The 109,452-nt window shown below is 38.5% G+C and overlaps 3 protein-coding genes across 18 annotated transcripts; 2 read left to right on the forward strand and 1 right to left on the reverse strand.

Annotated features, from left to right (window-relative positions):
• Nucleotides 1-14,079: 14,079 nt before the first annotated feature.
• RNASET2 (ribonuclease T2) lies at nucleotides 14,080-37,720 on the reverse strand. Of its 14 annotated transcripts, XM_039707490.1 has the most exons (13): nucleotides 37,419-37,669; nucleotides 36,929-37,195; nucleotides 36,099-36,163; nucleotides 34,001-34,096; nucleotides 33,279-33,383; nucleotides 31,299-31,365; nucleotides 25,512-25,567; nucleotides 24,429-24,486; nucleotides 23,552-23,622; nucleotides 21,165-21,278; nucleotides 18,899-18,944; nucleotides 18,608-18,682; nucleotides 14,080-16,546 (listed from the first exon to the last, which is right to left on the reverse strand). In XM_039707490.1, the coding sequence occupies exons 5-13, from the start codon at nucleotides 33,365-33,367 to the stop codon at nucleotides 16,355-16,357; spliced, it is 768 nt and encodes a 255-aa protein (XP_039563424.1). In that variant the 5' UTR covers nucleotides 33,368-33,383; nucleotides 34,001-34,096; nucleotides 36,099-36,163; nucleotides 36,929-37,195; nucleotides 37,419-37,669; the 3' UTR covers nucleotides 14,080-16,354. The 14 variants fall into 14 exon arrangements, with proteins under 14 accessions (XP_039563424.1, XP_039563425.1, XP_039563426.1 ...); XM_039707491.1 differs by lacking the exon at nucleotides 36,099-36,163; XM_039707492.1 differs by lacking the exons at nucleotides 34,001-34,096; nucleotides 36,099-36,163 and adding an exon at nucleotides 35,699-35,763.
• A 4,666-nt stretch (nucleotides 37,721-42,386) lies between these two features.
• Nucleotides 42,387-71,454, forward strand: CEP43 (centrosomal protein 43). 3 transcript variants are annotated; one of them, XM_039707219.1, is made up of 11 exons: nucleotides 42,387-42,638; nucleotides 51,015-51,068; nucleotides 52,210-52,264; nucleotides 52,900-52,988; nucleotides 54,947-55,081; nucleotides 58,206-58,423; nucleotides 60,974-61,083; nucleotides 61,652-61,720; nucleotides 62,386-62,425; nucleotides 63,086-63,179; nucleotides 63,639-71,454. In XM_039707219.1, the coding sequence occupies exons 1-11, from the start codon at nucleotides 42,567-42,569 to the stop codon at nucleotides 63,711-63,713; spliced, it is 1,011 nt and encodes a 336-aa protein (XP_039563153.1). In that variant the 5' UTR covers nucleotides 42,387-42,566; the 3' UTR covers nucleotides 63,714-71,454. The 3 variants fall into 3 exon arrangements, with proteins under 3 accessions (XP_039563153.1, XP_039563154.1, XP_039563152.1); XM_039707218.1 differs by having other exon boundaries at nucleotides 42,389-42,656; XM_039707220.1 differs by lacking the exon at nucleotides 61,652-61,720 and having other exon boundaries at nucleotides 42,388-42,656.
• Nucleotides 71,455-81,496: 10,042 nt separating this feature from the next.
• CCR6 (C-C motif chemokine receptor 6) lies at nucleotides 81,497-90,503 on the forward strand. Its single transcript, XM_039707299.1, has 4 exons — nucleotides 81,497-81,584; nucleotides 84,175-84,271; nucleotides 87,356-87,428; nucleotides 88,074-90,503. The coding sequence occupies exons 3-4, from the start codon at nucleotides 87,420-87,422 to the stop codon at nucleotides 89,157-89,159; spliced, it is 1,095 nt and encodes a 364-aa protein (XP_039563233.1). The 5' UTR covers nucleotides 81,497-81,584; nucleotides 84,175-84,271; nucleotides 87,356-87,419; the 3' UTR covers nucleotides 89,160-90,503.
• Nucleotides 90,504-109,452: the final 18,949 nt, after the last annotated feature.

Raw genomic sequence — 109,452 nt, forward strand, 5'->3', positions numbered from 1 at the left:
TAAAGGTTTTTTGGTTCTAGTCAAGCCAGCATCCATCAGCTGTGAATTTCTGGAAAGAATTTCTCCTCATCGTGGCAGTTGCCATTAACAAAGACAGAGAGCAATAGACCAGAGCTAAAATCTTCTAACACTGTGAGATTGATCAGAGAGCCAGGCTATACAGCACAGCTGTATGCCACCCCCACATAACTCACATTTCATACCCCTCTCAGGAAGATTTTTAAAAGGCCAAAAAAAAGCAGCTTGATGGGCAAGTTAAAATCAAGCTGCACAAGGCATCAAACCATTTAATACTTCCAGTGCCCATTAGCAGAGAGACACCAGATGTAATGTAGCAATTCTTTCAGAAAGAGACATTGGAGGTCAAGCTAGTCCTTTCCACAGCAGTATCACTGAAATACACACACACAAACCAGAATTCCCACATACTGGCATGGCAGAAACACACAAGGCTGGGATGGGGTGTCCACAGGTGAGCCTGTTCTACCATGCAGCCAGGCAGGAAAGGCACACAAGGCACAGCAAGAAAGCCCAGACAGAAACAACAAGCCTGCCTATACACTTTCCATGACATTTACTACTTTTCAAGACAAATAAGTCAGGAAGGTATGTGCCAGCAGCTTATCTCTAGGTGGCCTTCTTCCCCCTCCTGAGACGCAGTAAGGAAATAGCAATACTCAAAGCCACCTTCCCAGGTCAAGGTGCAGCAGTACCATAGCCCCAGGAGCCCTTACGGAAGGTGTACTTTCACATGCACTATCCAGATAATGTTGCTTCTCCAGAGTACAGCAATAACAGCACAAGCTACAGAAAACCCCAGAGTCACAAAGGCAGAGAAGGCTTTTGTAAACACACCCTGCACTAATTTAAAGCCCCTCCTTCATGTAACAAAGATCACCTGGGTGCGGGCCACCTGGAGGAGAGCCACCTGCTCCTAGGCTCCAGAGGGAATGAAAAGTGCTCCTGGTGTTAGCGCTGGGTGCACTTCGTAGGAAGTCCTGGCAAGAAGGGAACAGTTGCTACTCTTGACCTCTTGTTGTGGGTTAGACACACATCCTGCCCTGAGCAAAGGCAGAGAGTGTTTGTAGTGGAGGAAATGCAGAGAGCCCTGTGGTCTCACATCTGATACATCGGGATGTCAGTCAGATCAGCACTGGCTGACTGATATTTTGATTCAGATGCATATTAAATTGTACTAACTTACTTACAGTGGGGTTTTTGTTGCTAGCAAGAATGATTGAGAGAAAGAGGGTACAACAGAATAACTCTCAGCTAGTAAAAACCCCTGATGTTTTAAGATATAGATTTCCTGGGTCTTCTATCATCCATTTGCTATCTTTCCATCAAGAGAGTTTGAAAAGCTCTGGAACAAGTATAGTATATTATTTTCTTCCAAATTTAATGTTTTTCTTGTCTGTAAATAAAATTAAGCCTGAAGTAGAATTTTGCATTTCACTTATATTTGATGTTCCCTTATATGTTATGATTTCTGTGTTCTGCTTCAAGAACTGTTATATGTCCCTAGCTTGCTTTTGTATTTCTCAAAAGAATTTAATATCCAATTTATGAAGCAAGGCATAAAAAGCAAAAGCTTGCCAAACTTGGTGTATGAGTACTAATTAATAAAAGCTTATTTGTATTAGGAAAAAAAAAAAACAACCAGTTGTTCTACAAGAATAACAGGATTTATTATCATGAGTTTATTTTAAAGCAGCTTCCAAAGAAGTTTCAAGGCCTCACAGACAGGTGGCCAAAGGAGCCTGACCACCAGCTGACCAAAGACTTTACAAGGGACAAAAATCAAACCAGGGTTGCAGCCGTTCCACAACAGTACTCAACCAGAGAGTGCAGAGCAATGGCGACCAGAGGAAAACTGGTCTTAAGCTTGTGCAAATGAGGCACAATTCTCCTTGGAAAGAGAATTCTGCAAGAGCAATCATGCTGCTAGTTTTCAAAACAAAGTTCCCTTGGCCTCATTGGAGCCTTTCAAACAGACATACAGGGCTATTGGCTGGTGTTACCCACTAGACCTGCAATTTGCTTTTCAAACTTTGTAAATTTGTATAAGACTGAGGTAGCAGCAGAAAGAATAATAGCAACACGTTCAAGTTTAGTTGGATTGCACAGTCTCTCAAGTCAATTCCAATCTGGAACAGGGTGGTAAAAATCCCTCACAACATTTTAATCTACACTCAATAAGCAATAAAACAGAATGGAAGGGATAATTCCTACCTCATTTCCCAACTTCACTTAACATATCCATACTCATGTTCATTCTCTCAGAGGTCTAGTATTTCCCCACTCGCTAGCTTTGTTATGCCTATTTGGGTCTTCAGTGTTCAATTAACTCCTACACAGAAAGATTGCCTTCAGCTGATTTTTGGAGGCTGAAGTTGGGAATTAACCCTGCATGTTCATTTGTTCAGCTAACCTGGACCAGCCCATGAGTGCCACTGCTAAGGACTTTTAGGGCCTTTATAATTCTGACAAAAGTCCTGCGCACCTACTTGCTGGAACTCTGTATTCAACCAACTCTTCTCCACAGGGAATATCCCCTTGCCTTATCCAACAACAGACTGAGCTGTTCTCTTTGGGATACAGCCTTTGACTGGAGTGAGCTCCAACTTTCCACCTCTATGGGCTGTGCACATCAAACTGGCACCTCAAAGGACACCACACCAACCTGCTGTCACCCTCATGCTTCCTGGGAGGCTGCCACGTGTGGGCTGTCTGATACCTTGTGTGCACAGTGCCCAGACCATGCAGCCCATTGCTTTGGAAATTTTCAATAAATGCATTGAATTTCTTTCCATCCTCTCAAGTAGAAAGCATTTTAAAGTTTTTTTTTTCTGGAGGCAGTTATCAAGGTCAGTGAAAAGGAACTGGATTCTAAATTATTTGTATAGCAGAATGATATCCATTGTAAGAGTAAAACAAACAAACAAGCCAACAAGCACAGAGGAAGACAGAGAAATAGTGTTCACCTATAACAAAACAATTAAAAAAATAATGAGTATCCAGATAATTTGGCATGTACTCCTTACTATATCTACAGAGCTTACCCCCAGTACTTTTCTACCGCATACTGTATGCTTTTATATTAAATTTTTTTTCTAGGAAGCAAGCAGACAGAAGTGCATTGTAGATTTTGCATTTTTCCTTTTCAGTGATGAAGATTCACTGCCACCTTTTTGCCCAGGAGACACTTTAACCCATACTTCACACTATCCACACCACATGTCCTTAATTGTTATTTTCTGGATGAAGAATCACCTCAGTTCTGCTGAAAAGCTGCCTAGCCTTTCATAAAATATCTGAAATTTCACCAAGATGAAGAGGCAATTAATGACTGTGTGTAGTGTCTAAAAAGTTCAGCAGATGGATAGGAGTCCCAAGACCCAGTCCTGTCAGTAGAGTGCTGATTTGTGCAAAGGGAAAGAGCAATACAAACAGTTGATGCAATCCAAACCAGACTGTTCTGTCAGGTGAGGGACTTTCATGAGTGGTGGGAAATGTGAATCCTCTTGGGCAAAAAATGGAGCTAAATAAAGGATCCCTACATTCCAAGTGATTGTTTAACCCCTTAACTAAAATACAAAGTGTCGCCTCTTAGGGGATTTTTTTTGTATTTGTGTTGCTTATTTGCACAATTTCCTTATATCCAAGTTTCTAAGGGTATTTGTACTTTCTGAAGCCATTTGGATCCTATGGCTTTCACTCAACATTAGCTGGAGTATTTTTCCACATCTCTGCATCAAAGGTGTTACTCTGTCTCACACCTTCAGACTTCTTTCCAAAGTTATCACAATTTAAAAGTCAGTTTAACATCCTTAAGTAATCTCACAGAACATAGCACACAGTATTACCTAACAGTGAAAGCTGGTCTAGGTCCCATCTATCTTGGCTTTGAAAATGAGCTTGAAGTCCATAAGACCATTAGGATCAGAGTGTATTACAACTAGAAGGTTGTAAAATGAGGTTAACCACCAGAAGTAGACAGGAACTTCTGTCAAGTAAAGAAGGACTCTTCAATCCACTGTTCAATCCCAATCAAGTGAAACTGCTGTGTAAATCATTGTAATCCAGTCTGAAATCGGTGTCCAATTAGGATTGGGACTGGTTTTACATATGCTCAAACTTTCCTGGACCTTTCCTAGTATCATAAAGATACAACAAAGGAAAATTATGTTTAGAGATCCTCAAAAGTTTTAAAATTTAATTATTGCCTGAGGATTCTACAAACAGGATTTGAAACTGCAAGTCAGAAGTACCTTTATCACATGATCTACATTTTCAGTGTCAGACAGAAATACAGCAAGGAAAATGCTCTATGTTTTAATGATTTGCTTGACTTCATACAGACCCTAACACACTGCAATCAGAAATTTTTTCCCTATATAGATGAGTCTGATGGAGAAGGAAGACTCGTTCACCAGATGATGATCTACAAGTCTCGTCTTTATTCTCGAATCACCAATTATTATACACCCTTTAATTAGCTCATGCATAGTGCAAAATCCCAGCTCACCATTGGCTAATTAGTTATCAGCTATCTAGGTGCTGTTTTGGTGCAACTATTACTACTTTCCCAAGGTTTGGCTTTACCACCTGTTTTTGTGCATTACTTCATCCCGTGGGACAAGGACACACAGTTTAATTGGAATGGCAACTCCCCTCATTCTCTATCTCGGTCAAATTAATCTCACTGTGACCTTTAGCTCGGAGCCAGCTTGTTACAAAGCTCTCAACACGAGTCTACATCTTGCACAGATTTCCTCAAATGCTGCAATATATTAGCATAAATCAGATTTGTTAAAAAATGTGTTTATACTTCAGAAGTTTTCAAAATAGGAATAGAGACTCATGTATGTGCTGGAGAAACTGTTCTGATGTATGAATCCCTGCTCCTAGAAATCCATTTAGGTTCAGATTCATAATGTCTTAATGATCTTTCTTGAAAAAGAAGCTCTACTAATGCAATGATAAGCTCATGTTCTGCTCCCTTCCTATTGTACCTGAACACCTGTGCCAACCATTTTAAAACCAGGAAATATTTGCTTTTGGTGAGATGTTTCAAGGATTATACTTCTGCCAAGATAATCATTAGCCCTTGTGGTAACCTCCTACATATAAAGGACTCATTAAGTGACCTCAGGAGTCATCTGTACAACCTGAGCTGGTTTCACTCCTCACATTTAGTGGAAAAATAGAAGCCAAAGCTCACTATTAAACCAGTCCTGTACATAAGGATTTGTAGATTTGCAGCTGAACAGAACTGGTCAAACAACCTTCAAGTGTTTCAGCAGTTTGTGCACTTCTATGAAACCAAATCTGGAATTTGATAAAAACTTCATGCTAGCAACCAATATCTGCTACGTATACAATTTCTAATCCATAAACCTGTAGGAGAAGACAGTTTCACAGGGACCAGAACTACTTCGCAGATGGCATAGAACAAATTATAAATTCCTGGACACATTTTGTTCTGCCTAGTTTAGTTAATTGCTTTGATACACTGAAGAATGAAATCCAGCCCTTTTCCACATAAGGGCATAACCAGTTTTGTAGAAATTGAGTTTGTGTCATTTCCCCAGAGCTTATTAAAAAATATTCCAATTAATGCTTTTGTTGAGGGCTTTTGCTTGTTTTTTTTTTATAACAGTTAGCTATATGTGCATTTCATTTTGCAATGGTTTCCACAACAACTCTAAAATGTTTAGTATTAGGATACATGTTCTTGGCACCTTGTTCAATAAAGTAGATACACATGGAGTTATTAAGTATCTCTAATTTATTATTTGATTTTAGTATTGTAATGATTGCTAATCTGTGTGTTGTGTAATGTGGAAAAATTATATTTGCAGTAGATGCCTTAATAGTGAATTTGCATTATCTCAGCATTTAAATTGTTCCAAAAAAGTAGTTTTATCTTATAATTTTGCTCTTTTTGAAACCTCTAAGTTCTACATCATATTAAAACCCATTGTTTTAAATACTTCCTTTTACTGCTCCTATTGGAAATAATAATAAATATGTTTCTACTGCTTAAGTATTTGTTGGCTTGAATGTTCTAGAAGTAATTATACATTTATCATTTCTATAGGTCACCAATAATATCCTGCACACAGCTCTGAATCATCATTCAGTTCAGTTAATTGGGGTTTGAGAAATGTTATTTTCTCATGTCAGGATATTCTGACCTGAGTAATTACTGGTACAATTTCCACTCTAATATCACAAACTCCATTATGAGCAATAATACAGCTCCTCAGTGTACTGCTGAAAGAAAAAAAATATTATCCATGTAGAGTAGTATATAAGACAGCATTATTTTCAAACAGCGTCTCAATCACCTGTCTGTTACCACCAGAGGGGCAAAGGCTTACTTGAATAATTATTTCTCAGTATGGTTAAAACCAGAAAAATGTTGTTTATGACATCCTAAGTAATTTGCAAAACATTATTTAAAACTTTGCTGCAATTTGCCTTGAGACACTACTGTGATATGGTTGACTACAAGTTTCCTACATAAAGCAATTTAAAGCATTTCTGTGACTGTTATTATCTTGCCGTGTAACATGACCAAGTAGCTAAGTCACACGGCTAAAAACAATCCCAGGCAAACAGCTGCCCCCACTTAGATGTATATCTAAGTGTTAGACCTCTCAGACAGCATTCTCCAAACAGTTTTAAGAGAAACAGTTTTCCTCTTCTGTCTCCTGTTCCGCTTGATTCTGATCCTGATCAATAGATACAAATTCCACCACAGATCACCAGTAGAGTCAATTAACTACTTTACATTTGGCCCAGCCTATTCATTGCAGTCATGCCTGTTTCACAAAATAAGCAAATAGTAATTAAAAATTTCTACAGTTCTTCTTCTTTCTTTCCAAATGTAATTGACTGGATAAATTCCTGTGAGTCTGCCTCCTGTTTTTAAGTCTCTAACACTCAGAGACATAGAATCAGGAGTAAAACATCCACCAAGAAGACCAGTCTCTCCAAGTCTCAAAGTACTGCCTCACAGTAGCTCTCAAATTGCAGAATTTCTGCAAGAAATCTGCAGAAGAAAAGAAAATCTCACACCTCTAACAAAGTTTTAGGGAAAAAGGCCCACATGTGCATCAGGCTTTGCAGACAGAGGCTGCAGGGAGCATCTTGGCTTTTTGGAGAACTTGATAAAAGAGCTTGTTTTGCTTGCTAAGTAGGAGAACTTGTGAGGCAGAAAAGCTTTCTAAGGGGCCAGTGCTCTTAGTTGGTGGGTATTTCACAGAAAGAAGGCCTTCAGGACGAATGGCAGCACAGCTTTCCACCAGCTCCAGCATACGAGGTTTTCAAGGGCAGCAATGTGGGCAATGCAAGTTGTCTGGGTGAATTGGAAGTCTTATAAGAAGTGTTTGAAAATGCATGCTGACTTGTCTTGTTTTTATAAATTAATACATTTTGAAAGCAGATACATGGCACATTATTTTCAGACTCTGTTTCTCCTACAGTCATTTTATTTGTGAAACAGTACCTGTAGGAACAAAACATTGCTATTTATAATTCTGCTCTCTGTCACATAAACAAATCCTCTGCCAAATCCCTAACAATACTGTGTAACAAAACAGAGCAAATAATGCTGCAAATCTAATTTAAACTAATACAGGCAGCACTAAATGAAGTTCTGGTTATGACTGATTTTACTTCTCTGTAATCTGCACCAAGTCATTTGGTCCTTTGGTTTCTTTCCCTCTTCTGTAAAATCCAGAATAGGAAGGATAATGTAAACAAGGCAGAAATTCAGATTAGAAGTACAAGTAGTCTCAGAATTTCAGAACTGAATTGCCTGAAATGCTAATGTTTTGATCCAGCTACAACAGAACAGTGCACAGCTCTGTACTGTGATATTCTTGGACCTGCAAGTATCTTGGCTGCATTAGGGATATTTTCTGGTGGTTGCTGAAGTCTAGAAAAGGCTCACTAGGAAATAAAATTTAGACCTCTAGAAAGTGGTTGGCTTGAAAAATTGTTTGCCCAGGACAGAAATGCAGCCAATGACCACCATGTGGACAACTGAGATTCTGAAATATTCTGGATGGATCCTGGAACAAATCAGCTATTTGGTCAACCTGGACACATCCAGTATGTTAGCTGGATTGAGAGTCTTCTCTTCGAACCAAATCCCACTTTTCACTTGATAAAGTGGAAACTATTTCTTAAAAGTAAAATGTTTCCCAAAAAGTCACAACTAGCAGAATCTGGAATTGTTTATTGTCTCATATAAATAATGCCAGCTGTACAATTTTTTCTGTTTTATAAGCTACCCTGAAATGCTTCTGAGAGCAGGCCACATAATAGCCAATTCCAGAAAATATATAAAGTCTGGAATAAAATTTGGTAATAAACTGTCTGGTGCATCATAGCCTGCTCTCTATTTCAGTCTTTACATCTAATTCTCTGTGTGGAATGAAGAAAATAAAGACAAAACTTCCTATGGAAAGTAACTACTTTTCTAAGGTAAAACTACTTCATTTTAGATTGTTTTCTCTGCAAAACTTTCTGTCCTATTACTTGAAAGCAAATTCCCACTGTCTTGTAATACCAATATTCTTTAATGAAACTGAAGTTGACTGTGACATTTCAAAAAATGTTCAGGTAAATTACATCTTCACAAATTGTGAGTACAAAACACAACCTCTCAGCCTAAACTTGAATGATGCCAAATAACCTAGAAGAGAAACATGCTGCTACTAAAAGCAGGGAGATGAAAAACTTTTAGTTTTTATTGTCAGTTGTTCATAATGATGCAAAGGTTAGGGATTAACAGAGACTTTCTGTGATTTATTCAACTGATAATAAAAATTTGCCTTTCTGCAATAGGACCCCAAAAGTGCCATAGGTGGAGCCAACAGCATTGGGCTCTGGTGTTGTAAAGAAATGGAGGGGGAAAAATATGTTAAGCAAATTTCTGAAAACCAGCCCCAGCCTGGTTTCTTTCTGTAAATCTAGCCATGATGCTACTTAATATTTCAACTGAAATCCTTTGTTAAATGGAAATAGTTTTATTCTGATTCCTCTGCTACAAAGTATTAGTATTACCCTAACTGGTAATTGGCTTTTGGCAGCTTTATTACAGCTTAGTCAATCTTGTAAAGAAGATAAATATAGTACAAAGCTTACAAAGATGGGTGGTATTAAAATCATTAAAAATTGCAATCCTAAATAATTTAATATCTGTACTGTGTATTTAACTAAGTGGTCTTTGAATTACTTACGTTACTGAGTTCTAAAGTACTGGAAAATTCCCAACATTTTCCAAGTTAAGCAAACATGGTAAACTAAGCATATAAAATCTCACTATTTCTTTTTCTGAGTAGTTGTTGGTTTTTGTTGTTTATTTGGTTGTTTGGTTTTGTTCTGTCCAGTGTACTGGAAGTCACTGGCTTCTGAACCAATTCCTATTGCATTATCTAAAATAAAGTTTTGCCTCCTTCTAGCCATCACAATTGCAAAATCTTAAAATAAATTGCTAAGAAATTGCAAGTGTGATCTACTTGTCACACTCACTTTCTAATTTCACAATGACCTATAATGACACGGTACAGTCAGATTACCAAAAAACATTAGGATTGGAACAGGAGCTCATTAGAAGCTCTTTATAAAGAAGGCAGTACTTTTACAGAATAACAAAGCAGCAGCTTTTTCTTTCAAAATAGCAAATAAAATTTTCTTCTGAGAAACTGATAAATATCTGCAATTTAAGTTTGTGTAATTCTCCCTGATTGACTCTAATGAGTCTCAATTTGTCTTGTAAACTGAATACTTAATTGCTGTGTTCAAAATGACGTCAGGTTATTACAGTGTTCAGTACATCTAAGCCAAAAAGTTATTAACTGGCTGATTTGCAAGCCTAAAGGGACTTCAGCATTTCTATTAGATAATACATTATTTATAATTTAGGGTTATGGAATTATCTCTGTCTGGCTCCCTATGGCTTATAAAATAAGCTGCCAGTTTATTTTTTTTTTCCACCACTGATCACTAGCAGCTTCCAGCAGAATTCAGTTGCTGCAAGCAAACTGAAAAAGTTGGGGAAATGCACAGATCACTGCTAAGCAAATTTTAAGAGATGGATGAGAAAAAGCATGTTTGCTTCTTCTGAAATTTGGGGGAATTCAGGCATGAAAAGCATAAAATCTCATTTTATGAAACTCTGCTTCACCTGGCACCTTGTTCTGCAAGGTCCTCCCTTTCATTTTCTTCTGACATTCCCCAGACATGTGGATATGTGCTGCTGAGGCTCATCCATCTGGGTGAGGAGGAGGAGTTTAAGCACCCAATACACTCCTTCCTTGCCAGATAGGTTATTCCTTCACCCATTAGTTTCTGGGGCAGCTTTCTAAGAGCTCAGATCACTTATCCCAACAGGATAAAATTCATTGCAAAACACAACACCCATTGTGTGACCCTTGCACTCTCCTCTTGGCAGGATCAAATAGGGACGAGGACTTCTCCTTCCCCTCTGAGCATCCAAACCACCAGACTGAGGGCTTTTTTCTGCACAGGCCTCCTCCAAGTCTCTCCTTGTGAAGCCGTGAAGAAAACTGGCTAGATTGCCTGAAGCGCGGAGGAACCCTTGGTTCTCATCTCTGCTACAAAACCTGCTTCAGCAATTTCTCCGGAGCCTTTTGTAGCAGCAGAAACCTCTTTGGGATGACTGGAAGAGTGTGACTGTGCCACATGACTAAGCAGTGCTCATTTACACTACCCAGGGCTGTCTGCACTCCTGTCAGGAAACTCATACCTGTTCTATCTCATAAGGCTTAAGAAGGGCTGCAGCAGAGCAGCAGGACATTCCTCCTTGCCACCTTGGATAGAAGCTGGATTTAAGACTCAGTCCAGCTATTGCATGAGGCATCTCTCTACAGTGCTGCTTATTTCACACCATGTCAGTAAAAGGAGCTCAGCTGCTTAAACAGTGTTTTGACAACTGTAAGGACCATACGTTCTATTACCTCTAAGAGCCATGATAATTTTAAGCATTTAGATTTCAGTTACTTATTCAGAGGTAGGGAGGATGAAATGGTTCTCTGCAGACAGCAAGTACATGGAAATCTTATTTAATTTGTGAGACTTAACATTGTCATCAGATTTCAAGCTGAATTTCACTTGCAGGGTGGATGGTGGCAGAGCTAAGTAAGAAAACATACCCCAATTTCCATCCTCTCTCATCTACCCAGACAGACCAGGCTAGTCATGCCATATTTCTGTTTAAGTGATTGTAGAGACCCCAGAATATTAACTACTTTAATAAATATCCATTTCTCCCATCTTTTTAAATTCAGTTTTTGAGATATTGTTCTTGGTCAATTGTGTGACAGCAAGTCTGTCAATCAGCCAGGCTGGCCAAAAACCAGGTGCCAGACACATAACAAATAAAGTATTAAAAGCTATCCATCAGTACACCTACCTTCTTTCAGATCTGCAGAGTTCCTTGCAGTCAGAATCCTTTAAAGTCATAGAAGGGGGAAAATGGGGAGAGAAAATAGGTGTTTATTTTGAGAATATTTTGTCAGTGAGATTCAAGAGATTTTTCTCTCTTACAATATCTGTGCCTTCAGTCACTCTGCAAGATTAAAAGCATGGTCCATTAATCCCTCAAGTCAATGAGGATAATGAAGGGAATCAAAGAGAAAACAACACAAGGCATTGGAAATAACAGGGTAGTTTTTGTCCCAGAGCTATTTTATTACAGTGGTTATCCTGCAGGAGGCTTCAGAAATGACAAACTGCTCACTAAATCCCACAGAAACAATGAGACTGAAATTTCTGAAGGTATCCAGGGGCTGAAGGATAAAAAATAAGTCAGGACCTGCTGTTATGCATAAAACCTCAGTAGGATATGAGTATTCAAAGCCTCAAACATCTAGGAGTCTGGGAGAAAACAAAGTGGTTCCCACTTTACACATCAGTCAGCCAAGCGTCCAGGTTAATAAATACTTGACAAATGCATACCCCAGACATTTAGCAAATATCTGCAAATTAGGGTTTATGAGGAGGGGCAGTCCCTTCACAATGTTCTTTGGAACACAAGCCCACAACAGCTGGCCCTGGGAACTGCTAGCACAAGTCATCTGCATATGTTCAGCCTTCGTAACCTAACCTATGAAATCTTGGGAAGGGAGATGGATCTGTGGAAGGCTGATGGGCTAAAATCACAGCAGTCAGGTGACATGACAGCTCTTCCAACCTCTGCTAGAAGTACACACAGCTTCTCTACCCTCAGCTGAGCACTTTGGATAGAGAGAAGTCCCTCCAAGGCTGACAGTGACAAGTTTTATTCAATACTTAGAAGAAGTAAGCGATGTAACAGCAGGTACCTGCTGGAATGCATCATGCTTGCTTACAGAGATTGTAATTGTTACAGGGTAATTGCTGTGCTTTTAATTCTTGCTAATTTGGTTTTGGCTCATCTCTCCTGTCTTGCATGCAGAGCACAGGTCTCTAACACAAACAATAATGTGAGTTACGGAAAAAAACCTAAACAAACAGCCACTTTTCTGGTAAATGAGCCATACTCAGAAAAGCATTTCTTGCAAAACACCACTATGGTATTCTCCAGCTTGCTTAAGAATTTTATAACACCTTAAAATTCTTATCAAATACAGTAATTTTTCCTTCTTTTGTTCTATAAAAGATTACTGACATATCAGTCCTTTACAGTAAGCATTGCAAATGAATGTCAGCACTCTGATTTTCATGCTGAGTGAATTGATGTATTGATTTACACCACCAATCTGTGGGCATGGTTGGGTTTGGCTGACCCTGAGGTCTATTTAATCCTCCTCAAACAGTCTTTGATGTTCCAGTGTACTTTGGGGTAAGGAATAATGAAAATCACAGCACCAACACAAAATAATCTCCCTATCTCCCACATCAGGTCTCACTTAGCCTGTATACAAAGCTCTTATTCTTCAAAGCATGAGAAATTTAAATCCTTTCTACAATTAATTATTTGTATCAGCTCTGGGTGATCTATGGCAACTTTGTAGAACAGGGAATATTTACGGGAACAGGAGGCATGCACTGACTCTTGTGAAGGAAGCTGCCATATCAGCTTGAGTCTGAATTTACAATAAGTACAACATTCGTCATTGATTGCTCCATTCCTGGGAAAGCAACTTGCAAAGTCCTGACAATTTCTCTTTGCATCATCAGGAATCAATAACACTGTTAGCAGCACCATTAACCTTCTGTGGCCTTGGCTTAGCAGTGCTCAGTGCCAGATCCAGAGCACTGAATCACACCAGAAATGAGGTGCCCAAATTCAAGGACCCATTCTGGTCAAAACCCCTCTTCCCAACCTGCTGCTCCGCAGCTGTAGATACCTAGCCTGTCCCACTTCGTAGGACTTGATTTGCAGTATATTGATATGCTGCATGGACACTGCAGTCCTGCCCCCACAATTCCGTCCAGCCAGCACCAGCTGGGGCAGTAGCACAGCCCTCTCCAGCCACTGAGGGTGTAGAGTAGGGACTCAGCCAGAGGCCTGTGCCACCTCCATTCCAGGCTGCAGAGGTAGCTTTCCCCATGCCTTGGGCAACTGCAATCAGCTGCTGCCACCACTAAGAACAAGAGTGATGGGGACAGGTCCCCTCTGCTTCTCCCATGTCCTGCTGAGATTGGCCGTGGCAGATCAGCTGTCTGATCTGATAGGGAGAGACAGACATGCCCTTAAGAACAAGATACATGTATCTCAGGAAACTGAGAAGCAGCTGAATTTCCCAATCTCCTATTCTGCCCTACTCAACACCCTACCATAGACTTGGCTCGAGCTGGGCTCCTGTGCAGCTGAGAAAGGCTCAGTGCAAGCCATAAAGAGAAAGAAAAAAACAAGAGAGAAAAGAATCTGCCCATGCCCCAGGAGAGGGGCTGTCCTTGGAGAAGGGACACAAACCCACACTCTAACCTAGATGCCAAGGGATGCTCAAGCATTTTTCATGAGAGAGCACATGGACTAAGGGTATAAACAAGCTAAATCCCTTTGTGGAGTTGAATAATGTTTTAAACCACCGAGACTGCACACACAACATTGTTGCTGGAATTTAGTTAATTTATTCAATGATGCAGAAAAGAATGCAGGACCCATCATCCCCAGGCTGTTCTGAATTGTCAAGGTTGACAGAATTTATATTGCACAAGGAAGTGAGTGATGCTTTTCAGAACTGAAGTGAGTTTTATGGCTCCCAATACACCTTTGTTTACTTCTTTTATTTAAACTGCCTTAATCCAACTCTTGAAATTGTACACATTCTGATGGAAAGCAACTGACAAGGCCCACAACTGGCTGAGAGCCATTGCTAGAAAGAACACGAAGGGCTGGACATGGTCTTTGGTCTGAAGTGGTGAGAACATTTATTCATCTGCTCTACTGGCTGCCCAGATACAGACCTTAAAGCATCCCTTAAATATATCACTTAAAACTTCATAATGTCTTGGCACATCTCTGTATAAAAATCAGCAGGTATCTTTAAAAAGACATTTGTATCTTCCCAGAAGTTAAGCAGATGGGTTTGCCAAAACCCAAGCACAGGTAATCATATACATAGTGTTTTGTTGCTACTACTCAGAAGTTCACCATAAAAAATTTATTATTTCATCTGTAATAAAAAGTATGTGGGTATGGGTTTTTTAAGGCAAACACCGTACTTCAGGTATGTCCCTTTAAATGGGACTTCAGAGTACATGAGGCTGTTTTACCAAGCTTTACTTTTTCTCAGTCAATTTCTCCTCAGTTGCTGGCATGTTGTCTCCCTCACTCATTCTGGATTATGTTCTTTTCTCCTCAAAGTTTTAAGACTTATCAGCTCCTTCACATTTCTTGCATTTGAAAATGAGGCCAAAAAATGCATGGAATCCATACTATCTACTCTGCTGCAGAGTTTGGTCATTTGTGACTCGTGCGTCTCTGCTGACTCCCTTTGGCAAGAGTCAAAGCTTTATCTCTGACTGAGAAACAGGACTGAGGGATTAAAGCAACTGCAGAAAAAACAGGCAAACACAACAATCAGTCGCTTGACAGACCATAATAATTTCTTGGCTGTTAAAATAAATATCTGAGTTTCAAGCAAGGCCAAAGAAATTGACAGCATTCTGGAATGGAAAGGTAACACAGCATTAAATGAAAGGTGATAGAGAAATACGGACAGTCAAAAATGAGAGTAAATGGTTTCTGACCCCCTCAAAATAACAAATTTGTTTCTAATACTGCATTTTAAGTTTTCACAGTAACATTATTCTAATAAACAGATGGCTCCTTGAGCCATAATTGTCTTTGAGACACACAAATCAACACAGCACTTTGGGGAAGACAATCATCAAAATTTGGTTCCCTTTAGAAACATCCACCTTTGTGGCATGTTACTCATCATTATGGGGTAGAGACACACTATTGCCAACATCTGTACTTTTTACTGAAAATCCAGTAGTATTTATTGTTTCATGTATAAAAAGATGTTTCTTGGAACAAAGTGATTATGTGACAATCTTGTTTTTATATACAAGTGTAGGCACTCACAAGTAGTAATACTGAATGCTCAAACACAACTAAAAATTAGTAACAACATATTTCTGGGGCCTAACATTCTCCTGTACTAACATAAATGTTCTAGAATTGGTTGTTCCTCAAGAATATAGAGCTACTGTATAGAGCTACTGTCATGAAAATAACCAAAGATCAGGTAAGATACAAATATAGTTTCCTTGAGATCTTTAAGGTAGAAAAGCCCAAACTTGGAGAATGTTATTACTTCACTAAGAAGTTATGCAAAAGTTGTCTTTGCTCCACTGTGATCCCTCAGTGAGGAAAGGTTCTACACTTCAGAGGATATGGTCTCTGTGCTGCACTTCTGGAGAGCAATTATGCAAGGCAGTGGCAAATGTATCTGGAAATGGACCTCCAGATAGGTCTCAAGAGTTTTTACTGTTTACGGTATTTCCCTCTCAAGAACTTGTCACCTCATCTCAGAAAGATAATAATTCTTTCAATACAAAGAACTAAGTTCCCTGACTCACTGGTAAAAACCAAAAAGCAGCTGAAGTGGCAGATAACTGCATGTCAAACTGAGAAGTCACAGTTCTCTTCTGAACATTGATTGCAAACCATAAGCAAGACAAAAAATCCAAACCACACAGTAGATAAAATACTGATCCCATCATGTGGACCACTCTCCTTTAATAGAAAAGGAACTAAAAGAACTGTGTTTTCCAGCAGAAATCTTCACTGTAGGCCTGTGATATGGACAGGGTCTTGTAATATTACATGAGTGTGGGTTTTGTTGCTGTTGAAAAAGCTTTTCAAACTCTTATGGCTTCATTTGTGATCTTGGACCTCTGAAGGATAATAGGTTGGGAGAGTATCATTGCAAACCGACAGCTCTGAAGTTCCAAGCTTCAAGTGAGCCTGCATTGGGTTGGATCCATCCTCCAGCACCGTACAGTTTACCAGCTGCAGTTCTTTGGTGAAGCAGAATTCAATCTGGCCAATTGTTTGTGCTTTTTCACCCTAGAAACATGAAGGGTAAGATCAGCCTCATGGGAAGAAGAAAATAAATCAATTATTCAGGTAAATTTTCCTATCTATACAATACAGTAGTGATCATTTGTGCATTTACCTGATGAAAAATGCAAGGAAAAGTACAAGAGGCATCCACTCTGAACAGCTGATAGTACATACTGTTACTCAGTACCAATCTGAGACTTGTCTAACTAGTAAGCCTTGTTGTGAAATGCTGTGACATATTATCCTGGCCTTTACTCATCTACACAATGATGAGCTCTGGCTGAACTCTGTGAATACTGAAGGGCACATGTGACCAGAAAGATACTTTTCACCAACTCTTCATAGCAGGACAGGAATTGAGGCAAATAAAATTCTCCACACATGAGAAGAGAAACTAAATTTTATAATAGCTTTTACACAAAATACAGAAGCAAGGTGAGAGAAGGAGCAGAAGTGTCATTTTTGTACTACAAAAGGAAGAAAAATGACTATGAATAAAGCAGGCAGGCATGGAGGCCTTTCATGTGGCAAAAAGATAACAGGAAAATCCCCCTCCAATGCTCAGGTCTAACAAAATGTGGAAAAAAAAGGTTTTGAAACAATTAAGCAGGACAAAAAGATATGTACAAGACAAAACTAACTGAGGCGAGGGTTTTTTTGTTTGTTTGGAATTTGTGTTCTTGGAGAATTTATTTTGGGGTTTTTTTTAAGAAACGTAAGAACAGAGAGTGTGTCTAATCTATTTCAAACATTGAAGTACCTCCATCATGCACTTCAGGCATGGACAAGTCTAGAACTCTGAAAAAGGCCTATCTTCAAATAACTGAGATGTACTTTTTCATTTCTATTACCCAATACCTTCACCTGGTTAAGTACAGGAGACCCAAGTTGTACATTACTTTCATATAATTGGAACAGTATCCCAAGTGTACTAAAAGCAATGGCAGAACTACAGTGAACAGAGCTAGAAACTGGGGTTTGTGTTAGCTCAGTATTTCTTTAATGTCAAAAGGTGGGGGAGTATCCAATCCACATTCAACTAAAATCCCTTTGTTCCTTAAAGTAACTTATAAACACATATTAAAAATATTGTAACCTACAGATTTTTTTCATGTTAAAAAACATATGAGTAGAAAAACCTCAGAGCATTACTAAAGCAAGAGTTGAAAACACACTACAATAGCAACGGTATCTAGCAGGACTTCATAAATTGTTGCCTGCGTATGGGCAGCAACTCTGCCAAGAGTTCTGCAGTAAATCACCTTGAACAAGCTGAGATAAGAAGGAAACACTAATAACAGTGAAAGCTAGCCTTGTGGGTTTTGTTTCTTGCTCTATTTTTCTATAAGAGCAGAGTAACCTCACTGAGAAAAAGAAGAAAAAAAGAGCTCTACAACCTACACAACCTTCTGAACTGAACTGTTCAGAACACTATTTTGTTCCTTCAAAGGCACTTTTGGTTCAGATATGGTGACCTATACTTTACAGAACACTGTGTACCACCTCCTCTACTGCATCATGATGCACAGCACAATTACTGGCAAGGAAAAGCAAAAAGACATAGAAATTTGACACCTGATTGTTCCAGAGAGCCCATACCTAAAGAGGTCACTGTTGTCTTTCCTTTTGAACCAATCTCAGAGAGAAGCTTCTGAGTTGCTTTATTTCAGAAGGATTCTGACAGCAGCACCCTCACCAAGGCTGACATTCACTAACTTCATTCAGCTCACTCTTATTGGTTTTAGTAATCTGCCATGCAGCAACTAAACTTTAGCAGGCATGGTGGAAAGTGCCCAGCTACAGCAATACCTCCAGCAGGGTGGTTACAGCAGTCATGCAAGAGATGCAGGTATAAATATTTTAAGACAAAGAAACCTTTAAAACCCAAGTCCAAGAATTATACAATACCTATATGCAAACAGCTGTATACACAAAGAACACCTAGACCTAAGTTTCACCCTACTGAAGATTTTTCACTCTATTTTTGATACTTTTTTAAAAAAACGTAAATTATTTTTTAGTTTGTTTTTTTTTTCCATTTTGGGAAGTCAGGGGAGTTTTTACCTCTTCTGGAGGACAGCATTGGATCTTTGGTGTTACACCATAAAATCTTGTGAGAGCTTCCTTTATAGCAGTCATCTGAAAAATTAAAAAGCTTATAGAGACTAATAGGTCACAAGCACATCCTCTAACAGTTCCCACACTGGCTAAGCTCTCAAAAACTTTAATAAAAAGCACAATCCTAAAGAACTATAAAATTTCAAAAGATCATTTGTTCTACAGAAATTAGTTGACTACTACTGAAAAAAAAAAGTCCATGCACATGATTTTGTTTTATTAAAGACTGCCTCTCACCTTGTAATATGAACTGCTCGGCTTTATCCCAGCTTTCAAGAGACAACTGAAACAAAGAGAAAACATTTTTCCATATTTCCTGTATGCAAACATACCTTCACAATGATTAGGTAAAACAGATCTTAAGAACCTGTCAAGCATTACAGTGATGGGAGCAAGGGCAACTTGTCTTTCATTCTTTGCCAGCTAGGAAAGGCCATTTTCTGAAAGGACACTTCCCATATAACCTGGCAAAGTCAGGAAGAACCCTTTCCCACACCTTAATCTGAGGAACTAGGATAGTTCAGTCTTCAGGCACAGCTAAGGGAAAGGGAGTTTCAGAGTGCTCTGTTCAGTGCCAGGTAGAGCATGCAATTTAATTGCTTCCTTTCCCCTGCCTTGAATCATTCCCCTGTGCTTCTGCCACCGCAGAGGGCACAGGGGCAGACTTGTGAGGGTGCTCCAGGCATCCTCATATTCAAACACAGGATGGGCTTCCTGTGGTGGGAGACACACAGCACACTGGGAGAGGGATACAGCATGTCAATCAGAATCAGTGTTACTTTCAGGGCAGAAACTGTTCCTAATAATTACGTTTTTGAAGATGAAAAGCTGGTCACATGAGAGAAATGAGGCAGTCCTCAAGAACCTGTAGCCTGTGTACCCCTTCGTTTAGGCTCAGTGCTGAGAGGAGTTCACATTTCCAAGCTGACAAGACTCAGGACCTAACACATGATGAGTCTGTGAGTCCCAGCTTCTTCTGTAAAAAGTGGGAATGGTGAGTATCTTGCAGTGTATGGATTAATAAATGCTGATAATGCTCAACCCTTCCCTTCCAAGGTCAGTTTTGGCACAAGGAAGATTTTATCCAGATGACTAAAGGACAAGCTGGTTTTCACTGTCATTTTACACTGGATATAAGGAGGCCAATAAAATAGATGATGTTCTGTTAATTCTTACAGAAGGCTGCATGATGTTCTCTTTTTAATAATTTGATTTGTGGAAACAATTTTTTTAATCACTGGCATTTTTTGTCTTTTAAGTAGAAATTATATACAATGAGAACATTTTCAGTCTTTTTTCTCTTCAGTAAAGATAAAATTAATTATACTTATTTTCACAACAGATAATAAGCTTTGAGCAATTAATTTCAACATGCTTCAGTCTCTATTCTTTTGCAGTGTTGCATATGCTGATACAGAGTCACATCATTGGTCACTGTGCTGTCTGTAAATGTTTTAGTCACACCATCACAGCTACTTAGGCAATTGACTTAGACATCATTAATTTTAACATTACATATGACATGCTCAAACACTGCGAAAACCCTCTCAGAAAAATCTGCTATGGTTTTAAAAGACATCTTCAAAACCAAGGTGGGAAGGAAGAAAGACTTATTTTCTTTGTGCATATGGAAAATAAATGATACTTTGTCTAGGAGATTGATTGGACAGGATACTGGCAAAGCATAAACAGGATTAGCTGTTTTGTGATTTTTTGGGGGTGTTTTAAACACCCCCAAAATTGAGTTTTTTAAAGGTATGTTTCATTGTATGAAACTATTTCCTCTCTCAAATATTGTCCTCCCATGGGCAACAAATCTAAGTCAAACATCCTCTCACCCATACCAAGCACTGATCAGGAAAGGACTCCAACCTTCTGGCATTCAGCTGCAGCCAGAACACAGGGATACAGCACTTGGACAAGACTTTGAATCTGGAATGGCCAGTGCTTTGGAACAGTAAGGAGAAATCAGCCCCTAGGACAAAGCAAGAGTGCCACATCGGGGCTGTCACAAAGAACAGCAGAGGACTGCCTGCAGTGACTGAACCCTTCACAACCCTTCCTGCTGTTGCTTCTCAGCCTTTTCCCACAACGTCCTGCATGATTTTGCCTGCAGCTTGTCCTTTCCCATGAGCACTTATAAACAAGTGCTTGGGGCTCACCACAACCCGGAAGTTTGGATGGGTTTGTCACTTGATTTAGAACTTTACAGGTAGCATAGCTTTTGGTATCAAAATACAGCCTGCAGAGCTGCTCAAAAATTTAGTGGCTCACACTATCCAGAAGGATGCTGGTAAGAATGATGATGGCTTTTCTGATGAAGTGACCAAAGACTGCTTCTCAGGGTAAAAACTCTTCCTATGGATTTCAGTACTAAAAATAATTTATGCTAATTCTCATTTCCTCTCTACCACCAGATTTTTAGACTTCCATTTGAGGTTAGATCTGAAACCTTTAGGAACTGTTTGAAATAAAAGCCAGATCATCGAGTTCATTTACGTACCCATTGAGATCAACATGCTGGTAGAGTTCTATGGCTTTACCAAAGTATTTTTTCTGAGAATTAAGGACCTCAAGTGTGGCTGCACAAGTGCCATGTTTGTCCCACTCATGTTTCCTACAGGAGAAAAGCAAAATGCAAATTTTAGAACACATTATTGGCAGATATATGTGCTGTACAAGCTAGCCATTGTACTTAAATCAAGTATCCAAAAGGCTACACAAGTGGAGTAGAACACCACATTCAAATTTATCACACATATAAAAAGTAAACCCAAGCAAGATCACTCCAACCATTTAAATTACAGCAACATCTACATATTCATGAAGTAAATACATATCACGCTCTTATAATACAATGCCCTCTCAGTGTACAAAGACGTTTGGAGGTCAGATTGAAAAAAAATTGCCTAGAAAATTACTATCTCCAGGCTTTTTGTAAGTTTTAGTGGAACCTTTTGTGTTAAATGCACTTTTAAAGCATTAATTTTTTTCTGAACCCCAAAGGATTAAGACTTATTTTGGGTCAAACAGTGTAACTGCACAAGCTGCTAAGATTTAAGCATCAGCATGTATGCTGGCCTGTGGCAGAATTTTCATATGCCTCCTCTCAAGTCTTGTTTCTAGTCCACTATCCATTCTCCTAAGAGCAAGGAACAGAGAGCAAAAGAAATTCTTGCAGTGTACAGCAGAAAAACTCAAACAGGACAAAAACCTGAAAAAAGACAAAAATGTTTCTATCAATTCTAAAGTCCATTGAAAGACTAAGCAGCATAATCTTTAGTGACACTGCCTGCGGATGTCTTTTTTTTAATTCTTTTCAAATTTTCACAATCCACTTGTACTATACAGGTATCGATTCAGCAGATGTACATGAAGATTATCTAATCACAAACTCCTACCATCACAGCATCCTGTGACCATATGATTCCTTAAGTACATTTCAAAAAGCAGAAAAGGACAACTATTATTCACTTGAAAGCCTACCTTGGATTTGTTGATTCATACTAAAAACTTCAGTTTTTTCTTAAGAAATTAAAACACTTTAAAAGAAATTATGTTTGGATCTAGAGAAATAGAGCACTACTTCTGAATAGAAAATTAATAAAGCAACTGTGGTGTCAAGAGATTTGAGGCAGGGGAGAAGATACTTTACTGTAAGATTTTCACTCTATCTTCCCAAATTTAGCCTTGTAGAGAGTTCTCATCTTGGCTGCAGCAACTAACACAGGTGCATGTCAAATGAATTGTTTATTCCCTGGAAGAGTCCAGTTTCCATGGGTGAATTTCTCCACAAGGGATTTTAAATTACTAATGAGAAAAAACATCACACTTTTAAAGTAAACAGAAGCTCTTTTAGGGGTAAACTTAGCAAGAAATATAATTAGGTTGGATCAGAAGTAGGTAACAGTCAGATCCAAAGGGCTACTAAAACAGCAGCAAGCTGGAGGCAAGGCTTTGCAGGTAGGATGACAATTTTAGTTCAGAGAATGTATGCATGCATGTCTGTAAAACTGGTGGTGATGTACCTGCCTTTTGAAGGCCTTCAGTAGTACCTATATTTAAGCGTCCTGCTCTTTCTAAAAAGAAGGCAGAAATAGAGGGCCAAAGACCTGCTGGCATTCAAGAAGACTTTTACTGCTACCATGGAACTGCTATTGGAGTGGTTTGGTGCAGTCTGCACTGACAGTGCCCGTGCAACATCATCTGCAGCAAGCCAAGAATGCACCAGGTCCACCAGAACGGACAGAGACTTTAGTCTCCCCAAAATATTTACCAACACTTTACGAGGATACAATGTCACTTTATTTTGCAGTACAGCCACGTCAAAAGAAAAAAAAATACTGAAAACAGCTGCAGGTGTTCATCAAGGCCTCCATCCTTCTGCACCTCTAGCACCCATGAGCTTGGTGGTAGCACAGAGCTGCTCTCGGTAACTTCACTGAACAGAGAAGTGGCTACCATGCACAGTGCACTCTCTTTTTCTATTTTCTCTTCTATGAGGAAGCCCAAAAGGAAAGCTCTCTCAAGACCAGCAACACAGTGAAACTAGCTAGAGAAAGAGATCTTGGAAGCTGCTCTTGCAGCTAGCCGTGATATCCCAGGAATGCTACTGCTACTCAGATTTAATGTGTCAACAACAGCTGTTTCTCCTTCCTGGGGACAAAGGAAGGAAACATTCTCTCACTAAGTTTCATTTCTCTAAATCTTCTGCTAAGCCCTCTCTTCAACAGCTGTATTTTGTAAGAGAGCAGATCTATACTGTAAATGAGACTGGCAAGACACACTGCTTCAGTGGCCTCCTGGACACTTTTCTCATGTACCTAAAGAACTACTCAGACTTTTATGAAATAATATCCAAAATGTTTTTTAGGGCTTTGTTGTACTCACCAGAACTGGGTGCGATTCAGAGATGAATGAAGAACATCAGGCCAGTAATGTCTCATGTCTGACATAAGATCCTAAAAATACCAAAATTAATAAATGCACCTTCAGCATTGAAAAGCTATTTTTACAATCTACATATATTGATAGTTTTTTTACAACTGAAGCCTCATCTTTCAGTGTCCATAACTGAAACAATAAGTTGAAGAAAAATAAAAGGTCTTTTTCCCCCAAATTCTGAAAATGCTGTTGTTGGAACAGGTATACCTACCAAAATATCTGAACATACAAATACTGACACACTGCCTCAAAGCTTTCCTTCAACTTTCCCTGCAGAAGCAGTTCAATCATGCAGTGTTTCACATTTGCCAGCTCAAGTCTCTTATCCCTGTCTATAACATATCAAGGAATTTTGTTGAATTAAACATGTTGGGGTTTTTTTTAAGTAGAAAAAGAAGAAAAAAGGACTAATGACCTAGGAGAAAACACACAAAACAGTACTCTTACTTTGTTCTGATTTTGCAGTAGAAAATGTGAAGAGGGAACACCAACTTACTGAATCTCTTTCTTTTCACAGGTACTTTTTGCCACTGCAGATCCATCACCTATGCGGTGGTGAACCTCTAGATTTTATTAAGGAGGATGTGGCTGAATGAGCCAAACTGCATGTTCACAAAATCAAGTAGGTACAGCTGCTAATGATTACAAGGATGGCAACTTCAAGTAGTACCAGAAGCACTAAAAGAATTTCTGGAGTCCTTAAAAAACTATACCCCTCAGTAAACATTAAGAGTGATATTATGAACTGCAAATTTTGCATATAGGATGTGCAAAAGTAATTGCACTTAGCTCTGCCTGGTATGTCTGTTTTTGTTTCAAATACCTTGATCTCAGTAACATTGAAATGCCATGTCTTGTTACAGTCTTCAGCTCTGTCAGGCCTAGGGAAGCAAAATAAAATTGAAAAAAGACGTCTCCTAACTCACTACTGGTAACTAACGTATCATTATCCTGAATTTTATGTATGCATGATTATAGCTGGAGATCTTACTTAAAAATGCAAGTAAACCATAAGAACCTAGAGTGGTTTAGAAATAAAACCTTCAAGATATTAATTATGGCCAAAAGATTTCTCATGAAGATTCAAAAGATGGCCAAAAGATTTTGTCATGATTTCTTTGTTTGGCCCTTTCGTCCCTTTCATTCTATGTAAAAGTTATTTCAGTGACAGTAACTTGGAAGGGTCTTGCACATGATGTCACTGGTGTCACTATTGACAGTGACCTCCTAAATTGCTGCCCCATCTGATGATTCTGCAAGTATCACCAAGACACTCTCATGGAATCAATTCATAATGATGTTCACTTTTCCAGGAAGCATAGCTTAAACTCCTGAACTGATTTTAACCTGTATTTGTCAGGAAAATTTTTTAATTGCTGCCATTGGCATCAATTCCAGTGAGTTGATTCCTTTGAAGCAAATTATTTTTCTTGTACTTTTGCAATATTTGTGTGGAGATAAGATACTTAAAGCCACAAGCAGTCATGAGATATTAACAAATTCTTTTTTCTCAGAGAGACAAAAGAAAAGAAGGGAAACAATAGTTCCCTTTGTGCTTGAGACTATTTCTGCTCTTATGAGGATGTGCGTAAATAAAATGCTTATGTGGCCAGAGGATTTCAACAAGTCATGAGATACAAAAGTATATTTCAGTTTTATGTCAAACCATAAGGTTTTAATTTTGTTTCAATCATAAGAACAGACAGATTAAAATCTCCAAAAAAACCCCACAAAAGCCAACCAAAAAAATAAAACCCCACAAAAAAAACCCCAACAAAACACACACACACAAAAAAAAACCCCAAACAAACAAACCCCCACCTAACAAAACCAAATAACTAAACATCCTGGTAAAAAATTTGCTTTTTCCTTTCCATGCTGAAATAAAAACACTCTATGATCATACCATAATCCATGGATTGTCCAGTACTTTGGTGGGTCATGACAATCATTAGCATTCATCTGTAGGAAACAAAAACACAGAGTATTTGCTGCACGTATCTAGGAGTAAAGGTTTAAAGGCAAAAGTAAAACCTCATTCAGTAAAGTAAAAACAGTTTAAAGGCAAAAGTAAAACCTGAGGTTCTACTGTGGCGTGCCAACTTTTCCTTGCCAATCAGGAACTGGTGAACTCCACTTACACAAAGCTGTCATGGATTATGCCACTTAGGGACCCACTGGCATTAAAATTTTGAAGCAGATCAGTAAAATCTGAACAGACAGCGTAAAGAGAAGACAAAAGGAGAGGTTCTGATGTAACAGAAAGTAGCCTGATCTATACTAAATGAACAGAACTTTATCTGCATTTATAGTACTCCAGGTGATAGCTCTCTGTATTTTTCTCATTACCACATCTTTTCAAAGACTGCAGAGGCATTACAGTAAAAACATGCAAAATAAACTATAATATTGGACAAGGACAAAATCCTCTTTAAGCATCAAGACTAGTTTTATCATTGTATTGAAAATGAAAAATACAAAGAAGAGATTAAATATATTGCTTATTCTGCATAAAAAAAACCACTTATGCTTTAAGGATTTTGACTTGAGGGACAAGGGAATGGAGAGAAAATAAAAGCCTAAATACCTTCCTACAAAAACAGAAAAATAGAGCCTCCAATAAAAATTGTTGATAATACAGGAGTAATAGCCTACACTTGAATTACTGTTTAGAGCAGAGACATATGCCTGAAAAGAACAAAATAAAAAATTCCATGTCACACATCAGAGAATACCATTACTGTAGTTTCCCTGATTATTCTTCTTAGGAACTACAGGTCATTCAAGTAAACACTTTTTGCCATTAACTAACAACTTCCCCAGACGTTATTTTCCCACAATAATAGCTTCCCTTTTTGGCTCTTCATTCTGTCCTAATTATGCCACAATGCCTTTTACATGATGCCAGTTCAAGAGCAGAGCGTAGAGAGGAGCAGAGACAGGCCTCTAATCTCACTAATTGCCTTCCACATGCCAGAGGACAGTGGCAGCAAATCTGCAACTTCTGCAAGACTTTCTTATTCTGTGTCCATTTCCTTCCTCTCCCCTCTTGCCACCAGTAATACAAGCAATTACACCCAGCAAAAGCTTTGTTTCCTGAAAGGAATATTTTGAACAAACACACACTGAAAATGCCTAAACAATATTGCTCTGTCATGACACAAGCTCTGTAGACCTGGAGGGGTTTGGCTATCTAGCCCAAAGTACAGCAAATTAATAGTCAACAGCTTCCTCAACTGAGGTGGCAACAAAAATAGTGCAATTGTGCTCCTTATTCAGTGTTTAACTGCAGTTCTCAGACATGCTAATGGAACACCCAGGCATTTCAGACTTGAAATAATGGCACTTAGTTACCCTGTGCCCAGTAGAACTGGGAGGTCAACGCAACCTACAACATGTTAGTTCACACTCTGCATGCCTTGGCCAGCTTCATTCAATCTCTTCTTCATTCTAGCCTTAGTATCTTTCCAATGTTCATTTTAAATCAATATAATAAAAAATGAAAATGCTGGTCTGCAAAGCTGGATACCCCTGCTTACTAGTGCAAAACCACTTTTTGTTAGCCTTCCTGTTTATCACAGACTGATTGCTGGAAGATTAATTCAATCTCTAGAGAGTGACTGACTAGAAAGAGAGGTACAAATATTTATTTTCAAGTGAGCACTGGACTCCAGAAAGTCCTACATACCTAGATTATTTGAAAAAGAAGCACTGTTTTCTCCTGTTTTAAAGCAATCTGATAATCAAACCAATCCAAATGAACCATATATGACCTATAAAACTGAGCGAAGGGCTGGTGAGGCTGTAGAGTACCCACCATGCTGAGAGGGAACATTACAGCAGAGGGATTAGCCTATTTGTAACAGCAAATCATTGCACAAACAGCACGTGCCAGAAGCATGGAAGCTTTTATCATCTTTGAAATGCCAAAAAGTGAAATACCATTGACTTGTCCCAGAAGTGCCACCTGTTGAGCTGCCCAAGTTATAAATCCCTTGGTACAGCAGCTATTATTAAAGGCAAGAGTACTGCTACTGGGTCACATACAGATACACCAAATTCAAATAAAAAATCAGCTTCTGGGAAGTGAAATATTTACTCCTGTTCTCCCTTCCAACTACCTTTCTTCAGTAGGTCATCTCTTAATTAAGAGAAATTATAAGTTATTTTGTAATGAAACATGGCAACTGCAAAGAAAAATTCTTACTTTTCAAACTGTGGAGAGAGTTCACCTCTTCAACTTCTCCTCAAACAGTGTGCAATTACTCCCCTTCCTCCTTCAGTCACTTTAATTCTTTCTGTATTATGTGACTACTTCTATTTTTATCAAAAAATAAGGAAAACTAATATTTCTATTCTTCCTTTAAGCCTCTGCTATAAAATCATTGCCAAAGCCTGAACTTCAGAAAATTATCTCATATCGAAAAATAAAAATTAAAAAAAAAAATCATCTGTTTCTTAACACAACATTCAAACTTGAATTCAAGCTGTTCTGTTCATTGCTCTATTCTATTGTCCTTTTTTTGACTCTTTCCTTTAATGAGCACACATGTGAAGTAATAGGCAGATGACAGCAGGTACCATTTCTTTATTTTTCTTTATTGTCCTCCCCATTCCTAACTGAGAAAGAAATAAATAACTTACAAACTTGCACTGGATTTTCCATATTTCACACACACACACAAAAAAAACCCCAACCACATAGAAAATTTCATCTTTTTGCAATCTCCAGGATGCAAAAGCTGAAATAATACTTCTCTTTTTAAGTTCTGGAATAAGAGGTTTTCAGAACTCCATAAAAAGGGAGTAGGAAAGTCCCTCTTCTTGCCTTTGAGTTGCTTTTAAGTCACATGCACTTGTTACTGAAAAGTGTGACATGAATTAGCCACAGTCACAATTTTTTAAGGGAACATGAAATTCATAGTCACTTGAGGTCTGTGAATCTAGCTTAGATATCTTTGCATAAGACGTAATGACCTTAGGCCAACTATATGGTATTGGAATTTCTAATCACATTAGAAGGAAGAAACTCTTCCTCCTTCACCCTTTTCATTGTAGTAGTCAGTAATTAGGTGCTGGGGTAATCACTGCTTCCATGATATCACTTTATTTTAATGTTAGTTTGGAAGATATGGTTACGAAACACTTTCCAATTTAATTGTGCCGAACACACTCACTATTAAAAAGCATCAGCTGAACACTAACTTTTTAAAGCCCAGGAAAAGATCAGACAGATGTATTCTCAAATTTCTGGCATGCTGATCTGGGCCCTCTAAATTTTAAAGAAGACCTTTTGGGCCTTCAAAGGTCTAAAAAACTTTTCAAGCAAAAGATCTGCAAAACAGGTAGGAGTTAAAATGAAGCTCATCCACACACCACAAGAACACACTGTGTATCAAAGTCTATAATCAGATTCCTTTGTATAGGAGACATAAACTAAGAAGTAATTTCAGAAAAAAAAGTATCTCACAGCTTTTTGCCATAAATGATAGAATGACTTTTGCTGTTTCTTTCACAGCTTTTTCCTTTCAACATAATGTCAAGAGTTTTAAACTGAATAATAACATTATAAATATTTACACCCTGAAAAACACCAGTTATCATATATAAATGCACCAAACACACAGAAGAATCTACCTACTTAAAAATACTTGAATTAATTCCTACATTTAGGAATTCCTCTTATATAAAAGAAGAAAGCTGTTATAGCAGTACAGTTGAAACCTTGTTTCTTCATATGACTCAGTGATGAGAAACTAGGGAAAAAAGTCAATATGATTTTAATATCCCTTTTTCTGCACATCTTTGAATGCATCTGTCCACCTCTTATTACAGAATATCATAAGAAATCAACAAAGTGCAAGGATGCCTACATTTTCTGATGTTCAATATCTTCAGTAATTCACTACAACTTCCCTAGATTATGTGAATTATTTGTCAATATCAGGTGCACTACCGTGGAATTCAGAGAGTAACCAGCATAAATACACAGTGGGAAAACTGGTTGGTAGAGGCTTGTTTTTTAAATTTTGGGTTGTTTCACTTTATTTTTTCCCAACTGTCCTCATGTCATTCATGCAAGCAAGGGTTTGCACTGTTACTGACTCTGAACACTGAATCATGCTACAAACTCATCAACACCAACGTATCTGCTTCAAGTCAGTAACAGTGATGTTTATTCAACAGAAAATCAGACACAAATGGCATCAAATCTTTCCTTATTTCCACACAAAAACAGGCAAACAAAAAAACAGAACAGTTATCTCAGTCATACACATCTGACTTTTGTTATTGATATTACCCTCCACATTCACTTGGCTGAACCTGAAGCTACTGTATTATCTACAAGGTTCTTCTACCTTGTGTCAGTAAATCTGATCATATTTTTAACTTAGTTGTATAGGAAGAGACCTTTGAGTACTTCCAGTATAGGAAAAGTATTCTACTTATCACATGGTAGTAGATACTTAATAGCAATAGTACCTGTCTTAGCTGTGCTTTGACAGAATAGATGTTGGAAGGTTGGGTTCGTACCCCTCAAATACAGCAAAAAATGCAGAAATAATCAGAGACACCTGCCACAACACGTTTATAGCTCTCTTTCCTGACTGAATCAATATTTGATGATATCATAGAAAATACTGGAGCCATAATTACAAAGCTAAAAACCTTACTTGTTGTGGTGTGTTGTTCATTTTTCTTTGAAGTTGCTTTGTTCTGTTACCCCTATTTGTAATGATGGTTCAGTCTGGGATTTCCCCTCCTTCCCCAGGTTTGCTCCTCCCCAGTATAAGAGTTTTGTCAGTCTATTGTCTCCTCCCTTGTTCCCCTGGATACTCCTGTTAACCCCTCCCTGAGTTCTGTCTGTCACCCACTGGCTCCTCCCCTTATTTGAGAAAGTTCTTCTCCCTGCAGTGGGTGATTGGGTCTGGAACAAGAGCTCCTCCCTATGTCCTTCCCTATTGGCTAGCTGGCATGTCTTATGATTTTGCTTCCTCCTAAGTTTCCCCTTATTGGTTATTGTATAGTCCCCACCTGAATGTTCCACCCCGTTTATATACTGTTGCAATCATTGTTCTGGGTCTTTTCTCAGCTGGCTCCCCTGGAGACAATAAACTTCTGGACTTTGCCCCCGGGAAGAGTCCCTCTTTTCTTACTTTGCCTTCCTGCTGCCCACCACTGCCTCCTGCTGAGGCGCTCCCCGGATGCTCCCGGCGCATCTGGGCAGTGTCCCCCCGGCTGTCAGCTGCTGTGCCACAGCTCAGCTGGTGCGGCCTCCTCCCCTGGCCAGGGGAGTAGAGAGAATTCAGACAGCAGCGCGGCACTTACTGTGCAGCAGATAGTTCAAATACTGAACTGCCATCAGCCAAACAAGGCAGACAAGACTTCCTACAGAGTCTGATGAAAGTCTAGGATTAAGTTTATAACTAATAAAATGCCACAAATTCTGTAACAAGCTTAGTGTACAGTACACCCTACACTGACAACTCTATCTGTAACTCACCACAATCCTTCCTGTTATGGCTGCTCTGCATTGCAAGGGAAATAGCAAAAGCTGCATTAAAATCAGGAAAAGCCTTTATAAAGGCATAACCAAGATTAAATATTTAATGGGCTTTATTCAGTCTATTTTCACACATTTATTATTCAAAGCTACCTTTTGTAGGATAAAAGAGAAACACAAAAATCTCACCTTACATACAGTCACTGGCCAATGATGAGCAAAATACAACTTTTTCCAGTCATGAGGGTGGATGTCACTGGAGAGAAACAGACAAATTTGTTTTTCTTCAAGTATTTTTAAAAAGCGGAACACCTTCAGGCACACACTCCAAACTATCGATTCGGAGAGAAACAACATATAAGGAAACATGCTAATATCTCCATTGTTAAACAAATTCTCCTTCTGGCACCCCATCTCCCTATGCTTCCTATTTCTTAAGTACGCAGAGGAGAAAAAAACCCTCAAAAATTTGTTCAAGAAGTGTTGGAAGCCTGTATCACATCATTTCTATACAGGTCTTTTCCAACAGTTTTGAGCAGACCTATTCTGGTTAAGTAGACGTAAATAAAAAACCTGTTGCACCAGACACTACAGCAGATCTATTTAGTTATTAAGCAACCAGATAAAGTAACTAAATAGAACCAAAAAATAAACAGAATTGTGAATTATTTAAATTGACAACATTATGTGCAGAACTGTCAAAACAAATTGTTATTCTCTGGAAGCTAATGGCAACTTGTCAGTCATTAGTTCTTGCTAGAGGATGTATTACCAAAAGAAAAAGGAAAAAAAAAAGGAATAAAAGACCAAGCTAATTCTTATCAACCTGAGGACAGCCTAGGGATGTTTCCGTGTTATATCACACTTCAGTTTTTTCCTCTAGTTTTTCTACTTTGCAATGGCCACATTTTCTCTTAAGCATTCACACGTATCCATGGTTTTCTATATAATTTAGGAGAATAGCTCTAGAACCTACCAGGCATAGCCACAATGAAAACTATTAACACTTTTATAGGGGTCTTTATTGTTGTTGTAGAAACCTGAATAGAGAAATTGCTCTATATTGCAGAGCAGTTAATTTACTTGGCTTTAAAAAGCCCTTGCTTAGAAACGATCTTTCATTAGACTTTTCATAACATCTTCCATCTGTATTTGAAATAGCAGCTGAACTTCTGCAATGTCAGTCATGCCAAAAGAGTTCTCTTAGAACACACTTTTTGGCTAAGGATGGGTCAGAAAACTGTACTTATTAAACAGAGGAAGTTAAGCTCAGAAATGGAATCCAAAGAAAGCCATTTTCAGTACCTATGCAGCTTCAGAGATATACTCCCCTTCTTTGGACCAGAGTTATCCTGCTCTGTGCAACACAGCAATGTGACTCTAGAGCTGACTCTTTGCCAAGATGGCCAAGCCAGAGCCTAAATCCTGGGGACTGAAGAACATCAGCGAAGTGTCTAAGCTACCCACCAACTGCAATGTAGGCACTGAAAGAAGTTCAGCACTGAACTGAGCACCCCTAGCCATTCTCTTGCCAAAGGACTAAAGGAAGCAGAAAAGCTTATTTCCTCATCTAATGCAATAGGAATTTCAGCTTTAACCACAGAAGGGTATGACTCGGGTGTGGTTTCTCCCATGGCTCATTGGTATTGAGCTCAGATTATGCCAAGGAGCAACAACCAAAAGGTGGTGCAGCAGTCTGATACAGTCTCAACTGGGATGTCATATGAAAAATAATTTTATATTGTCAGAACTGAGAAAATAGCAAGGAAAATAAAAGATAAATAAAAAGTAAACAATGCAACAATTAGTGCAGTTCACCCCACAGGGATCACTCCAGATTTTTTACTTTAAGTATCAAAATAATTTTCACTTTTTGTCATTACCACATCACAACTCTAACTGATTAATCTACAGCAAGATTAGAAAAGTTTTAAATGCATCAAATGGAATTTAAGTTTCCCCTCTTTGTTCATGCTGACACATGTAAAGGTTTCCTCAGGCATGACCCTTGCTCCTCTAGTCAATGTAGATGCCTTACTATAAATCACCTAAGGGTAGAATAACACATAAAAGATAATACATAATAACAAATTTACATTAGAAGTTAAACCATGCTGATCTGCACTTAAGAATGAGTTGCCAGATGTTTTATTTTAAAGCACAACTTACCTTTGAGTAAATGTATCTGAAGGACTCCAACAACATAGTGCCATGAAAAACCAACCCAGAATCCAATAGTGCAGCTTTGCAGGTCTCATTTTGTTATGCAAATAGCTGTAAAAGGTGTTGAAAGAAGACATCTTTACCTATCCAATACACTTAAAACACAAAAGAAACCTACTATGTCAGAAACAGCAGGTAATGATACCTCTAGATTAGATTTACAACCATGGGTAAATGGGGATGTCTTTCAGGGCTGTGTCTGATACCCCAGCTTGTATGGTAATTTTCATGAACAAATGCCATCAAGGATGAGATCACTATTTCCTTTTTTTTCTTTACTTGCACATGGTTGCAACAGAGCTACCTTCCAATTAACAGAAATATATAAATCTTTTACACAGTTACACTTTATGTAATTGAAGACTCAACTTGTAGTCAGATTCATTAAAGTGATTCATTAAAGAAACTTTGAATTTAATATTGAATATTCGTGTTGGATTGGCCAAGGCTGATATTAGAAACTCACTGAAAGCCAAGGATGATGTTCAAAGATGGAATTCTGCCTAAATGCCAGCTGACTACTAAACTAATATTTTTTTACAATGCTGTTAAAAGCACATGAGTTTCTGTTCCTGTTATAAACCTGAGATAGCCTTTATGAAACCGTGCACAATTTGCCTAATACTAAAAGGGACCTTAGAAGTCAGGGTAAAAAAAAACAAATCAACCTTCACAAACAGAAGAACTTTCACTTGGCACAGGTCAAAAATCCCAACTGTCTCCCAAATCTCCCAGCCACTTCACAGCATTTCAAATGCGACCTTCTAGAAAGGAATGTACATGCACATATTTACATGCAAGTTATTAAAGCCTCACCAAACCTACTTCCCAACTTCGTCAAAATGACAACCCTACACCACAAGACACTGCAATGTAACCTAGGTGACCTTTCAAAGATCTCTCACTACACAAGCTGTAGTCTTTTTTTCTATGAAGGTTTTTTTAAATTCATTCTTACCACAGTCAAGTAAAGCCTGTTTTGACACCAGTGAAGACATGGCTGATTCCACCACTCCACTGAGAAAACTCAGTGTAATTCATATTCACAGCTCCTTATAAACAAGAACCCATTCTCCCACAGTTGTTATGTGGCTCTGTACCCAGCCTGCAGAACGGCAGTTCTGCAAATGCTGCGCCACAGCTGAAGTACAAAGGAGGGAGCCTCCCTGCTTGCAAAATGTGTGGGGATTTCAAAACTGGTGAGGGGCTTGGGCAAGAACAGTAACTGTTAACCAGCTAAATTTATCACAAGGTCTTGCTAAATTGTGAGGAAACGAACACCTTTAAGACATTCTTCTATTTCATACATTAATGCCTCTTTAATTTGTAATGGACACATTATCAAGGTACTTGGCCTAACAGAAGATATAGGAAGATAAATATTAGTTGCCAACTGTTAACTTCCCAATCTAGTTTCTTAAAACACCAGAAGGAATTTCACTCACCAGGTAAAATAAGAAAAAAATATGATAATTTAAAAAATCATTTAGAGAGTGCTAGTTGTATAGAAAAGGAAACAATAATATAGAACTAATGTTTAGCAAAAGCTAGCCAAAGCAAGACATATGTGCTGTATTAAAGTAATTTATATAGTCATACAGTGTATAAAAATATCACAAATAAGTAATTAAGTGCCGGATAGCCAATTTCCCCAAGAATTCTGCACCTTAAGTGATCTCCAGTCTCATCATTTGACCAACAGGAATGAATGATTATGTGAGATTCTGTCTGAGATTACAGACCTGCTTAATGGTTTAATCTTCTATTATTTTAAACTGAAAACCAACCAAACAAGACTACTTTTCTGCATGAAAAACTATCAAGACAAAACATGGAGAGATTTAAGGAGTGTAAAATTCATGTAAAATTCTGCTCTTCCTACAAAAAGCAGGAAGTACCACTTAAAAGACAGTAATGTCACACACCACAAAAAAAAAAGCTGCATTCTACAGAGGTGTGGAAGAAACACCTTAAGGAAGTCAGTTAGGAAAGAAAAACAACCCAGTGTCATAGCATTTCTTTTGATGTAAGCTGGTAGGCAGAAAGAATTTTTTTTTTCAGTGACTAAGTAGCAAAAAAAGCATCCTTTCTCACTGGATTCTTATGTTCGATCAAGTAATGGCCAGGAACAGAGGGGGCTTCAAACAAACGCTGCTATCAGAGCAGCAGAAGGTGCTGATTTATTCTACATATTGTTCTGATCCCTGAAACCAGAACATAGAGCAACACAGCAGGTTTGAAAGCGCCCAATCTGTAACTTTCACTTTTTTCCACTGATAAACAATCCATAAACTCTAAGGATTTAGCTCAACCTTGCAGGTACCACAACACTATCACGACAGACTGAGTGATTTATTCAAGCTGACCTTTTATTTGTCTCTGATATTGATGGTGGTGGGTGAAAAGTGCATCAATCTCACCTTAAAGGCATCTGAATGATACGCGTTTGAGGAAAATACATGCATCAAAATGAAAACTGCATTAACAACTAAGATGCATAGAGCACATACATTTTTAATAAATATTTCTTCTGCTTACTAAAAATTACTCTAGATTACTAATTTCACAAACACAATAAAGAACAGATTTAACAAATCTTACACCAACTCTTCTCTAGTAAGAAACAGGGGTTTCATATTATGAAAGTTACAAAAAAAAAAGTCAAGATGTTCCAAAAGATTTCATACTGTAGAAAACTTAAAACTTCAAAATGAAACCTGCACACATACATAAAATTATTACTTTAACACTAGGCTATCAACTCACTTTTATTATAGATAAAATTCCAAAGGGCATGATACAGCTTTGGGATTACTCTTGGTTTACTGTATCTAGAAAAGGAATGCAAAGAACATGTTTCTGTGTGTGTTTCTATGTTTTGGTAACCCAGTCAGGGTAAGGTCACTTTCAGTTTTGTTAGCATTGTTCCATGCTGTTTTCAAAATTACCTGCCCAGGCTTATCAAACACTAGAGAGAACTTGCAATAAACACCGAGAAAATCCTCCTCTAACATATTCACTATAGTTTGAATTCTAATATACCACCTTGAGAGGAGTGCTGATGTAGCACATGCTTCTTGTGGACACTAACAATTAGTCACTTCTTATTTTACTCCCTTATTTTGTTTCTGTTTTGCTTTTAACAATTAGCTTGAGTAGCAAACCTCTCATTAATATAAAATCTCCTGCTCTACAGTTTAGTTCAGCATATAAATTCAGAAGAGAAGATGCTGCAGAAGAGCACTCAAGCAATCAGCAGGATATGCCCACGGTTATGACATGGCATGCACGTAGCTAAATGCTGGCAACAATGTCCAGAGGTAAGATTTAGGACAGTCAGCCTGGCATCTAAAGCCACAAAAAAGGAACACCCAAGGGCTTGGTAGCATCCCTAACAAGTCAGCATGTGGCATCTGCCACACCGAGTTAGACAAGCCAAGTCACAACACTGTATGCCAGAAGCATTAATTTAATTTATAACAACGCTCTTAGCTCCGACAACTTTTACCTCCACTGTCCGCTCCCAGCTAACCCTGCATCCCAAGCCCGAGTAATAGCAAAAGGTTCTTCGAAGCCTTTTCAGAGACAATACTCACGCCCACCGCCACGGCTCGATTTCAGCAGTGCCCCTCTCACAGCGTTCAGTGCGATGGGGGCTCTTGCCGCCGAGGCTCAGCGGTGTCGGGGTGAACTCGGAGGCAGCAGAGGCTGCGCTCAGCCGCCCGGCTTCCTGGGGAGCACGGCGGCACCTCGCCCTCCTCGCACGGCAACCAACACACGGCTCTGCTCTAGCACCGATGGAACCCCAACAGCAGAAAGCCTTTACTCCAGATAAACAATCATTACAGAGGTGTCCGCACAAACTGTAAAGAATGCAAATCTCCTAAGCACCGGAAGCGGGGGGCCTCCAGGCGACAGGAGGATGCCAAAGCTGACGTAAGGTGTAAAAAACCCCCTAAAAAATTATTGAGTTTTCCCGCCTCTAGGAAATGTTGCCACTTATTTGGCTGCCTTTCGATTTGCTACTATGCGTGGAATTTAAAACATAAGAAGTGAAAGCAAACACACCAGGCCTGCAAGTCCCACCTTTGGAGCTCGCGCAACTGAGGATCCCAGGGGCAGAGAGGCACTATCCCACGCAGAAAAGCCTACTCAGAAACACCTCGGGCGGGCCGAACCGCAGCTCCCTCCTGCCCGGCTGCCACCGCGGGAGCGCAGCCCCACGGCGGGCAAGGGCGCGGGAAGAGGGAGCCGAGGGAGGCTGGAGCAGGGAAAAATCCGGCCTCGGCTGCTCCGGGTTGAGAACTCAGCACGCTGCGCGCACCCCCCCCAGCCCACGTTACCTCCCGCCCGGCGCAGCCCGCAGGACCTGCCCCGCGCCCGCCCCTCTCCCAGCCCCGCGCACGGCCCCGCCCCGGACGGCGGGGGGCGGCACCTCCGCTCACCACAGCGGCCCCTCGCGGTCTGCCCGGCTGCTGGCGGCTGCTGGGAGCGCCCGCACTCGGGAGTGGCGGCCCCGTGATTTCCCTGGAGCATCCCCGTGGCCAGCCGAGTACCGCGGGAGCAGGGCCTTGTGAGCGCGGGCAAGAAAGGAGCGGCGGCCTGCGGAGGAGATAATTTATGTGGGTGGTTTGGTTCGTCCTGCTGTTTTGGTTGGTTCTTCTTTAGCATATTCATGGATTTAGTTACGTTGTTTCATACTGAGCGTTTGTGCGGCATGGAGGTCTTCGAGAGTGTGATGAGGACTGGAAATAGGAGGCTACTGACTAATGCGAGCGCAGGAGCTGACACAGGTGTCTGTGGCGTGCTTCTCCAAATAGAGAAGTTTGAAATGGTAACAACTCGTGTTTGGAAGCAGTAGGAAGTTTCTGAGGAAGGAGCAACAAGGGATGAGTCAGAACTTGGTTCAGTATTTTCTCAGCAGTATGTTAAGCTATGAAACATTCTGACCCTTCTTTCTCTGCCAATGCATGAGTCATAAATACAAAGTGTGATTATTAATTACTAGTGTGTAGTTTTGAACTACAAGGAGTACGTTACAACCATCTTACATTAATGCACTTAAGAAATATGTGGGCAGATCTGTTTCCACAAACAAAACATTTGTTTTAAACAGATTAATTTCAGTCTTTGTAATAACGTCTTTGTTCAACATCTCAGTTTTATTAACTGCTAAAAAAATTTTTAATTACGTGTTTACATGGTAGGAAGGAGGATGAGGCAAAACTAATCTCTTTGCCTACCTTTCTGTGGAAACATGAAAATGTGCAGATCCATCTGTTGTTGTCTAAGAGGTATGAAAAGTTTCAGAAATTTTCTCAAAGAATTAAAGATAGTGAAGGTCTCCAGATCTTTGTAAGCAGTGTGGCTCTTCCCGCCGCTGAGGACACCAGGGCTCCATGTGGCAGTGAAGTCTTTGTCACTGCCCATAAAATCAGAAGATAAGCACACCAAGTTGTTCTCTCAGACTAGGGGTGAAAACTGGGCTGTACTGCACATACTCTCCAGCCTGCAGGGTTGTGTGCTTCAGTGCTAATCTTGTTAGAGGTGCAACGGAGATTTGCTCTCTGAGGGTGACAGATTGTGGTGTTTGTGAGTGTCCCAGGACAAGGGAAGAGATTAATTTGACTCTATGTTCTCAGAAGGCTGATTTATTATATTATATTAAAGAATGCTATACTAAAACTATATTAAAAGAATAGAGAAAAGGATACACCAGAAGGCTTAACAAGAATGAATAATAAAAATGCGTGACTGACTTAGAGAGTTGGACACAGGTGGCTTTGATTGGTTATTAAGTAAAAACAATTCACATGGAATTAATGAAAGAATCACCTACTACATTCCAAAGCAGCAAAACACAAGGAGAAGTAATTAGATAATTATTATTTACATTCTTTCCTGAGGCTTCTCAACTTCCCAGAAGAAATCCTGGCAAAGGGATTTTTCAGAAAATATCACAGTGACACCTAATTACTGCTTTGCACTTTGTGAAAACTAAGACCAGTGACAAGTTTCCCATTAGGGTGATTACAAAGAGAGATCCAAAGCTACACAGAAATAGTGTAGCCTTTAATATATTAGGACAAAGAAGCTACATTTTTATGTTACAATATCATAAAATAGTGCATGTTAATGGATGCTGTTATTAAAAAGAATGTTTTTGTGAAATATGCAAAGATAGACAACGGACAGCTACATTGGATAACTGTCTCCTTAAGACTTTCTATTTAATATTTATCGATCTACTATAATATTTTGTTTCTCTGGTGTCTTTTATCTCCTGATCACTATTAGCACTCACGATGCTATGAAAAAATGAGGACATGTCAGAATATTTGAAATGTTTCTTTTAAACTTCATGAAAATTATGTTCTGCTCAAAAAATTCTGAACAAATGTGGTAGTGCTCTAGATTTCTATATGTTTATATGCTGAAATGTGTGGCCTGAAAAAAACCCAACCCAAAATGAGTTGAAATGCTTCAAAACAATACATTTTTCCAGCTTTCAGCAGTTTACATTAGGATTTAAGAATCATGATAGAGACTTTCAAATTTTTTCTCCGTAATACAATGTGTGGTTTTGCTTTAATTGTTCTCATTGCAGAAATAGAACAAACAAATCCAGTTAGACTTTATTCCTAAAAGTGTGGTAAAGAAACATTTACAATACTCTGAGCAGATGGACACATTTTGGAATATATGTACAGTCTCATGTCCTAATTTCAAGTCAGTAGACTTAGTCCATGGATTATTTTGAAAGTTTACATTTAATTTAAATTGTTTTAATAGCCTGTAGCTATGTGTTTCTATGATTTCCACAGAGTTGACTTGGGAATTACATAAATTCAAAATGGAAACATTTTCTTCAAACAGTTTGAGGCAGTGTATTGCAATAGGATACGTGACTGTGCTTTGCTGCCCTCAAGATGATGGATATTTAGCCATATAATAGTCTGCTGTTTTGCAGAGCTCAAAAAACATTATCTGTAGAATGAACTCCAAATATTCTACATGTATTTGAAAGCTGGAAGGCACTGTTTATGAAATGCTAAATGACTGTTGCAAATTATAAACTATCTTCTAAAGTCTATTGATTTGTCTTCCTCTGCTCTATCTTTCCTTCATGAATTATTTTATCAAGTGGGTTTTGTCTTTCCATTAAGTTTAGAGATCTAGTTATTATAGGTAAAAATTGATTCAGCCAATTAGATCAAAAATAAAAATAAAATTTATTCGCGACTGATATACAGTCCTGACCTCTAACAATCAAAAAGCAGCACCGACCCTGGGATCAGAGCAGGTGAACAATGATTTGGCATCTATCCCACCGAATCCCCCTGTTCACCATCGAGGCCTGGCAGAGTTCCAGTGTTATACTCTTTTATTTTCTCTTGCCTGCGGCAGAGTCCCTTTGTCCCCTCCTGGAGTCCTTAATATTTGTGCAGTGTCTATTCTCTGTCCTATGCAGGACAAAGCCACGTCAGGGAATTGATGTGTATCTGTGTCCAGTTCCCAGAATCCTTCATTCACATGTATGTCCTTGATGTCCTGTCTATCTGAGGTGGACATCTACATGGGCCATCATCGCTGGGCATTTTCTTGTTCATGCCATCGGGGAGTGCCAATCTCCTGTGCAGGCTAGGTTTTCTTTGTATGTTAGTGATGCACCTCCTCCTCGGCTGCGAGCTGTCCTGTGTGGCAATCTCCCTCTCCCCTTTGCTGGCATGATCTTAAAGCTTTATTTTATATTACATTAATAATCTTATATTATAATATTATACCCAGCACAAATTATCCCCTTATTCCTAACAGAGTGAACAAATAAAAATAACTGTAGTTTCAGACATTATCTTTCTCAATTTACTATTTGTTTCTGATACGATTTTGAAAAATTAAACTGAAGGAATTAAGTGCTTAAGTGCAGTGTTGTGGGTTTACTTTAAGAAAATTTTGTACTGAAGTGAAAGACTGCTAATGTTTCTGAACTTCAGGATTTGAAAATACAACACTCTTTGGGCTGCTGTGGGATTGGGCGTAGGTCTCCAGCAGTACTTCCCATGTGTCCAGCAGAAGTGGGGTGCAGTGAAGGACACCTGTCCGCACAGGCAGTCTTTAGAGCATCCCTGAAGAGTCAGTGCAGAAAGCTGGTTTTAAAACCAGCCTTCCGCAGTGCCCTGCTTTGCCTGGGGGCTGTACATGCTCCCTTGGAGCATTCCTAACTTATGAAATTATTTGTCAAATTATTTGACTTCAAGAAAAGTTATAAGCAGTTCAGCATGGAAAAAAATGCCACATGTAGTTCTGCAGAGAAAGCATTACCATTTACAAACCTTTATATCTTTTGTTTTAAGGAGCAATAACGAACATGCTTGTTATGAAACGAGGGCTCTAGAAGCCCCTCTTGGTGCTGTTCAGCATCAGGTGCTCTTGTGGGCAGCAGAGCAGACGGGTGAGACCTTGCCTGGAGCCCACTGCTGCCGTCAGAAGCTGCTGGAGCGAGCGTGGCGCTGGAACGGGGGCTGTTCACCCTTCAGCCCGAACACAGAGCAGCTGCAGCCGCCAGGCGTCGGAGCTGTCCAAGCGCTTCTTGAACTTTGATCGGCTCGGTGCTGTGACCACTTCCCTGGGGAACCCTGGAGGGCCTGCTCCATGGCCCAGCTACTCTCTGGATGAAAACATTTTCGTAATATCTAATCTAAACCGCCCGCGACTCAGCTTTATGCCATTCCTTCGCGTCCTGTCACTGATCACCACAAAGAAATCGCTGCGTGCCCCTCTGCTTCCCCTCGCGAGAAAGTTGTAGGCTGTGTTGAGATCTCCCCTCAGTCTCCTCCAGCTGAACAGACCAAATGAGCTCAGCCACTCCTCGTACAGTTGCTTGGGTTCGAGCATGGCGGGAGAAAGGGGGAGACACCGTGCGCGTCTGAGGGGCCGCTTGCGGGCACGGGCGGTCACGCAGTTCAGCCGTTACCGCCGCCCCCGCTTTGAACTTCCCGCCAGGCGCCCGCGCTGCCCATTCACCGCAGCAGTTTCCAGGCTCAGCGGGCGGCAAAAGCGCCGGGTTGGCGCGGTCTCTCTGCGTCCCCTCTCAGGGCGGTGCCGAGGGCGGCCACCGGCCCTGCCCGCTCCGTTCCCTCGGGTCCGCCCTAGGCTGGTGCCTCCGGCGCCGGCGAATCTGCCGCGCTAGTCCCGCCGCTAGCGCGGTTTGGGCGGTTGTCAGGGAGAAGCAAGATGGCGGCCGCGGCGGCGGAGGAGGACACGGAGCTGCGGGACTTGCTGGTGCAGACGCTGGAGAGTAGCGGGGTACTCAATAAGATTAAGGTGGGAGAAGAAGAGCCTCTCGCCGGCGGGGAGCGTTGGCTGGCGCTGGAGGCGCTTCGCGGCCCTGCGGAATGTGGGAGGACCGAGGCTTCCCGTGCTTCGTTCCCTTTCACTCCCGCTTGCAGCCGGTGTTCCCGGCTGGAGCGCTCCCTCGGCGTCGCGGCCTGGTGGTGGCGCCTGCTTTCCCGTGGTGTTCCCCGGCTGCTCGTGGTGGAGCTGGTGTGAGGGCCCGGGGCCTGACCGTCGCACGGCGCTGCCCCGCGGCCGCGGGAATTCGGGATTCCCCGAACGGGCAGAGCGAGGGGAGCGCGGAGCCGCCGCGGGGAGCCCGGCCCCGGCTGCGCGCGTTCGCTCTCAGGTAGCGTGTGGCCGCAAGAGCTCCCTTGCTGCCGCCAGACTGGCTGGAAGCAATGGGCAGCAGCCTGGTGCGAGACCGGGTGGGTGAAGTTGATCCCTGCTTCGATACGGAAAGCCTTTACTGAAAATTTCAAGCTGGAGTTGTTGTGGGTCGCTATTTAAGCACTTGTTCTTCGTTGCTTCAGTTGTGCCTTGAAGGCTTGCTAAGTTTGGAAACTCTCGGGCGATGCTGCCCGCTTACAGGGAGCAAATAGCCCTATGTTAAGAAAATATAGGGAAGATAGTGGAGTGCACCTACTACTGAGTCAGTAGTGCAGCCTGAGCTTGTGTCAGAAAGGGTAGGAAAATTGATTCTGTGGATTCTTGTTCAGATGAAAAGCTTCCAGCAATAATTATTGTGTATAATAGAGAGCAACACAGGTACGGAAGCCTAAAAATAAATGGTTTCCTTCAAGGCTGGAGGAGAAATGAAGTGTAGCTTTCAGATAACGGATGGTGGTGTTTATCCACAGTACCGTTTTAAGTCTCCAGAGGTCATTGCTGATATTTCAAGAACAGTTCAACAACTGAAGTGGTTTATGGAAGTGAGAGCATCTTTGTATATGTACTTTCAAGTTTACTGTATTTTGAACTAGTCATACTTTTCAGGAAAATAATGTGCAAAACCACATTGTTCATCCCTTTCAAATGGATTATTGTTATTTAAGTTCTGTAAGAGAATGAAGAGTCTAGCTCAAGTAACTGTGTTCTGAGTAGTGAGGCTTTTCTAATAGATGTCAGATAGGCCTTTTGGGCAACCTGTTAACCACTCACCTACTATTAAACAATCCAAGTATGGTGATAGTAAAACTGTAATTAAAAAAGCATGGCAAGGCAATTGGGTCACATTGAGCTCGTGAACCAGAATTTCTTAATTCCTACCTTTTTGTAGTATGTAAAATTTCATGCTATGATTGCCAGTACATTGAGTTTTATGTGAATAAATTTATTGTAGTTTACTGTTCTATAATGCTTAGAGCGAGCAGTATCCAATACCGTGTCAACTGCCGTTACGGCAAATTAGCGAATGACTTAAAAAAATACAAAGTGTAGCCTCTTTGCCAGATTATGTCCCTCCTTAATACAAGGTGTTACTGTTTAATAACCGGTATGCTTATGGATAAGGCTTTTGACTGGAAGAACTCATGGTGTTTTTTTTCTTAGCTGTAAGCCTTAATTGGCATGTGAGTTTGAGTGTTGTTTGGCTGTGTTAATGACATAGAGATTTTGTTCTACTATTAATTGACAAAACCCTGTTGCTGGAAGAATTAAGATTGAACAAGGCTTCTTAAACTGTCACCTTTTAATTGAAATTAGATTATACCATCCATTAAAAAAAGTTGTAGTCATCCTTTTATTAAAATTAATTAAACTTGATTTTGTTCAATAGTGCTTATCTATTATGTGTCAGTATTTTTTTATTATGTGGTAGAACTGAACATTTACATGTGACAACTGATGCTTGTTTCATACTTTACAACGAGAGCTGACCATTTTTCAAGATGAATGAGGCTAGAAAGCTACAATAAAGTATTTGTGATTTATTGAAGTAGCTACATTAAGGAGAAAAATATGTGGTCGAGGTATAGCTGCATTGGTATGAGGCACTGGAAGGGTTAGAATCAAGGGGAATTATTTCAGTGGATGGAATGTATCAGGGTGTCACACATTTTGTAACATAATGAGAGTAATTTTTAGAAAGAAAATTACTGTCATAATTTAGTTCTCTAATAAGAGACAATTTTATAATGCCTTGCAGTTTATTAGTTTATTCTTATTTTGAGATTAATTTCTTGGGTGCATTGGTTGATGTAAATTTTTTAGCTGAAAAAAATTTACTTACGATATTTTAAAAATCTGTTCATAATTTTTGTATTTGTCTTAAAGTTTGAGCACTGAAGTAATTAGTAAAGTAATATTGTGAAAACTGGAAGTTGTATAAATGTATTTACTGCTTGTAGTTGAGAATTTCCTGTACATTTATCTCTAAAGTGCAATATGTGTGTATATGTATACACACACACACACATAAATGTGTATAGTACAGATGTGTACTGTATATAGTTTGTTGATCACTGGAATAAGTTCGATGAATGAAACCGCTTTCTAATGAATCCTGTAAACACACAATATAACTGTAGATATTTGTATTTCAGTGAAAATTATCACTGTTTCTGTGTGATAGTGTACAAATAGAGATGTTCTGTCTTGAAGAGAATGTGATCTTTCTCCTAGGGAAGCTGTCATCATCTGAGCAAGAGGAGCCATTATGCTTCTTATGTGTTTCTTTGTTATCTTATTTTGCTTTAGTTTATATATTTTAATCTCTTGCTTTGGAATCATTTAAGTTTATATTACCTGAATTTTGCATCTTCTCTGGAACTTGCTGTTGCTACAGTTATGTGAGGGGAGTTAGCATCACTAATGTAATATGCCTAATAAAGCTTTTCGCCAGGTGATAGTGTAATTAGTAATTACAGTAATTTCTTACTAATTTGCTTCAAAACCTGGACAGCTGAGGTATGGGCAAGTTGTGTGATTTTAGAGCAGATAAAAGTTCCATTTTTTAATATGAGCATTTGCACAGGTCAGTTAGAATTGTCCTGTTTGCTTTTGCATCTTTGATCCATGTACAGTAAGGAACAGTGCTTTTAAATGTCTTGGAATTATTACCTGTCAAGATGAGCATGCTGTGCACTGCAGTGTAACCTCCTGTTTTCTGCATGTTGTGGTGTGTTGTTTGTTTTGAAGCAGTTTATACCAGAAAGTTAACTTAATATCTATTTCTTTTTAGTTTTATAATTCAAGTAAAATATAACCATTTTTAATTATTTCTAATAAACTAACTGAAATTCAACATTTAAATGTCAGTGTGGTCCTCATGATATTCTCAGGAAGTAGTCTAAGGATGACTGGTTCCGCTCCTAGTCCAGGACTTTGTTTATGTCTAGGGGTTTATGTGTGCACAATCACTCCTTTATGCCACTTAGCCAAGATTCCAGTTTGGCAGGCGGTGGTGGAGAGCATACCCTCCATGTGCTCAAGGATGAGAACCTTTACAGATTTTTCAGATGGAGATTACAGGGAGGGTATTATACTGATTAATGTTGGTGGAGATGTTCCTGGTTGTGGTTTGACACCACCCTTGGATTTGTGATGCATGTAGACTGGGAGAGGTGTTTATCCTGGTGCACACAGAGTTTTAGCCTGGGTTGATCACCAGGAGTTAAACAGCTCAACGTTCTGCCATGTCTCTTTCTGAAGCAATGCATCTGCTCTCTATATACCAAGGTGTATGACAGTTGTTTTGGAGTTAGGAAGTGGAGATACTGAAAGTTGTGCAGGAAGTGCCCATGTGCCATTAAATTTTGCAAATGCAAGAGATTGTTTATGCTTGGCATGCATGGGGCTATTCCACAGTGCTGGAGCAGATGGCAGTTATACATTCCTGAGCTTTAGCTGGAAGGTCTCTGAGAAACCTTACGCATTACTTTAATCATTTCACTTCCCTAAACCACATATTTAACCACAGCACCCTCTGATGCACATCTTGTGAGTGCAAGCTTGCAGGAGATTTTGCACCTCCAGCTGACCCATTGCAGATCTTTGAAGGGTCTCCTGTGTTGGCACTTGCTGAACTTGCCTACCCCTTGTTTCTTAGGGAATACACTACTCTGCCTGGATGGCTTCAAAAACTGTGTTCAGCTTGCTGAAGTGGGTTGAGAAGAGTGGTAGCATATGCGTTTAGCAGGCTGAAATTCATATTATGGTTTCTGCTAATGAGTCTTCGTTGAAAAAAGAAGCCCAGGACTTCCTCTGCAAAAGCTGCAGAATTCTAAGGGTTTGTAGAAATGTTGAGAGATGCATGAAACAGACAGCAAGGCTCAACTGTGCTATAGGTACAAAGCAGTTTATGAAGCTAAAGTTCCCATTTTTTTACCTAGTATTCCACAGCATTTGGAGATCAGTGTTGGGAAACCATTGCTCATGCATATGAAATATTGCCCCAGCAATAGAAAATATGGATAAAGTTTGATAGGAAAATAATATTTTGATGAGGTATCTTTGGAAGGTGTTGGGATATTGGGATTGAAGGTGAATTGTGTAGCTGTACAAAAGAGACAGAATGCAAGGAGCAAGTCATATCCAGAGTTTGTGCTTATGATAAGAAATCATCTTGGCCACTGATGTGCCTACATGCCTTGAGGTGTAGGAATGTGTTTGAAGTTTACAAGTATTTTCCTGTTGGAAAATACTGTCTCAAGTTTTGTCTTAGAAAAATGACATCTCTTTTTTATAAGTCCTGGACAAATCTATTCTAGCACAATCAAAGACAAATACTACAAATACTAAAAAAAAAAAAAAGAAAAAAAGAAAACCCCAAAAAAAAACCAAAACAAATACCAAACAAAAACAAAAACAAAAAAACCACCACCCAACCCACCCCCCAAAAAAAAAAAAAAAAAAAAACCACAAACCCACAACACCAGAAATTACATGGACTTGCTAAATATCATACCTATTGGAGTCTGCAATTAGGAGGTGGTTACAGGTAATCATTCAGTCCTGAATGGTCTCTGTCTTATCCATTCACTTTTCATCCAGTATCTGCTATGTAACATGCTGTGGATAGCGTTAAAGCATACTGCTAAGTCAGACCAATAACCTTTTTAATGTAGGTGCTTGTGGTCTTCCTATTAAAAGTATATTTCCAAATTAGATAGGCATTTTTTGAGATGCCACCTAAAAAGTGTGTTTGGGAAGCTCTTGAGATAGTAAGAAGTGTTATCCTCTTTTCCAGGGAGCTGCAGATTGAGGGAACTGTTTTCATGGACAGTCCTTAGGGTACATGTATAAAGGTCTCTATTTGGAATAGGGTAAATTTACCCAGGTTCAGAGGGATACTGCAATTCAGTGCAGAAAACATGCTTTGTTTCATAGACTTTAATTTCTGATTTATAGTACAATAACAATCAGTAAAAACCAGTGTTGTCTAATGAGCTGTAAATGCCTGGGAGGAAAAGGGAAAATTTAATTTTGTTTCAAAACAGTGACCCGTACATTTCTCTAACACAGAGGGTATTTGTTATATACAGTGATAGCCTTACTTGTTTAGCCAAGTTCAGTGAAACCAAATTGCTGTTTCATTGACATGAGCTCTTGCCTTATAAAACTTCTTAGGGATAGAAGAGAATGGGTATCTTTCACAGTATGAAAAAGAAGTCTGCAGGCTTGATGGATGTAGAAGTGATAGACACTCATCAACATCTGTCTCTGTTGACATAATCCTGTTTTATTGAAGACTTAGGATGTGGGTGGGGAATTAGAATATCAAGCTTTGGACTGCTTTACTACTAGACAGTGAATAAAATTCTTCACAGTGTATTTGGATTGTGTTGAATTCTGCTGGCAGAATGAGGCAGTGTGGAATAGCGAAATGATGAAAATGACAAGAGTAGATTGTAACAATGTATGAGACATGTATTGGACTAGTGCTGAAGGGTACTAGGGCAAAGAGAAATGCAATCTTTCATTAAAAACAAAATCCATTAAAAACAAAAGATGTGTGAGAAGGACACTGTAAGTGGATTAATCTGTGTAGTTATAACCTTCATATCTGTGGCCATACCTGATGATGGTGATCTCAGTCTCTGCTGCTCAAATGCTCTATGACTGCCCTTAGGTCCTAAAAAGCCTGTATGACATTGTCCATCCTATTAATGTAGTATGATTCATCTTGTAGTAGGGTAATTATTCCTTTGGCCTGAGCTTTGTTATTGTTGCTTTTTACTTTCTTCTGCATGAAGTTGAGAATTACTGCTTTAACTTCACACAAATTCTAGTGTGTGGTTCTTTGTCTAAATTTATTGAGATGATATTTTGAGAATATTGTGCTATGATCTGAGCAGTACTCGCCACAAAGGGTGAAGGTCAGTGTGTTGTTGTAGTAGTGTAAACTTTCCTTGTGGGGATAATACAGGAACGTGTAACTTCAAACATTGTGGTGCTTGCAGGGTTAAAGGATATATTGCAGGGCTATCTGTGGAAAGGCTTTAGGGTGGGTGGTATTTTAGCTGATGTAGGTAAGCTAAAGGGAGGTGTAAACACCAGTGGCATTATCTTCATATCAGGCAGCTCCTGGTCCTTAAATTTATTAATTGGGCACTAAAGTAAATAAAGGTGGACCTAAAGCTGTTCACGGGGAATGGCAACATCTGAGATAAATTGACCATGTGTGATTAAATAGATAAGAAGAGGAAGAAAAGCACATCTGTTAGTAACTAAAAGCCAATGGGTTGGACCTAGATGAGTGAAGCAGGCATACAATCCCAGTTAAGTGAAAAAAAAAAAAAGTGACAGTTTGATATTGTTCCAGCATCTCAAAGCAGGTCAGATTCTAGATTGGCTGATGTACTGGCAACTGGCAATATATCCAGTCCCATGATCCAGACCCTTAGGGGGGTTTGCCCCTATGCACCTGCATTGACTGGTGTGTTTTATTTTGAACTTTGTTATTTTTATTATCCTATTATGTAAATTTATTTGATTTGTGTGACCTAAGTGACAAATAAAGCCTTGCTTTCAGGTTTATCTTAGTGAGGTAAAACTAAATAAGTTATTAGATGCTGGTTGCAAAGTTAAATGAAAACTGATTTTGTAAGAATAATGTTTAAGTTAATTGCTTATAAGAGGATTTTCTGATTGAATACTGTATCTGAGAAACTGAAAAAATGTGATTGCAGTGTTAGTATGACCATTGCATATAATTGTTGTGTTTTACTCTTTTGGTGAGAATCCTTTTAGCTTTTTTGCATTATTTTTTGTCTTTCAATAAGGTGTCCAAAGAGGAGTTTCCTTAAAAAAAAAAAAAAGGTGTTTGTTTTTCCCATGAGAGGTGTTTGGGTTTGTGGTTTTTTGTTTGGTTGTTTTTTGGGTGGGTTTTTTGTTTGGTGGGGTTTGGTGTTTTTTGCTTTGGTGGGTTTTTTATGGGTGGGCATTTCCTTTTGGTTTTATTTTTTTTGGGAGGGACCAGTTACTTCATATTTTTTTACCTCTTGTAATATATATGAGAAAGTCCAGACATTCTTTGTATTGGTTGTACTCTTGGTTATGGAAAGAAATCTCTCTTTTAAATTCTGGTTTTTGTTGGGTTTTTTTTTTTGGTTTTTTTATGTTTGTTTGTTTGTTTGTTTTTTTGCTGTGGAGAAAACTTTAATATGCTGTCTTTTCTAGTTTATTACTGCAGTGTTATCCGCTGACTTACTTCAAAATGTATGTTGTCCATTTGACACGTTCAGTCAAAGTAGAAGAATTGTAGTGCTTACAAAAAATTTTTAAAAGTAGGCAAGGCTTAAGCTTCAATATTCAAAGTAGCCCTTAGAAGAATTCTGGTTCTTTATAATAATAACATTAAGAATCAGGTAGGTAAACCATTACTACCAGGAGTATTTGAATGACTGTGATCATGTTCTTTTCCTTGAGAAATTCTGGGGCTTTGAGTGTAATCTGAAAAGAAATAATAGCAATTTGTATATCTTAATGTATAGTTTTTTAATGGGTTATTATGGCTTATTTGTTCATATTTCCTGAGTGAATTGTAAATGAATGGTAGGTGTTTTGGAGCTGCCTGAATGAGATGGATGTTTAACTGTCAAAGAAACTAGTAGATAATTTAGATACTTTGGAATCTTTTTATGTACAAAGAAATAATTTAGGACGTCTTGTATCAAATTATGCTGCCCCGTGCCTTGTTCTCAGAATGGAAACTATTATTTCTCTGCCTCAAGTAACATTGCTTGTAATCTTAAGTACTTTAATTGCACTGATATAGATTGCAGTCCATGCCAAGTTGTTTGAGGAGAAACAAATAGCTGTAAAGCTAGTTGCTAGCTCTTTGCATCCTATTTGCTTAGGAAAAAAAGTGCTTTTAGAAATACTGTTGTTTTGGTTTTTGTTTGGCAGGCAGAGTTACGAGCAGCTGTGTTTTTGGCATTAGAAGAACAAGAGAAAGTAGAGGTAAGAGAACCTTAAAAAACAAATCAGAAAGAAAAAAACATCCTTTGTGTAGAATTAAATATAATAGCTTTAATACTTTCTATTTGTGAAATGTAACAAGATAAAAATATGTATTTCTGCATAAGATGTATAAAGAACACAAAACAGGACTATCAGGATGTTTACTGATGTTTAAAAATAGGAATTGTTAAATAGCCTTTTGAAATTATAAGTTTAAGTGTCTGTCTCTGCTAGGTTTATATGGCTTCTGTCCAGCTGACCAGAATAGCTAAATGTTTTCTTCATCAAATACATCTTCTAAAAAAGAGATCTACTTGGCTGATCAAGATTTTATCAAATCAGAATAATTTCTTTTGAAATTGAAAATATATTTACTGGGGTGTCTTGACAAGTGTATTTCAAAAGCAGTGTAGTCCAATAAAATGCCAAGTATGCTAATGCTTATGGTATTTCCCATAAAGATGTTGTAGGCTTGCTTCAGGATAATTTGCTTTAACACTTAAGGATGAATTCTTAATAATAAGATGGACTATGTACTGACACCTCTGCAATGTATTAATATTAAGGAGTGAGATACTTGATACATGGTTGCATACAGACATAGCATATTGATTTATTTCTGTTTAAAAACTGAAGAGGGCAAATCTAACAAGGGAGAAAAAAATGATTTTTCATAGTATCTTCAAAGGTGTTTTGATTAATAGAAGATAAGTATTGATTTGTGTTCTAATCATTAGCATATTCCACATTTCATCTGGAAGATTTGCAAATTTCCAATTTTTAAAATGCTGGACTGAATTGCCTTAAACTTTGCACTATATTAGAGGAGCAACATGGGAAGTTACCTGCTTAACTTACCTCTTCAGTCATTAGATAAATAAAAATCAGTATGCTGTTAAGAATTTTGGTGAAATTACTTTAGCTCTGAGACAAATTTAATTTGCCTAAATAAATTTATTGCTAAGTAGCTTTTACTTGTAGTTATAGAATTCATACAAAGGTAGAATTTTAAGAAGTGAATTGCATGGGTAGGGCATCATTGTGCAGCAGAGTACGCCAAAACACTAGCTTTCTGTGGTTTTCAGTTTCTTGCTAGCATGTAGATGATGTTAATTGCTGTTTGGTTTTTGCTTTTTGACAGAACAAAGCACCTCTGGTAAATGAAAGCTTGAAAAGTTTTTTAGGTACAAAGGATGGTAAGTTCTTTGTTTAGTATATACTTCTCCTGATAATAAAAATAGGAGACAAAGGATTAAATCTTCAAATCTTATTAATAGAGCAGTTTCCATTACCTTAAGTATGCTTTTGTTCCTTTCAGATGTCCTAATTACTACTCATTTGCAATAGAATTAAATCTATACTTTTTAAAGTTAATATTGCTGAAGTTATATTTTTAATTAAGGTGATAAATGCTTTGAAGTTAATATTTCACAATGCCTTATGGTTGTGCTAACTCAGAGACATTCTAGACCAATAGAAACAGTAACCTGTGAAAGCGAAGAGTAGAGGTACAGGAGGGAATGCGCATATATGACAAATGCTTAAATGATGTTTTTAAAACAGCTGAATAGTTTCAAAAAATGCTGTGCATTTTGTAATTTTGTAAGCAGTCCGTAAAGCTCTTGCAGTATTACTGGCTGAAATGATTTTTATATGATGGCCAATTCAAAATTAGAGAGATGGTATACAAACTTGCTGTGAGGTGGTGGTTTGCTGAATATTTAAACCATGTCCATACTGAAGCCGTGTGTGCTGGTGTTGCTGTTAAATCTTTGAAATAAGATTTGGTTTTTTGTCCGGTGTATTTTAACTCTTCTCATTTTCTTTTTAGGTCGCTTGGTAGCAGGTCTTGTTGCAGAATTTCTACGGTTTTTCAATCTTGATTTTACTTTAGCTGTTTTTCAGCCTGAATCAAGCACAGTAAGATAGACTGGTTTTGTTTGTATGCAATGCTCACTGTTTGAAGTGCATGGCAGTGAATGCAGAAGCTATGGCAGATTTATTTAAACCACTTGTTTTTATTAAAAATGTGGTATTTTATGCTTTGTCTGTAATAGGTGCTTAGTGTCATGCAAATACATTTTTCAGGAAAGTGGGCTAATATGAATATTTCTCTTTATCAAAATCAATGCTAGATAGTAATTTAATTTTGAAATAACAAGCTGATAATTTTTGTGGAGTCATATAATGGTATATGAATCCTGCGTACCACTGCAACATGTTTTGCCACTAACTTTACTATGTCATAATGTTAAGTTAACATTGTTGAAAACTAAAATAATGAAAACTAAAATAATGTCAGTCATCTACTCAGAAAGAAATTTCAGTGACACAAACGACTTTGTGCAGATATACTTGACAAAAAGTGATTGAATAGGGTATTTCAGTTGGGAGGGACCTACAGTGATTATGTGGCCCAGCTGATTGCTTTAAGGTTTCAGGTACTGAATTAGAAGGTTTTCATAATCTTTGTCTCTTTTTATGATATAAAGGTTTTAATAATAATTTTGGGTTTGAAGCAGTTTCATTTCACTGCAGATTTTGTCATTATATCTCAAATACTTTTTTTCTTGAAGTTTGGTTTAATAGTTAATACATTAAAAATCCAATTTCTTCAAATCAGTCAGTTAGTTGAATTCTATTTCTCAGAAATTCATGTTTCTTTTTAGGAGCTTATTCAAAGAAAATCCCATACAACTTTGTTCTTTGCCAAATATCCTTAGCCAAATTAGTTGCTAAGTTATTACTGGAACACATCTGTACAAAGATTCATGTACATGCACCAAATAAAACCAGTTAAAACCAGCTACACTTAGTGTTGTGTTGCCACTCACTCTTGGGAGCAGTGCTTCATTTGCATTGTAAAGGCATATTATTTATACTCTTTGAAACACCTCCTTCTGTTTTCCAATAAATGTGTCCATTTTACCTATTGCAAATCATAATGGAAATTTGGCCAAAATTAAGTGAGCTGGCCAAGACTGCTGTGTAGGGTTCTGAAAGATTTGACTTTGTCTGTTTCTACTAGCCTCTGCCTCTGAGTAGTTACGTGTACTGTCTCTTTGTCCAATGTGCTTGGCTAGTGATGGCTCACATCAATATTTGCTAGACCTGTGTTCTCATAGGAAGTGTCACTATATGGTCATAAGAGATCAAGATGAACTGGTGCCCTTTGCAGTGTCACCATCTGGGGCTGTGCTAACCAGGCTGGGTTTGCTGTAGCATTCTGCTTCTCCTATAGTGTGAAGTTCAGTTTGAAAAAGTGTTGGTGGGGTTTATTGGTAGGGTTTTTTTGGATGATACCAAATTGCTTTCATCCCTTTTTCTGTCCAAACCCATGTATTTTTTAATGTGAAACAGAGACTTGAAAGTAAGTGTTGACCTGTGCAAGCCTAGTTCTGTATGCACAGGAATGGTGACTCCCCATCATCCATGAATTTGCTGGGACCACTGGCTGGGTGTCCTTGGATACGCTTTTAAATGTGATAGGCTAAAGTAATTTGGCCATATAAATTCTTAAATCCCAAAGCATGCTAATGATGGTTTCTTGCATATTTAAAATAATTTTGCATGATCTGCAACAAGTTCAGGTACAGATCAGAAGTAAATTATGCAATAGATGATATGTAAAACAGGTGGAGATGTGGCATGTAGGGGCATGGTGTAGTGGTGGACTGGATGATCTTAAGGATCAAGCCAACTTGAGTCATTCTATGATTTTATTATTTTAGTCCACCAGCAACAAGACAGCATAAATAATCACTGTTTAGTTCAGGTAGTGCTGTGTTAAATAAGACTTTTGTATTACAAAATGTATCTTTTGTTTTCTGACAGATATTTCAATGTTGTGATTCTTTTTTTTTCTGTTGTCCCTCCAGCTAAATGGCCTTGATGGTCGAGAAAACTTAGCTCGAGATTTGGGAATTACAGAAACAGAAGGTGCTGTGGGTGGCCCCCTGTTGCTGGAGGTTGTTAGGAAGTGTCAGCAGAAAAAGACTTCAGGTGGTGGAGAAGTAAGTAATACTAAATTGAAATTTCTTTCTGTATCTTTTTTTCTTTTAATGAGGAAAAATAAACTGAAATTATGAACACTTGGCTATTGTACTATTATACTATTTCAGGTCTTTTTTATATTATGCCTTCAACTTAATCAGAGAGATGAGAGATAAACTTTATGAATATTACTTTTAATACCACCCTAGGACTCTTTATTATTATTCTGCTACAACATAGTAGCACAGAGTAAATCTAGATAAATGACACAAAACACTGTGTCACTTATTTTCTTATTTCTGGTGTGGCTTGATAACACTTTTATCTATACCTGTTTTCCTTGGCATACTTATAATTTTAGTATGACCGGAAAAGCCGGAAATTAATTTTGTCAAAAGCTTTAAAGCTCTACTGAAAACTTATGTACTTAAAATTAAATATATCAAAGTATTGTACTATTTGAAGGCAATGACAGTAGTATTTGAATGGAATAGATAATAAATATGTTGATTAAGTGAATTAAACCCAACAAATAGCATTTGATTGTGACTTGAAAGAAAGTTCTCTACACCCAGGATGTATTCAGTATCCCAAAGAAAGCTTAAATTCAGGAGTAGTTGTCATAGACTTCTTAACACAGCAATTTTCTGTCACATGAAAGTAGGATTTCCTTGAGCCCTTGTATTTCCTTGTATTTGATCAGTCTGGGAATGCCCCAGGAAAGCCAAGACCCTTGTGCCTGCCAGTCTGCGCGTCTCCTGTTATGCGGACTCCACTGAGCAGTCCACTCTGTTGGAGGATGTTTAAATGACTTGCTGAGGTTCATGTGCCAGCAATGTATTGGGGTCAATCCCGTAGTGCAATTTAGAAGGGAGAGCCCCTCCTGGATCTCCTCACTCTGTGATTTCCATACTGTGTATGACTATAACTTCCCAGTTTTCTCTAGTACTGCCCTCAGCTGTCTTCCCAGTGTCAAGGTTTACATACTGTCCAAGTGAGGGTAGCCTTGTTTCTTGTTGGATGCAATTATCATAGGATCAGAGAATCATTGAGATTGAAAGAGACCATTGAAAGATCATCCACTTCAAGCATCAGCATAGCATCGTCATTGTAATGCCTAACACACAGCACCAAGCACCAGATCCAATGCTTCTCGAACACTTCCTAGGATGGGGACTCCACCACCCCTCTGGGTAGCCTGTTCCAATGCCTGACCACTGTAACAGTGAAACAATTTTTTCTAACGTAATCTGGATCCCCCGTCTCATCTTAAGGCCATTTCCTCTAGACTTCTCACTGCAGGCACAGTAGAAGAGTCTGGTCCCCACCTCACTACATCCCCCCTGAGCCTCCACTTGTTTAGACCAGCTGCCTCAACTGTTCCTTTTAGGACATGTTTTCTAGATCCTTCATGAGTCTCATTGCCCTTCTCTGGACATGTTCCAACACCTCAATATATTTTCTAATGGGAGGGGCCCAAAACTGAATGCAGTAGTTGAGACGCAACCTCACCAGTTCCAGTTATTACAACCTCACCAGTTCCAGTTATTTAGTAAGTGCTTATTTAAAACTTCTTAGGTGGCTCCAGTTCTAAGTGACAGCCAGTGCCCGACATCAAAATCATCTGATGGATGGTCAAGTGCACAATCTATACCAAATAAAGTAAGATTATGTATAATAAAAAAGCTTTGTAACATATGTGAGATGACTAAAAGAGAGAACTCCTATGAAGCTGCAGATATGAGAGCATAAGACTCCTGTGAAACTGCAGCATTCACTTAAATGATCTGCAATTTGAATATATTTATTCCACTCAGCAAAACTTTAATCTATGATTTCCAAGATAAGATGAGCTGTTGTGCTTGTAGTTTACGGGCATGACATAGTACAGGCCCCAGAACAGAAAATTAGCTGTAACTTCCCTTTTATTGTAGCCAGGCTATCATCAAGCTCTTAGTTTTCAAAACAAGTTCTGTTCCTCTGGATAGGAAATCAAAATATTTTTATTACTACCACTTGTGGGTTTTAGTACTTTTCCCTGCCTTAGTAAAACTGAGCTACTGCCAGCAATTGAATGTGGTTCTGTGACTGAGATAAAATAGCCTGGGTATGAAAAAGACCTACCAAGGTAATTTTAACTTTCATGGCCTTTAGCTTGAAAATGTAGCTTCAGCCTTCTGAACAAAAGCTAATGACTGATAAAAAATACTTCAGACAGTACAACTTGCATACGTATTGACTATCTGGATTAAATAATACTCTTTGTTTCAAAACTGTGCTGCTGTTCGTGTGTAGAAAGGAAGCTAATGTAATAAATCTTTTACTGGCTTAATTTTAATAAGTCTAGGAGAAAGTAAAAATAATGATACTCCTTGCTAGGTAATAATATAAAAACATTTTTCTTTCTCAGCACCTTGATTATCTAGGCAAACTAGAATATTGTTGTTTGGGCCACAAAGCCATGCTAAGTTACAGCTTGAGTTGTGTGACTTGATGTGAAAGGTTGCACATGGAATTGTCCTTACATGCCAGACTTTAAGACTGAGCCATAAGCATGAGAAGAAGACTGAAAATTACATACTTTTAAAGTCTTGCTTTTGTAATTTTTGGTTTTAGTATTTGAGAAAATGTGTCAGTAACTCCAGTTTTCTTATGTTTATTACTTTAAAACCTGATACTATATTGCAGAGATTACCATTTAATAGGGAATTTAGAGTAATTTTCATGAGTTTAAATTGATTTCTTTTGAAGACAGTGCCTATAACTAAGAACCTTTGTTTGTAGAGATGTTGCAAAAGAACATGAATAAAGCATAAAAATCGGTCTGTCTGTAGATTTCTTTATTTGATAACCAAGATATTTTGAAATTACTTTTATAGTAGAAGTGATGTAGATAGCATAGGAGTGCACAGGATGAAACAAAAGATTTTAATGACAGCAGCAATAAAGAAGACTTTATAGAGTGATAAAACAACATTTTTCTGGTGTGATTCTTGATGATACTAATGCACTTGCTAGTACTTTTCAGGAATTTGAGGTAATGTTTTAAGAAGTGATGCTAGGTCTATGTTATGTGTTGTGCATTTATATATACACTAGAGTATTACGTGACATACATACTTACTCCTGCATTTATCTTTCAAGGCAGCCGAAAACACTCGGAGTGATACAAGTGTCTCATCAGGGGAAGCAAGCAAAAGAAGTATTCATTTTCTGCCTAATGAAACAAAATTAGATCCTCAACTAGAAAACAAAGACTTGAATACCAAAGAAAAAAGTGATCCACTTGTGGATGAAGATGATGTAGTGGGAGATTCTTTCTTTGATGACCCTGTACCCAAACCAGAAAGAACTTACGGCTGGTAAGTAACATGGATGTTCTTCTTAATACATGGTTTATTTTGTCCTCTGTATGCTTTCAGACCTTTGAAAGCTTAGATTTTGTTCTATTCCATGATTCTATTCTGTTCTATGCACAGTGTCCTCTGGGATCTCTTGGATGTAGTATGAGTGGAAAAACCTGTATCACTTTAAGGTGCTTCAGTTAGGGTTTCTAATGTCCCCAGCCTGTTTCTTTGGTGGAATGAAAATGTATGAGGCACAGACATCAGTGTTTCTTCTTGCAACAGAGCTGCAGTGGTGATCTGTACTAAAGGAATTGGACAGTGACTGGGACAGTGAATTAAATATTGGTACAGCTTTGTAAGGAATACAAAAAACACTGTAAAGAGGCTCCACAGACTGTAATAATAAGGAAAGTTTCCTTACAGCAGAGGATTTTCTCTTTACATTGCAACACCTTTTGTGTTTTCAGTGAATTGTTACTTCTGCATGTGCCAATTTTGCAGGTGCATGCAAAGCACATTTTTTATTGTTCATCTGTAGAGTCGGATGACTGAAAAATGCCATTTGAAACAAGAACTAGTGACTGAACTATACAGCACCTTTGTTATGAAACTGAAAATGTTATCTTTGTGTTGTCACGTTGAGTTATCTTGAAGCCCAGCTTAGATACCACTGTATTGAGCAATGCTGCAGGATCATTTCATGGTGTTCTTTTGCTGTGCTCAAGTAATCAGAGAATTGTTCCAGCTTAGCAGACATTAAGAAGAGGTTGCAGGATCATTTCTAAGTTGGTTTGGCAGTTTACTTTTCCCCCGCTATGCTGATAGTGGTCAGAGCAGCATAAGAATTTTGTATTACTGCTCCAGTAGATGCTTAGTCTTAGAATAGGATCCTTCTGATAGAGCACAAAGTAATTGTGCCAGGTTAATGGACTCTTTGTGAATGATTATTTATAATACAGTTTTTGTTGGATGTTTTTAATTGGAGTGGACTTTTTTTTTCCTCAAAGAGCAGTGGTTGTACTCTGGAAAATATTCTGTGTTACAACTAACCCTACTGTAGTATTTATTTTCTCATTGTTAATATCAAGATTAAAACTGCATCTGAATGCATTTACTCCTCCTTACTCGAGAGCTTGTTTAGCCTTTAACCAAAGTAACCATTGTTGCAGGTAGTCTAAATGGTAAGTTGGGTAAATTAGAAAAGTCCATAAAAACTTTTGCATAATATAACAATAATGATAATAATAATAATAACAACAACAACATTTTTTTAGCATTTTCATGTGACAGCAAGGGAAGTTTTCTTTGAAACTGGGTAAACTAGATTTCTTCTAAAAGACAATCCAAAAAACAGACTAATTATTTAGTAAAATAAGGATTTGTTTTCCTAGTAGAGAAACTCCCTACAGAAAAAATTGCTTCCAGATTATGTCTGTCTGTAGTAGAGTCACAGTCCACAAGTAGTATTTTGTAGCACATAATGTTACTGTGATGCAGCTATTCTAGTAACATCCCCTAATAAGGTGTGCTGAATGTGTTACCAACAAATGAGCTAGAATTTGTAGTTGAGCTGTGTGTGCTGACTTACTTGTTTTTGCCTTCCTGACAACTCTTCTAGAGGGCAAAAAGCCCCCATATTCTTCATACAGAATCCCCTCTGTGGGACTTTATGCTGTTATGCTGGAGTCCCAAGGGGTAAATAAGCCGGACCACTGCCAGCATTGCTTTCTTTGCAACAAGGTAATTTCCTTATGGAAATCTTGCCCGTTCATTTTAGATGGGTTCAGAGCAAGCAGTTGCTAATGGCAGTGTGAGAGATGATCCAGGCACTTACTATCTCTAGGTCTCTGACCCCTTGTTCAAAATTTTGAAGCACTTTAATAACGTGTAATGTTACACATGATATTTTGGTGATCTGGATATGATGAGTGAGTAAATTATGCCCATTATTAATAGGAATGGAGTCAAAATAGCAAAAAGTTCTGGCAATACTAAATGTGAAAATCTTGGTTTCTTTTAATTTATGTTTATTCATCCTTTATTTGCAAGTTCAAATCCTTTTGAACTAGGTAGCAGCCAAATGGACTTTAACATGTGGTGAGATCTATCTTCCTATAACCAAGAGGTTTCTGTTCTGTGAAATGACTGCTCGTAGAATTAATAGCTTCATCTGATGTAATTTCTTTAAGATGTAAAACAAACTGAAGTACTGATTTATGTCTGAATCTTTTTTCTTTTGGATGCATTTACATGTAGGGATGATGAAAGGTCCCTAGGCATAAATAGTGATGCTGATGAAGGTGCTCTGTCTGTGGGAGAAGATAGGTGGAAGTCTTTGCATGGATGAGAAAGTGGCTTTCTCAGTCAGTGTTGTGGTTGAGACTTGTGCCAGTGAACTGCCTACTCCTTTTAAAGTTGCAGAGTGAATAGACCTTTTCCTTGCTCTTTTTTGCTGTAGTATTGCTGTTTTAGTTTTATGAAAATTTAATAACAGAAAATAAAGTAATGATGCATATTTTACAGCTGTTATTGGAAGTGGAGTACTTATTTATTTGGTTTTTACAGGAAAAGTGAGGCTAATAAAGCAGGAAGTCTATCATCCCTTTCTGATGCACCGGCTCTAAAAAGTGGGTTAAGCTCCCTGACTGGTGCACCTTTGCTAAAGGAGTCTGATAGTAAGTTTTCATAATTTTTTTGTGTTTTGATGATTGTAGAAGTTATTTCTGTACACATTTAGATGGAAAAATGATAGCATATATGGCCCCCTTCTGGTTGTGCTTTACAGTAGTACTTTCTCTAGTGAGTGATGGCATACTGATGGTTTGGATATATTGTGGTACCACTGGGGCATTTTATGCTTTGGAGCATGAAATACTTATCTACATCGCTTTTTTTTTTGTCTGTGTATAAAGGAGTATATAATTCTACTGCTCAGTTTTAAACTGAAATTGGCTTATTCCTTTGTATTATCTTAAATTATTTGTACCAATTCTTTAGTGGTGTTTGCTTTCATCTTGTAAATCCCTGAGAAGTGTGAGATTATTCCTGTTTACTCCTCAAGCTTTTAAATGTTATCAGAGTTCAACTGTGAAAATATAATATGGTATTGCTGTACTATGCTATAAAAGTGCACAAGGTTGATATAAAAGAACAGGTGTTATAAATGGTTAGTTTGTATGTGTAAGTGGGATCTTACTAATGAGTGACAAGTCCAGTTTTTGATAGAAGTGCTTTTGTTTACAGATTTGGATAGAAACTCTGTTTTAAAAGACCTGCGGTTGGTGAATGCAAAGCTGGGATCACTAGAATTAGGCAAGTAACTGCTAAACATTAGGAAGCTCTGATATTTTTCATTGGCCATAACTGAAAAATTCTGGCCTAGCTTCTTAAAGGAATCTGAGAAGCTCAAATACACATATTGAACTTCAGGATTTACTTACAGTATTGTGTTTAACATAGATTGTGAAGCTTAATATGGTTAAAAGCAAGATGTTATCTTAAGAAATCCAGAAAAGTGAAAACCTGGTGTCGTGTGTGTTAATATTTTACACATGGAGCAAAAATTGTATTCATTCTGTGCATACATTTACTAATACCAAGTGATGAATTTTGTTGTTGAGGTTTTTACAAAAAGAGCGGGTTTATATTTTTGGTAAAAGATAGCCTGGTAAGTATTGTTGCTTTTCAGTGGCATATTTAGTGGCCCTCCGCACCTTTGAAAGTTGCCTTTCTTTTGGTACAATATGAAGAAGGTGTGATGGAAGCATTCTCTCAAAATAGAGCTGTCTAGTATTTTAGTATTTAGTATTTTAGTATTTATGTTATGGCAAACATAACGCATCTTCCTAATCAGTGCAAGCAATTTAATCTACTCCCACTTTTGCTGGTCATCAAAACATGTATTTTGATGCATTGGGGGATTTTGTGTTTCCTGAAGAGAAAACTTGTTTGATTAATAGCTTTTAAATCTTATTTAGGAAATGAAGATGATGATGAATATGCTGATGACTTCAACAGGTAAGAGAAGGATGATTCGTCAGTAGGGTAGTATTTATGCAGTATAAGCATATCCACTAGCATATTTGAATTGTTTCGTAACACGGTCACTATCACTGAGATCTGTCAGTATTTCTGACCCCCTTTTAACTTCAGTTTGCTATTTTAATAGATTAATTATCAGTTAAAAAACAACAAAACAACATCTCTTTTTGTATAGGGATAATGAGTTCCTTAAAAACTTACTGCTAGTGTCAGCATGATACTATGTTGGGGGTTTTTTGGAAGGGGTTTGAGGTTTGTTTTTTCTTCCTGAACCATGCATTTAAAAATGTTTTAGCAATTAATGCAGTTAGTCAATAATTATGTTGTATGCTGAGATATTTAATTGTAAAATCAGGTATCATGAGTAGTTGGTAATAAATATTTAACAACCTCATGCTTATGATGTGAAGGTATTGGTGTTGTAAATTGCATGATCGAGGCCTAAGTATTTCTCAGCATTTATTATGGCTTCGTTTAGGTAGAAAGCCTTTAGTTGTTATGAAATTTAAAGTAACTTCACATCTAATTTGCTAGGAAGTGCAATTCCAATCAAATGTCAGGTATAAAGTAAATGTCATACCTAGATGTTTGATAAGGAAGTCTTATTTCTGTGCTTATGGTTTTCTTTCTTTTTAGTACGAGTCATCGCTCGGAAAAAAGTGACATCAGTATCGGTGAAGAAATAGATGAAATTTCTGTGGGAACAGAAGAGTCAAATGCCAGTGATAAAGTATGATTATTTTTAAATTGTTAGTTTTTATATTCTTCTGATCTTGTCTTGACTTTTTTTCCAACCTGCTGTGAAGTAACATGCTGTTACCCTTAGTTCCTAGGTTGTATGTTAAGGTCTATTATTCGTTACATTCTAGTTTTTACACCTAGTATCCTTGCTAAGTTAGGTGCTATATTGATTAACAAAATCACAACAAAACAAAAACCTTGCAACAGTTGTTCAGTAGTACAACTCACTGTGCCTTTCTAGGTGTGTAAAATGTATTTGAACCTTGTTCAGTGTCCAGCATACAAGGGTTTATCCCAGTGTCTCAAGATCTGTCTGGTACCTTGTAAAGGATTGTGTAATCTCGCTGAAAGAGCTTAAGGCCAAAAGGTGTATGAAAGCACATGAAGGAATGCATGACATAATACTGTTTTTGTGATCTCTGAGTTTACAATTTTATTTCTTTTCTAGCTCGAAAGCATCACACAAGACCTTACCATTTCTCAGTTAAGCGACGTTGCAGATTATCTAGAAGATGTGGCATAGAATTGGACAGCAAAAATCTTTCGTTGTGCTGGACTAGAAGACTGCTGTGGACTATTAATTTCAGACAATCACCTTTTGCTGGAATGTCCACTCCCTATTTGTGCCTTGTGTTTTAAAAATACTGTAGGTGAAGAAGATTTTAAAATATTCTGAACAAGAACTAGACTAGATAGTGTGTTCCCATTTGAGTATGATACCAGAATTACTTTCTTCGGTTGATTCAGCCAAACCTTTCACAGAAGGAGGTGGATTTTCCAAGCAGAATGTCCATTGCTGGCAGTGGACATAATAAAAACCAATTGATAAGAGAACATTGAGAAAGCGGCATGTGGCTTTATCGTGAACTTGCACTGTTATTTTAACAGTCAGATTTTTTTTAAAGATAACCAAAGCAAGAACCTTCAACTCACACTTCTTTTAACACAACCATGTCAAGTCAGCATGTAGTCCATATTTATGGTAACTATAGCCACAATACCTAATTACTCCAGACTTACTTGAAACTGCTCTTTTACAGACTCCTCTGAAAGTTGGACTTTACCTTTTTTAAAAGCATGTTAAATTGAGAGTATCTAAACTCTTAAACCTAAATTTAGCTATATTTAGGAGCTAAATTTAGCACTAGTCTTAACCCAGAATATTCTTGTTTAAATATGTTTGTCAAACCATTGATGTTAAGACCTAAGCTGTTTCTATATACGATCATTTCATCAATGTTATCTGTTGTTAAATCATGAAAAGTAATTTTGTAATGATTCACAAATCAGTAACTAAGTCTTATGGGGTAAGTTTTTAACAGTGTGAGATACTTAGTGGAGCTTTTATTTTTGAGGATTCTTCATGTGCTGTAAGATCACTTTTATTCTTGGAAATATTTTAAGTAAAAATGAGCACCAAAAAGTGAAACTACAAAACTTCTGCTTTTCAGATTCTGACTGCTGTACAAAGTTCAATGCAAATATTTAAAAATGCCATACTGAAGACATTATGGACACTAAGTGCTAGCTAAGAGCAAATTCTTGTATTTTCATGATGCTCTTGCAGAACAGGGTCAGTCATGGCAAGGTTGACAGTTCTTCAATGATACTGTTGCAAGTGGCACTGCTGTAATGTGTAGGTCATTCGTAATGGACAAATTTGGACATTTGTAATACTGAAACAAGACTTCAAAATGTGCACTTTCTGAACATTGTGAACACATCTGGATAACAGACATGTAAGTGAATATAAATAATTTTATTTTTAACTTCATTTTCTTTTTTTTGAGGATTTGTAATTTTCTTTTTCAGGAACACTGTTGGCCTGTCATCAGTAGTCACCATAGTGGAAGTAGCATGCTAAACTAAAGCCATTGGTTAAGCATATAAAGATACTACTATCACTAGAAGCTGACTTAAATATTTTTTTGCACTGGTCCAGCAGGCCTGGAGCAGTGCTGGGAAGTTAGGCTTGTATGAATGATTTGAGAGGAGACAGCAAAAGTGTGCCTTTTATTTATGTGCACCCCAAAAATAGCCAGCAAAAAAGCATCAGAGTATTTAGTTATGGTGTTAACGTTTCACTTTGTGCCATATTGTAGCAACTGAACACAGAGGAGAATTTTTTTCACCCCAGGAAGTCAATATGCCATAACTTCAAATAGGAACAATGCTGTAACATATGATATAGCATGTGTAAAAAATTTGTCTGAGGGTAGGGGAACCTGTGCCTCAAGACAATGTATATGGAAAAGTTTGGATTGGACTTTTTTCCATTCTTTTTTCCTTTATTTTTTCTTAAGAATAGTATCAGCATGTCTGAAGGAAATAAAATTTCACATGAACAGTTGCTTTTGGCATGCATTTTTAAGGTGTATGGAATAATTTAGAGGCAGTGTTGTTTGCTTTCTTACATGCCTTGGGAAAACATGATGTTCCATTACCTGTTAGCTGTAGGATATGTGGCAATTTATCATACCAAAAGAAACCAAAAGTTTATTAAAATACTGCTAATTGCATTTGAAGATGTGGCCTTTTCATTAACTAATTATATATTTTAAGTGTTAACATGACTTGTGTTAACAGCTAAGTATTGTTCTTACCTTGGGAATTAGTTGGAGACCTTGCACTTTGGCTCTAATTGAAGGAAATACCAAAAAGTGGTACATCTCCATGCTGTTCCTCCTGTGAACTTTTACTGAATTGTGTATAATAATTCAAATTGTAAAATAAAGCTATTGTGCTGGCTAAATTATCTTTTGAGACTTGTTGAACCAGAAATCTTAACATTTAAATAATTTAAGGAAGCTCTATGGGATTTGAGGGGTTTTTATGAAAAATACTTTTTTTATAGTCCAGTCTTCAATTGAGAATTCTTTTAAGCCCAAAGGATCTTGCAATTCCTGATGATGAATCTGGTTTAGTTGTGACAGAATTATATTACTGGTATCAGCCTAAGTTGTCAGATGGTTTATGATTCAACAAAAGAAAGAAACCCAACAATCTTGATTGGGAAAATTTTGTCTCATTTACCACTGTTAGAGGTATTTGAACATAAGTGACAAGTTAAACTCTCTTGAATGGTTGTTTCACTGTATATTTCAAAACATATTGATTAGTATTTCACATAGGCTTCTCCCAGAAGGACCAATGTAGTTGAGTACCTCACTCAAATGTTAGAATTGACAACCAGAGCCCTGTAATAAAAAGATGGGAACATTTCTGTGAGCAGAGAAGCAAGTGTTGGAGAGGGACACTGGTGACTGCTCTCTGCAGTTCTGTATCAACTAGGTCTGGTTAGAAATACTCTATTTTGTTAAAGGCTCTCTGTAATTTTTTTAATAAATTCCGTGGTTTTTTAGAAGTAAAAACTAGACTGACTGACAGTTTCATAACATTAACATGGCTCTTGTAATAAGACTGGATTATAAAAATGATACCTCTCTTTTAAATTTCTTTTTGCAAAATTGCTACATTCCATCTCTTTTTAAGTTAAATGGGAAACCACAGCACATCTCATAAAATATTTTCTTGTAAGTGATGCTTTCTGCAGATATTATAACATCACTATCAATTTTAGACTGTTTTGACAACATACAGACACTACACCTAGCTCTTGAGACAACTGAAATACCTGATTAGATGATGCTGGTAAAGATGGGGTTTACTAGTTCATTTTCATTTTAGTATAGTCGTTTTCACTGATGAAATACTGTCAACAAAGACCAGCCTTCTCCTCAGGAAGAAAAATTCATCCATGGGTAGAACTTTGTGGCAGATGCATGTTTTTTGGCAGGCCCTTTAGTTTGATATTTTCTTTGTAAGGCAGAGCCAAAAGAAATTCAACTGAATTGCAAGAGGTGCAGTTCTAGTGGGTTTGTAAGTGATGTTACTCATACTGAAGCTAAATCCTCTAAGGCTAGTTGCCAGAATCTCCCAAAGCATTTTTGTAGCCAATTTGTGGACAGATAGCCTGGATAAAAAGCAACTTTGCAGAAAAGAGCCTGGAGGAAGCTTTGAAGAATGAAAGCCTGGAAGTGTGGGTCAGAGTGCAGGCTGAGGGAAGTGGTTACTTCCCCTTCCTTGTGAGGTCACTACCTGCAGTGTTGTGTTTAGCTTGGCTCCCCCAGTACAAGAGTTCTAGGCATGGATTTTTTTTTTCCTGTTATTGCCACAAAATAGAGCCTGGTACAGGATCTTAGAGGATGGTGGTGGGGCTGGGGTATGTGATCCATGAAGAGCTGAGACTGTTCTGCCTCTAGAAGAGAAGGTAAAGATGGGTGGCTAAACTGAACTTCCATGCTTACAGTGGACCAATTGGAAAACAGACCTGTACTCTTCCTACAGGTGCCCAGTAAAAGGACAACAATCTGCAGTGAGAGGAATTCCAGTTGCATACATGAAATAAAATCTAAAGAATCACCATGCAAATGGTCCAGGATTTAGAGCAGATACCCAGAGAGATTGTGAAGTCTCCATCACTGGAAAATTTCTAAACTCAGACTCAGAGCCACCTGCTATATCTTTGAAGTTAGGTCTGCTTTGAGTAGCAGGCTTGACCTCCACCAAACCCTTTCCACTTAGATTATTACATGATTTGAGGGAAACAGACCTCTGTATGGAAAACTGGTTATTACGGGGATAGACAAATCATTTGGCTGCCTCTGTGCATGCAAACCATCCTGTTTGTAGGTAGAAATAGTTTTGCTGCAGTTTATCAGTGCAGGTGTTTACATTCATGCTAACTGTCCCATGGAGAAAGGCCATTTGCAATTACAGTCATTTAACATTGGCACTACTGTAAGGGTTTAAATCTTATGTCCTTGAAGAAATCTTTTAGGAAACATGAACTTGGAACATAATTGAATAGTGTGCTGTGTGAATAACTGCATCTGATCCTTACACTTGGATCTAAGTTTAAAAACAAAGCATAAGGTTTTTAGAAGTTTTTCAGTTTCTTAAGAGCTTTAAGTTTTTTGTTTCAATTGCTCTGTGCAATAGGGAAATCACAATAGACACAAGGTAGTAAAATCAGGTCATTTGTCCTGTTCCCCTGTAAAAGTGTCACATGTGCTTTCATAGCAAGAAACTGCTTCAGGTTTTTTTGTTGTTTTTTTTCTCTGGAATGGAAAATTTTTCACCTTGTGCTCACAACATGGTCTGTTTTGGCTGACAGGTGTCCTTCAGGCCATGCTGCAAGGGAAACTATTGGGAAAAGGCTGGCATGTAGCAGAGCAGTGTTTCCAGATGCATTTTTGGCTTAGGTGATTGTGGCGGACTTGCTTTTAAACTGGTGTTCCCATCATGTTTCAGACATGTAATTCTGGTTTGTGTTAGTTTATGTGATTAAAAGCTCAGCTCCACAAATGGAAAGCAGACCAAAGAGGTAACTTGTGTAGGTGCATCTGCCACTGCTGGGGGCTGCTGTGATCCAGCAGCTCCTCTCCTGAGGTGCAGGCCTGTGAGGCTCAGCACACTGGAGCCACCCACATCAGCAAGCCCTCAGAACCTGCAGACAACAAGCCTCCTGTGCGGGGGGCAGGGGATTAAGGCTCAGTTCTTGTAAGCACAGAGGAGCAAGGACAAGGGGAAGCCTAATACTGAACTGGAGCTCTTGAAGCTGAACTCCCTTTCTATTTCCTGAGCCATGTCAGGAGACATGCCCCCAGGCAAGATCTTGGGTCACCTCATGGGCTTATTGACCTACAGACACATGGGCTGATGGGATGTTGGAGAAGACTATTTGGACCATGCATAAATCCTGTTCTGAGATATTTAGACCCAGAACCAGAAGGGGAGAAAGGGAGGGGTCATGGTTGTTTGGAGGAACAAGCATGGGCAGAGAGAGAAGGGGGCAGTTGTGGGCAAACAGGCTGCTGCACAGCAGTGTGTCTGGCTGTGCCTACCCCTCATAGCACTGTCTGCTCTCCCTGAAAATTCTTTCCAGTCCTTTCTAAATATGAATAAAATACTTAAAACTGCCTTAAGTAGGGCCTGTGGATAAATTTGGGATGAATTTAGACAAACTCTAAAAGCATACATTTCCTTGAAAGCAATGTGATACTTGGCTACGAAGAAACGTTAGACAAAGATTGGGTTTTGCAAAATTATTCTGGCAGCCTTTATAAGAAAAGCACCTTTATGGTGTTAAGTACCTGACATCCTGACTGATATTTTCTTCATCTCCTTTGAACTGCGAAGTAAGAGGTCTGTGCTCTGTTCATTAAAAGGAAATTGATAAAATTGAAAGATAAGTAGTTCAAAGCATTCCAAGCAAGATGAAATTGCAAAATGTATTCCAATTCCAAAGCCAAGATGAAATTGCAAAATGTAGGTTCTGGGTTTCAGAGACTAAAGCAATCCTGAAGGTGAGAATTACGTACACTTAAACTTCATAATTTAACATGTATTCATGGGAGAAATATGAAATTTAAAGTAATTCTTAGGGAATAAATTGTAGATTTAAGTAATAGGCTCTGTCATTAAAAAGCAACACAAACATACACCAGCTATTGTTAACTGTAGCAGTGCAAAACTGGTGTTTGTCAGTTACACTCACTCAGTAGACTAATGTTAATTAAGCCCTAGTGAAATTTGAAATTAGACATCATAACAGAAATTATTGACTGTACAAGAAGGTTTGAATTTTGAGCAGGTTTTGGCAGTGCAGGTCTCTTTAAAGTGTGGTCACAGATTTGGGGAGGTACTGATGATCTCAGAGAAGAAGTGGACAAATTCTCATGGTCTTCTTCCATGAAAGATAAATTAAAATTAATTAATACTGTCATGAGTTTCTGGTTTCAATGAATGTGTGCTAATTTGATGGCACTTGATTTGAAGGAGCTGGAAGTGCCAGTCAAACAAATGCATTGGGATAATAAGCGTAATCCAGCCTGGAAGAGAGATTAGGATACACTAGTGTGATGTTAATGCATAGGAGCTCTTCTGCACTGATTTCTTGCATGTGTGCTTTTGCACTAAATATCAAAATGTATTAAGAAAAACTGTGGAAAAATTAAAAGGAACCCAGAGAGGCACAAAAATATATGCAGAAACCAGTGCCAAGTACCACTTTGAAAGTAGCCGAGTCAATCAAGCTTGTACAAAGATGATTAAATCAAGCACATGCACATGCATTGAGACTAACCCAAAGAACAATGACGCTGAGAAGGCAATGGGTGGTAGCAGAGAGCAAGTTATGTAAAACTGACACAGTAAGAGTGCTGGCAGCCACACAAGAGCTGTGGTTTGGTGCAGGAAACTCCCTTTGCACTGACAAGGGATGATTGAGGCTGTGCTCCCTTCCCTGGGGCATGTGGATGTGTTCTTGATGGTGAAGCAGATACCAAGCTGAGCAGTTTAGAGCAGGGAGAAGCAGGTGCAAGGATTGAGTTTAAAAATCTGAAGAAATAACTGCATCATATTAGAGATTAACCATGAGGAGCACTCTGGTTTTGAACCAAGAGGTCATAATCCCATTTGTAAACAAAAATTCAGAAGGTGGACATTAGTTTTGGCTGTGGTCTGGTGTTATTGGGAATGAGCTAGAAAATTGGGAAAAGCTGAGAAGATGCGTGGCTGTAGCAGCTCATATAGACTACATGATCTCACAGCTCTGCCCCACAGTTTTTTGTCACAGAAATGCCTCATAATGCTACTGCTCTAGCAGTACAAGCCATGTAAAGAGCCTGTGAAACGCATTTTTCGGGGCAGTGACTCTCCTGTCTTGCATTCATGGTGGGAGCAGAGCCACCGAGGTTCTCTTCTTGTGGCACAGCCCGTTCCCCACCACGGCCCCACCCCACCTGGGGCTTCAGCTCGAGTGCGATTCACAGAAGTGCCCAAGGGAGGAGGCTGTTCATCTCTTTCTATGTCTTCCTTTGCTGAAGAGCAGCTCTTAAGGTCTGGTTCAGGCTTAGAGCCATGTGGAAGCTAAAAAGCATGTGAGTTAGAGAGCAGTGCAGCCCATTCAAGACTCAGTCTGGACCCGGCATTGACCATTCCCACTCCTTCAGACTTTGAAGCAAAGGGTTGGGTCTGTGCAGTACAGCTACAGACCTCAAAGAAAAATGGGGTCACAAATGTAGGCCAATTGCCCATGCTTCACGGAACAGGAAATCTTGCAGAACAGCCTTTTTCTTTTACTCATCTCTCAATGTAGTTAGAATTTTTTTAAAATGTATGCATCCTGACTCGTGCTGTTGTATAATGAAAAGGTCTGTTCGTAATGGGAAGCAAACTGAACACTGTCCAGTTTTGTGGTCTTTGACAATAAATAGCATCCATACATTTTCTTGTCACTACTGGTTTTTTATATAGATTACCTGTTTTTTATGTGTGTGTGTGTGTGTGTGGTAGAGTCAACTTCTGCTAATGAGTCATTTTATATTTACTTGATCCTCTTGTCCTTGACGGGTTAGGGAGGGGAATTGAAACAAACTTTTAACAGGAAAGAACATAAAATAGATAATTCAAATCAATCAAACCTAATTTCTTGGAATTTATTTTCTCCCTCCTTGGTTCCAACAGTATAGGAGAGAAGTTGAGCTGTGACAAGCTAATCATATAGCTAAATAGATCACAGAGCTACATAGATTTGTTGCTTGAGAATTGCTGCCCTTTTCTCCCCTGGTTTTTGTTCTTAACGTGAGGGTTTAATCTAAAACCACAGCAGTCTCTTGTTAGCTACCAGCCTGGGGCACACAGTTACTTGGAATGATTGTTAGTGACCTGCGTGCTTTATTTTTAGTAAATATGATATTTAAGAGAATTTAAAGTTCCATCTCAAGATGTGGCAGTGCAGAAAAGTCTCAGGGATATAGAATTTCCCAACGCTTTGGGGAAGACAGAATTTTTGCCACTTTGCCACAGGTATTGGCCACCAATGCAAGGTGCTGAGAGGACGGTCCCCACTGACCATTTGTCTGGAAAGAGGCAGTGTCTTCTCTATGCACAAGGTTGCACTGGGAAGTGGAATTTAATATTATGTTAAACCTACTGAAGTGAATAAACGTAGGGATGCTGATGTGTCCTATGGACCTCTAGCTGCAGAAAAGTGCATATATAGATAAAACTGCACAAGCACAAATTTGATCTAGTCTCAGGCACAGAAAGGATTAAGGACAGTTGAGGATCTTCTGCTGTATATTTGGGGTTGGAACGGGCAGTGGTGAGGCAGTGTGGGACCAGTACTAAAGTCCTGGTAGAGCATGGTGCGGCACTCTCCAGCTCTGTAATGCAGAACATTCCTCACTTCCAGATTTGCACTGTGGTCGTGAAGCCTGTCAAACTGGGAACTGTGCCACTCTAAGCACAGCACAGGTAACCACAAGATGGTTACTTAAAAAATCCTGTGACTGATTGGGGTGTGAGGAGATGGCAACACTGTTGCTTGGAAGGAAACAAAACCTACTCTGGTGTTGATCTGAGCTGTTAGAGCAAGTCAGAGGGGAGAAAGAGACAACAGGCTCTCAATGTGAGTAAAGAAAATTCAACACAGTTCTGCATGTTGGGAGGGAGCCCCACTAATATATTTGCTGGTCTTCCAGGGACCTGGAAGAAAACTCCTGGATTGCCTTCAAATCAAGAAGATTTGGTGTTCCCCTTAGGAACACTGTATAGCTCCTGAACAGCTCGACAATGGAGGCTGCAATTTTGGTGGTGCATTAAAGCTGCTGTGTAGTGAGAAGAGATTCTGGAACCAGGCAGACTGAGAGGCTGAACTTTCAGGAGGGGCTGTGAGGCAGAATTGGGCATGCCAGAAATGTGCTTAAGTATCTTTGTGCAGGGGCTGTGCTTCAGTCTGATGTTCAGAGAATTGGTGTGGTATAGGGACAGAAGATCTCCTTCTTGGGAAAGCAGGCTGGCAATGGACCCATGAAAAAGCTGCTGTTGAGAGAGACTTCAAAGTCTCGCTGTGAATTGGATGCTACTGTACTCTAACACAGACTGAAAACCACCTTGGGCCTTGCAGAATTGCAGAAAGAGAGAAGATGAAAGGCTTTTAGAGTAGGATGTTGTCACTTCAGATATAAGCAGATAAAGTTGTAAGCAATCAGAAATCTCTGTATGTATAACTATTAAAATACACAAGTCTAATATTTTCCAATTATTCTGGTATTTTCTAATTATTAGAATAATAAGATTTTAACTTCATTAAAAATTCTCTTAAGCCCTCTGCAAAAAAAAGCACCCTTAGTTCATAGGTTATAGAAAATGGAACTCTAGCAGTTTCTTTCTTCTTTATTCAAACAGCAGCTTTTTAATTAACTTCTTTTCTTTTAAAAAGAAAACCTTGTGCTACCTTCAGTAAGGAGGCATCTACCCCAGCAGAAGCTCAAAATTAACTTTTAACCATGAAACTTCTGTTGCTTTTAAAAATGTTTCAGTCTAATATTGTCTTGCCTTTAACAGTCTTTGTTGCACTCAGCAGTGATGGAAAAGGAAAATTAATGTAAAGTTATTTCTAAATCATAAAAAAGCTTCAGGGAGAGCTACAAAGCACTGACTCTTTCCACCCACCTCTTGTCTCACACTGGACCAGTGTCACATTCACCCTCCATTCCACTTAACCAGACAAAGTGGCTGCATTTGAGAGCTTCATTTTGTGCTCAAGGCCTTCTCTCCAGCTACTGGCATGGCCTCTCTCTCACCCTCTTGCACTCTTACCAGCCTCTTACATAAGAAATGTCTACCTGAGTACTGAAACTTTGCAACTGGTTCAGATAATCAAGAAATTACAAATTACTGTTGCAATACCATCTCTTAACAAGAATTTGGGGTTTGAGTCATTAATCCTGCTATTGCTTCCACTTCTGTCGGGCTGAGGTAACTTCAGAATTCTGAGGTGTCACTCATGGTTATCAGGCAGTAGCATCTGAACCCCAGAGGACACAAATCTAGTAATTACAGGGTAGCTTCTTTCATAGTTTCTCTTCAGTAGTACAATTCAGTGAGGCATCACAGTGCAAGCATTTTTGTTGCATTTGTTTGTATCAGATTCTTTAAGACACCCCAAAATTATCACTCAAGGATATCCAGAAACCTTCTGACTGAGCTCAACAAGTAGGAATCCATTGTTTTCTCTGACACAGCTGAGGCATAAGGTGCTCATCTCATAAAATCACTGGGAAAAGTGTAGCAAAATTCCCATATTGGTAAAAGCTCCTTGCCTGTTTTAGCCCCACTGAAGTATTAACGGGAAGGATCCTTTGATAAGGACACAAGTCAGCCTAAACCAGAGGTGGTGTGGATCAGGTTGGTCAGACAGGCCTGGAAGCATTTGAAGTAGAAGAAACACCTCTGGTCCTGCTGTCTACATTTGCTGTGGCATGACATCTTTCTCTTTTCCAGCCATGAAGGCTGAAACCCTGATGACAGAGAAGCAGATTTTTTGTCCATCTTCACAAAAGACAGTAAGTAAAATTTGCATCATGTAACACTTGTATAGGCCAAAAAGGAAAAAGGAAAATAACCCCCTGGATGCATCCTGGCTGACAGTAGGCTGCTGTGTTAATTTGGAGGAACACACCCACTGTGGAGCTGGGTGATGAACATATCTTCAGATATGTTTATCATATTATGATGAACATATCATATAGTGAATATAATACTCACTGCCTGGTTTGGCAGTGAATGCCAGTCTTGATGCCAGAGTATTATTTTTCAGTTGGTCTTCCTGAAGGATGGGCTGCTCTGTGTCATCTACAGCAGGGTGACCTAGGCATGACTGGCACACCTGACACATCATATCCTGCCAGGAAGACATAATTTTCTCTCTCACACAATCTGTGTGAGAATTAGGGGACCCTTTCCAGACTTTATATGTCACTGTGGGTTAGTGTGAACAAACTTCACCCACGTGGGTGAGACCTTGCCTCTTGGTTGCATACGGGAGTGACAATTCTCACCAAGAACTCTTGTTCCACAAGCACAGGGAGCAAGTTAAGCAAGACCCAACCATATTTAGGATCAAGGTCTGAGGTCCTCTTGTTGGTTTTTGGCTGATCCCAGAAAGAGTTGGTTTGCTAAACAGGGGGGAAATTCCTCACTTTAAAATCCCCAAACAACAAACCAACAAAACACAGTATAAAACAGCAAAGAAAGATAATGATCACTTTTCTTTTTCTGTTGTTTTGCCAAACTAAGACAGAAACCAGGAATGAAAGGCAGGTGCCAGAGGCCAGGAGAAAGTGTCTGTGGTAGCTGATATGTTGGCCCATCTGCTGTTTTAAACCAGACTGAAAAACACCTTTGAGATTAGCCATGCATTTAGAAGTAGGCAGTGATCTAAACACCTCACTAGTGTGAGGCCTTCCCTGGCTCAAGAGGGGCTGAAGAGTCAGTGCTGCAGTGTTAAATGCAGTGCAGTGGTTAGCTGTGGGTGTGTTGACCCTGTGCATTCACACTAATGCTGAGAAATCAAGGAACAGATCACAATCCTCATGTAACCAACACTGCTTTGAGGAGCCGATTACCTTTCTGGATTCCGGTTTTGTATATTTGATACTAAGGTTGTCTGGCAAATGGTTCTTGTGGTGTGTGCTTTGAGAGTCAAGACGCTTAGTCCTGGCACTCTGGATTGAACAGGGAGCAGGTATGCTTGAGACAAATGGACAAAAGGTGCAGAGGAGCAGCACCTTTGCCCCTACAGCTGGTAGCAGGTAGAAGGAAATCACTACCTGAGCCAGGTCTCACTTCAACATTTCAGATCGCAATGGTTAGAGGTGTTTCGGAAGAAACTGAGTTTGGAAATAGCAAAAGGAATATTGTGCTTGTGAAGTAATGAAAGAACAAGAATGCTGTCCCAAATATTGCCAGCTGAGTTGTGATCCTCGCTCCAAACACAGACTGGTGAGGTCAGTTGAAAATGGACAGAAAGAATATTTTGGGGGCAAGAGAAAGAAACATATCTGTCAGATGGTTATCTTTGTAGGATGAAGCAGATAGAGCCAAGAGTTTGTGTAGGACCACAGGGAACATCAATGGGGATCCAGCATCAACAGATTCTCATGAGGGTGTCCCAGTTAGCATTTAGGTGGTGCTTTCTGGAACAGGCACTAAAGCCTCAGAGTAGTGAGAGCCCACTGGGGATGAGTGGTATACCAGTGTAAATTTAGATGCCTGCCAAGCCTTTCTAACAAACTGGAAGATGAAGTGAAGCAGGACGTGGTTAATACCAATTCACTTTTCAAAATCTCAGCAGTAGAGGCAACAAAAACATCCAGGGAATAAAGGACTGTGGGTTGCCAGCTTTCTCCAGTGTGTCCTCACAAATGCATATACCTTTCCCCCTCAATAAAGAACATGTTTGTGCCACACAGCACAATCACATAATTCTAAAATCATGGAACAATTTGGTTTGGAAGAGGCCTTCAAAGGTCATCTAGTCCAATCCCCCTGCAACAAGCAGGGACAATGCCATGAAGAGATGAGCAAGGTGCCTGGGCAGTCATCAAAAATAATCTAACTTGGAGAAAGATGAATAGATCCTTTGAGGGCTATACTGCTTCTGCCACCTGAAATATCTGGCATAGCTCTAGCTCTGCACCAGGTAAAGAAGATACACTGAGAGACCTGTTAAAAAGTTTTGCTGCAGATGAAGAAATTCCCTTGACAAGGCTAGGGGCCATAAATAAGATTCTAGTTTTCTAGGTTATATTGGGTTTGTGTGGCAATGTTTTGGTGGAGGTGGTGGGGGATGCTACAGCTTCCCATGTCCAACAGACCCAATGCCAGACACTCCAAGACAGATGCATTGCTGGTCAAGGTCAAGTCTATCAGTGATGGTGGCAGAGCCTCTGGGATAACATATTTAAGAAGTAGAGGGGTGGGGGCAATACTTCACAAGAGCAATGGCAGATAAAGAAGAGAAGAGTAAGAATATAGGAGAGGATATAACAGCTCTAGAGATGCCCAGGTGAAGCAATCAGTGAGTGATCTCTCCCTGCCCTTATCTCATGAGCCTTTTATTACATTTTCACTCCCATGTCCATTTGAGGAGGGGAGTGATAGAAATGCTTTGATGGGCACCTGGCATCCAGCCAGGGTCAGGCCACCAACCAGCACGGAGGTTCAAATCAGTGCCAGAATGCCTACAGAACTGACCTGTCCCTTTGTGCTCCTGGTGTCACAAGGACAGTTCTACCTGAGTAACTGGGCTAACTGTTCTTCACTCTCCAGGCTGTTGCCCAATAGTATAATTTCAGTAGATTTAGCTGTGCTGCTTGATTCTCTAACATACCTGTCCCACAGCATTAGCAAGTTCCTGTCTTTGTGGAAGCTAGATTATATTATATTGTTTTATATATTGTTTTATTGTATATTGTATTTTTAATATAATAATATATAATAGATTGTATTTATAATACATAATTATATAATACAGTCTATAATTATTATATAGTATATATTATATAATATAGTATAGTAACATAGTAGAATATATAATATAGTGTATTTATAATATATTGTATTTATTTTATATATTGTTATTATATTTATTATTATATTTATTATATTGTTGGGAAACAAACCCATCATCCCTCAGGAATGGATATAAGCACATGCTTGCATTCTCTCTGTGTAACACAAAATTAATCACCTGCAGTTGCCAATTTGTTGTTCCTGGGAAGAAACATTCAGTAATATGCCTCCCATTACTTCTTTGGTTTCTTTTTTTTAACTTTTTCTTTTACCACCTCTAAAATCAAAGTGGAAAAATCAATGTTATCAAAGCCCTAACCACCAGTGATTTCATGCATACTAGAGATCAAATGATAAGAGCAGCTTCCCACTCTTAGAAGGGAAGTGAAAGGTTATCTATCTGCTGCAATATGAATTTAGACAGATGGGTTAGCTGAGCACAACAGAGGATCCTGTGTCAGCAAGTATTTTCCCTGTCATCTGCCTGGCACAATACAGTGCATTTCCTTTCCCTCCTAATTCACACAGAAATAAATAGTTATGTTCAATGCTCTAAAGGAATCACAGTGCAACTCTTCTGCTGTGAAAGTTAAGTGCTTGAAACATTTAAAACTTGTTAAAAGCAAAATTATTTAAACGTGTTTGATTGTCTCACTGATTAGTATCTGACCACAGAGAGGATAGTGATTAGGACACAACTTCCTTCCTATACCAGCCTGCACAAATGGCATCTCAGCAGTGACTGTATGGGAGCGGAAATTCCTCCTGTCCAGAAGACCTGGAAGGAGATTTTCCTCCTTGCAGAGCAATTTCTTGCGGCAGTTTCTCTCTGGGTAGACTCAGATCATTGGTGTGGTTAGTGGAATAGATGTAAAATGAGGGAGTCATTGTCTCATTGAAGTGGCCAGGCAGTACTTCTAGTTTGTCTTTGCAATCAGCAAAATCACAGCTCACGTGCTGAAAGGCACGTGCTGTAACTTGGTCCACACAGGAGGAAAGAAATCATCTCTGATCTATATCCAGCCAAGAGAGGGACTGCATATTGTGCAGACACAGATTCAAATTTCATTCTTCCATTTCATCATCTGTGGCTTTAGGTGTGACCTGGGATCACAGATGCCTTTAAACTTCCATACCACACATGCAGTTGCAGCATTAGGTATATAAACAACTTTTAATCTATTTTTAGCTCTTACTCAGGCTGTGAAGCCCACTGCTGGAGAGATGGGATCGGGGCATTCCATGGTGTGGGTCTCTTGTAAAAAAGAGACATATGAAGAAAGTACAAGTCTAAAATGAAATCAGGTCACTGAATTCAATACATTCACATTAAAATGTAACTGCTTAGGAGTACAGAGTGATGACAGGCTCTGAGATACTGCTTTGGTAATTATTTCAATGAGACATTAAACAGAGAGTGAATGACTGAGTGAAACAATAAAAAAATGTTACCATAATGGGTATGATCTGACTAGAGGATCAAAAATACAGGAATTATGTCAGCAACTGCATACTTAGCTCTGCTTTTATCTTTGTGTGCAACATTTCTGACATGGAAATTCACTTGTCCTCTACAGCCTAATGTAAATACTGGCAGAACTTTGTAAACAATACAGCAGATTTTCTTTCAGTAGACCATTGAGTTCAGAAACCAGTTATTTGGAAATATTATGTAATATTCTGTCTTTTTTAAGGTGATATACTTAATTTTTAAAAAAATTACATCCACTTTATCAAGAATGTGATCTTAAGCACTTAAATAAGGGACTGTGACTTGCATTGCACATTCTTTGTTGGGATTTCAGGAATAAACATATATTTTCTGGTCTATAAAATAATTTCTTTTGGGTTGAAAAGGTAAAAAAGTGAGATTACAAGTGCCTGGCAGCTTCACTCAACAGGCCCTTGGCAGTACAAGGGTTGTGTTATTGTGTTCATCACTGTTAGGGTTCATTACTTCTGCCATAACCTGGGGAGATTCTTCTACCAGAAATGGTTCTTAAACCTTTTTAAGATATGCAGTCAAAAGGGAATAGCAAAAAAGAGACCAAATACAGCATAATCTGGAAAAAACTTTTTCTTAAAGTAAAAACCTTATTATTTCAATAAACCAGATTTTTCCTTCAGAATGCCTTTAGCTATCCCAGAAATATTCTGATGAAAAACTGAAGTGTGTTAAAGGAAAAGCCTTGGAAAAGCTGGTCTTATCTCTCATGGGTGTTCGTGTTCCTCATGATTTCTATTCCTTTTTCTGTCTAAACTTCTGTGAGATCTTAGATCATGGAATGACATTACTCACTGCCTGCTTTCTCTGTCCAAAGTTGGGAAACCTAGCCTGACTGATAAGCTGAGACTACAAAAGAGGATAAAAACATAAACCAGCATATGATAAGTCAGATGTGCATCTTGGTGCATTTTACAAACTAGCATTTTTAAATTTTAAATTGAAAAGTTTTATTTTACAACTTTGATTTATCAACATTTTCTCCAATAGAATAAAATCTGTTTAACCAGCTTCTCTGAAGTCAGTGATTATCAACAGGAGGATGCATTTATTGCTTTTCATGATTTTCTTTCTGGAACTCAGGCTCGCTATGAGCTCAGCTGGTTCTAAGAAGTGATGCTGCAGTGAAGCAGAGGAGTGCTCTGAGAATGACTGTGCTCCTCCTTCAGAAATTCCATGTTTAGTCTGACAAGAAATCACATCTTACCATGACTAGTAAACTCTTTCCCATCAGATTTTTTTTTCAGCCTGACTTCATTTTCAAGACAAATATCGAGTGCATTGGTGGAAGAAAAGTGATGGATTGTGATACCTGACACATGCAGTCATACCCTGGGCTGGAGGTGAGCCCTAAGGGCTGACTGTGCAAGCTCCTTCCCAAGTGCTCTGTTTACAATGCTACCCATTTAATCCCTGAACCCTAGTTGCTCCAGTGAAAAAAAAACAAACCCTGTAGAAGGCCGTTAGGATGGCTCTGTCTTCCCTGACTAGCTTGACAGAGGTGACCAAGTGATAAAAATATTGGTGGATGCTGGTCAGTGCAAGATGTATATCAGTCACTGATGCCTCATAGTGTGAGAGGAGGGCTGCATCTGGCAAGGGGGATAATGGGAGCAGATGGGAGTGAGGTAGAAGGGGAACAAAAATGATCAAAGGGGAAGGAAGTGAGGGGAATTACAAAATGTAATGCTGAAGAGAAATTATAAAGACAACAAGAGATAGGAGTAAGAGAAATCTAGAAAAGCCGAACAAAGAAAGAGGAAGAAACAGGGAGAACAAAAAACTAAATGCAGAAATACCAAAACCAGCAAAAATGTTTGACAAGAAGTGAAAAACTAGATGAAAACAAAAGAAGGAAATTTGCATAGAATTAATGCCGAAAAAATATATATTGACAATGTAGGATGATCATTATTAAATTAGAAAAATTAAATATGTAACATAAACAACTTGAATGCAAATACATAATTTACATTTTATAGTCCAAAAGAATAATGAAGAGACTAGAACTTCAGCTGATGGCTAGGTTTTTTAATTAGATTAGACTGATCTAAATTTAACTGAAAGAACATGATATCAGGTTGGAAGAGCATGGGTGTGCATGCTGCCTTTCTTTTAGAATTAAAAAAGATGACATACTGTGTCATTTCAGAAGAAACTTGTGGATTCTGGAGCAACTCAGAAAATGGCTTAGCTTTCCCTATCTTTAAATATTTTCTCTCCTTAATTACTGGTGGCAGAAAACTAACATGTGGTGAGATTTGAAAAACCACAATTACCATATTAGCTAAGCAAGAGCAGATTTCCTTTCAGAGCTGTAACATATGAACCAAAAATAGCTAACACACAGATTAACAAATAGTTGTGTTGAAAAGAGCGAAGTCTTTCCACTTGACACTGTGTGAAGGTAAAGCAAAAAGCACCTGTAAAGAAGGCTGACTGATTGAAAGAAGCAGTGTTGAAAAGGTAAGTTGGACTAGGTACCTTGTGGTAAATTTGGAATTCATTAAACAGTGAATTCTTCAGCTTCTGAAGTATTGTTATTTATGCTGGATATTGAAAACATTACAGACTAAAAGCACAAGATACATTTAAATTAGAAAACACCTGATAATGGAACAAAGTGAGCAACAGTTTTTGTAAAGGATCAGCCTCTGATTTATCTTTAATTAAGCATTAAAAATCTGATGTATATTTTGATGACTTTCATTCCATGAAAATATGTTGGTAATATTCAGTTTCCTCACAGGCTAATCTTGGTATTCCAAAGGTAAGTTGTTGTCTGAGAGAGATGTTGGAAGCTGTTACTAGAAGTGCTTGTCTGAATATGTATTACAATCATGACAGACTTGGTGATTTGAAGTCATAGATGGTTTTGTAATGGAGAGGGATTTTCTGCTTCTGTTAGTCATTATAATTATGAGTGCCATGTGTTACAATTGTCTTTGTGCAATGAAGACAATGCACAAAGGTTGTAGAGATCCATCTCTTCACTCCCCAATTTATGAGAAAGAAACACAAGAAATGTTTCAATGAAATATCCCACAATGACATGTCAGCAAATTACGCTACCAACAAAATGTGTTCCTACTCTGAATTTGCTACTTTTAACAGGGTTTGAGCCCTTGTTTCGAACTGTCAGAGACTGTGAACAGGAATCTGGTTTTCTTCACACAGGTCTTACAGAAAGTGAGTTTTCTGTAAACAGGATTGAGGCTGCTATATATAGCTATGTTACTACAAAGAGTATATGCACATCAGTTTAACAGGAGTAAATGTACTGTGCCTTGCAGCACTTGAGGGATAGGAGATTTCAAAATGAAGCTTGTGTTTTCTTTCTAAGAAGGTCCAGAAAGTACCTTCCAAACCTCAAGTTAATTTAAAGATTTCCATTATTGCAATTTGACATGCAAATAACAAGTTAGCAAACCAGCACAAAAATGCAGTTAAAAGGAAAGTCAAAGCCCCTTTCAGGAAAAGTTCAAAGGATGGCCTGAAAACCTGGGAAGTTTTAATGATGGAAATTGTTATGAACTATAAAATTATAAGTAAAGAGTGGGGAGTACGTCTATATTGTGATTAAGGATGTCTTGTGGGATTCACAAGGACTGCTGTCTTGACCTCTTTGTCTCTGCACTGAAACTCCCACATCTTCTTTCCTCCATGTTACCAGGCTTTATAAAACCATTTTCAAGTGCTTAGCTATGTTACGGATTTAATAACAACCTGCTCCTGATCTGTGATGGCAGGGAGTGGTTTAGTCCAAACAGTGATAAGGAGGCCAAATTAATCTTATAGTGACCCTGATGAAATTGTTTGAGTCACAGATAGATTTCACACTTTTTTGCTTTGTATGCAACAAACAGTGAAGATTGCTGCTCAGCAATAACAATCAAAACATGCTTTCACCACATATGCGTGCACATTTTGGTAAAACAATACTCATTTCAGGGCTTTCAGGTATCTCTATGCTGCTCCATGCACATGTATTTGGTAATAGCTGAAGTCTTGGATCCTGTGAAAATGGGCCATTGAGAAAATGACATGTGCCTGCTTAGATATTATGAACCATTACAACATGGTGTTTTAAATGTACCAGTTCTCCTTTTGACAGCAGGCAGTATTTTGTTCCATTCACTGGGTGTGGTCAGGGGAAAGGCGCACCAAAATTAAGCTGGTAGGGAGCCACTGCTACTGTGATATGCTCTGTTTAGGAAAAAAGTGAGTGAGCAGAACATCTGTCGTCCTGCATTTCTTTAGGTCCAGTGCTCTATTAATATAATCATATCTTAGAATTTTACAAGGCTGTCTGTATTTATGCCATTTTACCTTTTTATTTTCTTTTTTTTCCCCCTTCCTGCTAATGCAAACATCTAAGTTGTGTTCAAACCCAGGTCTGGAAAAGAAACATTTCTAGGTTTTAAAATTCAGGAACCATGAAATTAAATTAAAATTAGTTCCAACTAACTTAGCAACAGACTTGAACAGCATAAACATGAATGGTAAATGCTTGTGCCAAACAGGCAAATGCAACCACCTTTTACTTATCTACCTGCATTTGCACATTTTGTGTTTGCAGATCTGGACAAACATTTGGGTTGTATGCACCCTGACATATAACAGATTACTACTTTTTTTCTTCTAAAACAGCTGCTAATCAATTTGGTAATTATTACTCATCTCATTTCACAGTTTTAGTCTAAGCAGACTTGTTGATTTAAATGATTGATCTTGAAACTACTCATCTGCACGACATTAAGTGCACCCTTTGCAAAACCATCATAAGGACATTTCTGAGCAAAATGATAATTAACACCCTGCTTATTATGATTCTGATTCTAGCTTGATCATTTTAAGAATAATGTCATTACATAGGAAGACTAATAAATAAATTAATAACATATTTGCCTCCAGCTTGAATATTTTCAGCACAGCAACATTTTTCTTTACATGAAAAACCAGGTTATTGCTGTTGCTTGTGAGAAGGAAGTGGTGGTTATTTCAATCTATCTCTGTACCTTTAACTAATGCTGTTATTTCTTGTTTTCTAAATTAGAGTGTACTCTTGTTGAGGCTGATGGTAAATGTGCTTGAGGAAGCCAAAAGAATCACACATTCTCTTTCATCTGGCCTTCAGACTATTTTCAAATCGGGTAAGTACTAAAATAAAACAGGTAATCTATAATCCGTGTATATGTCTGGCAAATATATTAAACTGAACATGTAAGTGGGATTCTACTTACAAGGATGGACTACTCTTAAAAGTAATTAATGACTGAATTATTTTCTTCATAGAATTCTGTCCAGGTCTGTATTTATTCATTGTGTTTTGTTTGTATAATTCAAATAGTATATTTGCTCTTAAGATTGCAGTTTAGTCTTATGTTTGAATACTTGCACACTGCTTTCATGGTGAAAAGAAATGTGATGATGTGGATAAAGTGGAAAAAATACTAAGCTCAAAAATTCAAGGCTTATATATTTAATATTCAGAACATAGGTGTTTTTGAGTGCACATGCAGAGACATGTACTACCCATATGTAGGACATAACCAATGTTAGGACACACCACCTTATATATATATATATCTGAAAAATTATTTTTATATTTACCTAATACATTAATGCTAAATAAAGATGTAAATATTCAGATTATAAATTATAAAGGTGCCTACTGAAACACTGTTAGAAAGATTTAAGTTGAAAAGTACATTGTGTTTACAAGAGTTATGATTCAACTTCCTCAGCAGCCAGTGCATCTTTTTAAAAACTTCTGCGAATGCTGTTTCAGATTCAGAAAAGGAAGTCAGTTCAAGAGATTTAAATCGTTCTAAATCTGATCTCTGCAATTCTGATTTCATTTTGAGTCCTTTGCTACAACTCTCATATTGACCATCCTCAGGAAGCTTCTGCTGGACAGTAGAAGTATTTTTGTGAATAAATGTGTGGCTGGTGGTGCCTTTTTGAATTCCTGTAGGATCAGGGAGAATATGCAGCTCTCCTGCGATGAGTAGTTGTTGTTCCCCATATGATCTCTGCTGAGCTCTTCTGCAAACTAGAGAGCCTTTTCTTAGTGATCATCTGAAGAGAGCTCCCTTCTTAGCCATTCTTGCAGGCTGTAGGAAATACCCATGGCTCCCTTTCTTCTAAATGACCTCACCCAACCACCTTCCTTCTGTATGTTATGCTCATGTTTCAGGGTGACTTTGTCTGAGTGGAATGAAGAATGACTTTTAGATAGAAGATATGCTGTCAGACTCTCTTTGTATGTTTTAACCATGTAGGTCTTAAAAAGACATGAATGGCAGACACCCAGAATGGCATTTTTCTCTCAATGATAAAATAACAGTTTCTAAAATAATAACCTAGACAAGTACCCCTTTAATTCTGTCCATCTGAAGAATTACTGTAGCTGCCAAGTACAAAGGGTAACAGAAACAGCAAGCAAGGTCTCAAGTGTGTGGCTGGATGAGATCAGAAAGTGTAAAGCAGTGGACAGTGACTAAAATAGTGCAAAGATGGGCTAAGGGACCACAGCCCCTGGTTAATTGCATAACTTTCCTGCTTGCCCTATACATCTCTGCACTTCTGAGAGACACCTTTAAGTTGTTTGAGATTTGCTTCAGAAGGTGTTCAAGCACTTTCAGGCTGTCATATTTCTGCATCTTCTAAAAATCAGCTTTGAAAAGCCAGCAGACAAAGCCGGAGATATAGTTAAAGATTTCTTTAAAGGGCAGGAAATCCAGATAAACTGTGATGCCTTTGCTACATTGTAGAGTTCAGGTCTTTACCCAGCTGCAGCCCTCCGTCATGAGCCAGCATCCCCACATGAGTCATCCTCATTATGCTTTTGGAGAGGGTTCTGTCCTTTCCCTCCCCCAATTTCCCCATTGTATCTGGACTTCATCTGCTCCATTTTTACAAATTCTCTCTCTCATTTTCAACATTAGGTAATTCCCAAACAAGAAGGTTTTGGTTTTGTAGACTTAAAGCTGACCCATGTGCTCTTCTCAATTTGTAACACAGCAAAAAGCAGAAAAACTCTAGACAAAACTGTCCTTCACAGCCTTGACAAATATGGGACCTCATGTCATCCTGTCCCTGAAATTACTGCCTTGCTGATAGGTGCGGTTCTCTGACAACAGTTAATGGAAAGAAGGGCTGAACTCTTGCAAGGGGAGTCTGAGGAATGAAATCTCCTGGCTATGAGCTCCTGTGTGAGGCTGAACAAATTATTTAAGCCCAGCTTCCTGTGTATGGTCACCAATGGTGTGTTCCCCATTTTATTTTCTGTGACTTTAGACTCTGTGATCTGTTTTGCAGAAGTATGATCCTGGATGCCATCAGTCAATGAATTTAATCCTTTACCAGCTGAAGTCCTTCATAATTTTAAGTACTCTTAGAAGTGATGTTGAGAGGGATACATGTCTCAAACTGATCATCTTAAGTGGATACTTAGCTCTAATGACTCAGATTCTCCCTTTTAAATAAAGGTGGTAATACTTCTTCACCACAGGGCGTTGTGCAAATTAAGTAAACCCAATCTGTAAAACAGTTAGGTATCACAGTGATAAAGAAAAAAATTTTTTTCATAGGGTGCTGTCGGAACTGCACACTGAACACTGCACAGTAAGTCTGTGCACTGAACAGAGACAAAACATCAGTGCTCGGTCTGTTCATACATTGTGTACTATCCTTTGCACTATAAGAAGTTCTGTTCTGTTGCTCTTCTATTACTTCACTAGTGTAATAAAAAGGACAGATAATGTTACGTTGAAAGCGCTGAGACCCTGATAAAGTGTCAGAGTGGAAAAAAAGGGTAAATTGTTGCATCACTTTTATGAAGTGTACTAAGGGAGTGCTGTTTATTTTTTCCATATTTTCCTCAATACACAGATTGCCATTGTCATACAGAAACTCCCAAAATAAAATTTAATTTATTCTAATTTCTAGTGTGCAAATCAATGTGAAGTAGCGGTCACATATTCTCATATGTAATTTATTAGCCTATGAATAAACATTCAATATATAAGTCTGTGCTGTTAATAATACTGATAAAAACTATTCATTTTCTACAACTACATTTTCTACTACATTTTGTAGAGATGTGTGATTTCTTAACATGCTCCAGTGATGAGGTTGTGTTTTGAACAGGTTTTATTTCCAATTTTGTTTTTCTACTTGCTCACACTTTTTGCACTGGTTTTCTGGTCCAATCTACTTTATTTTGTTTTCAGAAATACTTGGGAAAATATTTTAAGATCCTTCTGGACATATTTTTCTGAGAAGTGTACTGCCAAAATGAATTTTGTAAGTACCTAATTTATAAACTATGTTAGCATATCAATAAAGCAATGACTCTGTAAGACCCAGTTTCTTGAGACTGTAGATCCAAACACTGTAATTTCACGAGTGAAAATCTGAAGAGATGCTTCTGACAGCAGACTTTGCTGTCAAAGCACACTGTTTATTGGATTTTCACTACAGGTGTGGTGTTTGGGATGCAGGTGAATGTGTCTCAGACTAGCTATCATAGATTGCCTCTCTAGTTGAGTAGAGAGAAGCAATCATTTTTGGGCTTGATTTAATCAAGCTACATTAGTATGAAATGCATAGTATCCTAGAAAGGCCTTTTTGCCTTGTGTGATGGTAAAGGAAGACTAGACCCCTAATTCAAATTCAGACTTTTACACTGTAGATTCTTCTGTGACAGCAGACTTGTCCTTTCTGCACAATGCATTTAAATATGGCCTTTGGGACATTCAAAAGGATTATTTCCACATTCGCATTTTAAGTATGATTTTATGAAATTTCCTAGATAGTTCTTACAAGTCTTGTCTGTAGAGTTAAATGCATTTGTAATTGGAATGTGTGGTCAGTTATCTATCATGTTTCTACCATACAGGGATTAAAGATTAACATCTGTGTGTTAACTGGTGTTCTCCTTTTTGACAGACAGACCCTCGATCCACAGATTACCCCTATTATGCAGACTATGCTTCTCTGATCATGCCACCTTGTTCTAAGCTGGAAGTCAGGAACTTCACAAAAGCATTTCTGCCAGTTGCATATTCATTGATTTGTATCATCGGCCTCTTTGGTAACATTTTTGTGGTGATCACTTTCGCTTTATATGAAAGAGCTAAGTCCATGACTGATGTGTACCTCTTCAACATGGCCATAGCAGACATACTGTTTGTTCTTACTCTTCCACTGTGGGCAGTGAATTACGCTGCTGATGAATGGACTTTTGGTGATTTAATTTGCAAAATGACTAGAGGCATCTATGCAATCAACTTCAGCTGTGGCATGCTGCTTTTGGTCTTTATCAGTGTGGACCGGTACATTGCTATCGTACAGGCAACAAAGTCTTTTAAACTCAGGGCAAGGACTCTTGCACATAGTAAACTCATTTGTTTGGCTGTGTGGATATCATCAATTTTAATCTCTAGTCCCTCTTTTCTGTACAGTGAAAGTTACAGCTTCTCCATGAATGAAACCAAAGAGATTTGTGATCACAGATCTGCCAGAATGTCTGAAAGCACAATGCTGAAATCGTTGCTGCTATGGCTACAAGTTTCATTTGGATTTTTTATACCTTTCATATTCATGGTTTTTTGCTACACCTTCATTGTCAAATCCTTACAACAAGCTCAGAATTCCAAAAGAAACAAAGCTATTCGTGTGATTGTATTAATTGTAGCTGTTTTCCTAGTTTGCCAGGTACCTTATAACATTGTTCTTCTCATAACAGCTGTCAACATGGGCAAAATTGACAAATCTTGTGACAATGACAAGATAATGGCTTATGCAAAATACACCACTGAAGCCATAGCATTTTTACACTGTTGTGTGAACCCTGTGCTCTATGCGTTTATTGGAGTGAAGTTCAGAAGTTATTTTGTGAAGCTAATGAAGGACCTATGGTGCAAGAGACACAAGAAAGACAATAAACGTAGTTCAAGGACAAACTCTGATACTTATCATTCAAGACAGACTAGTGAAATTCTGACTGACAATGGATCATCTTTTACTATATAATACAATTTGAACAACATCAGTACTGAAGGACTCTTCTCACCAAGAAACCCAAACCAATGTCACTGTGCATGTGACAGCAAATCATCTGAGCTTCTCTGTGCCTCTAAATGAGATCCAATGATCTATACCTCCTTTTAGGAAATTAGTTTAGATAAAGGAATAATACTGTTCTGTGTAAACCTAAAGCCTTATTCACTTAATGCTCTTCTAAACTACATCCTCTTAGAATTATAAAGAAAGTGAAGTGTAAAGAGGAACCCTCATCATTGTGTAAGGAAAAATTGCATCTAATCTGTCCTACAACACTGAAATATCCTCAAAATAAGAAAATTAATAAGGTTATATCTAGGCTCTTTCTTACATTTATGTCGTTTCTGTTGATTACTTCTGCCTGGAAATCCTAGTGAAGTGTAGCTCTCCACTGTGCTTATATTGCAGACAGGTCACATTGTGACAATACTAACCCCAAAGAGATGGCATTTGAGCAAAGCACAACAAGGAATGCAAACTGCAAAATGAAAAAACAAGCTCAGGACTGCTGACAGAGCTGGGTGCTTGGTCTTGAACAGCTTGCCCAGTGCTATTCTGAACAGAGAGTGAAGCTCTGCTAGAGTTTCCTCTCATTGTCTGGCACAGGATTCAGATGCTGGAATCCAACAAAGCTGATTACCTGATGAATATGTCTTTGTGAAAAGTTGCCTCTTTCTAGCTGAAATTCACACTCAGTTTTTTAAAAGGCAGCTAACTGGATAAAACTGCAGTTGTTCCAACACAATTTGTTGGCATGTGATTGGTGACATAATATGAAGAATTTCTTTGTATTTAGCTACCGCTAGCAAAGATTCCTTAGGAATGCATTTACTGGCTCAAATATGCATATATATAGTTTCAGAAATTAGTTTGAAGTTATTGTCTAAAAAAAGTGCAGAATCTGACTTAATTCAGCCAAAATTTTAAGCTGAGTCAGTATTTGACTCACTATGAATATAAGAATATTTCTAATAAATGCAATTAATTTTACCCAGCCTTACTCTTCAGCAAATCCTCATTGAGTGAGCTTTACTACTGTTGCAGTCACTGTGGGACAGTGAGGTAGACAGAAGCAGGAGCTGAATATCCCTTGAGGAAATTATTAATAGGGCACATGAAACTAGTACTGCCTTGGCTGGTACAATCCATCCTTGTTTCCACTGCAGGGATTTTTAAACATCAGTATCAGATATGATAAAGATTGCATATATTTATCCTAGCTGAATAGCAATTTTGAAAAAATATGATAGAAAATTATGTAAATACTGGTGCATGCATTTGCTGTACATAGCAATGAAGATTTTCTGGAAGAGAAGTCAGCAAATAAAAGTTGTAACTGAAAAGGAAAAAAATCTCCTTATATCTCAGTTCCTTGCTATGAAATATTCTTTTACCCCCTGCAAAATCTGTCATATCTGAACAGTCTGTCCATCATGGGCTCCCTGAGGGAGTGTGCCCCAGGGTGGGAAGTTCAGAGCTGCAGAAACTCCCAAGGCTCCAAAGTGTATCCCCCCACATCCTGCCACCCCACTACCATGCCTGCACTGGCCTTCAGCCGCTGAACAACCCAAACACTGCCCCAATGGGGTTAAGGGGCCAGACAGCAGCCAAGGGATTGTCACTGACCAGGCACTGTCACTGTCCCAGTGGTCACCTGTGGTGACTTACTGATGGACCCTAGAAGAAGGCAGGGAAACTGTGCCATACTCTTCCTGAAGTGGTTAGTGGAAAGAGCACCCTCCCTCTGCGGGGAGGGCAGAGAAAGAGAACAAAGCAGGGTCTTGCTTTGAAGAAGCAGGAAGACTCTTCTGCAGAGAGAGGGGTCAGCCTGGGGCCTCACAGGTCGTCAGTCCCTCATAACTGTGAGGGACCCAGGCAAGCTGGAAGGGATGGTGTGGGACAGCTGCCTCAGGCAGGAGCGGCACAGCTTTTGGATTGTGTGAGGGTAAAATGCTCGCTGAATGCATACGGGAGAGAAGTCCTGCTGAGTGAATAGGAGCATGGTACACATGTGGGACCAGAACAGCACTCGGAGCACGAATTGTGCTGGTGCCAAGGCCTTGCCAAAAGTCCTGCTTGAGGTGCAGCCAAAATCTTGATTGCCATGAATGAATGCTTTATCCCTAGGAAAGATGGGGCTAGAGGACAGGGTGGATTCCTGTGATGGTTTAACATGTTTGGCTGCCAAGCATCCACCAAAGCTTCTGTATCATTCCCCTCTGCAACTGGGTAGGGGAGACAAAATGTAATGAAAGGCTCATGAGTTCATATAAGAGCAGGGAGAGATCACTCACTGATTGCTATGATGGTACCTGAAGAAGTTAATTGGACTTATTACCAGTCAAAATCAGAGTAAGATAATGAAAAATACAACAGATCTTAAAAACACCTGACCCATCTTCCTCCCCATATGGAACTTTGTTCCTGATTCATTACTTCCTTCCCCACAACTAGCAGTGACACGGGAATGGGGATTACAGGCAGTTCATCATGTGTTGTTTCTGCCACCACTTCCTCCTCAGGAAGAGGAATCCTTCCCCTGCCCTAGCCTGGAGTCCCTCACACAGAAGACAGTCTTCCATGAATTCCTTTAGCATGAGTTCTTTCCACAGGCTGCAGTTCTTCACAAACTGCTCCAGTGTGGGTCCTTTTCTATGGCTTACAGTTCTTCAAGAAAAAGCTGCTCCAGCGTGGGTTCTCTGTGAGGTCACAAGTCCTTCGAAGAAACCAGGCAGCACGGACTCCTCTCGCCACAGTGTCACAGGTTCTGCCAGGAGCCTGCTCCAGGGCTTCCCACAGAGTCACAAAGTCGCAACCTTTTTCCAAGCATACACCTGTTTTCATGTGAGGCTCCCCCAGGGTCTAGAGGTGGATCTCTGAGCCCCTGTGGAACTCTGAAGGTTACAGGGAGACAGCCTGCCTCACCATGATCTTCATCATGAGCTGCAAAAGTATCTCTTCCCCGGTGCCTGGAGAACCTTCTCCCCCTCCTTTGCTGGCCTTGCTGTCTGCAGTGTTGGTTCTCTCACGTATTCTCAATTCTGTCTTCTCTGTCTCTGCAATTACTTCTGTACCAATAACTTTTCTTTCCTTATTTAGCATTACTATCACGGCTGATGGGCTCAGGCTTGGTCAGAAGTGGGTCCATCTTGGAGGAGCTGGCTGACATTGGCTCTGTTGGACATGGGAGAAGCTTCTAGCATTTTCTCAGAGTAGGCATCCTTAAAGCTCCCCCACTACCAAAACCTGACCACACAAACTCAATATATCTCCCAAGGGGCTGCTGTGCAGGGAGAACCACAGTTCCAGCCAGTGGGATGCTGGCCTTTTTACATACACTTTGAGTGTAACTACAGGATGGAAGGGTGGGTCGGTAGAAATTTAATTTAGATATAATACCTTCTTGATATTTTTTGTGAAACATACCATAAGGTAAAAGAGAAAGACCAGTTCAGAGCAAAAGCAGTGGAAGAGAAGGATTCCTCTGCTCAATGTCCAGAAGAAGATGGCCATAGTGGCAGACTGGCCAGTGGATGTGGCTGATGGGCCCTTAGATATTCCATCATTCCTTTGGTGGCCATGTCAGCAGAACCAACTCATGAGCTGGGGCTGATATTGGTAGCTCAAGTCACAAAAAGAGTACAGATTTAGAGGAGCCTTGGAACTCAATGTTTATTTTAATGCTTATAGAGCAACATTTCAAAGTTTATTATGTTTTATTATGATTTTTACTATGTTTTATTATGATTTTCTCCTTGTTGTCATAGCTGTGTATGACAAACATATGGTAAGGTTTTCTTTTTCATTGCAGATATTCCATCTGGGATTTTTGGAAAGATAAGATTTGTTCTTCCACAGGTTCTTTTTTCCCACCACATTTAAAGAGAGAAGGACATATGCAGGGTTGCATCATGTCTTGCACAGAGAAGATGCGGCTGATAAGATTTGAGAAGCTGATTCATATCTTCCTCCAGCTGGGGACTGGGGCTAGGTTGTGGTATTGGCTGGACATACAAGGTGTCTCTTGTTGGCAGGTTCCATAGGTTCCATTCTGCTTTAGGTGGCCCTGCTTGGTGCTTCCTGTTCTAGCAATTCAGAAGGACGTAGGTCATCAGTGCACACTGCTAAATATATAAAGTCAGTGCAGACAGTCTAAAGCTAAATCTGTTTTCTGATATCTATGACCATGAAAATGGACCTGATTTATTATTCTTCTCCCCACAATAAATGACAACTTTCTTCACAGGGGAAATTTAAATTTCATGTGGTGTCTCTTCTATTTATATATTACATTTCTTAGAAGAGTGATTATTATGAATTGGTGAGCCTGCAAGACACTCAAAGTGGACATGCTTTCAGAGCCATCTGTACCTTTCTTCTAGCAAGGAAAGGCAAAGGAAAGAAAATTAAAACTATACACCAAGGTAGATAGCATTTGATGATGATTAGTGGAAACTGAAGAGAAACTTGAAAAAAACAGTCTAGAAAACAACATCTTGCTATGGGAGGTTATTAGTGATGGTTAAGTACATAACAGATATAACTCTGCTTTGGATCTTTGTAGGGCAATCTTGTTATTTATAATTGTGGAAATTCTGGGGAAATTTTGTTGCTACAGAATAGCAAGAGATGGTATTTGTAGCTTTAAAAATTTGGACAAAATTGAAAACAAAGTTTCAGATTAAGTGAAAATGATAACAGTTTCAAATTGTCAAAACAGTTTGTCTCACGAAGCATCTAAAATATTTTGACATTTCTGGTTAGTTTTCAGATACTATAACAAATAGCAAGGAAATGATTTCACAAAACCACTGAAAGTGGTTCCTAACCTACTGTTTTTATGCTACTGCCAAGTAATCAGGGTATTCTCTCCAACCACCTCCTATGGCAGGGGGTCCCAATTCTCTGTTACCCCTTGCGAGTTAAGGGCTCATAGCTTCTTTGAAAAAAATCCATGCAAAGTACAGCTAAAAAAAGGTGAAAATTTCGCCATCAAATTCTCCTACATCAGTAGATCTTACTTCTCTTCTTCATGTCCTTCAGGCTGAAGAGGAAATTAAATTACACCTCCTCTAGTCTGTAGGAATGACACAAGACCTGGTGGTAACGATGTAACCACTGAGCAGTGTTGTTCTTTTCACCACTTGGAGCATAGCTCAGTTCCTTTTATGATGAGTTCCTTAAAATAATTCTTCATTTTTGGTTGAATGAACTTCATTGTCTAACATAAGTCAAAAAGTATCTAAGTTTTATTTACTCTAGAAAACATAATCTACTAATTAAAAAAGCTATTTTAAAGGTAAAAATTCTTATCCACCAAGTCAGGGCCGCCTTCCCCACAAACTGAAAAACCAATTGCCTGTACAAATTTGTATCTGATATTCATAGTCAGTTTTCTTTTAATTTATGATATCATGTAACCCAACTGTAAATACTGATGCACCTTTCATATTTCTAATGAAATCTTCATCTTTCATTTACATGTACTGCCTTTTTGTTAGAAATAGATATTGAATTATTATAAATTATATTATCAATTTGGTCTATATATATTAGACTCAGCTAAACAAGTGAAATTAATATTCTTCTACCAAATGTCTTTGAAGCTCTTATTTCATTTTACTGTAGCTTCATCATTCCCAGATATTTATTAAAATCAATACAAATTGATGTAATAATATTTATAATACGTATTTAGTCTGTAACAACTGGATGAATTTATGAATTTGTGATTCACTCAGGATTAGAAGTAGATGCCATGGTATAAAACAACTGAGTCAATTATATGGTATCACCTAGTTCAGAAACAGAAAAGTGCTCCAATTTAAAAAAATTCTCCAAGTCTTTGTTGCTGTCTTCTTGATGCAAGTGTGGATGCTTGAATGTATTTGGAAACCATTTGGGCTTTTTAGCCCCAAACTCAGCATTCATTTTGAGTTTAGTAGGTAGTAGGATATAAAAAATTACCAATGTTCCTTGAGTACAAACTTTTGAAATTTCACATATAATATCATAACTGGTTGTGAGACACTGCTACTTTCTTAAGAATCCCTGAAGATTTGTTCAGAGAGCACACTTTTTTTTTTTAGGCCTAAAATTATTTTCATACCTTCATTTTAAAAAATCATCTGTTTGCTTTGATTTTAGTTTATTTGCACACGCAGACTGGTGCAAGATTTCCCTCTGGTGGTTACAACATGCACAAAGTGTTTGGAAGTGTAATGTCATATCTGTACTGTCTTAGAGTTTTGTCATTTTACATCAAAAGGATGCACACTTATGTCAGACCTTAAATAGATGTTATTAGTTTGTAGATGTGATGAAAAGTTCTGTACAGCTTGCATGAAGAGAATCATATTGCAGAGCACAATGTAGTCACATGCTTTACTTTTTCCTTGAGTCAGATCTTTTTTCATTGTGGGCTGGAGTTTTCTTTGTGTAACAGAGGATCTGAACTCAGTTGTAACAGCACTTATTGCCAGTTAGTTCAGCTTTCTCTATCGGATGTGAGAGTATTGTCCAGTAAGAAGAAATAATTCTTTTTCCTCATAGCAGATAGTAGTGTCTCCAGAGAATTAAATCTCTGCCCCTTTTTCACTTTACCTGTAGATTTCTGTTCTTCTAAGACACAAAAACATATAACAAAAGGGACAAAACATTTCAGGTCCATTTCAGACTCATTTGTTGACAGCTCTTTGGTGAATTCCTCTTCTGTTTAGGATTAATCTATAGAAATTAACAATAGGAGAGGAAGCTTGAAATCCATTCTCAAGCTGCCTTTAATTACTATTCTGTTTTGAGGTTAAATTATTACAGAGTCATAGAATGGGTAAGGATAGAAGGGGCCTCAGTGGTTCAGCTGGTCCAATCTCCCTGCTTATACTCAGTTAACAGTGCCTACTTGTTTTGTCTTAGGGAGTTACTGGTTTTGGGAGCACTGGCCAATAGGTAAGTTGATCCTTGTTCCACCCAGAAAATTCCACACGAACTTTATTGCCAGGGATTAAGCAGAACCATTGAAAAGAATTGCACTCACCTTGTGGCAGTCCACTGCATAGGCAAGTGTCTCTATACGTGGAGCTTTCCCTCCAGATTTATTTGTACATGGTACTGATGGCTTCTTCATAAACTCTGTGTAACCAAGAAGTATATTTATGAATATATTTATATATGTATTTATATATTAGGTATATATTTGTAGACTTGTGTACTGCTTCCTAATTTGTGAACTTCCAGGTCTTGTTTTCATCCAGCTTTTATCTTCCTTAAATTTCTTTGTCAGAGGTCCTAAACATCCTGCTGTTTCATATGTATTGGCTTTGCAGATCCCTTCCAGATCATTTCCTCTGTTGACAGCCCCTGACTAACTATACAGCAGGGTAGACTTCATGTGGTTTGTGACTGAGTTTTGCTCCTATTATATTAGCACTCATTATATTTTCTTCTTGGATATGAATGTATTTGAATACCAGAGGATTGCTAACATCTCACCATGTTAGTCTCATGGATACTAAGGATGTGGCAGCTTAGCCACTGCTCCACTCTGGGACAAAAAGTTGGCATCAGAAGCTTGGATAAGAAATGGGCAGTGAGAGAAATGTAGTACATATATCTAACAGGAGACCATAGGAAAAATGTAGGGTGTTTTTTAATTTCCAGAGAAACCTTTACTAGGACATGCTGACTGATCTTTATCTTCATGTAATTTGAGACGTTTTCAGAATGTTGATCATATTTAACAGGTTAAATCATCCTACAATTAATGGAGACATGGTGTAGAAATGAAGAAGAAAAAAGAAGTTCCAAACCAAATTGATTTGGAAGTTTGCCACTGTCACAATAACTCTGCTGTGCTGAAATTTGAATGGGCAGCATGCAAGGCAACAGAAATCTCACAATGGGAGATTTTACAGAGGCCAAGATAAATTACATGTAATTCAAGCACCCTAGAGTATTCTAAATGGTAGACAGTAAATGAGCCTCACTTAAATGAGAGTAGCTCATGTCAACTGAATTATTATACTGCACTGTGGATATTGTTACTAAGTTGTTAGTAGTGTACATTCAAAACTAGTAAACAAATCACAGTAACAAGTACTAATTCAGGAAGAGCAAGCCCTCAATCAATCCCCTGTTGCAGACAGGGGAAGTCATGAGCTCAGCCTGAAACTGCTTATCCTAAAAGCCACAAGGAAGTATTGGATAAGGTACCGAGTACTTTACTCAGGACAAAGCTGAGTTTGGAAGTCACACCACTGTTACATGCTTGAGCGGGCTGTTTGGGGAAGACAGCTGTCCATGCTGCCAGCACCTGGGTGAAAAGGAGGGATTTAAAAAAATTAGAGAGAAAAATGAGTGTATGCTGTGCTTTGTAGCTGCTTCTAAAGACTCTAGCTTGCTAAGCAGCTGGCAGCAACCTGCCAGGAGGGGACCTGCCATCCACTTGGAGACAGAATAAAAATGTTAGAAATGTCAATGTTAAGGTGCTCACACTTTGGATAAACATGTTGCAGCAGGCCAAGTTTGGCGAAGTTCAGCTAAGCTGTTCTCAGCTGGGAGTGAGGAACAGTGTCAGTGCACCATACAGGAAGGGCTCCAGTGCTGCTCCTCTTGACTTCGGTGGCATGATGGATATTCTAGTAGTAAATATTTAGACAAATAGCACGTGCAGAACTAGCCATAGATTAGAAATAATTTCCCACTCTTTGATGTCAGTAGTCACAGTATCACTGCAATGAATTTTTTCAGTTATCAAATAGCAGCTTTCAAATGCACCAGCCACTGTGGTCACATGGAGCAAATAACAGCTTTATACAAATAAATGTCTGTGTTCCTCACCTCAAATAAATTTGTGATTTCCTATTATGTAATAAAAAAATGCATATTGTATAAGAAGACTGAATCTCAAAGTGTAATGAAAAGCAGGCAAATATAAACTTATTGCAAACCCATTAATAACTTTAAAAAGCATTATCAATCTATGCATTCTCTAAATGTATTTGTCAGTCCATCTCTTATGACAAAAGACTTGAAGATTGTAATTAAATCTTAAATTTAATTAATTCTAGGAACCATCTGTAACTCCCTTTTTTTTAGTTGATACCAGTCTTGCTTTTCACTAAAATCACTATGAGATGTGAAATGCTAGATATTGCTCTGATATTACTGATAGCTCTGTTTTTCTCTATAAAAGCAGTTGGCTAGCTAAGAGTTATTGGGAATTATTCAGTACTATTAAAAGAAAATATTTAATGGGAATTTTGTGTTAATGTATAGCAGAGAACAGCCCCTCCCTGCCAGTCTGCCCTCACAGCAGAGATGCACCAGCCCTGTAATCATCTTTGTGGACCTTCTCTGGACTTGTTCCAACAGTCCATGTATGTCCATGTTATTTTTCATTGAGTCAGTTTAGACATGCCCTACAGCAGTTTATGTAAATTAATGCCAGACTTCATCTGGTTTATGTTATTGTTGGGTTTTATGTTGTATAAAATCATAGAATGAGTTAGGCTGGAAAGCACCTTAAAGTTCTAAACCTCCTGCCACGGGCTGGGATGCCACCCACCAGACCAGGTTTCTCAAATTTGCATCCAGCTTGGCCCTGAACCCTTCCATGGATGGGGTATCCACAGCTTTTCTGGGCAACCTGTCCCAGTGCCCCACCAAACTTAAATTATTTCTTCCTAATATCTAACCTGAAGCTTTTAAACCCTTTTATCTTAAAGCAAATTCCCCCTGTCCATCACTGTGTGCCCTTGTCCCTCTCCAGCTCTCATGCAGGCTCCTTTAAGGTACTGGAAGGCTTCTGTAAGGTCTCCCCTGGGAGCCTTCTTTAGGCTGAACAGCCCCTCCCTGCCAGTCTGCCCTCACAGCAGAGATGCACCAGCCCTGTAATCATCTTTGTGGACCTTCTCTGGACTTGTTCCAACAGTCCATGTATGTCCATGTTTACAGAAGGGCAATACAACACATGAAGCTGTTGCATACTTATTTGCATAAGTAGATAAAATAAAATAAAGTGTAATTTTGTTTTGGGGTTCTATGATTTTTCAACACAGAAGGATCAAGATCTTTTCCTGGATTGTTAGGTATCAGAGCAGTGAAAATGAAGAATGATAAATCATTCATCAGACTTTGGAGAATGCACTGAGTGCAGGATAAATCCGGCACGTCAATGCTTGGTGGATATTTTATATTCTGTACTATTTACAAAAAAATTGTCACCACTGATTTATGTCTCTTTTTTCTGTTTATCTATGTACCTTAAGTTTATGGCTGCTGCTTCACTGTTAATAATATGATATTAAAAAGCAAAAGAGCAATTTACAGATCATAACTTCTTGTTGTTTTCTCCAGTAGGGAAAAACTCGTGCAATTTATGCCTTTTTTTTTCTTTTTTTTTTTTTTCTTTATTCTTTTCCCCAGGGGAATTTGTGAGGTTTTAGCAGTATTAAAAGATCAGGCATTCATAGACATACTGACTTGGTTAACACTTCCAATTAACATATCAAATATTTTAAAATTACCAGGGTGGAAGGCCTGAAGGCCTTTTCTTATTTACTTTGTCTAATATTTATTAGACAACTGCCTGAGCTAAAACACGTTACTCTTTGTGACAGTTTTTAAATGAAAAAAAGTCTGTTAAAGCAGAAATTCTCCAGAAATGCTTCACAAGCCAATCATCAGCTCGTACCGCTGTTCCTTGCTTGCTCCTGCTGGCTGCCAAGGTAGTGGTGCCAAGCATCACTTCAGTACCATGCAGAACTGGTATTTCGGCCTCACAGGGAGCAGTTTGACCTATTTGGCCATATTTTCTGAGGAAATACTGTGTTTCCAGGAGCAGGAGTGTCTTCATGTAGTTTTGACTGAGAGGTAGAGACCAGGAAGGGCTCAGGGCTTTAGAGAACTTCTGTTTATTCAATAATCCCCTGACAACCAGAAACAAAGGGAAAGCAAACAGAGAAAAGGTTCATCACAGAGCCAGTTTTCGTGGTCAGTTTTTTATACAAACTAAAGTCAGATGCCAGCCTAGGTAGTTACCAGCCTAAACAATTTCTTAGTTATGAAATCTCATATGTTAAGAGTACATCCCCTGCTTTCCTGAACTTAAAATACATTAAATGGATGAAGAAGATAAATTATGATGGACAGTTACTGGAATTTCTTTTATTTTTGCTGGAATAAAAGCTGACAGTGTCACATTTGCCACTCAAACCTCCCTATCAATGTCAAGGTTGAAATACCTTTTCCTTGACGATGATGTCAAGAAAATTGCCTCACAGAATCCAGTTCTTCATAATGCCTTTCTTGAGGTGCCTAAAGAGAAGTACCTGTTGAGAGAGACTCTTGGAAAATGTTCCCTTTCCAGACCCCACCATTCTTAGTCTTGAGATTGTATTCCCTTCATTTATATTTTAGAGAAATCATGACCAGGACATGGAGTCTCCATGTACCTGGTACAAAATGTGTTGTCAGTGCGACAAGCCACAAACAGGCTTTTTATTTGTACCTTATCACAGACCATAACCTTTGTGCTGGCAGTTGACAACTGCTCACCATTTGAACTTGGAGACTATGAACAGTTTAGTGTTTTTGGGGGGGGCATGTGTTGTTTTCTATACTAAAAAAACCCCCCAAAAACAAAAAACAAACCAACAAAAAAAAACCAACCAAACAAAACAAAACAAACAAACAAACAAACAAACCCAAAAAAACCCAAAAAAAACCCAAAAAAACCCCCCAAAAAAACCCAAAAGACCAAAAAACCAAAAGAAACACCAAAATTCCCCCCAAAATCACAACCAACTTTTATACAGTTTCTGGAGTCTGAAGATACTCTGCATTCAGCCTGGGCTAAAACAAAACCTCTCTTGGATAAAGAAAGAAAATAAACCACAGAATTTGCTACATCAGTATGACACATTTGTTCATGGTGACTTTTGTCACACTTGACTAGAATGGATTTTGGAAAATGAGGGCATGGAAACAGACACTTTTAAGGAGGAAGACCATTCATCACAGCAGACTGCCAGTGATCTGACAAGCAGGGTACCATCTTCCAGTATGACTGAGAAGATTGTATCTTTATACCCATGTTGGGTTGACAATATGAGTGGGTCCTCCAGCAAGAGCTTTTTAGAATTGAAAATCTACATTTTTTTAAAGTTTGTTTCCCATGTTCTAATCATAAAGGGTGTGACTAAGTTGTCTCAGCCATGTCTTTTGTTGTTCCCCCATACACATGTAAAAATACTTCATAGTACATCTAGTTTGACCAGTTTGGATGGAATAATTTATAATCAAAATTCTATTTTCTGGTGCAAGACAGGTGGAAAGGTTGCAGAAACAGTATGGCTTGTCTGCTATGGGACTGGAGACGTTTGTGGATATTTGGTGTGTAGTGGGGGAAGACTGAGGGATGAACTGTTGTTGTTCAATTTTTGGATTCCTGTTGTTGAACTGTTTGTATTCCTGTTGTTGAACTGTTTGTATTCCTGTTGTTGGACCAGAAAGTCCTTCCAGTGTGTTGCAAAGGACTTCAATAGCACTGGCTGTAATTGCATTATGAAGTGAATTATATAGTTCCTGCTACAGCAACAGTGTGTGGTATGAGTGAGCAAGTAAAGGCTTTTTGCTCCAGTTGTCAGCCCTAACTTGACCTAAAAGAGCAACTTACCACTAGTTGACACTCAGAAGAAGAATTAATTGAAGTATAAGCTGCCTTCTTGTGGTAAACATAGCCAGTAGGCTTCAACAGGAAGATGCACACATTTCCAATTTTTTTAGAGATGGAATTATTTTAGGATGTTTATTTTTCATTTATTCATTCTGTAAATGCTTTGTATATATTGTCCTTTTTCCTGCTGCTTTGAGAGCAGTCAATTAAAAGAAAGGAGTTTCTCTGAAACTTTTTCTGCTGCTAAAGAAGAATAAAGAGAACAACAAAAGGAGGAAATTTCTTCATCTTTGGCATAGAGGGGAAGATGAAGACTGGAAATACAGAAGCCGGGTGAGAAATTATCTGCTCAGAATGGGCAAGAATGGCTGGGCTGGCACTGGTGATGGAAAAGATGCTCAGAGTTATCTTTCCTCAAGTGATGCAGATAGAAGCAGCAGGTGTTTGGCATGCTGAGCCTTTCATCAAGTATAAAAAAGAATCAGCAAACTTGTAGGAAAGCACAGACTGAGAGCAAATGTCATGAGAATTTTCTTGTGTTAACCATATGGGAGTTGGACAGAGAAGGAAGGCAAGAACCTCTGGAGCAGAAGGCTGGGAAGATGTGGCAGGACCATATGCATGTCTGGGCAAGTGGCCAGGTCCATGTATAGATTTTTGAATCAGCAGTGAGCTTCTGAAGTCTCACTCCCAGTCACCCCTACTTGTTGTACTTTGGTTGATATTGTGATGTTATCATGAGCTGGATGAAACTAAAGCACAGAAAGTTCTCCAGCTCTTCATGACATTTTCACTATGGCACCAGGCTATATTTAGTTTGAAGCAATCTTCACTGAAATGAATATTGCCTAATGTAGAGTCCTCTTTAGCAAGAGTTTTTCCTACAAATCTAATATTCTTAACTCATGGTGTGGTAACAGAGACAGACTGACAAATCAAAAGGTTGTCCATGGTACAGTGGTCCTGGATAGAGATGGAGTGTAGGAAGGACAGTGGTGTGCTGCACAACCAGCACTTCTATTAACCCTAGAATTTTTAAATATTTAGTAGAAATTGTTAATTAGTGACTAAATTAACGGTCTAGCACATTTCCTTGAAATATGTTAATGTATACTGTACAATGCTTCATTTTGAGCCAGCTTTCATTTTGGCCCTCTACAGCATTATAGACATTATTTTTTTCTATACTATCACTCTTTACCATCTAATTCAAGCCACTCTATCAGAAATATAGTGAGTTCTTTGTCATTGTCATCAAATCCAGTCTGAAGAAAATGACTGAAATGTTTTTCATTTTGACTAATTTTTACCTATTTCTAAGGACTGACTGATACCAGCCAAAAAATGTTACTCGCTGAAAGTATAATTAATGCTTGGTCTAGACAGGATGTTTTAAAGTGAGATCTGGATTCACACAATAGGGAGATTTTACTAACAAGCTTCCCATTTAAAAAGAATTGCAAAGACCGTTTACAGTTCTAAACTCCATATCACCTTCACACAAATTATCAAAATAAAACTAACTATAGAATGTTACAAATAAGTATTTTGTTCCTTGCCTAGGCAGATCATACCAGCAAAGTATTGGTATTACACAGAAGGCTTCTGAAAAATTTGTTGAAGAGCAACTTAAAACTTATATCATAACAGCAGAAGGAGCAACAGGTACTGTTGCCATAGGTGCATTCATTTTGTTTTTTAACAAATTCTCACAGACAGGAATATTGTCTGGGCTTTGTTTTGGTTCTTTACATAGTAGCACATTTTTCCGCTGTTCTTTCATGTGATATTGGAAGATTTTTCCCCAAAGTGAAAAAGACAAGGGCTGTATTACTCAGTCACAATCTACTCATGCATGATTTCCCACTGAATTCCTCTGTTTCCACCTATTTTCTGGATTGTAGTTTGTGCCCAGGTCTCAAGACACTTAGATAAATTAGACATCAAGGTTGACTCAGTTTGCTCCATCATAACTGGTCTCTTATGCGCCACTGTTGTGAGAATGGGGACATTTCCAAGTACAGGTTTCCTACAAAGGTCAAGTACAGTGAGTGTTTTGCTTTTTGCCGTGGGTACAGTTTGAGATGAGCTTATGCCTGACACCTCTAGGTCTCAGACTCAGCATTTGGTTCAACTTGGTTACTTGGAAATTTCATCACTTGCATGTTTCATCACTCAGAAATTTTCTCTATGTCTCCCTGGCAAAATAACATCTCAAAATTATGCATTCTGTAAAAACTATTGTAAAAACTACTGTAAAACTACTGTAGAAATTATTGTAAAAACTACTGGAACTTCCCCTGGAAAAAAAGGACAGAACTTATCTTCTATCATATAGACATTTAGCACCATCTTAACCCTTTGACTCCACTAATGAATGAGTGAATAGAGGCATCACATAGCTACTGCTTCTAAAAAGGTGCTTCTCCTACCTTCCCCTGAATGTCAGAGCTGGTTTTTATGCACTCAGTTATCCATACCCAGGTTCTTTTAGAATTTTGGTGTCTCAGTTTTTTCAGTTATAGTAAATATATTCCTTTCTGAAGAATTATTCTGTCGGTGATTGTCAGGATTTAATTTTTATTTTCTTCCAGAGCAAGTCAAAAATAACACAGCCAAAGGTTTTTCTGAAATGAAGAAAGATTTGTTTACAATCAAATCAAATAAGAATCTTTAATGTGATGAAATCTGTTAGAAATTAGTAGGTGACATCTACTAAAAACACAGGAGAGATTCTTTTCCTCTTTGCCTTTCAAAACTAGTTCTTAACTGGTGCAAAATTAACATAATTTATTGCTTTTTATTTTTTGGTATATTATGCAAAGTAAGAATTTATTTTTCAGATCTACTTGTCCATTCTTCATTGCAAAGATGATGGGAATAGTGCAATAGGCTATTTTGCAATTATTGGTTTGAATCATCTTCTCCTGTACCTGCCTTTCAGCAAATTGTTTTCACTGTCTTAAAAATTAATGATTTCATTGAAGATCCTTCTTGGATCTCTAGCTGACCATGATAGGTGTGAGTATTTGTGGAACTTGGCAGTTCATGAAACTGCTAATGAAATTAAGTGTTGCTTTTACTTTTACTACTGTAAATTTTGACTGTGGGGTGACGTGATAGTGCAGAATTACTGCAGTGCCAAATTCCTGCTGACTGTGCTGCCTTACTAGTACAATTACTTTGACTTTTTCATAATAATGCATATTTTTAAAAGAGCTTGCATGGATTTATTAATGTCATTAGCCAGAGTAGTCCCTAGCATTTTCACACAGATGTTTATCCAAAAATGCCTGCCCATTATAATGTGTACATCTTTTCATTCACTTTTTCTAATTTATGAGTTAAAACCAATTGCAAAACGCAGCTTGTCCTCCCTGGCTGTATTGGCCCTGTGCTTATTTATGCAATCCAAGAAATTGCTTTGCATTTTAAAATCATTAACCGTATTAGGAGCACAAGATGACTGACCATTAATAACAGTTCACTTGTGCTGCATGACAACTTGTGCTCCCTGGAAGCAATGAAAATCATTTTCAGAGCAGCATGACATGCCCGAACCTGCCCAAACCTATCCATTCCTTTGTTTCCAAGAATTTTGTTTTCAGACCTTTTCAGGTAAAAATCATATAAGCAAGAGGGTAAAACCAGTTGGGATGTAATGTGTTGTGTGTATCTGGTGCCTCAGAGACTCTGGAAGTGCTCATAAGCCTGTTGTCACCATGATAGGCCTCAGGAAAGAAATGTAAAAAATAACTATCTGCTGCTGTGGTATGCAACAGGTGCATCTTCCATTGGTCCATGTGGATTGTTTGAAACTGATGATGAAACAGTTGAAAATGATGACCAATCACAGCCACCTGTGTCGAGGCTGTGAGCGGTCACAAGATTTTGTTATGCATTCTATTCTATTCTTCTTCTTTCAAGGCTTCTGATGATCTTTTCTCTCTGTTCTTTTAGTATAGTTTTTATGTAGTATTTTAATATAATATATATCATAAGATAATAAATCAGCCTTCTGAGAAAATGGAGTCAAGCCTCGTGTCTCCACACATGGGGAGTTACCAACAGCCTGTGGCTCCACCCCCGCAGCACTGAGGTTGTTCCGCTGGCACGTGGTGTCAGCCAGAGGATTCTCTGATGGTTATTTGCTTGTTCCTCCAACAAGTGCAGCTTGTTTGCCATATTTAATGCAAAACTTCCTTATAGTATGGAATTTGCACACTTTCTGGACCAACGACAGCAGCCAACATATTGGTGGTTGGTTTATTTTTTCCTACCTGCATCTCACTGAAAAACCTTGTCTTGGAAAAAAGACTTTTGCTTCATGTATGTTCTTGCCTCACAGGCAGCCCTGCCTCAATTTGCTTCATGCAGAGGTGCACTTGGCACACAAGCAAGAGTTTCAGTTTGTCCAAAGTGCTTAGCCATTTCTAATGTATTTTCCATCTGTGTTATGCACCTAGCTTCTATTTGTAATTTAGAGCTGGGTTATGAACTGTTCATCAGCAGCTCCAAAGAAGTGTCACAAGGGCTCCTGCTATCCTTGGTTATTGCGTTTCCTCAGGGCAGGGCCTGTTTTCTAGCCTTGGCTTAACACAGTACTGTTCAATCTGCAGTGGAAAATGGTATTCATAGATCTTGCATCTTACTTTTGTTGCAGTGCATTATATTTCAGAGTAACTGGTCTGGATAGGGAGGAGTGGTAGGCTGGACATAATCACACAGGGGCTTTATTTGCTCATTCAATTTTATTATTTTGAGGAAAATGAATACTTATATTGATTGTTGCTGAGACTTTCTCCATCATGCTTTTAACCAGAATATTAGTCAAGCTTATTTAGAATAGAAAACACCAACAGCAACTACATTAGGTAATTAATTACAAAGACCAGCAGGATATAGGGAGCTTGTTTTTCTCTTAGTATCTGTGAGAACTTTCACATTTTGCTCCTGAGGTGCTAAACTCTCTTACAGAGAGGGAAACATGAGGTCACGGATGCCTCGCGGCTGAGATTATATGCCTGTAGTTTGTGTTTCTTTTTGAATAAAAGTGAAGGACAGATGGTGGCTGTACGTCATGAAGGGAGCTGGAAGCTCACTTTTTATTTGTTAGCAGGAAGCTCAAAAATAATTTCATATCAGATTAAAAATTAACTAAGAAGCTAGATCACAGTCACATAAATAAGCTCTGCTTAAGGATCTGTAAAGATCTGTATTCTTCCTATGTTTCTGAGTGTAAAGTCCATTTCCAGATCAGTCATGTCTTGAGCCATTGAGTTCAAAGGCAAAATTTCTTCTGAACAACCCACATTTAACTCTTGGAGCGTATTTACCTGTGGAAAGTAAACATTTTATTCCATTTCATTCAGGCCCATGGCTAATCTGACTTGTAGTAATGACTGGACAGGTGAAAGTACAGTCCAGTCCACAGCTTTGCATGATGGCAGGGCTTCACAGATACACTGGCAGGTAACAAGCTATGCCATCTACAAGGTCTGCCCTAATTTAGCTATCTTAATACAAAATGAGTCTAAAAGCCTCTCAGTTCACAGTCATTACATTGATATTACATTGTCAAAAATTTCAATTAGAATTCTTTCCAGTTGCTAAATATAACAAATTTTGCAGCTGAATGAACGCATGAGTGTTCCCAGGGAGGAAGTACCTTAATTTTGACAAGTGCTAATAACTGATTGCCACTCCCAACAGTATCAGCTTATGAGGGACGTGCCCAAAGAAGGTACATTTGAAGACAGTCCTTCACTACAGTCTTGGTCTTTATGCCAATTTCATACTCTGTTTATTTTGTGAAAAGAACATGAATAGACTAGCTCGAGACTGTCAGGATCCAGGAGTCGACTCACCCTTTGGAATACAATAGAGATCAAGCTCATTTACTGCAGAAAGAAAAAATTGCCCAGAGCAAGTTCAAAGGAACAGCTAGAGTCACTTGAGAACATGTGAAATCAGAAGAAATGCAAGTAAGCTGTCTTCTGTAGAATAAATACGCAGTTCTTATTAATTAATATCCTTCCATACAAACATCCTGTGTTTGTACCCGTATCTTTCAATTTTCTACACAAAGCAAATTATTCATGCCACTTCTTTAGGATGGTTAGATATACACTACAGATTTTAATTTTAATAAGATACTGCTTTGTTTTGTGTTTTAAATGTACATCCCTTTCTTTTGTATAAGAAAAAAAATTAGGTTGTGCTTACCATTTTTTAAGGACATTAAAATGTTCCCATGTTTCTCATACTTCCTTGTACTGATTTGCTCAGCTGAGCTGACTCTTGAAAACTTTCCAACTCCTGCATAGTGAACTTTCCTACTTGTAAATATTAGGGCTCATTGTGCCATGTGCAACACAGTTAATGGCCATCCTTCTCATTCCTGTGCTGAGTATTTGCATTATTTTTTCCTTTAAACTGTCCTGATCTTTGGCTTTGAGGAATTTTTGTGATATATAGCCCTGTGTCTAACAATCTAACCTGCCTAATAACATCCCCAAGTCATTCATTATGGTTTCTTCTAAATTCCTTTAGGGGATTCTATATTTTTAAAAATTTTATTTCAGACTTAGTAATAAAATTATCTCTGATTATGTGTGGCCATTATCCATATTAAAAACAGCTAGACATAATATGACTTAAGGGGCAATTTTCTAAAAGAATCACTGATAAACAGAAAAAAATAGTAAGCCATGCAAAACCAATAACAGAGATGGGGCAGCTGAAAGATATATTTTAACAAAATAAAAGAATGGACAATGGTAAAGTTCAGAAATGTCTGGAACAATGTTCTGCTGCAAAAGGATGTCTAAACCAAACTGATATATTTGACAGCAAACTGACAATTTAAATTACTTTTATCAGAAAAGATTCAGAACAATTAAAACTGGCAACATAGTACTTTGTTCAAAATTTCTGTATTTTGCATTTGTACATTTTTGAGATAAATATTTTTGGACTATGCATATGGTGAATGTTTTTTCTCCTTACGTTTCATATTTGTCAACATTGTTGTTGTGCTCATTGTGTTTCATTTAGGCCATTTTAGTATTTTGATCACAAATATTTTGAATGTACTTACTGTACAATATTTTAAAATATCAGTTTTCTTTCCACTTGGGTTTAGAAAACAAAAAAAATTAGAATTTTTGCCAGGGAAAGGTTGAGTTTTTTGACTTTGCATAGCTCTAGAGATGGAATTTGATAGAGTTGTTTTAATTTTTTGTTCCCACCTGAAATACATAATGAGCACAAGTTAAAAAATTTAATTTTCCACAAAACAAAACCAAAATACATTTGGGGTTATTTATCTCTGTAATCTCTGACTTCAGAAGTCTGCTACTTCTAGAAAATGGCTGGATGTGCCAAATTCAGAGCAGGCAGCTCACAGCTAAGAAAGGAATGTGATCAGGAAACAAATGGGCAGACACATACGTGAAAGCAAAGTGAGAAAGAGTTGCATTTGACAATTGGTTAACCACAGAGCAAACTGTACATTTCTAGCTCAACTCCACCAGCATTCTCTTTGCACTATCCAGCATTAGTGCCCTGAAGGAAAAGGACTCAGTG

This window comes from Passer montanus, unplaced genomic scaffold, assembly GCF_014805655.1.
Source record: "Passer montanus isolate IOZ18808 unplaced genomic scaffold, ASM1480565v1 scaffold2, whole genome shotgun sequence".
In the NCBI taxonomy this organism is placed as follows: Eukaryota; Metazoa; Chordata; class Aves; order Passeriformes; family Passeridae; genus Passer; species Passer montanus.

Excerpts from the sequence above, each read along its gene's own strand:
- RNASET2 (XM_039707494.1), bottom strand. The coding sequence starts at position 33,367 with ATGAGACCTGCAAAGCTGCACTATTGGATTCTGGGTTGGTTTTTCATG. Across the intron at positions 25,568-31,298 it reads GGCCAGTGACTGTATGTAAG|ATGAATGCTAATGATTGTCA; the intron begins GTGAGATTTTTG and ends TGTTTCCTACAG. Across the intron at positions 24,487-25,511 it reads TGGACAATCCATGGATTATG|GCCTGACAGAGCTGAAGACT; the intron begins GTATGATCATAG and ends TTGCTTCCCTAG.
- CEP43 (XM_039707218.1), top strand. The coding sequence starts at position 42,567 with ATGGCGGCCGCGGCGGCGGAGGAGGACACGGAGCTGCGGGACTTGCTG. Across the intron at positions 51,069-52,209 it reads AAGAACAAGAGAAAGTAGAG|AACAAAGCACCTCTGGTAAA; the intron begins GTAAGAGAACCT and ends GCTTTTTGACAG. Across the intron at positions 63,180-63,638 it reads AGTCAAATGCCAGTGATAAA|CTCGAAAGCATCACACAAGA; the intron begins GTATGATTATTT and ends TTTCTTTTCTAG.